The sequence below is a fragment of the Parasteatoda tepidariorum genome, chromosome 7 (assembly GCF_982258835.1).
Source record: "Parasteatoda tepidariorum strain Cologne lab strain chromosome 7, Ptep-v5.0, whole genome shotgun sequence".
Taxonomy (NCBI): Eukaryota; Metazoa; Arthropoda; class Arachnida; order Araneae; family Theridiidae; genus Parasteatoda; species Parasteatoda tepidariorum.
The window spans coordinates 25917828-26062006 of record NC_141761.1 but is presented as its reverse complement, the minus strand read 5'-3'; the positions used below and the strand labels follow the sequence as shown (position 1 = coordinate 26062006).

General features: G+C 29.5%; 1 protein-coding gene across 1 annotated transcript; it reads left to right on the top strand.

The window, feature by feature from the left end:
* Positions 1 to 52303: 52303 nt before the first annotated feature.
* LOC107457172 (heparan sulfate glucosamine 3-O-sulfotransferase 6) lies at positions 52304 to 119988 on the top strand. The gene is made up of 2 exons (XM_016075270.4): positions 52304 to 54567; positions 118247 to 119988. The coding sequence occupies exons 1-2, from the start codon at positions 53681 to 53683 to the stop codon at positions 118863 to 118865; spliced, it is 1506 nt and encodes a 501-aa protein (XP_015930756.3). The 5' UTR covers positions 52304 to 53680; the 3' UTR covers positions 118866 to 119988.
* The last annotated feature ends 24191 nt before the right edge of the window (positions 119989 to 144179 follow it).

Genomic DNA, 144179 nt, shown 5'->3' with positions numbered 1-144179 from the left:
GTACATACCTTTGTAACTCTACGCATTATGGAAAATCATTTAATGCTTCCTAATATGGAAGTGAAAGAGAGACAAGATTCTAAAAATAACTCCTCCTTTGAAATATAAATCTAATTATAATTCAATGGTATGCTTTCAGCCTTAAATTCCCAAAATAGAATTTCTACACCTATTCTTTACCAAAGACATTTAATGAAAACGAAAGAGTTTTTAAGGTGTATTAATACAAAAGTATTTATAATTTTTGTATTATATGTATATAAAAGAATATTTCGCCAAACAGATTTAAAAAGCAAAACAGGTAAAAACGATAATATATATGAAAATTGTTTTTTATTTTGTAGTTTTATATGCACGACAGTGGTAGGGTATGATCGTATGTATGATAGTAATAAAAATATCAAGTTAAAATCCATTAATTATAAATCATAGATTTAATTTAAACAAAACTTAAGCAATTAAAAAATTGTGTCCATTTTTTTTCAGAAAGTGCCTGGTAGATTTCTGTGAATTAATCAGCCAATGCTATGGCTTAAAAAAAATAAAAGTCTCTTTTCCTTATTTACGCCTGATATACCACTGAATTGAACCCGACAATTTCCACTTCTCCTGTTTTCAATGTGGCGGAAAATTAAAAGAGCGCCAACAAGATGAGAAAGCTCTAAGTAGAATAAACTCTCATTTCAGCAACAAGAGAGTCGTCATTCTCTAAAGAGTTCTTCATACACCCCTGCTCAGCCTTAAATAGAAAAAAAGGAGAAAAAAAGAATATTAAAATTGTTTAAAGGAAGAAAAAAAATGTTCGAAGCGTAAAATTCCTCATTATTGGAATTTACTGGAAATGCAAGCTTTATCTACGGTTGTACACAGAATTGATAGAGAGGTTTAAAAAAAAAAAATGGTGCAACCTATCTCCATTTCAGAGCAGAAAGGCTGGTTTGAAAAACATTCGAATGAGCTTTTCCTGCCAATGTTTGTACAAAATTGCTTGGCGTAACAAAAGAAGGAGCTTTTTTTATGTTGAGATTTTTTTTTTTTTTTAAAAATCCGTTTGCCTCTTGCTTTCAATTTCGGTAAGAGAAAGAGATAACACTGAACAATTAAAAGAGAAGATCTCTTTCCTTCTTTAAACACTAAACAGTTGAAATGAGAAAAGAGATTCTAGAGAAAAAGAGATTGAGTCAGTATTTAATTCGGTAAAACGATTCGGAAAATTAAGGGAAATGGAAATAAAAAAAATACACAGAAAACAAAATGCGATACCGTTTGCTTAGGGGTTCGTCTTCGAGTTTAATTTGAGTTAAAAAGATGTTACGTGAATACTAAGTTCATTGATTGATGTAAACATAAAAACTGTTGCTTTGAATACTGGAACTGATGCTTTACAAAAGCAGCGGACTTCATGCCCATGCAGTTTATGTTAAGGTTTTTATTTTTTAAATTTTTATCCCTGATTTAAGTCACTTGTTTGGATTTTTTTCACAAAAAGGAGATTCGTCCTCAAATTATTTAATAAAATTACTAAGCTGTGTTGAGAAACTTACATACAAATTGGTTCAAGTGGGTAAGAGTTAAAGAAAAGTTTTTTAAATTATTAAGTTTTTTTTTGAAAATTTATTTTAAATGATTACATCATCACAATAAAAAAGAGATGGACGATTAAAATAATGTGCTAGTAAAGTCTTGAAACCCATGTTTGTTGTTGATATGTAATTTTATGTTATTTTAAACTCATAATTTTTACTTACACAAAATATATTAAGTTAATCGCTCAAGTGTAACTCCTACACTTAATGTAGTTAGAAAGTTACGACATAAGAATTGAGAGTTGAAATTTACCAAAATGAAATGGAACAAATATTTACTCCTAGACTTTACTTATTAGGTTTTGGAAAGGTAATACCCTGCGAAATTTCAATACTGTGGTAATACATTTATTTTTTCGTTTTAATAATCTACTTTAACTATTCTAAATTCACTTGTAAAAATAGTTAAAAAGACATTTTTTAAGGCAATAATAAAAAACCATTAGAGCAAATAAAACCAAATCTGCCAAAATATCATCCCATATAAGAACAATGTACGAGAAAACCGAAATGGGCACTTGTACTGAGAATAAGGAAACTTGTCACTTGTCCAGTACAACAGATGGTAGATGGCAGTCAGATAAAAACAGATTTAAAAGAGTGCATGATCGCTTTTAACAGCTACCCAACTCTCGCATTTGCGTTTCATACAGCTTACCAGGGTCCTCATCAATTCTCATGGCAACTACATCCAATCTTGCATCGAAGAACCCTTCAACTCATCGATTGTGATCGGATCTGGTTTAGAGCTGCAATTGAGCGCCATATGTGTTCGATGGGATTAAGGTCAAGGGACATCGCAGTCACTGCTATCGTTGAACATTCCCAGATTGGAGGTGTTCGTCCAACAACTGATTCCAGTGAGGGTTAGTATTTTCGTTCATAAATATGAAATCTGGCTTATATCGTTAAAATGTCACTTCTGCACTCACTTCTCATTCAAATAACATGAGAAGTGAGTGCAGAAGTGTCGATTTAACTTTGAACCAGTGATATGATCCGCAGAAAAGTCTAACATAGGGTGCAAGGATCTGCAACCGACCTGTCAGAATGCTGCCATGAGTCTGCCTAGACAATCAGACTATCTCGAACACAGTGGTCCTTTTCGACAATGTTAGAGGAGCCAATATTGACTTTCGGATTGTCTACAGATGAGAACATGCCTCGAGTTGTTGTCCAAACTTAATCGCTACGTCATTGAAGAAAACACGCCCCCAATCATTCTCTGTCCAAAACAGTTGTTTTTTGCAACATGCTAGACAGTGCTTTGTGTGACTCACTATCAAAGTGATGCAGAAAACTAGCATATAGACATTTATTGTCTGGGTGACTGTTATCTGTGTAATGGATGTTCCAGTTACATTGTACAGGTTGAGAGACAGTTGTGTTGCTGTCGGGGACCTATCCTTTTTGGCCAACGTAAGTCTCAAATAACGGTCTTCTGCCGGAGTTGTTGCCTTTTTCGCTGCCTAGACCAAGTTGGAGGACCACTGTTTTCTTCTCTGTGAACAGTTACCACAGAATGACACCACATTCGAAACCCTGAGGTCCCTACAACAGGTATATTTTCGTGATGGGCCCACCTCGAGTCTATCCATCATCTTGTGGCATCGTCTTAAGGATAACGACTGACTCAATGGGTAAATAAAGAAATTCAATAAACATAACTAGGGCTAAGTTACGATACTTCAAAACTTTCTTACGCTACAAGTTTCGAGGAGCAAATGAGGTACCTCTACACAAACGCGATCACAGCGCCAGTGTGTAGCAGAAGTTTCTGCGGGGAGCTTAGCTATCATCTGATTCCTTTTTTGGGTATAGGCGTTATTTATTTTGTTCTTTCAAAAAAGTAACCATTCCTCCTTTTAATTATTTTCCTCAGTGTATATATTATACGCCAAAATAAAATTAATTAATCATAATCCTTTTGAAGCATTTTTCTTAATAAAAATATATATGACATTTTATCATTTTCATGAAGTTTTTTTTCTGGTGAGTAACGTTGCTTTCGAACTAAAAAGAAAATGAAATCAAATGTTCATATTTGTGAAGTTGAAACAGTTCATCAATAAATTATGCAACTTCGGTGTAATGTGTGTATCTTTTGGTTAGTAAACAAACAAAACGAAATGTTTACAGGATTTTGGAGCGCAATAAGAAACCAAGATTCCAGAGAAACTTCACCTAATGTAATAACCGAATCCGATGTCTTTCTTTTTTTTGGACAGCTTTGAAGCTGCCAGTCTATAGGATAAAAGTTTCGGCAAATAAAATTTTTAATAAAATTGGGGAAAGAAATATGCTCTTTCGACAGAATGTAATGGGACAGTTCCATCATTTTACCTTGCGCGTTAATTAATATTTTAGGTAAAAAAATTGTAATATGTATCTAAGCCAAAAATATCTTTGCATCGAATGCAAATACATACAAATAGTTTTATTCACAATTAAATATATGATCTTGATGTAATGCAAAAAACATGGTTTGGTTTCTGAACTGTTCTGTTTGAATCGAATAATTTAGAAAAAATATTACCCTAAATGCAATTTTTTTTTAAAAAAAATTGTACTTTCTTTCTATTTATTCTGTAAACCCAATTGTTTCATATGAAATATTATTATTTAAATTTGTAAGGAGTTCAACAGAACATTTTAAACAGTCTATTCTATTCTTTATGTAACAATTTTCTTTACGATTCTTGTTAAGAACACCCTAAGCTGTTTTCAAAATTATAACCACGGTAATTTTACATTTCAAGTAAATTGGATACTCTTAATTCATTTAGAAATACAATCTGCAGTTCGCTTTTAATTTCAGTAATGCTTTTGCGTAAAATTAAAATTAAAAAAACGATCGTTAAGGCAACGTTTTACACTTTCAAAAAGTCTGTAATTACTTTAATTGTCAGAATAATACTTTTTCCCTTTAGGTTTGAATTTCTCTGAATGAAAATCCCGAGAAAAACTTTTTTGGTAACAAGATTTTATACTTCTGAAAGAGAAATACATTCTAACTTTAGTTGGAATCTTAAACACCAAACCGACAATTAATTCGTGAAGGGAGAAAAACAGATTTTTTTTTTTAATTCTTTAGCATTTTTACTACAGATAGTTTTTTTAATACTTCGAAAAACTGATTCCATGATGAAACCGCCATTTTTTACCACTATTATTAGTTTTTTCGTATCAGTTCTTTTCATAATCAGTTTCTTTTTTAAAAAAAAGTTAGTTAAATGTAGATGGATATTGTAAAAAAAAATATTAAACTCGTAAAAGTGTAACATGACTTTAGGGCTTCTCCTATTCTTCAATTCTTTTTTTTTTCCTTTTTTTAAAAAAAAAAAATAAATAAATAAAAGCTTGGAAGGAGCATTTGTTTATACTTACGAAAGAGATTTTGTATTTATTTATTTACAAAATTGACCTTAGCGGATAAAAACGAAATTTAAAAGATAGGAAAAAAATACTATATTTCCGAACTATTATATGTCCTTATCCGAGAAAAAACAAGCATTTTTGTTGAAAAGCTAAATTTCATGAAAACATAAAGGTAAATTTGAAGGATTTTTTTTACTGTGTGCATAGTTCTTGTGATGAAATTACTTACAAAATTAATTGGAATAGCAATCGAACCGAGAATAGAATTTTTTTATTTACTATATAGATTCTGCACTATCTCCTTTGGAGAAAAAGAAACCTATCAGTTAAATTTCGCCAACATAAAAAAGAAATGAATTTTTATTATATAATTTTAAACTATGCAGTTTTAAGTATAAAGATATACAGTTTGAACAAAATTAGTAAAATTATCCTTAAACAATAAAAATTTGTAAGAAATATTTTTTTAAAACTGTTATAACTTTACGTATTTGATAATTTTAATCGCGCTCCTCTCCATTACTAGTCCATTAGAATTTGATAACATGTTTACTTCTTTTCAGTTAAATATTAATTTTTGATTCATAAAATGTTTGTATTCATAAAAAGTTTATAAAATGTGTGTGTATATATGTGTGTGTATATATGTGTGTGTATGTATATGTATATATATAATGTGTGTGTATATACAAATGCGTGTGTATATATGTGTAACTTCCGGAATAATTTTGAAACGTAGTGTTTTTTTTGTTTTTTTTTTTTAGAAATGTAAAATATTTTTATCTCATTTATTTTTCTCTGTATTTCGTTATTAAAAATTTTAGCATTACAGAAGAAGTACAATGATTCGTTAAATCAAAGTTAAGTGTACTCCTGTAAAAAAAAAAGAAATGTGTTGATGAAATTAGTTTATTCTGAAGTAATTTTTAATTTGAATAATTTATTTGTAAATGACACAACATGCTGAAAATTAAAAAGGCTAAATTTAGTTCTAAGTATATTTGCTCATTATTTATTAAAAAATAAATTGTGTACTGAAAAAAAATCACTTTTTATATTACAAAACTTTCGATACTTTTTAACTTTTGGGGAGAAATCCTCGGGCTGTTCAGCAGGTGTAATCAATGTTTTCTGAAACCGCCGTTGCTTTTCGAAATTGGAATACGCAAAATAATAATAAATTACACGAAATTTATCCTAATCTTGATAATTGTAAGACATTAACTGCTGATCGCAAAACCCAGACTACGTATCGGATTAATAGACTAGTAGATTATTAGACTACGTATCGGTCATACTCGTTTCACGCATATGCATTTACTGAAAGCCGAGCCTGCACCTAGCTGTACCCAATGTCAAGTTGACATTTCAATTAAACACATATTAACTGACTGCAGACGATTCAAGTATTTGAGGAAGAAACTTTTTGTCAGATTTTATCCTGATCTTTCATCCCTACTTAGTGACCCTATACATCACAATCTCATAAAGTTCATCAAAACAATAGGACTGTATTCATTAATATAAATAAAAGTAAAACTCTTTTACCTAGTGACTGGCGCAGTATAGCCACTTCTGGCTCTTGTGCCAATAAACTTTAAATAACCAACCTTAACAAAATGAGTAACAAATAAATACAAACGCAGAACACAGTAAATACAAAAAATTGGTAAATGTCTCCACTAATGTGTTTCTAATATTAGACTGTTGCTTAACATAAAAACAATTAGGGGTTTTCATACTGTATTGCATTCAATTAGCTATTAAAATGAGCGTATTTCAAGAATCCATTTTTTTATATTTTAAGTGTTTATTAATTACAGTTTAGTATTGAAAGCAAATTTTTTAAATGAAAAGCAGCCCGTTGCATACAATTTCTTATTCAAATTAACAGTGCGCTATCTGTCCAAATCTCGTAAGAAGCTCATGTCGAGAAACAACCATATAATAAAGCATAATTTATCAAGATATTATCATACGTTAAATAAAGGTTTTGACCATTTTTGGATGAGGTAGTTTGATTAAACTTTAATTTCACCTGTGTGTTGTATAAGAATAAAATTGTGTTGTTGCTTCTAATGCCACTTGTCACACAGGCAAGCTTGCTTGGTGAAACCGAGCAAATTTAAGGCAGAGTGTGCGTTTCTTGTTTTTCAGTAGTGCCATCTATTGGCAAGAATTCGACTTCTGGCACACCATACGTCACACCCGTTTATAGGGCGGACCCATTCATACATTCCTCCACAGATTGTAATTTTGACCTGAATCAGACAACGATCGATCTCCAATCCAGTACCCCCAGAGGTATTGATTTGTTATGGAGGACTTAATTTAACGTGCATCAGTCACTTTATTACACTGGGAGTCTTCGGCCGGCGGGGTTCGAACCCAGGAACTCTCTGACATGGGGCCAGCGCTCTACCGATCAAGCTATCCCGACCCATTTAAATTGTACCCTGCCATAATATCAACAGAAAGAATTTTTCGTCAACTGAATTTTCTATTACTGTTGTTCTAATCAGAATGCATAGATTTAACTGATGCCTTTTGTTGAATTGCAATACAAGATTAAATCAGTTCTGACCCTCATACGCAAAAATCGAAAACTTCACCTTTTCATTAAATTGAAAAACTGATTTTAAAAAAGTATAATAAAAAAGAGAAAATAATTTTATGTTTGGTCGACCTAATACGAAATGCGTTAGGAACATCATTTTCACTTCCATCTCTACTAAAACCCCCTTCTCCACAAGTTGTGTAAAGTTTTATTAAGGAAAAAATAGCAGGACGCTTTTGACCTTTGATTCATTTTGAAACCGATTGTTTGGCGCAGCTTGGACATTGTGCCATTAAACCCTACATTCAATCAATCAATCATTCTCCGCTTCTTTCGAAAGTAATGCACTGAATAAAATATTTTTTTTCTATTTTACACTACTTTTGAAGCATTGTTTTGAATTTTATTCTTTACTGCCACCCCCTTTTGACGATTGTTCGCCAGCCCCAAAGAACAGCTTTCGCAGTTTGTTTTACAATGGTTGGCTCTCATAATAAGTAAAATAAATTAAAAGGCTCCCAAAATTTTCATTGTAAATAAAATAAATTCATTACACTAGGAGTCTTAATGTTAAGTTATCTTATCGATAATCTATACATAATAATAAACGCGGCTGTGTGTGTGTCTGTCTGTAATCACAATATATCGCCCCAGAAGCCTTGCCCAGGCACATGTTTTGACATAATGAAGAAGTATTTTTTTTTCTTTTTCAAAAATTTGGATTAGTTTTTTAGTTATCAGTCATTTTGTAAGAAAATCTAAGCTTTTTCGTCTTCAAAGAGCCATATTCAAAAAACTATTAAAAAATGCATATCTCTTATAAATGTATGCTAATGCGAACCTTACAATTGAAATATTAATTTTCGACAACTTAAACCAATAATATACGAAGGAATTAATAATTTAATTGTAAGGTTCGCATTAGTTTACATTTATCAAAGTGGAGAAAAGTTTAACTTTTGTATTGAAATTGTGGCAACATATTCGATACGTAAATAGAACGCTTCGCTTTGATATATTTGTCGCTGTTCATCTGGATATGAAGACAAAATTGCAGGACAGGAACACTTTAATTGTCAACTAATCTTCAGATTTCCTACTATGTTTTAAAAAACTTTATTTATGAAAACCTTTAGCGTGGCGGACAGCTGGCCGCCTTAAGCGGCTAGTAGTATAATAAGATGTAAGAAGTATTTGGATGAAATTTGTTTTAAATCATTGCCGACAGCAAAAAAAAAAAAGAAAAGGAAAACACAAACAAATGACAATTTTTGTACATGAAATAATATAAGTTATCACCAAAGTGAACAAACACAATGACTCAAAACTTAATACATCTTACACTGTTAAAATGTTTTTGGTAAAAATAGTTAAATAACGATTTATTTAATTGTTATTTCACAATATTCGAACAAACCACTCAAAGAACCATAAGTAAGATGGTATTCAAACTGTTAATTGTCAGAAAAACTGTTTATTAACTGCTTTCATCTAATTCAGTTAAACAAATGGAATTTTATCACATCAACTCGGCTCACCTACCTAATGAAGCCATTTAGTTCCTTGCAGATGGGTACATATTATAGCCGAGAGGAGGTTTATAATACATGCCCATCTACATGCCGGTCATGAGATCTGTCAATCTCATGACCAGCGGTTCGAGGGTTCGAATCCCACCGTTGAAACCACAATATTTCCTCCGTTCTCTTCAACACACGATGAGTTTCCAGTATCCTGACTCCCCAGTTTGTGACGACCCTGGACTATTTGAATACGATACTCTCAATCTTGCGTAGACGGCAGCACCATAAAACTGCTAAACTATCTTCACTGTCCAGTTAAAGTAATTTTTTACGGTTTTGAAACTATGCTAATTGCAAATGGTTAAAAAAATCCGCATAGATTTGTATTCATAGTTTTTTTTGTACCACACTAGATGCAAATGGCTTCAAAACCGTAAAGGAAAAAATTATCACTGCTCCTGGTTATTTTACTGTAATTTTGGAATGAAAATTCTAACATTATAGAGACTGGCTAAATATTCCTAAAAAATATCGTAATAACTTCCAGCAATAAGAAAATTAAATTTCAGAAAACGCGACCATCTCAAAATAACTTAACATGTCACAAAGTATAACCCAATTTTCCGAACTCAAATTTCCTTCTTTCCTTTTTACCTTGAATTATTTGTGTTAAGGGGATCTAAATACTTACGTTATTTTATGTTTTCCTTCAGTATCGAAACAATAGTTCAGTCTGTAATATGATCCTCTATTTCAACGATTCTTCCAATATAACGACTGTTTTAATTGCCGTCAACTATTTCATAGATGCAATGTTTCTTTAACGCCCACAAGAACCGTACTGAACCACACATGTTTTGTTGTTTCACACATTAAATGATAAATTCTCGTTAATGATGAAATCTTAACAAAACTCTCCTAAATTATTATACGTGTTCGTGATCTATTAAAAGAAATATATAAAATATGAATTAATTGCCACTAATATAAATGTGTATATGCGTAAATCTTAATGAAGTCTGCATTTATTAGGTTAAAAGAATCATTCGCTAACTTTGTAAACTACTTTTCTAAGAGCACAATTAAGTTATCAATCATATACTATTTTTATTTAATAATTTCATTTTCTCTTTTTGTAAAATGTTAGTTCCCTTGTATGGCTTATTTTCGAGTTACAGTGTTTGGTAATCTTCATTTTTTTCAACGTCTGTTAGTTACCAAATATCGCTGATCAGTACCAGATTATTATTTTTAATACATTTTTTATCTTCCAAGCACTATTTTAAGTTGTAGTTTTTCGCATATAACTATAAAGAAACACGTTGGTTTTTTTTTTGTAGTTTTTCGCATATAACGATAAAGAAACACGTTGGTTTTTTTTAATGATTATTGTGTTAGTTTCTTAATTCTTATTAAAGCTCTGTTTTGTCCAAATTAACCAACTGTTTTCCAATTACGATTAAATATTTAGGATAATTGAAGAATTCAAGATACAACGACATTTTGTTACAGTTTTCATACAATTTTTTTTTACAACCGAGGTCATTATATAGAGCGTTTTTCTGAACTGGTAAGTTTCCTTAAGATTTATTAACATCACCCATGTTTGTGGTTAAATATGGCAGCAATGTCTTTCTTTGTTTCCATTGGCACCGAGGAGGCTTTTTCTAACTAAGTTAATGAAGTTTTCTTATTTTTAAGGACCACACTGCTTAATTGGGCCAGATGTTTAGTCCTGATTTTTTTCCTACTCTTTCTGCGCATGAAATGAAAGCAATTTCCGCAAGTCCTCCCATTTAATTTCACTCCCATTTTTTCAGAAGGCCAGGGCAAAGCGAGATAGAGAAACTCTGCTTTTATACCACGTCTCCAAAGTACCAAAGCAATTACCCAACGGGCAAATTTTATTAAGCATAAGTCGGAGAAGGCTTTGTTTTTCATTTTTTAACCCCGACTACCACGGGAAAAAAAATAACCTTCCAAATAAAATAAGAACGAAAGAAAGGAAAAAACAAGGCTTATTTACGGTAATTCTCTTTCTACATATTTATGCTTTTTTTCAGTTCTTTTATATAAAATTGTTCCAAACCTAAATGATTTAAGTTCATTTCGCTATCTGCAAAAAATCTATTGGACGAGGGCCAAATGAGCTACATGAACAAACTTCAGCCTATTAGTAATAATCCAAAATGCTTGTCAATATTAATAGAATAATTCCTACTTTTTCCCCCAAAATTCTCGTTTTAATCTTGACTAATTAGAAGCAATTGAAAGAATGTTTCTTGATTTAGAAAGAAAATACGAACTAATTTTGGAACAATGTTTTATGATTTAGTTTTGGGGGATTTGAGATTTTATTTAGAAAATAAAAATAAATCTAATTTATGTAACTCAACAGATAAATATATACTGATAGATTTTTAGTGCCAAAAACTGTTCTCTTTTACAAAATAGTTTATAATGTATAGAATGAACATAGAAAAGCACTCATCACTCTGTATTTACAGGAAAGAAAGAATTGGAAAGAATATTTTGAGAAAAAATAATTTAATAGGTCTAAAAATATTTATAAATAGTTGCTTTATATTCTTTAGCTATTCGTGACTTTTGAAGTCATTATTAGGAAGTTATTTTAATAAATGTATTAGTAAAAATTAATTTAGAATATTTTTAATAACGCGTTAATAAAGAGTTATGAAAATTAGTATTCATGTGTGAAAAATTACTAAGTTTATTGTTAGTAATGCTTAAATATATACAGGTAACATATATATATATATATATATATATATATATATATATATATATATATATATATATATATATATATATATATATATATATATATATATATATATATATATATATATATATATTATAAGGAAAATTATGTTTTCTGTATATTTAAGTCATTTTAAAGGGCTTCACATCGTCTATTTAAATATTTAAATCATTTTCAAGCATTGGCGGAGCCCAAAACATGCTCCAAAATCTGTATGCTTGAGTTTTTATCCTAGGGAAAGTAGCATAAAATTTTCCCTTTATCGTGTTGGGTCACAGGGAAAAAGGGAAACATTAATAATTATAATTGGTCTATTAAATAGGTCGGGGGAAGAAATTTTTCTCACGAGTTAGTTATAGGGAAAACTATAAAATGCTAATTAATGCATACTTGAACTAAAAATAGATTAAAAAACAGTACTTTAGAATAATTAATGAATAAAAAGATTTAGATAAAGGAATTACATGTAAAGATTAGTTGAAACTTTTACGTTACACGCACACTAGTACATAATGCATACATGTGATTTTATACGTGTACATATGACTCTTTGTTTTCCATCAGGATGTGCAATCTCTTTTGCCTGTGAATTAAATGTTTTGTATTTAACAATATTTAACAGTTTATGGATAATGCGGAAAAAATACTTGTATAGTTAGTTATAATATTAAAAATATGATTAAAAATATGAACGCTTCCAATATGACAACTATATATTTTAGCAAAATGATTGGCAAAACTGCAGTCTTGTGAGAAATTTTAAAGGTTTTTAATCAATATCAATAGAATGAAGAGAATAGTAAAAAATGAATTGAATTTCGTAGAAAGTAGGCTATATATATATTTTTTTGTTATAAAGTTTTTGTACTAGAAAAAAGAAACAGTTCGGCAAAAATCAAAATTTTAAACGCAGAACTTAATATAAAAAGGAATGTTGGCAAAATAAGTGCGTAACTAAGACAAGGAATGTGTGTCATGACCACTTATTTCATGAAACTAAAATCTTGACAGAATACATCTTGATTTGAAAGTTTTTGAAATAATTAGTTTGAAAATCATTTTTATACTCTATATTAAAAATAATATATATTTTATTCCATAATTGCCGAATATCAGTTTTCGCAATTTTCCTCTATATATTTATATTATACATCTCTCTCTATATATGCCTTTAAAAACTTTGGCTTTTGAGTGCTTTTAACTGTAATAAAGTAGCAATGAAAACTGCATTATAAGCGATATTCTGAAATTTAGTTTTTTAAGTTTGAAAAAAGCACCATATTAGTTGTGCAAACAACACACAAGCACCTTCAACTGTTGCAAGGTAATAATGTAACGGCATATTTTTGATGGAAACAAATAGTTTGTCTTAAGCAATCCTTAAAGTGTGTAAAATGTTACCGGCATCTTTAGCTGGTATAAGAAACATAGGCATTCAAGTTTATCAGCAATAAGAAAGAAAAACTGTTTATATACAATTTAAAAATATTATAAAAACAATATTTCTCTCCGTTTCAATTATTGTTTTGGATTAAAATTTCAGTTCTAGATGATATTTAGCTTTTTAATAGTAAAAAAAAAAAATTCAATGCAATGTCAAAACTTTATTTAATAAAGAATCTATTTTGATAATAACTCATTTCTTTTTTCCGTCGAATTTGTAGCTTTTTGTTAAGAACACGAAATTGTGTTTTGCAAGCGTAGTGCATAAGGCATTTTACAGTAATATCAATGATGAAGTATGATTATTGTTCAGCCTACCCTTCTCTAAAATACCAAAACCTTTTTTAAATCTCTCTTTTGGAAATAAACTTTCATTATTCGTTTCTTTATTTCCAGGAAAATTGCTTATTTGTCCAAGATACATGATAATCTACTAGGATCCAAATAGAGATCTCTTTGAAAATAACCTTTCTTATATGTTCTAGGAATCGTCACTGCTTTTGATATTTGACGGCTAACATGGAATATTATAGACTTTACATGTGCATAGCATTACTTATGTGATGCTATTATAGACTTTACATATTTTCTATATTTCAAATTTCTTTTATTTCATACATTGAATCATACTTAATCCCTCTTTAAACATATAAATCAGTTAATTTATTTTAATTCAATTTTATAAAGAGCGAACACAAATATTTCAATTTCAAATAAATGCAAGGGCTCACTTTTTATTTTAGTTCAAGAGAGTAACTAATTGTTATTCAATGTGACAACATCTGAGCATCGAAATAAATTCTTAACTTTTTCAATCACATTAGAAATTAGCATATACGAGACTAGGTTTACTTTAATTTCTAAAGAGTTTTTTGGCCTTAAATCTTCAAATTACTTAACTATTTACTTGCTTAACTTAACGAGGTAGGTTGAATTGGTTTGACATTACGCAGCTTCTTTTTTCGATAACGCGCCTATAATGGATCTCACCTTCACTCCAAAAAGCATAGATTAAATACTACTTTTTTGATTAGGCAGGTCGCGGTGTTTGTCCTTATTCATATTAGGCAACATTTATATTACTTGAAATGTTACTTGGATAACAATATTTGTTTTTTAGTTTACACCCCCATACAAAACTTTATTTGATTTCCTACACTTTTTTTTAATCGTATCATTTCTGTTCAATAGTTCTAATAAACGGTCGCACTCCAGGTCTATTAACAAAGGCTCGGATTTTGATTTTCATTGCATCATTTAGCTAAGTTTTACTTATCTATATAAAAAAAGGAAATGATCCGACAGAAAATACAAATTGTTTAGATATTTTATAAAAAAAAGTAGAATAAGGAACATAATTGAAATTGAAGATAAAGATTTCGTAATACTTTTTAAACGAGTTAAAAAGACACGGTGGTCAGAATTCAGGTGGAGAAACGTTCCACAAAATATTAACTTTGTTCATAAAGATTTCGTATTACTTTTTAAACAAGTAAAGAAGACAAAAAATACAGTGGTCAGAATTCAGGTGGAGAAACGTTCCACAAAATATTAACATTGTTCATAAAGATTTCGTATTACTTTTTAAACAAGCAAAAAATACAAAAAATACAGTGGTCAGAATTCAGGTGGAGAAACGTTCCACAAAATATTAACATTGTTCATAAAGATTTCGTATTACTTTTTAAACAAGCAAAAAAGACAAAAAATACAGTGGTCAGAATTCAGGTGGAGAAACGTTCCACAAAATATTAACATTGTTCATAAAGATTTTGTATTACTTTTTAAACAAGCAAAAAAGACAAAAAATACAGTGGTCAGAATTCAGGTGGAGAAACGTTCCACAAAATATTAACATTGTTTTACTTTTACACAGTTTATTTTATTAAATTTCTACTTAAAAAATGTTTACTTAATAAATTTTTACTTAAAAAAAAATCTTTCCAGGATGTCCAATTTGCAGTGAAAGACATTTAATAACCCTTTGAAAAAACTTCTTTTTGAAAAAAAAAATTCGTTGTAGAGTCATTGCAATCCGTTCGGTAGAGAGACTGAAAAAGTCTCCCATTGCTCAAAACAAAGTAACATTAGCGTCAAGTCCTACCTCCAGGATTTAGAGAACGATATAAGAGCTTTGTTTTATGCTTGTCGTTTTCTCTTTACAGCTTTAGTCATAAAATGTTATCTTATTTAGGTACCAATGTTCCATTTTATGCCCTCTGGATTTATTTGAAAAGTTTCCGACCATTCTTCAAGGACTGCTTCTTTACACTTTAAACTAGGGTATATAAATCCGCCTACACAGAAAGAAATTTTTTTTCTTTACATGTAGCAGATCCATTTTAAAGGCGAAATGTAATAATAATTTTCCTACCGAAAAATACAGTGTAATTTGTAGGACAAGTTGGGATTAGAAATAATTTTTTTTTATAACGCTAACATAACTCATTCGCATTGTGTTATATGCTACATGATCGAGTATTATCGTATAATAGATTCCACAAAAGATTCTTTGCTTGACTGATTAAGGACAATAGCACAAGTTCTAGGAGATTAATACTGTGCCAAATTCCAATAGCATTGGGTATTTCAAAATCGGGAAACTGCGTTGTAGGCTTAGTCTTACTCTAAAGGAGAAAAAAAATGTTCCATCTATTTAGGATTGTGCATCGAACTATAGAAACTTCCACAGAATATTGTTAGTTTTAATTTCAGTATCCAAAATTCATAATTTCACAAACTTAGTTAATTGAATAAACGAATTAATGTGTTGGAGACGTAAATGTTAAGCAAAATACACTCTATAACAAAAAAAATCGACGCACCAAGAAGGAGTTGTCCGATTGAAACGAAAATTGGTGGATAGGAATACAATGTACCGAATAGTAAATGATTAAAATTTCAGAACAATTGAATAATTTGTTGCAGAGTTACAGTAACAAGTTCAATAAGGTGCTGACCCGTCTCTAGCCTGGATACTAGCTGCCACACGGCGTGGCATAGACCGATAAAGCTCCCGGATGGTCTCTTGCGGTATTTCCTGCCAAATTCGATCCAATTGTCGAACGAGGTCATCAACATTCCGTGCCAGATGCAATCGCCTTCCCATCATATCCCAGACACGCTCGATGGGAGAGAGATCTGGTGATCTGGCAGGCCAAGAAAGAGTTTGACAAGCTTGCAGACAGTTCATAGAAACACGTGCCGTATGTGGTCTGGCATTGTCCTGCTGAAAAACCAACGCAGGGCGCTGCAAAAGGAACTGTAGCAAAACAGGTCTTAGGACTATACGTCCCCAGTCGGCATCATTCCAGCCTGATCTGTTCAAAACATTCATGCATACGAAATTTCTAAGCAATTGGATGATTGCTTCTTGGTGCGTCGATTTTTTTGTTATGGAGTGTATATGCAAGAATAAAAAGTTATTTTTATAAAAAAGAAACTAACGCTACACTCTGATAGTTCTTTTTATCGAAAATACTCGTATTGATAAAATAAACATGTTACATGTCAAGCCAGTACAACTGAAATATTTTTTTGAAAGCCTGTTATTTTTGTCATCAGTCTTTTGCCGCGTTGTTGAGGCAAATGGTTTTTATTTTAAAAACATTTCTTTGTAATTTTTCGTTGATAGTAGTGAATAAATTCATAAACCCCGGAATCTAGTTTCCGAAGAAGAAATCACTCTCCTTCCATTTATTTGATATTTCAAATTTGCCTAAATCTTTTCAACTACCATCCGAAATCAAACTAAAGAAGATAATGCTCGAAACACAAAGAAGTTCTTGAATCAAGTATAACGGCACATTAATCTTGAAAGAGGGGAAAAACTAAATTCGTTAGCATGTGCACAGTTAATTTCTTAACCCACTAATTTAGGAATATTTTTTGCTTTTTCACTCGGACAGGTAGGAGGTGAATTTATAAAATTAGTCAGAAAATTTGCTAAAAAGTAATTGATTTTAGTTTCAATTTAGAGACAAAATCATTTAAAAGTATAGTTACATGTCTACAGCTGATTTATCGACGCACATTTCTTGTTTAATTTGTTTCAGTTTTAAAATTTCTATGAACAAATAATCAATGTGCTACTTTAAAATATTATAACTTCAGATATAAAAAATTCCGTTTTTAGTATTACAAAAACATCCACATTTTATAAAATACAAAATGAAGCAAATAATCCTCGGAATGCGAATAGTTTCCAACACTTTTTTGATTAAAATATACCACACAAAACATTATAAAATAATTACATAAACAAATAACGAATGTTATAAGCAGTTTAGGTATAACATCAACACAACTCAAATCAATTTGCGAACGGATCAATTTTGAATCAACGCGAAACCCCTTCAAAATGCTTCTAAGGGTAACTGTTCCAGAAACTCAGAATAAATGTGGGGGAGAGACAGGTGCATGAATCTATTGAAAAGCGAGGACAGATGACATGTGTCGCCTAATGCCTTTCATCGACATTCGCATATTCGAAAATTACGAAGACATTAATGTAATGGAATGTTATTGTAGCTGAAAGCGACAGGGGTGGTTATTGATTTGTTGAATTAGAATGCCCAGAATTAGATTTTATCCCTGACATTTTATATTATGTCACTCTATCAACAGAGGAATTTTGATCATAAGTTTTCTGGTGTTCAATTATTTGCAAGCATATGATTTTTTTCAGTGATTTGTTTCTGCAATTGACTTTTACGGTTAATGGAAAAAATCCTAATGCGAACGAATTTTTTTAGAATTCTCCACTATTGCTTTATTTTTTCTGATTCCTTTGAGGATAATGTAATGTTTTCATTTTTTGATGTTTGTTTAATTTTAAAAATACAAAATAATAATATGCTTTGTTATTGTTCTTCTTGTTAAATGATTTAATTTATTTGATATACATAAACCATTTGCTTGAATATTCATGATTTTCACATCATGTAACTTAAGTGCATATTCAAGTTCACGTGTCTTTGTTACTGATATTTTCAAGTGAGCAATAAATGGAAAGATGATCCAAATAACATTCAATTAATATAAATAATGCCCAATATATCAGCTACAATTTATTTTTAGTTAATTATTGCTGAATTAATTGAGGTTAATGTCTGTAAAACTGATAAATATGTGATATTTTAGTATATGTAGTTGTTTAAATAATTTTTTTTCCGTGTTTAAATATGTTTGACATACATGCGAAGTATAATTTAATGAGTAAAAGAAATAAATTGAGAAATTTACCAACGACTTACGTAAAAGCGACCGAATTTCGGAGAATTTTCGTTAATTTGTCGTGGTTTATAAATGTTGATTCCTAAGAGAATTATTTTTTGACATTCCAGTATTTGTATAACTATAAAAATTTTAAAAATAAAGTGTGATATTTATCATGTAAATATTTATATGTTTATATATATTTAATTAGAGTTTGTGTGTTTTTAATTACGAAAGAACCATAAATAAGAACTAGAAAAGGTTTCCAAAATAATCAAGGACATGCAGATTGTATAAACCAACTGTCTGTATTAGCCATCAATTAAAACAGCTATCATGATAGATATCCCTGAATTTCGTATAATTCTTGTTACATTGATAGAGCTTATTATTTGGTTGCAATATTTTTGAATTTTTAATAACTGTACAACTTCAAAAACATACAAAGTGAAATAGGATACTTAGTGTAGTTGCTTAAATGCTTATATTTATTTAAATTATCCAATAAGAATTTCTCAGTAAATGCAATTACAAGAAAACTGTTAAATGAGAAAGAGCCTACAGGAGCGTTTGCAGTTAAGCAATCATGACCGCTCATAATTGATGAAAAAGAGAAGTTTGGCATCCCGTCTTCTTATGAAATTTATTTGTTTTAAATTTGTTACTCCTGTAAAGATTTTAAGCTACATACTTAAAAATGATAACACAAAACAAGACCTTAGAGTTAGAGTAGTGAATTAAAGCGTGCTAAACTATAAATCTATAAATGTCTCAATCCTTGTAAATTTGAAACCATTTTTCAGTAGAAAAAAGCTAGCAAAGTATATATTGCTTCCAAAAATACAATGTTTATTAAAAATATTTCCATGTTTAGCTTGTCCTAGATCTAATACATTATTTGTCTATTGTAATTGTAAAGCGAGGTGTCTTAGGAGCACTTTTTAGAAGACTTTTTTTTATCATTCTTGCAATATATAGTTTTTAATAATTTACAAAATTAATATAATGATTTTTATAATAAAAAATTAGCTTGTAAATTTTTTTTTCTTATTTGATGATAGTTCTCTACAGAATGGTTTCTTACGTCTGATTAAGAACTATAAGAAAAGAAACTATATGAAAGTTTTTATTTCAATGTAAAGAATTCTTAAAATCGTTTTTTATCCTAAGAATTCTTTATTTTCCGTTTTATAGTTTATAATTTTTTGATAAAAATTGTTGTCAAAATACTTTTTTTGAAAACATAAATGGTATAACATTATGTGTTTATGTATACTTCTTGCATATTCTAATGTTTCAAGTAATATGATTCAGAAAATTATGAATAAAAATTCGGTACTTATGTATTAACGCCACAGCAGCTACAACAGATTTGGCGGTTTTTAAGTGTCGCCAATCTACACCTAAAATTTTTGTGACAAATCATAAAACGAAACACTTTATTTAAAATCAAAGTAGTTTATCGGATTTCGGTGGACAATGGGCAAAATATTTCGCTCCAGAAAAAATAAAATTGCATCTTGTTCTATTTTTGGCAAATCCCAAAGACGCATTTTCGTAGCACTAAAAAATGGTAACAAAAATCGAAGAACAAATCATTTTGGACTACTTCTGATTTATAAAGCAGGTAAGTGTTAATTTTTATAAAATAAAAAATTTTACTTTTAAGTAGTTTTTTTCTTGATGATAGTTTTCTATAGAATGGTTTTCTACGTCCGATTATGAATCAAAAAAGAAAAAAACATGAGTTGTTTATTTTAATATAAGGAATCTTTAGAATTGTTTTTTTTTTTTTTTTTTTTTTTTTTTTTTTTTGTATCGTAAGCATTCTTTACTTTACGTTTTTCAGTTTCTAAATAATGATTTTTATTAAAACTTAACATTTTTTGATAAAATTACTTGTCAAAAAACTTTATTTACAAAATTAAATTACATAAAATTATGAAGCTTATGTATACTTTTTGCTTATTTTAATGTTTGAAGTAATATGATTCTTAAAACTATGGAATGTAAAGTTTATATAGGCCTTTCAGGTTATATCATTAAATTTAGTAAAACTTTTTCTCAGGCATTAGGTTTTAACTCTAATAAGAAGATACATATTTTTTTCTGTTTATTTACAAATATTTTTCAGATGTGTTTTGGATGTTCCTTCTTTAAAAAAAAAAGAGATACCATCTTATTTTCGGTTGTATAAGAAAGGATATCAAACATTTTTCTTTTTTAAATTTAATAAGCCACATTAAAGAAGGAACGTCACAAAGCTACACGCTACATTAAAGACGTCTTCAGAGTAACTGAATGACGGTTCATATAGAAATCGCAGGTATGCGTCTCATACAACAACGCCCCCTATAGTTCGTTGCGATCGCGAATACTTTTATGACTTTTATTATTTTTATGCTAGTGAGAACCAAAACAATATGGAAATGAATGAGGGAAAACTGGATCCTACCACGTGATTTCCCGGCCAATAAAAATGTAGCGTTAAACGTTTACACCAACCTTGTTGGAAGTCGCATAAGAAGTATAACTTCAATAAACAAAAATGTATACAATTTTCCATTTGCTTGCGTTTGTTAAACAACGTTAAGCTTATTATTCAATAAATCTGAATATTAATTTAGCACGTCAATAATAATAATACCGTTTATATGTACCCCAGTTGGACCAAATTTAGAATATAAAGCGAAAAAAAAAAAAACTAAATGGCAATTTACATAGATCAGTGTTTCCCAAACTTATGACTTTTGTGTACCCTTTCTTAGTTTTTCGTAACGCTGTGTACCACTAATTAAAAAATGAATGTATTTTTTACAATAAAAAATTCCACAAAAGTTAAAAATCACTGTTGATACCACTAATTATTAACTGTTAACTCTGCAAAAAATAGCCAATAGTAAAATACGTAATCGTTAATTTTCATGGCTAGCTTTATTTTTAAATAAAAGTTTTTGAAATTTCCGTTTTCTGCTAGATATTTCGCATAAGAGCGCGTACCCCCGCTAAGCTGTTCCCATACCCTTGGGGGTACGTTTACCACACTTTGGGAAACACTGATATAGATTAACAAGACACTGATCTTAAAAATTTAAGTTGTCTTTTTACAAACTAATCGCGATCCTGAGATTGGAAAAACATTTATTATATAAACAGAACATTTATTACAAACAAAATGATTTGTTATCTTTATTCTATGGATCTAATTGCCTTATAACAATAAAAAATATGTATGGCATAAAGTCATCCCGTTTCACAATAAATTCAAAAGATGATATAATAACCACAAATAAAGACAAAATTGTTTCGATGCAATGAACAAGCACCATCCTTATAGTGTTCACAGATACGCAAAAAAATTAACGCAAAATTAAATTAATTTTATTCAATAAAAATACTATTATCTAAAAGCATTTCTTGTTTTAAGTTTAAAAAAACTTCTCGAGCTGAATTTTCAGGTAACGCTAACTGAAAATTGTTTTTAGTGACCCTATTTTGACTAATTTTATTCAACTCCTTTTAAATGCATGAATATGAATGAAGCCCATTTAGCTCATTTTTCACTCCAATAACTATTGGCATCTGCATAACATAAAATGGTCGATTAAAGAAAGTATCGAGAGATTTTATTGAATGATAATAAAAAAATAACTTCTACCACATTTTTCTGATATCGAACAATTTAGTTAAATCTCTGAAATAGCTGTTCTTTTTCTTTCTAATGAAAAGCTAAATTATCTAGACTCTTTTTGCCAAAATAGAGTTCATTCGAGAGAAGCGTTGAACGTAGTGCAAAAGCCCTATCATTACCTCAAACAAAGCTGGGACTAAATTCGTTTTGGCGACATATGGCTCTAAATCGAGTTGCCCTAATATCGCCACTATCACCAAAGGACCTTAATGTTACCATTAGTGTCAAACTGCGAATAGAAAAATGAGGCCAGTTAACAAAACTGCAACACTGCCTACAATTTAATCCACTTTTTTTTGTTACCCCTTGACGATCCTAATCTTTTTCATTTGTCGCTAATAGCTCTGGTACAATTCTTTAATTTAATGTCGCTAGAAAGAAATTCTTTTTTTTCATTCCTTTTAATGATTAAATTATTGGATTTTTTCCCCTTTTTTATTTTAATTAATACATTCCTATAGAGATAAGTACTCATCGCTTATTTGAAATTAAGCAATTTATTTTTATTTTAAAAATTTATGAGTAGCGTAAGTGAAAACTTTTTAGTTAAGTGGAAGCAATTAAGTTGGAGACAGTTTTATTTAGTTTCTGATGAAGAAAAAGTTTTTTTCTTTTCTTCTTTTTTTGCTTTTGTTTGGGAACCCTTGAAAGTGATTTTTTAATAAACATTTACTTAAATTATTAAGAGTTAAGACTAAAATATTTGAGAAGGGAAATTTAAAATTGCATTTAGAAAAACTAAAATTTGGAATAAAATAATCAATAAAAATATACAAGAAATATTCTGACGAAAGAAATATATAATTAATTTTATAGGTGCGCAGAAAAATTGTTTTGATATGCGAGGGGATAAAAAAAAATGACTTTCTAATTTTTAAATGTTTTCTTTGGAAAAAATAATTAACTTTCTTAATTTTTTTAAAAACTATAATTAGCAAATATTAAATAAATGCTATTTTTTTCTCCCTTTTCTGATATTGTTAATAGTTTGGCACGAAATTTTAAGGAGGAAAAGTGTTTTTGTTAAGAAAGAAATAATGTTATCATTTTATTTAGTTTTAATCATAAATATTAATATGACTTTGAGGGGGAAAAAGAAAAATAACTGCAGTAGTACTATAATAATTGTATATACTTCTACTGAATATGCATGCGATAGAAGTTTAATTGAAATTTATATAAATAAGAAAGATACAGCACACTGTGAAAATTTTATCACTAGACTACTGTCACTATCTAGAAATTGTCTTCCACTCTGATATTAAAAAGTAAATGTATGCCCAAAAACCTGCCTTGACCAAAATATAGAATAAAATAAAAAAACTAGAAAGGAAAAAAAAAAATTTTTTTTAAATGGGAAATCATAAAGGTTCTCTTTGGGACGCATTCCTTAACAATGGATGTATACGCATTCCTTCACTATATATATATGTGCGTGTGAAAGAAAAAAAAGAAACGGAACACCTGAATAACTTTTAATCAAATTAATAGATTTTTATGCACTAGGACTGAAACTAAATGGTTCATAGAATTCCTCAAATGTGATAATTAATTAATGCAAGCGATATTTTAACTTACGAAATCAAGCGCTAAAACGTAGTGATAACATTAAACGTGATGATTTCTGAATAAATAAATTTTTATTTCTAATTTTTATAACTGCTTTTTCTGAATAAACATACCCTTTTTATTTAGATTCCTTACCTTTAAAATGTGGGGGAAGGCAAGCAATCTGGAAAATATGGCCCTAGTAAACAGATGAATGGTCAAAATTTTAGATCCCTTAGTAAGTTTTTTCCTTTTTTAAAAATATCTCGAGAATTTTTTTAAGCACATTGAAAAATTTTGCAAATAATTATAAGATTCGATACTAATTAATCCCGAATATATATATATATATATATATATATATATATATATTAAAATTCAATTTCTAAGTAACTATTTTTTGACCACTTAATTCTTCAAATTTCGTACTTCGACATCGAAAATTACTTTCATTAAAATTATGCACAAATTCGTGTACTCTAAAATTCTGCATTTTTTCGACTTTTTTTAAATTAAATAATGGATAAACTAATTTCATAATTTCGTGGAAGAAGTTTTCAATTTGCTTAAGAATCTCGAGATTTGACAAAATACACAAAAAGTAAAATCAACATTAGGGGGTCAAAACTCTACACACTAAAGTTTTATTGCGATTATATTTTTAGGACCAAAAAAGTATATTTATTCAGAGAGTACTCCCGTATTGAATTTTAAAGTCACTATTGGAAAATTAATTTTAGTTTATTTAATTTTAATTTTTTTCATGCATATTAATGTGATTTTATTTTACAGGTTGCCTACCAGATTGAACCTTTAAAATTTTTTATTATAACATAATCTAAGTTTATACTTTCGTTTTATCTATTATATTATTAAACCTAATTAAATTAACCTAAGACTGTCACTTTTTCACCTTTTTATATTTTTTGTAAGTTGGGAAATTTGAAATTGGCAAGCACAAAACTTAAATTTAGATATTGATTGGCCATCTCTGCAAATTTAATCATAAAAAATTCTTCTTCTCTGCCTTTAATAAAGACTTTTTTAAGACTTATATAAAAATAAATTTCATAGGTAAAATTGGAAGTTAAAAAATTTTTTAAAAAAATCCACCCAAAATTGCAAAAATGTTGAGATTTGTTATTATGCTCACTTTAAGCTATTTTTAATTATCTGTCAAATGATGAAACAATAATATTTTTTTTATATAAATTTGAACTCTATAAAATATGCAAAGTTTATTTATTTATTCCTATCAACTTGTGAAACACTTTCAATTGAAGCTGAATTTTGAAATATTTTATTTTACGATGATTTTTTTTCAAGAAGATCAAAAAACATTTTTAGCTCCCACTTCATATTTCTAAAGAAGAACAATAAATAAAATGAAAATAAGATATTTTTAGTTGAAAAATCCGCAAAACAACTTTAGCTAAAGTTTCCTCCTAATATAAATTTAAATATAACTTTTAAGTGATTAATTTGCGCCTCTGATATTTTAAAAGTGCTCTTTATTTAACAGATAAATATTAAAATTTAGAAGCATGGTGGATGGAAAGCATTAAAAGTGTGCGTTTTCAATTCGTTAATAAAATGTTAAATTTTGCATTGATTTATTATACATATTATGGATACGAAACATTTTTATTCTATGGAGAATTGTAAATCACATTATTCTCCGAGATTTTGAAGAAGAAAAAAAGGAATTTGCGGTAAAACTCTCTCACATTAATATTCTTTTTAAAGAACCGCCCTGATCAGCGGATCTGTCACAGACGAATGACTCTATCTTTAATGCATTTTCCTTTAAATTATAGAAAAAAAAAGAATGAAATAAACATGCACACACACAAATACGGATTTTTCTAAATGTTCGTCTGCAGGAAATATATTCTCGGGGAAAAAATCTTAAACGAAGCATTTCCTCATAAAAACCTTTTTTCTTTATTCAAAAAAAAAAAAAAAAAATAAAAAAATATCTAAATAAAAATACCTTTAAAAAAATTCTCTTTACTCTGCTTCTTTAAACAAATAAAAATGAAAATATATCAAAGTAAGACAAAAGAAAGTAAAAGAGGTAAAGGGGAAAAAAAACTTAAATCACAATAGTTTTTTTTCTCCCTCTTTCTGTCCCCCTACGACTCCCCTTCCCATAGGAGCGTAGGCGTGATTTCCTTCGATTCCTTTCTATCGATATTCCTTCTCCCGAGGCACGGGGTGAGTCTTTTCCTTAGAAATCAATGTTCTTGAGACTCTCTCGAGAAAGGGGGGGATTCTTTTTCCCTCGTTTGGAGACCCCTCATCTCTCTTGACAGAGGTGCCAGCTGCGACCAGGGCCATTCCTACTGGACTTCCACCCCACCCCCCTTACCAAGCACCGCATTTGTCATAAGTTAAGTTCTACTCGTTACTAAATAGGTTTTATTTTCACTCTTCTGGTTGTTATGAGTCCCTCTTTAATGGAAACATGGATTGACTCGAATAAAATTTGAATCTCTTCCTAGATTTATTTATTTAACACGTTGTTTTTATTGTTATAATGCGAATTCTTTGGTTGGATAAGGTTCTACTGAGAGTGGCGAATTTAGAGAATCTGCTGGTAAAGTTTCATAATAATAATTTTTTTCGTTCATAAAGGGTTATTATTTATTCGATTGGAAACGAAAATTAAATAGTTGTTCTTGTTGCAAATTCGATATTGATTTTTATACCGTAGAGATGACCAGGTAGGCAACATTCTTTCTGTGCAAAAAAAAATGGCTATGGAGTGTAATAATTAAGAACTAGAACTTATTAAAAGTGGACAAAAGTTCGATTGAGCGACGATATGGGGTTAAAATAATTAACACCAGAAGAGTAAATCTGTAATGTGTGGTGGTACACTTCGAAACACCACTGGTTGCTGTAATATAGGACAGAATATCATTGGAGTCAATTTGAACTTATTATTTCAGTTGGTCAATGTGAATTTATTATTTCAGTTGATCAATTTGAATTTATTATTTCAAACATGTAATGTTTAAGAAATTGCCCCATGAAGAAATCCCTTCCAAATAGCAAATGTTTGACAGTTTGATTGACTGTAAGTTTAATGGCAAAATATTTAAAATCGGTTTTGCTGCTATAGGTAAAAGTGATATCACGGAAGAAAAAAGGAATAAAATCAAACATTTTGAAGAAAAGAAAGTAATTATGATGGCTGAGGAACTCCATCGTGGCAGCTGTATTATTTTAAGCGAAGCAAACTCCTGAAAGAGTTTCACAACATATAAATATTATCAAACATACAAATTAATTTCGATGTGAAAGGAAACAGTAGACAAATTTAAAAAAATGAAATGAAAAAAAAAAAAAATCATCAATCCCTACATTCCCTAGTACTTGCGGAAGTTTTACTTATAACGAAAGAAAGTTTAAATAAAATAATCTCGTGCATTATAGATTGTAGCAATTAAAGGTCCCATCTCAGAGAGTTCGTCTTCCAATGAGGTGCACCAGGTTCGAATGCCAGCGATGGCTGGTCGATACGAATTCCGCAGCCAGCTCGCACACTACTGGTCAGTGTAGATGGATCATGGACTAGAGTCTCCTTGTCGTCAGACTAAACGCCGGAGGTTTTCTTGGTTTCCCTCTCCATGTAACGCAAATGCTGGTTCGCTCCATCAAAATGTCCTCTTCGAAGGCAAATTTTCTCTCAATACTTGGTCCAGAAATTCTCTGATCTTCAGGGTAGGATTTAAAATTACAAGGCTACGGACTTGGACATTAATTGTCGTAAACCCGAAAAATTGGGTCGGGAGTTCAGCTATGGTTATAAAATGCAAAATACAATTTATATATATATATAAAGAAAGGATGGGATGGTTAAAGGATACAGCAACCGCCTTTATCCCAAATGAACTGGTTCAGAACAATATTTTTGTGGTTGGTGGGTACTGCACATACTGCAGTAATAGATGGTTGAATGAATGCAGATTTTAGCAACAACATCAAATATTATTATTTAACTTTTACATATAAGTAATTTCGTATTCAATTGAAAACGATAAAATGGGGTTATACATTAATTTTTGTAAAAAATTATAAAAGTATGGTGGAATTGCCTGAAATTAATTCAATTTATTTAAAATATTACGTATAGTAATAAAAATAAACGATGAAAGAGTGAAAATAATTAAAAAAAACGGCGATAATTAGTCTTTTGTGCATCCACCATCTTGAGTGATGAGAGTCTGTGCACTTCATGGAATTATATTATACAGGTTCTGAATTTAATCATTGAGAATGATAAAATCGTTGAGAATGATTAAATACGGCTTCGAATCGGAGCCAAATTTTAGTCTCGCCATGTGGCGCACCAGCGTCAGCTTTATAGGCAAATCGCGAACCAATGGAATCCCAAACGTGCTCATTAGATACTTCTTCAAACCTTTAAGATCGAGACCGATAGAGTGAAGTTTTGATCATTAAATCAAAAGTTATTCAGGGTGGCCCGTTTTTCATTTTGCGCACTGTGCTATTTATGGAAATACATGTGTATAATCTAAACATGTTCCATGTAGAATGTACGTATGTGCATATGTACAAGATATGTATGTCCAATGAATTTATGTATTTATACAGTATATGTATACAATGTATGTCTGTGCATATCATCAATATATTTTTGTACAATGTATGTATGTGAGTATTTATAGAGTATGAAGTTGCAATGCATGTATGCACATACAATGTTTGTATGAACATACATTGCATGAACATACATACATTGCATGAACATTTAATGTACACACGTACTTTCATTATCTGCGCATAATTACGTGCAGAATTTTTATGAACACACTCAGGAATAAACATACTTTATATTCAAACACATGTGTACTTACCTTTTATTTAAATACGCATATAACCTTCTATCTGATTCTATTTGAAAAACTTATTACCATTTTATCAGTTATAATTGCACGACATTGAAAGTGGTGCAAGTACTTTGTCTTTCGAACTGTTTTACCGTATTGTTTGGAGCAGCATGTCCTCTTTTAGACATTGTGCCACTAAACCCTACATTCAATTCAATTCAATACATGCGCATATAAAATATATTACATGCAATGTATGTATGTTTATACATGCATATAATGCATCTGTACAATATCTGTATTTATGGGTCGGCTGTTCAACAACGGATATAAAATAAAAATAAAATATATGTATTTACATTAAGACATTGTACACACAATATATTCACACTAAATGTACAATGTTCGCACTAAAAATCACAAGTACATTGCGTGTTTTTTATACCAACACGAACATACGTTGTACACAAATATGCGTGTAAAATAGATACATCCATTGCACTTACATATATACTTTCAAGTTTATATTGTTTGCACTTATACAAGCACATAAATTTTAGGTACATATGTATGTACATTTTCGTTGCTTACCTATTACAAACGTTGTGTGAAATCCGTACAAAATGAATTATTTTACAATGTGTTATACAATCTATATTGTATAATATAGATCGTATTATTTAGATTATATTGTGTAATATAAATTGTATGCATGCAGTTGACAATCCTATTTGCTTGTCACAACTCATAAGTCAAATTGAAGGTAATCTTCGTTTAAGCAAACTAAAGCATTTTCCTTAGCAATGAAAACTTTAAACTCACTTATCTCAAAATATTATTTTTTGAGTTGTGCCGCTATTGCAGGCCATGAGCGATCGCGGTATTATTCAACATTAATGCATATTTCTCAAACTTTTGATTCTATTGCAAGGTTTGCAACAATCTCTTGTCATTATCTGTATCTTTCACGGATGTTAAGCTTCATGTTCGGAAATTTGTAGCATCTTTGTGGCAGCAAAGGAGGGATATCCAAACTCTTAATAAGCTACATAGTGTTAAAACCAATTTGGGCCATTTGCTTGTGCTGCGCCTGCGTAGCGCAGACGTTAAACTTATTCGACTGCGAATCTGTCGCATCCGGTTAACGCATCTTCATTTACTGTTCGGAGAGCCTCCTCCTCAATGCAATACGTGTAATGTTCCTCTCACCATTCATCACATTTTAATAATTTGCCCATGTTTTAACTGGCAACGTTTTACCTTATTTGAGAGTTCCATTTTATGCACACAGGATTTGTTGGATGACGTTCATCATCCTAACATTTTTGCGTTTTTACGTGCCGTCGATATTTTTAACTGCATATAAAAGTTTTAATGCATTCACAATTTTATTCACTTCTACAAATATTTTACCATATCCGTACCATTTTATATAATTCGTTCATTATATATTATGTCCATACGTTTTAGCTCATTGTATTCACTTACTTATACCATTTTATCAAATTTGATTTCACGATAATTTAAGTGTAACATGCATTTCAGTTTTGACCTATTTTATCATATTGTTTGACGCAGCATGTCCTCCATTAGACTTTGTGCCATTAAATCTTATATTTACTTCAATTCTTTCTCAAACTTATGCACTTTTAATCGAAAGGACATATTCAATCGAACGGAAGAATTCCGAGAAATAATAATCCTTTTTATTTTCAAAAGAAGTTGAGAGCAATGCGGACTTGCTGTTAAATAAAACAAGGTCAGCCAGATGTTTTGAAAAAGTAAACATCAGTTAATGAGCTTAAGGTTGTCTTTCGAAGGCTCCGTCGTCTTATGGTATGTTTTCTTTTTTTTTTTTTTTTGCTAATAATATGCTATTTTTATAACTACTGTGACTTTGCAACAGCTTCTCTTGACTGTTAGGTTAAGTTTAGTCTATCTAAAGCGATCGCTCTCATTTTGAAAATAGCGCAAAACTTCAACATGGAGAAAAGTCATAGTTTTGTGAAAATGAAAAGCTTTTATGGTCTAATTTTTCAATATCTAAATACTTACCCCAATGCTGTATTACCTGGACTCATATAAATTTGCAAAAACTGAAAATATGACAGTGATTTTGATAATTTTAATCTAGGTGGAAAAAGGTAACCAAATTAAAAAGCTTCAAAAAAGTTTAATAACTTTTAAAATATTTAAGTTATTTGTCTGTTTTAAAGCTAAGATAACTCTTCACGGCGAGATTATATATATAGTTTAAAAGATTATATATTGCTTCAAGTGTAAAACACTTAAACCATTTATATTTTCCTTGGTGAAAGAGGTTCGAAAAACAACGTTAAGGGTTGCCCTTAACATCTTTCTCGAAAGGAGAAACACATTGTCTCCTATAATGAGCAGTTATCCACCATGTTTCGCCAACCACGTCCCAAATTATACAGTTTGTAGTTACGCGTATGGGCCGTCAAAGCCATGAGGATGAGGTGTCTGTTGTGCTATTGCATTCCCCATTGCCAAGTTTCGATCTTGTTTCTCCTGTGGCAATCACTTCGAAATACACATCTTTGTTGCGGCATTACACAAAGCGCAGGCTGTGATTTCACGATGCAAAAAAGTATGATCACGATGCAGAAAAGTATGCAGTTTTTGATACTCTGGAAATCGCTTTGTTAAAGTACTAGTTTATTATGCTCTAATATAAATTCTCTGTGTCATCAGCAACTGCGACACTTGAGCATTCATTTCTAATTTAAGAACCATTCTTTACATTCATAGCTCAATTGCCAAAATTGGATAACTGGATTTTACAATAGCTCATGCGTCGTCAGCGTATAATGCAGCAATACCAGAGATACCAACTTGCTCCGGACAGCGAATTAATATTTTCGAGTGGTAGTTTATTAATTGTGATTTTTGGTTTAATAAATTTAATTTAGTAGATTTTTATCCACCACTATTTCAAAATAATTCGAAGACTTATATAATTCGCCACTTAGCTGTAATTAATTCATGCTAATCCTTTTAAAAAGTAAGAAAAATTAGTCAAATATTTTCAAATTCTAATTGTATTTATTTACCGTTTTTAAATTATTTTAGCTTGTCCGGAGCAGTTGGCATCTCTGCAATACTAATGTAGTCCTCTCTATTAATAGGAAAATCGCGTGTAAATAGGATATATAGAATTGGACCAAATATGCTACCTTGTGGCATTGAACTTCTCATTTTTATTTGAAAATTTCTATTTACTAGATAGCTGCATATAAACTTAATTATTCCAGGTGGGAATGGCACGATCAGTTTGAAAACTACTCCATTCTGCAATACTCCATCAAACACCATACTGATGTTCAAGCATTAACAAAGTTAGGGTCTAGTTTAGGTATAAGGAAATTGCACAGCCTTTTTCTCATTCGGGCATCCCTCAAGTGTTTACCTACTTTAGGTAAATACCTTCAGGAGGATATACCTTCTTTAGGTAAAGACAGACAGTCACGCCCGGGGTACCCCAGTGATCTATCCTGCCTTCGTTTTCCTCTCCGTTTACTTCTACTTTCTTCTTTTTCTTCCCCCCTGTCAAGGTTGCCGAATTTACTGGTAAGGGCTTTTCATCTGTGTTTGATCACCACCCTGTTGTATCGGACCCAGATGGGAAGAGACCAAACGCGTGTTTGCCGTGCGTGGAGATCTGTGTCCTTGAAAAAGGGGAACCTGGCATTTGAGGGGCATCCTGGTACCCTAATATACTGCTTTGGCCAGTGCTTCAAGTAAACGGGAGGTGCATATTGACCTGTTTGTATCAACCGGCTAGTCACGAGCATCATCTGTTGGCTAGGGTCATGTCCGCGATCACCTCGTTATGGGAGGAGGCTGCTTCAAGGATGACTCGCGGACGTATAGCTATAAGTCGGCATCCATTGATGTTTAATAACAGATTAGTCCCAGTACCTATCTGTTATTTGCATCCCCTAAATTGGAATCCGTGGCTGGTGGTGGCGCTGATAATCGAAGTGGTTTTTTTATATTTTCTATGGCTGAAAGTAGCTTCAGTTCCGCACACCAAAAAAAGAAAAGAAAAACAGCGGAACAACACCCTCACTGCTTGATTACGCTCGATTTTACATCATTACTCTCACAAACCCAGAAGTGCCCAACATTTCATTTACCAAGATCTCGCCCTTTTCAATTCTCTAGGTACTGCTCTCTGTATTGGGAGAAGTAGCTTCTGTGAAAAGTTATGCTCAAGTGACCATTTAGTTGAAGTTTCAAAATCACAGGCAGCTATTCTATCGAAATGCACCAGTATCTGCTCCTTCACTGTTATTGTATCACCCCATAAGACTGTTATTGCCAGATCTTAGAGGAGAAGATTAAGTGGGAGGTTGGAGAGATCAGAGTAAGCTGCTCAAGGTTATGAAAGGAAGCTGGTGTTAGGGTAGGGAGAGTTTTTCAAGCCAGTTATAGCACGCGTTTGAAATTAATTCATCCACGTGTTAGAGAATAACAAAATTAATTAAATTAATTAGGAATTTGATAAAATAAATTACAAGCTATGGCACTATTAACTAAATTAAGAATATAACCACGGGGATTAGAAGTTGGGAATTATTTATACTAAGCCTATAAGAACAATTTCACTTTAGTACTTCATTAAAAACAGTTACGCATTAATTAAGAATATTATAAATAATAAGCTATGAAGTTACGTTAACTAATTTAATTATTTAGCTACAGGGATTAGAAGTTCGGAATTAATTAAACGACTTTAAACTTATACTTTAAATAATTACACCTTAATACATTATGCTTTAAATACACTAGAATTACTTAAACAGAATTTTGGATATTAGTTATCTGTTAACCTCTATCAATGTAATCAACTATGTAGAGTAGTTGTTTTGAGGTGTCCAGTATGGTTCTGAACCCAAATTGTTCGTCAAGTAAGTGCAACGCATTTTCGACAATCCTTCATATACGTGGCTGATAACAAAAAGCTGACAATGGTGTAACAAATGGCTGATAAGAAGGCACTTCTCCTCTCAGGCATGTGAAATTGCTTTCTAATTCTGATCATTTGCAAGTCTTACAACACTTTACATTTCATGTAAGTTTAGTTCAATTTGCAATATTCTTTCGAATTTTCATACACGAGTATAAATTGGGTTTTATGCAAAAATAAAAGATTGACTAGGGTGCTTAGAGTCTGTGGGATCCATTTTTACCCGAAGTAAGCAGTGAAAAGCAAGGTTAATTTGAATGTAGAGTCGGAAAGAGATACAATGTGGCAAACATTAATAGAATTATGTTATATAGTTATGTAGATTAAATTATGGTATAAATCAAATCTATGCTTTAAAAATACTAATAATTGAGTGAATATTGTCGTTGCGCCTCGGGATTGTGGAGCTACTACTTACCTATCAAAGGTAATTCCATTCTTGGCTACAAATTCATTTCCTTCAATTTCATCATGGGAAATTTTGTGGTACTTTCTTTCAATGATTAGTGTTGATGATACTTGTTTGTCCTAATATTTTCATTTTTATCCGTGTCACTTGCAAAAACTACAAGCTTAAATTAGAGAATACAAGCATAAATTACAGACTATAAGTTACAAACATTAAGACATCCTCTAGATGAATTCCTATTTATTGAAAAGAAAAGTAAAGAATGCATGAAGAAAAAATATTTCACTAATCTATGTTGTCAGAGCGTTGTCGTTTCGAGAACGCTCTGACAACAAGTATACACTTTCTTTTGAAATAACTACAGAGCTCGAAGAATGTGCTAGGAAATTTTTATAACCTGTGGTTTAATTTGCATTTCTCAGGATGCAATAAATAGTGGGTTTTTTTCTGTATATCATTGAAGAACAAAAAATTATTAATTCTTTGCGGAATGTCTTATAGTACCCAAAATTAATTTATTTTGCCAAGTTATAAAACTTAAGACATCTTATTGAATGATGGATGAATAGTTTGAATACTTTTTGAGTGAAGGAAAATTTCAAGGGAATTTGGAAACTAACAGTTAAAGACAGACTTAAAATGCTTTGGTTTTAACAAAATGTCGAAATAAAGTTTTAACTCCAAATCGTGAACAAACAGCTAAAATGAGTGCTGGGAATACATAGCTTTCGATGATTGGAAGCTTGGAGACAATAAAAAAATAAAAGATAGGCGTAATGTTTATTCTCCTAAAATACAAAAAAAAACTAAAAAAATTAGACCTTTACATAGACCTTTCATACATAATCATTCAATGGCAAATAGTTAATCGAATTAATCTCTTGAATTTTTAAGAGAGTGAACCACAATAAGGAATAAAAGAACACTGTTCTTAAAGATAATTTTAAAAATTTCTTCGAGAAAAAGCATTTTACAATAATTTATCGTATTTTTCTCGATACCAAGAATGATAACGTTATATATGGGATTAAATCTCTGGCACTGTTTAGCGATAATTTATACACGAACCATTCTTCATTTCAACAAATCGGAATGATTTTAGGGATAGCAAACTAAACCGATCGTATTTTGTTAACTCAGTCATTAATATCCTAAAACTAATAAAAGATGGCGCTCGGTTTGCTAAAGAGACTATAATCCTTTGTAAGGAAAAAGAAAGGCTGAGAATAGAGAAGAGAAAAAAAATTCCATCTTCTCAACGAGGTGTTGCTAAGCGAACTGTGAAACAGGTAGACAACAAGATGAGGCGGATAATAACTCACTCCCCAGGCTCTCCTTTGCCGCTTATTACCGAGATAGGCAATGTAATGGCTTTATTCTTCCCCACGTTGCCTCACAGATAGATGACTAGCTCCTCACCATTTTTCACATTTTTCGTTTAACGCCAAAGCGTACAAGGGGTTGTCTGGTTTCTAGTTGGATCTGAAGAATGGGTGCCTGCGTTACGTCAAACAAAATCTGGCTCTTCAAATTTAGAAGGTGCCAGTTCTACATTTTATTCTCTCGCTCGAGAAAACTGCCTCGGTGAGAGAAGAAGATATTTCCTCCAAACTTCTCAAGATTTATTCACTTGCGCTCGTTGTTTATTGTTATTAATAGTTTATTTTAGTAAAAGCACCAGCAATATTTTTCTGAAAAGTTATGATTATTTATATGGAGTTGTTTTCAACAAAAGTTGAGCAAAACGCTATGAACCCAACACAATTTATGGACAGAAAGATATATTTTAAGAATACATCATTTTGGGTTTCATGACAGTTATCTTTGTATAAGTACTAGCGCAGTACAGGATCATATCAAGACGAACTGACACTAGAAAATTTAAATATCATGTGCGAAAGTTATGTTTGGTAAAAAAATGAGGAAAAGTAGAATAAATCAAACCTGAAATTTGGTCTTTAATACTAATAATTCTGATAGTAACATTGTATGGTAAAGTTTTGAGTTGGTAATCATTCGGCAGTTTTCCTTGACTTTTAAAACGCAGAAGTTAATTGCACAAGATATCGAAGCAAAATATGCGAGATACACAAACTTTATTAAGCATTTGAAGCATTGAATTTAAACGGCGTTGCAAGTTCAGTATGAGGAAAAATAAGTATGATAAAAAAGAATGATCACTGTGGTGGGCTGAACTGTGGAATTCATGTTTTCCTAAAGTAAAGTCCTTTTGATCGGAGTTCTTCTTGAAAAATGCTATTTGCTAGTGTGAAATTAATTACATTTCTCTTTTTGAAGAGGGAATTTTTAATTGGTTTTATCAATAAAATGTAAAGTTTATTCTGATAATAACTCTGTAAAAATATGTGAGAAAAAAATTCTGGAATTGTTTTTTTTTTTGTGGAACAGTTCTGATAACGTTTTTTGAAAACTATCTAAACATTTTGAATACATATTTAGTTGTTAAAATGATTATAATATTAAAACTATTATTTTATTTGATATGAAAAGTCACATTTCACCTGGCCAAAAATATAATTTAGCTAAACTGTCAAAATTTTAGTAAATAAACTTAAATCTACACTTAATGACTAGCACCTCACCATTTAGCACCGGTGCCGTACTGAAATGTGTCAAGTATTTGAAATTATAAATGAAATATATTAGACATTATTGTAATATCTGCTTGCTGATTTCAACAAGTACACTGTTAAATATTCCTCTGAAAAAATTGTTAAACAACAATTTATTCAATTGTTGCTTTACCATATTTAACCGGGGCCGATCGACCGGGACTTATGCCGGTATTAACCTGCTTCTCCTCTCCTGAGGGGGAGGGTTTGTCGCGGTGACGAGTTTCTCAACATTTCCCGCATAACCTTAAAAACAGGGTGGGGTCGGGTGAATATCTACCTCTTACTATATTCAACAATAACTGCCAAATTGCCCTAAAAAAATAGTATTCAAACTGTTAGCTGTGAGAAATATCGTCTATTGACTACTTTCACCTAACACGGTTAAGCAGCTAGAATTTTATCCCCACTAACTGGGCTCACAGACAGTAAGAGTCGAGTTCATGTTCATTGAAAGCTGGAAGCTAAGCCAGGGAATTAGGATTACGAATTTATGTTTTTATTTTTCATTTTTGAATGCCTAATAATCTTATAGTAGTAAGTGTGAGGTGAACACCTTATAAAGTAGCTTAGTTCTTTGTATCAGGGTAATTCACCAAACCGAGAGGTCTAATCTGTCTATTTCAAGACAAGTTGAATCGAGGGTCGAATCCCAGCTAGGACACTACAATACTTTTTTCTACTGCTTCAACACATGAGAAGTTTTCAGTGTTCTGCTCTTCACAATTCGTGACACTGAGCTATTGGAAAACGAAACTTTCATTCAAGTATAGATGGCAGCATCACATAGCTATTTAATACTTAAATGTCTAGAATTTCCCATCTCTTACTATAAATGACAACACTATAGGTTATCTTATTAAGCCACATTCCATGGTTCACTGGGTAAAACACAACTTAACTACAGTTTAACTCTAATGTCCATTATTTGACCTTATATAGCTCAACTTCAATGGCTAGATAAATTTTATTTCTATGGTTTTGAAACTGCGCTAGTTAAAATTGGTTACAAAACAGAATAGTTTTGTGATCATGGTCTTATAAACCATTCCAGTTGTAAGAGATTTCAAACCCGTAAAGGTAAAAAAAAAAATGTCTCTAACCGCAAACTTTATGGTTAATTATGGAAAAATAGATTGCTGGCGATTCGCAGAATTCTTCGGATGAAAATTCTAACGGTATTGTAAATTGAAAATTTATTATTAAATGAATCTATTTTGTTTTAATTCTCACAAAATTGTTACAGCAGATTCAAGTTAAAAACAAGTTTAATACAACAGTGCAACAAAAGAAAGAGTTTTTATGGAAAAACGTTATCGTAAAACCCATTGCCTCGTATAAACTTTTTACTTAAGTATTGGTAATTTAAAAAAAAACATATTTTAAAACGACTTTAAAAGATTAGTCCTGTGTTTCTAAAATCGACAGACATAACAATAGACAATACGTAATTCAAAAACGTGGCGTAAAGTTCGCAGACACAATGGTTTCTAATGATTTAAAAAAATAATTGACATTAGTGGAATAATTGATATTATATGGTTATATACTTAAAGAGACAAAAAAATATGGTTTATCTGTACATTAAGATACAAGGAAAAACCCGTTTAAATGGTCTTGAATGTTGGGTATTGTATTGGTAGGATTTAAGAAAGGGACCAAAGAACAAATAAAAGTGGTACACTAACAATATATTTAAAATGGTTTCATGTAATGGTCTCTACATGATTTACAAAAGGAAAATGAATTTGAATTCAGTGACCATAAAAATATTCTGCAAGAATGCAAATTTAATGAGATTATTTATGTAATTGATAATTTCAAAAGAATGTGCTCAAAGTACTCAATGTGTATCTTTTTTATTGCTTCTTTTACTTTTTTTAAAAATTAAGATTAAATATGTTCTGTGTTTAGTGCAATTGAAGAATAAAGACATAATTATTATTTGTTAGCTTAGAAAAGACCAACATTAGAAAATCAGATTGAATTCATTAGCAGGAGGTCCGTTTAAACTGCGATAAACTTGAACGTCATTACATATTTGTAAGTAATAGATACTTGGCTCACTGAAATAGTAACGGATGCTTCTCCTTAATTTAAATCGTGATTGACGAAGTACTTGGCACAGTCGTTTTAACTCTTGCTCCAGAAATTAACAAACAAGGTAAAGAGACAAACTAAGCGTGATGCAAAGAAAAATGATCTCTATTGACCTGAAGAAGGTAAACATGGTCACAGCATATTTTGGATTTATGTTCCCTTATCAATTACCAAAAATAAAATAAACCTCTCATTTAGTCGATATAATTTGATATCATAAGGGCATGGATTGGATTGGATTGGATTAACACAAGAGTTTGATGCTTAGTTTCATGCGTTATGGAGAAAAATGTAAAAAAGGTTCTTAGGGTAACTCGGGTTCTTGGAAAAGTATTCCTTTAAGGAGCGGACTAAAATTAAATAAAAAAAATAGCTTCAAAAATTTAAATAAATTGGTTTTATTTATAATGAGGTGAAGTGATTTTTAAATTTTCAGCTGATTATTACTTTTCTGCTAAACTTTTTTTACCATCATTTACTACTTCTTTTCTAAATCTGGAACTCGTGTGCATTATTATTTTTATAAAGCATTGCATTTTGAATTTTATGTGGGCTATTTGTTTGCTAGTACATTCTACACATTTCTTATTAAATTTTTTTTTGTATTTTATCATTTTTATCGAAGGTGATAGACAAAAGACATTTTTTATTGCACTAAAATGCTACACGATCATCTCTCTAATTCTATTTACTAATTCTTAGATTAATTTTATGTAATAGAAACATATTTCCTTTAATTGCGGTTAATGCTTTGTGTACAAACGAATCTAGGAAGATCGAAACCTTTATATAAAATATAAACCTACACTGTCAGAGTTTTCATTCTGAAATGATGGTAAAATAATCGGGAACAGTCTGTTCAACCGATAGCCATAAATTTGTCGTAAGGAACACTTTTTTAACCTTAAGGTCTTGAAACCGTTTAAACAGGTACTGTTAGAAAACCGTGAATACAAAACTATACGGTTTCGTAACCAATTACGACAAGCATAGTTTATAAACCATAGAAAGGGAAGTTAAATGGTCATTGAAGCTCTGTGGGTGCTACTCCATTTCTGCGTGAATGATAGTTTCGTATTCTTACAGTCCAGGGTCACTGATTGAAGAATATAGGACACCAGAATCTCTTCATGTATTGAAGGAATTAAAGAAATAGTGTAGCTGCAACCTTGGGATGCCAACCCCTGTTCAGTCAGTCAAGAGATTGACGGATTAGCTCTTCCAGTTACAATATGTACCCCGCTGCATGGAACAAAATGGCTTTATAAGGTGGACCTAGTTGGCGCTGTTAGAATTCCGGTTGTTTAACCGTATTAGGAAAAAACAATCAATAAAGTTCCTTTCTCACACTTAACAGTTTGAATATCATCTTATTTATGATTGTTTGACTGTTTTGGTCGAACATGGTTAAGTAATAGTTAAATAAATTGCTAACCATTTTTGCGAGAAATTTCTAACAGTGCAAGAAAATATTATTTATTTTTTCATTAAAAAAAAATTACGATTTAGCGGGTAAAAATATTAAATAAAGATAACTAATTAAAAAAATATAAAAAAGTCTCATCCATATGCGTTGTAATATCTTGAGGTAATCTTATTTGAGTTTCAATTGGAGACAATAAATACCCATGTTTAGAAAAATAATTAAATTGGTTGCTAGTTCTCTTAACTTTAAATTGACCTTAATGTCAAAGTTTTTGCCCTAACCAATGCTAATCGATTTATCTAGATATGTGCATGCACAGTAATCACTAATTTATTTTTATACAGAAAAATGAACTTGAAAATTTTTGAGATAAATGATGAATTAAATGTATTTTCCATCAGACACCTGTAAATGATTTATAAACATTGTGTCCAGACGAAGACTCGAATAGAGGAGAAAGAGTTAATTGAAATAAATAATTTTATTACTTACTTAAATCTATAACAAATTATGAAGTTAGAGAATCTTAAAAAATCAATCTCTAACATCCATTAAATGTATAAAAATAGATAATTTAGCATCCGAAATACGAATTAAATGTTGAAGGAAATTATTTATTTTAAAGAACTTTTGAATGCATATAAGGGCAGATCTCTAGAACCTTTAACTTTTGATAATAAAGAAAAAAATAATAGGCACTCTATTTTCACACCTCCAGAATTGTTTGAAAATGTATAAAATATCAGAAAATAATCGTGAACATCGAAAATTTTGATGCCTTTATAAGTATAAACAAAAAATCAAAATTTTTGAATTTTCCATATGTACCCTTTATTTTTCATCAAAAATTATTAGCATCATAAATGAATTTAAAAAATTTAATATTAAGTTAAATTGTTATAAAATGTATAAAAAGGCTTACTTTAATTATTTTCAGTCAAAAAATATCTTCAATTAGTTAAACATAGGGAAAAAACTAAGTTCTGATTTGTTAAATTCAATTAATTAATCCTGAGGTTACGGTTTGACAGGGTTACTGTCTGGACAACCTAGGGTAGGGATGGCGAACCAATGGCACGCGTGCCATTTATGGCACCCTACACAATATTTTGGGCACGTAACCGATCACATTTGTTATTACACTATGAATTGTTATTACTCAAATGTTATTACGCTATGAAGCATATGTAACAATTAAATTAAAATTCACAAAATCACGCTAAATAATAAACAATTATTAATGAAAAAAATTAACAATTAATGCTAAAAAAAGCAATTAATAACAATAAAAAACAGGCTAACGGTAAATAAAAAACAAAAAAAATAAACAGCCTGCTTAAACTAACATCTTACAACCTAATATAAGTTATTTGTCATCTAATCTGCAGCAACAGAAGTCACACTGATGTTACTTTAAGTTGAAATACGCGTATAACTGAGACATTGCAAAATATTATTTTTTCAATGTAATTAAAGAGTTTTGAGTTGATTATTTTCCCAAATATTATTTTCCCAATAATCACGAAGGCAAAATTATTTGATGGCACGTCTATGACCTCATTAAACAATTTTTTGGAAAAAATGGCACGTTGGTGTATAAAGGTTCGCCACCCCTGACCTAGGGAATAGATCGAAAACTTTACTCAGATGCACCGCAATGCGATGCACACAACACAGAAAATAAATTAGGCAATGACAAACGTGTGATCAAAATTTTGATTGATTTTAACATTTACTTTTTAGATCTGCGTCTGGTTACAGTCTTGACATCGTTACTGTTACCTCACCGAATGACAGTTTGTGATAAATTTGATTAATTTATAATTTCTGCAAATAAAAATATTTATCTATAATAATGATACAAGTTTGTTCCATTTTAAATAAGCTTTTCGAATATCACTAACATAAAACTCGCAGAATTGGATTGTATACCTTTTTTTTCAATTTTCGCTGGTTACGGTTTGACGTGCCAAAATTTGGAGACAAACTTTAAGTGTTTGCAAACGTCAATATTCACGAAAAATATCACTCAAGAAAATATGATAGTACAGCTGAGCTACTAAATTATGTTCTTAGTGATTTTCAGTTTTTTTTAAACAGAATACATATTGAAAAAAATATAAAAAGTATGTTAAACACTCTAAGCGACACTCATGAAAAGTTGTCAAATGTAGGATTGAAGTAAGAAATGAAAGCCAAAAGCAAGTTACTCGTGATCAAAACTGTACGTATCTTAAAGTTAGTAATGCATAGTTATTCCTGTAATTTCAGTAGAATTAATTTTCTCTTATGATGCTATATGTTTATAATAAAAGTTTGAAGACATATAAGTTAATGATTCCTGAGATTCGCCCATAAGTATTTCTTCACAATATAAATGCATGGGTTAAATGAAGATTGCACAAAAATAAAGTTTCACACAATTCTCAACTATTCGATGCAATCAATATGTCTAAAGTAATGGCTGAAAACGTTTCCCAAATAATATAATGAATATACCCTGCATTCCATAAATGAGCCCAAGTACAAACTTATCTGAATTAAATAAAACAGTTGCAAAAAAGGTTGTTTACTTTTAATTTTTTATATCTTCTGTTTTAATGAATTAATTTTTTTAATCTCTTTTTTTAACAAGCATTAAAAAAATTGTAAAAATATAAAAATAACCATACGAGGATAGTAAATTTTTAGTTCATTTTTTGAATTTAAAAAAAAATGAGCATTTTCTGAAGATTTTTAATCTAGGAAAATAAATTTTTATCCAAGCAAATTAAACATTTTAGCTACAAATAACCAAAGTACACAAAAACAATAATCTTTAAATGCATTTTTAAAAATTAGTTAACGATTTAATCATAAGTTACTGGTTAAAAGATCAATCTCTTTCACAGAAAAAAAAATATTTATCGGGAAATCAAGGTTCTAAAAATTTACCCATTACCAAACTGGAAAAATAATAAAATGAATATTTTCTATTCTTTCCAAAATAACAAAAATAAAATAATTAAATTCAAAAGCACGTTGCAATTTCATATAAATCAAGATGATTAGTATCCCATAAATATTTCATTTTTAAACATTTGCTTGTAGGAAATAAACCATCTCAAATCCGATCAAAGTCGATTTCTGTATTGAAAACGATTCATCATCCTGCCCAAAAAAAAGAAAACTAAATTACTGAACAGAAAATATAATCAATATTCCCTGCATTCACTGAGAGAAGTGTAAGAAACTCTCATCGCCTACTTCATTGCTCCAATCTAGTAGCTAATTTTTTTTTCTACGTCCACTCCAAAGATAATTTTCAATATTCATAAATTCTTTCCTACCATTAAAACTGAAATGGTTGTGGCATTTTTATTCCTTTCGTTCTAAGTTCATTCCATTTATTTCATTTTTCAGATTATTCTAAGTGCTCAATTTTTTATAGAAATATCGATTATTTTCACGTATTGAACTGAAGCGATTATTATAGATGATTTATGTTGCGTTATTTTTTGAGCTGCTGTTGCCATCAACTTAACAAAAAATGAGAGACGAAAATGGGTGTATTACGATAGCACTACTCTTTCTTTTATTCCAGTTATCACAACAGAATGGGAATTAAGGTTGTGTTTGGGCAGAAATATTCTTTAGAAAGTAGCAGTTTCATTTTTAATAGATCTATATATTTATATTTAATCTATTTTAAATTTTAACCTTACTTCAAATTATTCAAATTGAAAAAAATTGAACAACTCTTAAAAAATGGTTCTTAAAAGATAAAAAATATTATCTTATAAGATGAGTTGTAGTTATAAATTACATATTAGAAATAGATATAATGAAGTTATAGATGAGTAAAGAAAATAAAGACAGTTGTAGATAGATGTGGACTGATATAGATACAAGTATCTCAAAAATTCAAATGTTAAAAATTATATCATTTCATCTAATTGTTTCGTTTTGAAAAAGTAGGCACCAACTTGCATAAAAGATAATTTATACTTTCTGGGGACATCATAAACATTCATGGAATTTTTTTTAAAAATATTATCAGTGATTCTAAACTATTTTTTCTAACACAAAATATTGAGTTTTGAATTTTACCTTTTAATCTTGTATAACTCGCAATGACACGAATAGTTTTCATTAAAAAAGATATTGTCAACGGTGAATTGGATTTGAATGATGATTGACTCATTTCTCATTAAAGAATTTTTAACATTTATACTTTATGTGTTCTTTCTCTGCATAACGCAACAACTAGATTGATTCCCACAAAAGGAAGTTTCCTTGTCCTTTGAGTTAAATTTAATATGATTAATAAATTTAAAAAATAATAAAATTTTCTAGTTAGAAAATTTATTATTGCTTGTGTAAGAAAAATTTAGAAATAAAAAGCTCGTAATAGCGTGTTACTTTGTAATTATAAATTAACTACTGACTAATTAGTTTACTCAAAGACCCAAATGTGACATAACTAACTCAGTTCTCCCAAATAAAGTTTCGTTATGAGAAACTCAATTTACTTCCTTCATTTTTGTCTCTATTAGTGGAGAAAAGCATTTGGCGATGTGGGGAAGGATGTTTCTGATAAAGGGGAACAAAGTTCCCCTTCAAGATCAAAGAGGCAGATGTTCTATTCAACCTTTTGAATCATACAGCCTGGCTGTCCCCGCCAAATGCTTTCTTTTTCATCCAAGGGCACCACTTCTTGCTACGCAGCAAGCTAATTATTGTCGTTCTGTTCAATTGGCTGGGTGGCATTCGAATAAAATCACCAACCCCATCTTTTTAAAGACGATGGGTTATATCAGGTGATGGGGACGGGTATTCATTAAGCATTTTCCTTCAGTCAAATTCTACTTAATTAAGTATAACTTTAATTGGAAACTTAATATTCATGTCTTAAAATTTTTTGTGTGAAATTTATTAAGCACATAATATTGGCATAGTAATGTAGGTGTTTTATTTCGAGGCAATTTAATTGAAGAAAAAAAAACAATACAAATACTTTAAGTAGCATTTTAAAATAATTTTTGATATCTGTTTCTTCGATTACTTTTCTTCATTAAAACCGGCTTTGATGTAGAACTGCTTCTGCAAATGCAAAAGAAGTAGAATTAAAAGTGATATTTATATTCGGTGAAGGTAAAACTTTCATTTTAGAAAATTAAAAATCTGTAAAATTGTTTTCTTTTTTAACTACAGGCTATTACGAAGAATTACATAATTATTCTAACACTTATTCGATTACATATTTATTTAAATACTTTAGTCTTCAACATAATTTTCTTGTTTGATTTATCTATCAATTTCCTATCTCAAGAGTTTTTCTTTCAAAACTAGATACCTAAACTAAAATCAGTGTTAATCCGTAAATAATTATTTGACTAATAGACAACAAATAATAAACAAATATACTTTCTTATTTTCTATATTTATTTCAGACAAATAAGCGTAACTTAAAAAAATAATATAATTTTTCAATATAAAATATTATATTATTTTTTTAAGTTACACTCTTGCCAGATGTTAAAAGTGTGCTCTTCATAAATACCTTTATAGTAGTAGTTGCATTCACGTTTTTTCATTCTACGTTTCATAATGTACAGAAAGTTCGAATTTTGCTTTTGTTTGCCACAATTTTAGTCCTATCTTCTGTAAGTTTCTTAATATTTAAAATTTCTTCAATGTTTATTTTGAGAAACCAAACATTCGACTGTTAGACGACGATTACAGCAAATCTCAAAAAGTAAAAAAGTTACAGCCACGCTTCAGCGAACTCATTTTACTAGTTTTGAAGGTATAGTGAGTGAGATAGAGTGAGAAAAATGCTGTACTTTCGAATTCTCAAAAATTAGCAGTGGTTGGTAGTCTATTAAACAATTGTTTAGTAATCTTAGGTTAAATTTTTTGATTGAAGATTAAAATAAGTGTTGACTTCAATCGTTTTCATTAAATCATTGTAATATTAAACGAACGTAGTCAGAGAAAAACACTTTGTGAAAATTACTATACTTGTAGGTTAAAGACATTTCTATTAAAAAGGAAAAATAGAACATATTTATTTATTTAGGTAATTAAATTGAAATATAAAGTATTTAAACCATCCTTTTGGCATAATTTTTCCATTCTGTATGGTAAAAATTTCTTTTAAAAATTCTGGTTTTCTAAATTATAGTTTTTATAACCAAATAATTAATAAAAATGCAAAACTAAAAAATAAATGTAAACAAGGTTTTTATGCCATGCTTTAACATTTCACGCTAAAATTATCAAAATGTTCTTCAGAACTGTTATTCATTTTATCATTTATTTGGTAATTTCAACCTATTGCTTTTTATGCCTTTACCAAATAGAGTAGTAATAATTTGTTTACAATCCTATGGTTAATTTAAAATGACGGTTTATTTAAATGATTTATGGGAAGAAAATGACGATTAAAATATATTTCTCAATTATAAGATGGGTGACATGAAAGATGGCTTGACATATTTAATTGAAGTATTTTAAAAATACTAAGCTCAGATACATGGAACTATAATGTTCATTTTAACTATTTTTCATGACAGAAGTGGTATTTAGTTTTTATTGTCATACAAATGTGTTTTTTTCCGCATACATAAAGAAGGATTTAAAAGCTGTTTTCAATTTGAAAAAAAAGACAACAACAGTAGACAATAAGGAAAGACAACAGGAATACACATCCAGTGTGTGTGTATAGATATTTATATATAGATAATAAATAAATAAATACAAGAAAACACGAAGAAAATTAAGAAAAACATTAAGTTTCATTTATTGCGCATAAGCTGCAAGTAAACAAAACTCATTAGATAAGTTCAAAATGAAGATAAAACAAAGAAAAATTATAGACAAATGAAAAAAGGGGGAAAATAATAAGTAAAAAAATAATAAACAGTATTAAAAAAAAAGAAAGAAAAAAGGATGAAATTTTATTTAAAAAACCGGAAAGAAAGAAGATATAACCTTTTCATCAGCTCACACGATTATATCCGCAAAAAAGAGAGATTTTTCTTTGTTTTATCTTCATTTTGAACTATATATATATATATATATATATATATAGATTGATTGATTCCAACATTTGGCATTAAATCTATTAAGTTGGTAATAAAATTTTCCATTTCTGTTTTTTATTGAAATTTATGTATTATATTGATAGTTTTCATTTTCAAATATTTTATATCTTCCTTTAAAGATCGAAGATTTATGATAAATATTTTTTAAAACTGTTCGCCTACTTATTGTTATTTTATTTAATAAATATTATGTTTTGTAGAACTCCTGTAAGATACATATTTTTGAAGCAAAAAGGTTGTTACGTTGCTAATCAAATATTCTTTGTTTTAGCTCAAAACTCTTCTAAAAATTCTGTAAAACTGTTTTCCTTGCCTACATAGTTCCAGAGCAGGAAAGCCTTACAGTGCACAATCTGACACAGTATTCTCCTGCCGTGCTAATGCGTATATCTAGAGCTAAAAATCGAATCATACTTTTCCACATAATTATATTTCAGAATGCGTCAAATTTTACAGAGTTGGGAAAAATATTATAAGAAAGTAAACGCTGTGTTAACTGAAGGAAGCAATTATACGCTATATTAATTGATATAGCTTCAAATAGTGTAAATTTTAAATTTGGTTGATATATTTGGCATTGTTAGGAGATTTTGAAAGGTTTGTTTTTAAATGTAAATGGTATGTTATTTTTTATTATAATTTTAATAAGTACACAATTAATTAATTAAATTATAGATACATAATAAATGACGTTTTCGCGAATTCTCCCAATTTGATTTCTGTCATAATATTGATAATCATAGAAATAAGGCCATTCAAACCTCTTTTTTATCACTTGATGAAAAAATTAGTAAAATAAATCGAAATTTTATTTAAAAATTGAAGAAAACACATTAAACAAAGTAATTGTTCAAATTGTTAACGCTATCGAATTTGTTATCGTTGAATTATGAACTGTATTTTAATACAAATTTGGCTGGATTAATTGACACATTCAGCTAGTTTATTAAAACTCTTTTAGTAAATATAAAAAATTATAAATTATATTGTTTCAATAACTCTTAGGGTTTTTTTAATGAATTTTTTGAAACAAAGATGTTTCATAAATTCTCTTAATACAAATAAAAAGTTGATAACATGTTTTGTATTACATTCAAATAAAGCATTCGTAATAAGTGAAAAATAACCCTGTAACAAAGGAAAAATGAAAGTATGCATTCCAAAATGTTTTAGTCAGATAGTTAAGAAGAAGATCTTTAATAAACTACTTTGAAGCTTTAAAAAATCTTCTTATTTGGTTTTATTATTGCCACAGCATTTTAATTAGCTTTGCAGATAAAATTTCATGTAGAAAAAAACAGAAAAATAATTTTAATCCTGTTTTTTTAAAGTCAAAAAAAAAGTATGGTTGTTCATTCATTATAAAATTAAAATGTAGACTGTTATTTAAATTTTGTTATTATAAATTTATTATTATAAATTTTACTGGTATATTTCACTAGTTTTACCAGTTTAAAACAAAAAATCATTTTTTAATTATGAACTACATTGTCTGATATAACAAAAACTACATATTCAATAACTAAATTGTTTTTTTCTTTTTTTAAGAATTCAATGAAATGAATGCTTCATTGAATCTAATCATACGAATACAAATAAAACTTTGATTATTATTTTATGAGTTACTTTCAACGAGAATGTATTCATAAAAAGTTTAAAAAAATCTTTGAAAAAAAAAGAAATGAAAGAATAGTTGCTCTACATTTTAACACATCTTAATCAGATAGTTAAGAACAAATCCATTAATAAGTTGCTTTGAAACATTCACGAAGTCTTCCAATTTGATTTCCGTCATTGTAATGGTTACTATAGAAACAACGCCATTTATCACCTTTCTTAGATGATATATAAGGCAGAAAAGAAGTATGAAGGAGAAAAAAAGAATAAAGTAACGCCCAGAACAAAAGATGCGATTATTTGACTGCAGAAACTTTGTTTCTTAGAACCGTTAGGCTTAATGATATCAACCGGAAAGCGCAAACGCAGAAAAGGAAAGGGGAATTTTTTTACTATATTCGGTGTATTTATCGGTTGATTGTTAACTTCACATTTATCATAATATTATAGGAAAAAATAATAATGGTTTTATTATTAAAAAAAGTACAGGCTATGCTATAACATATCTTCTGATATTATGCAAATTAACTATATAATTTAGATACTCCTGTCACAATAATTTTCATATGCTATTTCAGAAGTCACATGAAATTCGACTTAGTGGGTTGGTGGCTTAAGTTAAAACTGTTGGCTCTTTTTAGTTGAATACGCAGTTGGTTGTTTATGGTATTATGTATTGGTTGGTAGTTTAACGGCACAAGAATGGGAAATTATTTTACTGTGGAAAACACGAACCAAATTAAAGAATCCAGTAAAAAAATGGTTGTTGATTGGTATTATAAAGAGTTTAATGGCACAAGATTGTGGAATTATTATATTGTGGCAAACACGAACTAAATTAAAGAAATCAGTATAAAATAAGAAAGGAAGAATGAATAACTTAACTGCCTTGAAATGTTAGCGGGTAGTGAATAAATCATTTTGTATAATTGCTCAAAAATTTGTTTAAATTTGCCATCACGTCAGTGTAACAAAGCATGACTATAAAAACTCTAATTAGTTACTTATCGAGGTTGTTAGTTTTATATGAGTTAGTGAACTAAATTAATTAAGTAAATAATTAATTACACAACCACTATAAATGTTTGCTGAAAAATACGTGAAAATTTGACTGCCAAATAAAACCTGAATTTGTGCATAAATTTTTTTTCATTTAACTTAATTCATTTCTTTAAAAGTATTATAACTTGTCTTTATTAGAAGAAGATAGCTAAAAGTTTGTATTCCTAAGCATGGGTGGCACACGAGTCTAGGTATATATATAGTCTAGAAATTTCAAAGATCTAGAAATTTCAATATAAAGCTTACAATAATATGCGACTAGCCTGATATAATTATGAACTCAAAACCAAATAGAAAAACCTGAGAAAAACTTTAACGTAGAAGAAGACGCTAAGACACTTTGGAATAAAGGGAATTTTTGAAAAAAAAAATGAATAAAAAAAAACTAATCAATTTATGAACTCATGAAAAATAGTTTTGCTTCAAAGTACAGCTCCAAAAAACTTTTTATTCCAATCTTAGTTCATTTCAATTAAAAGAAAATAATTAAAAGTTTGTGAATAAGGTAATTTCACTTTTTGAATTGGCCTAAAAGTTATATTTAATTTTACAAGACCACAATATTACGCAAAATTCAAAACAAATCAACTTTAAGATGTTACGAATTTGGCGTAATGAAAATAAATACTAGCACCACTTAACAGCGCAAACGAAGTAAACGAAGAAGAAAGAGAAACCATAAGAAATCAAAAGACATATAATATTGAAAGAGAATGCAGTTTAATGGCACGAGAGCTGGATGTAGTTATGATGTGACAAACTCTGGCTAACTTATTATTTATTATTTGCCACAAAAGTTAATAAATTTATGTGATGATGGAAACTACTTTAGATTCACAAAAAGTACATATAAGAATAAAAAATTGAACGAAGGAAAAAATGAAATGCAAAAGAAAGGCAGCAAAGGTGATTCAGGATCATGGAGCCCGTATTTTTCTGAAGATAAATTTTCTTGATTTTCCTCGAGTGATGATACTTTTTTTTACCTTTGAATTTCCGGACATGATCCCATTTTTAAAATAATTTTCTGCTTAATACTTTTTTATAAAACATCATTCAATAAATTTGGAGGTGTAATTGACTTTTCATTAAGTTTGTAAGTTATGCGAATTTTGAAAGTTCATCACATACAGAAATAGAATCTGAAATGTTTTCAAAATTTAAGAAAAAAGTCATGAGTTTTTAAACAACTTAGAAAAACAATGGTATATCATAAAATTGATATACCAGGGGTGGCGAACCTTTATGCACCAACGTGCCATTTTTCCTAAAAAAATTTTTAATTAGGTCATAGACGTGCCGTCAAATAATTTTGACTTCGTGATTATTGGAAAAATAATAATACTAAATACTATCAACTCAAAATTCTTTATTTACATTGAAAAAAAAACATTTTGCTGTGTCTCAGTTATACGCGTAATTCAGCTTAAAGTAACATCAGTGTGACTTCTGTTGTTGCAGATTAGATGACAAATAACTTATATTTATTTTGTAAGATGCTAGTTTAAGCAGGACTGTTAATTTCTTTTGCAAGTTATTCATTGTAAGCTTGTTTTTTATGGTTATTAATTGCTTTTTTAGCATTAATTGTTAATTTTTTTATTAATAATTGTTTATTATTTTTTGTGTTTCTTATGAATTTTAATTTAATTGTTACATATGTTTTATAGTGTAATAACATTTGTGTAATAACAAATGTGATCGGTGGCGTGCCCAAAATATTGCGACGGGTGCCATAAATGGCACGCGTGCCATTGGTTTGCCATCCCTGTGATATACCATTTTTCATTATATTGATATACCATGATTATTTTAAAATGATATATCATAAAATTGATAAAAAGGTAATTGTAGGAAATTTGCATACATTTTACCTATTTTACTTTAATTTCTTTTCCGAAATTTTTTTTAGAAAAATATTTAGATTTTATTTTAACTTTTTCAAATAATAATTAAAAAATATATGCAATTTTGTTTTTAAAAATTTCACATTTTTTTAAACACCTAAACCAAAAATGCCGAAGAAAAATGAAAGGAAAGACAATTTTATTTGAAATAAACCAGAAAATGAAAGTATTGAGCCTTCATATTTTCAGTCATATTAAAAACATACTTTTAAAAAAATCTTTAATTTTATAATTTTTCAACAAAGGGTGAATTTCAGACTCTTTTTAGTGATGTTAAAAAAAATTAAATCGGCTGTAAGCAAAAAACTTTTCTCTTTTAAATGGAAGGGAGTCTTAAATGATATCACTTTGTGTGAGGATTTCAATCCATCTTTCCTGATACAATCACACTTTCTTTTTAAAAGATCGATGACTATTACACAGGATTCTTGTTTTGACCACCGGGGGGCGCTGCGCAAATTCCCTCACTAGGCACACTCGGGATGGTTGTCGAGCTTTTAACTCGGGATGCATCCTCAGGTCACAGGCAGTCACACTCCTGCCAACAATCGGTAGCAGTCATGACTCTTCCTTTTAATGAGCGAGTCAATTTTTGGCACACTTTGGTGACGGAGGAGGTGTGGTGAGTGACGGGTAATTTGTGAAGCGTTTGTTATGCCACGTGACTAAATCTACAAAATTTAAGGAAAGACATTTTTGTAGTATTAACTTGAATTTAATCCGAAATTAACGAGTTTATTTATATTAGGTTATGCGAATGTTCGATAGCAAGAAAAGTTTTTATTGTTTATTTTTTTCAGTTTTGAATCTTATAAATATTTGTTTTTAAACTTTTATCCGGGATTTTTGTCCTTAAATTTGTATCAAAAAGATTTATGATGAAATTCGAAACTTTTATTAAAATATATACCATTTTTTCATAATAAAAATAAAAAATAGTAACTAATTTGAAATATTAAAAAAAAAAATGTTGAAATGTGATTTGGCTAAAAGGAAATGAAAATAATAAAAAAATATAACTAACCATCATATTTAATCAAATAATTAAATTTTTTCTAGTTAACCTTTAAAGGAATTTTTTAAAGTTATTTAACCTAGAATCTAACATATCATACAAAAACTTATAAAAAATATTTTAAATATTTTTCTAAAAGTGTTTATTAAATATTTCAGTATCATACCTTAAAATTCAAGTAACTTTTTGTCGTCAAAGAACGAAAAAAAAAAATGTCACTTTGTAATTCAGTAAAAAAGGATTTCTTGTAGAGATTTTCAATCTCTTTCTACGAAGTCATTAATTCCGAGGAACAAAAGAAAATAATTATTCATTATAATGATAGAGATTTTGCGAATAAGAAAGGAAAAGAGAATTTAGTGAAGTTTTCTGGAGCAAAACAACAAAGCAATTTATTATGATTTTTTTCAAACGAGGAAGATCTCTAACATATTTCATGCTAATAATGGGCATGTCGTTTTGGCGTAAAAATTGGCACAAATCTAATCTGGCTGGACACGAAATCATTATTTTTCTTATGTTTCTAAATGACTAAAAAGTGCATTTTTCAAATTAATATGCTGAATTTAAGAACCTAATTTCTTTTCAGAAGTAAACTATTAGGATATATAGCATTAAAAAAACTAGATTTTTAATTAACTGTATAAATGATTTTTACCACTAGTTAAGAAATTGTTAGTAATTGTAAATTATCAAACCATAAATAAGTAAACCATGAATCAAATTATAAATTGAGTTTTTTTTCAAATGCATACAATAGTTATTTTCGCAAAGTAAATGTATATAATAAGTATGATACATTAAAAGAAAAGAACAAATTTTGTTATTAAATACAATATTGGAAGAATGTTAGAGCGTAGGTTTAGGCGTCGTCGTAGTCTACGTCATGTTTTGTTTCTTGCAATCGGACTTTGTAGTTTATTCGCATGTTTTTCTTGGTACACGATTTTATGCTGTAGACCAAATATGTACGGAGAATATATTTTCAACAATTATCCTGCACTTCCAGAAACAGGCATTTTGAAACAGATGTCTATAGAATCAGACAAGAAATTAGATAGCAACATAAACTTGAATTATATCAACGCAAAAAGTGAAATGCGCTTTAAATTTTCAAGCAAAGAAACAAACTATCCCCCTAAACTCAAGCATAAAAGTACATTAGAAGCGCAATCTGCCGATGATTGGATTATTAGTCCCACTCGAAAACCAAACTTAGTGACTGCAAAAACAATTAGTTCAGAATCCAACATAAAGCTAGCATCGCCAAGTAGAACAAAAAAGCATGAAGTCCCAACGACTTTTGTGAAATCAGATTCATACGGCAGTGAAATAACATCGCCAACGACTTCTCCCCAGTCTATTCCACCTACTGTAGAACTTGACCAATATGTTGTGAAAGCATGGTTACCAAGAGGCATTAAAGAAAGAGTTGAATCAAATAATTATGAAAACCAGCCAAATGATAGTGAATCATCAACTAATTTTAATTCCTTACCTGTGGCATCCACTATCACGACTGTAAGCAATAGTTACGTAGTAGTACCTATGAGAAAAAGGAGTGTCATTAGTCCACCCGTTAAACGATTGCCTCAGGCCTTGATTATTGGTGTGAAAAAATGTGGCACCAGAGCACTTTTAGAATTTTTGAGAGTTCATCCTGATATCAGGGCGTCCGGACCAGAAACTCACTTCTTTGATAGGCATTACCAAAGGGGCCTAGAGTGGTACAGGTGAGTTCGTTTATTTAGTTCAAAGCAAAAGAAAAAGGCATGCATATATTCTTATGATTCTAAGACAATTTTACTATCGGCTAATGGCCAATAGTAGAATTTTCAATGTTAGCCCCCTTTAAATACATATGAACTTTTTTTTCCTTAAATTGAACATATCAAACTATTAAAAAAAATTGATTCAAAACATTTCTTTTGAATCCTTTCTCAAAATATGGTAATATAGGGTTTGTAACTGAAATGAAGAAAAATTTTCCTAACTTTTGTAAGTAAGTTTATGAATTGTATATTTTTTAACAACAATAATGCAACACAAAATGAAATTTATTACAAATATTAAATTCATTCCTTACAAAGTCTATTACTGTATTCATAATGATGAAATAATAATACGAGAAGTCGAAAGCACGTATTCTGAAGCACATGGGATGAACTTTTGAAAGAAAAAGTGACTATAGGTTTACTAAAAAAAGTTTTGTTTGCTTTATTAATTAAATGTTGGCCTTTTAAAAATTTTGATGTCAAAATTACTTATTTCATGTTGAAGAAAACAATTTTACAAAAAGGATTGTGCTCGAAAAATCTAATTATTATCTAGTGATTTATTCGCTGCAGGTTTTACTTAGTGAAAATTTGTTAAGAGGATCAGAACATAAAGATTTTTAAAAGAGAAACAGCCTAATAAATATTATTTTAAAGAAACATGAACCAAAATGTCAGTTTAAAATTACATTCAGGTATTACGGAGGATCTCCAAAAGTTGAAGTAGTTTTATATTACATCCACATGTCTAAATATAATATTTCTTGGTAATTTAATATATTTAAATTAAAACAAATTTTAAAATGAGTCTAGCTTGTCTTTCGCACTACAATTTTTTGAAAAAAAAAATCTCGTACTCAACATATTGAGCTCGGTTGGGTAAAATAATATATTACAATAATTAATTACTCTGTATTCAAGATTAAATGCACTCATGATTATTTGCATGTGAAACTGTTATTGCAATTATTATCGAGGTAATCATAATTACTTGTGATATTAAATAATTATTACTTAGTATATAAAGCTAATTATAACTAAGATTACAATTGTTAAGTATTATTCCTCACAGTTATGGTTGAAATTATGATCAATAAACATGATTACTTATACAAGTTATTCGAATTGTAATCGATTATAAGCAATTAATAGCTTGTAATCATTTAAAATGTTCACTTATTTGACTTAAAGTATACATTTTACTTTCAACTCAATTAGCAGACGTGATTGTTTTAATGCACTTATTTTTTTTAACTGGTCAAATACATTTTTTTTAACATTTTGATGATTGCTAATGCAGAATTTTTTAGCTGTTTGCTTCATTGATACGTTTTTAAACCGGTTTTAAAAAATAATATTTTAAGTCGTGTGTTATATTACTCTGTTATCTTTTACGACACATGCAATAAAATATTTGATAATTAATTATTTTTATTTAGAAATTTGTATCATATTAGTCCTTGAATGTTTAAGGTACGTACTGTTTTCAGATAAATACATTATATACGTGTATCGTTTTTATTTCAATAAAGAATTAATTAATGCGCAAGAAAAACTTCTTAAGAGTGAAATGTTTAATACGACTTTATACTGATACAACAACATTTTTAATGAAAATTATTGAACTGTTTAGAAATGAGTTGATCCACATTTGGAAAAACTCTCCTATTAAAAAAAGTGGTTTTATAAAATAATGAAATAAATAAGCAAGTGAAAAGTAATATGAAATAATAAAAAAAGGGCTAAAAAAGTACGAAGAAAAATAATTAATAAATTAGCTCCCAAATACAGAGCACTGTGGGCCAGAAGACCATGATCTTTGGCCAAAAGTCAAAAATTAAATTTTCAACTAAGATATGTGTAGGCAGTTTCAATATAGCCCAAATTAAGTATTCATAATTATTCCAAACATTATCATTTACTTTTTGGACCAACGAGAATACAAGGTTATGAAAAATATGATAAAATAATTTTTTTTTAAATGTAACTTTTAAATTTTTATTTCAGAAATATATATAGGAATTTCACCTTAGTGTTACATTTTTATCAGAGTAATTAGTCTGAAATTATAGTACAATTTTTCAATTTGTTGGATTAGTTAATACTCTTAACAAACTTATAGTTTATATCTTAACATTTGACATTTTACAATGTTTGAATGACTTTAGATACTTAGTACTAAAACGTTCCACGAGGTAATTAGCTAAACTTTTTTTTTGTTGTCTTCTTTGATGTTTCTTCTTTCGAAAAAAGCAACCCCATTTTGCCCGTATTGCAAAGGTGGACTAAATATACCGAAAAATAAAATTTGTTTTTTTTTCTTCTTCTTGTTTTCGCGCTATTTTGTAACAAATTTGCGTAATTTTGTAAGCTCCCAAATTACAAAAATTAGTATATTTTCATTGCTATATTTAATTATTTAAACGTACTATTATTTTTATTTTTGGTCGCCATATTTCAGCCGCCATTTTTTTGTGGGTATTTTTAGTGTATTTCAAAATTTCAACTATGAATTTAATTTACCTGCGTATAAAAACTCCTAAATAAAAGTCCCCAAATATTGAAGCAAATTTTACCGAAATACTAATTTTGGCCACGAAACCTTGGATGCTGGCCTACTGTGCAGAGGAGGGAAAATCACTTTCCAGATATCGACTAAAATGCTTCATACGAATAATTTGGTTTAAAAAACGAGTTCGATAAAAACGTAATTCACCCCATCTATAAACTAATTTTTTTAATAAAATATTTTTTTGCTTTTATCTTTTACTTCTTCGATACAATTTTATTTAATAACACATTAAGTCTATAAAATATTATATTTTACTGTAGAGCGTGTTCATTAATTATGAAGCGACCTTATGAAGTTAAATCTTTGTAAGAGTAAATCTTCATAAGCGGCTTTATGAAGAAAATGTCTGGCATATTTCATATTACTGCAATTTTAAGCTGCATAGTGAGTAATGTATTACGAGATGGGTCTATTATTTGTGCAGTCGATTCTTAAACTTTTAAATCTAAACCAGCTAAACAAAATTATTTTATTAAATCTAATGTTCTTAACAATTACGAAATTAAAATAACATGCATAGTTTTAAAATATTTATTAGCTTTATAACAAGTAATACCTATATAACAAGCTATATTTTGTCAGGAAATTTATTAGTTATTGTATAGACTAAAAGAAAGTTTTTAATTAATTATAAAAGGAAATTAAATTTATTTAATATCGATACTTTTTTTAAATGGAATAAGAGGAATAATAAGCATATAATTCAGCGTTTGAAAAAAAATTGCATCAAGACTCTGTACACAATAGTGCTGTTAAACTTTTCTGTTAAAATGCATAAAAAGAATAAAATGGCACTATAATAGTTAGATTCAAAAATTGGATGTTATATTTGTTATTGAATATAAATGCAGCAGTATTCAAATGAACATGTTTTTTAAATAGTTCATCTACGTAATTGTGTTATCAAGACTATTTGCAACTAATTGCAGAAACATATTTTTTTTTGGTCTTAAAAGCTCTTTAGACACCGAAACTTGTAAGCGTGCTCTATAAATGACATTATGTAACAGCTTTTTGTTTTTCTATTGTCTGAAATTTTGCAGAAACAGTTCTTTTTGTCTGGATTTCGTTTATAAGGCTGATGCCGATTTCAGGCAAATACGACCCCGAAAGCTCTCCTTATTTCTCTTTCCTAAACTGAGTTCACAGCATAGCTTAAACAGAATAATACCGTGTATTTATATGTCTCAATAGAGTCTATTAAGTCATTTGGGAAGTTAATGAAAGCACTTCTTTCAATTTTCAACTCAATTGTCAGTGCATCAATGACTGAAGTGTTAAAAGTTTTAGTTGTATTTCGAATGATTTTTAACATTTAACAATCACATAATCATCATGAATAAAATATCTTAAAATGCCTATTCATTTTATTTCCTTCTATTTGAAACTATTTTATATAATAATGAAAGATAATAAAAAAAATTACAAACATTATTGTTTGATAACAGTATAAAGGGGTAATAAAAAGTAAAATAGTCATGGAAACATTTAAACAAAACTAGACGATGGAAACATTTATATTCAAAACAAAACGCAGTTACGCATATTGAATGCATTATATATATTATAAAATATATAAAACAAGTTTTCATGATGTAAACGTTACTAATTAAATAAAAGTGTAACCTTTTCCCTAAAAGGTTGTACATTTTAAAGTTTTTACAAATTTAAAAACATAAATTGCCAAATTATTTTAATTTTATGTTTTTCCTCAATTTTTTTATCTTTTATTTCATCATTTTTTTAAGGATTAGTTTTTATTTTTTTGCTGAAATAGAAACGAATGATAATCTCTACGGGAAATTTCATTTAATGCAAACTGAAATGTATCTATTTGATTATAAGACAGTTATAATAGTTTCAGAATAGAAGTACTTTTCAATTTTAAATTAATAAATAAAAAAGACGCACATTTATAATATGTAGTATTTTTTTTCTCCATTTTTTTAATAAATTTAAACTTAAAGTAGGTCATTGCTTAAAATTAAATGACGTGACTTAAAGAAAATTTTTATTCACTATTGAATTTTACATAAAGAAATATATTTTAAGAAAATATTTACAAAATATTATTAAATATTTTTATACTCAAAATAATAAAAAAATATTACGAAATATTGAAAAAGAAATAATTTTCATCTAAATAATATCTATGTTACCTCTCAGAGAATAATATTCTGGTTAAGTTACCGTACTGTAATAACATTTCTGGTAAAAATAAACCCTAATTCTGGTAATAAAACCAAAATACGCAGAAGTTGAATAATTTATTTGGCAATTTTTCATTCATATGGTAACTGTTTACTTGAAATTCTGGTTTTCAAAATCATAATTCTTATTACCATATATTTAGTAAAAAATAAAAATTGAAAAGGAAAAATTTAACCGAATAAATAGTTTTTATGACATTCTCTAAGATACCATGATACAAATAACAAATTCCGTAAAAATTGCCATGCGTTTTGGTGTTCCCATTGAGCCAGTAACACGATTAGTGACGGTAAAATACAAACTGTGAAAAAAAATCTATAATCAACTGTACAAAAATATGGTAAAATATTTTGGCAGTTTTTTGATGGTAAATTTTTTTCTTTACATTGATAATAAATATGAGAACTTTTATATACTTCACAATGTCATTGTGGAGATAAACTACTGATTCTTTAGACTGAAAAATTACATTTAGTCGAAGTAAGGAATGAGAAAATTATTATATACATTACCTACACATTATATAGAATGACAGTAGGGTTTTTATAAGTCATCAGAGATGCTAACTTGCTCCGGACAGCTAATATATTTTTTAAAGTGGTAGTATTATCAATTGTGATTCTTGGTTTAATAAATTCAATTTAGTAGATTTTTATCCTCCACTATTTCTAAATAATTCATAGGCTTATATAATTCAGCACTTTATAGTTCTTATATCATGCTATACCTTTGAAAGAGCAAGCAGTAATAGTAAAATATTTGCCAAATTTACCGTTTCTTTAATTATTTTGGCTTGTCCGGAGCAGTTGGCATCTCTGAGTCATTCTACAGAATGTCTAAACAACGGTTACAATATGAATAGATGGTTTATTTTAAGCGTTCTGTACTGAGACAAGGCTCCAATAGAATGCTTGATTTTATGCATCGTCTGTGACATATGTACAGAAATATGCTGCATAGAAATAAATGTCTGATGGAAGAATGCTGAAAATTATCTGTTATCTCTATTTATAAAGCTTAGTTCTTGTGGTATGCAATTGATTTTCATTTTCAATCAGCTTTTGATCATTTTTTAAAATTTTGGAAATAACAAAATTCGATCAAATTTGAAAACCTGAAATATTTATTTACACGTTTTCATACAATTATTTATCTTCTTTTTAAAAGTTTTTTAACAATAAATTTAATCGTCTAAAAACTGTAGCTATACAGTTCAACATAAAGATAATTAAACTATGACATTTTATTCATTATATTTAAATTATTCTTATAACTGAATGGAAATTTGTGACAAAAAACATCTTTGAATTTTAAAGATCAACATGTTTAATTTGAATGAGATTTCAATACATTTTCTTGAATCTTGTGCTACTAAACCCTACATTCAATTCAATTCAATATATTTTCTTTGACCTATGCTTTATGAACTTAACGTTTTGCTGGTTGATTCAGTGTTAAGGTAAATGGCACAATATCTGGGATCGACAATATATTAATAATGAATTGCTTACTTGTCTAAAGCATATTTAGGAATCAATAAAAAGTATAAGTAAATCATAATAAAATATAAATATATAATGAAATATAAATGTATAATAATACCAAACAAAAAATAAACTTCTTAAAAAGGAAAAAAAGAAACTTGAACAAGCTTCTTTTATAAACTTCAGTCTTTTTCAGTAAGAAGATAAAACATTTTCTTCAATCTAATTAAAAAAAAACTTTCCCCCAAATCTGATAAAAGGTTGAAATAAGATCATATTTGACTCATGTTTGACTGCTGAAAACCCGAAACTTTAATCTGAATAATTTTAAGTTTTGACATCATAATCTTCGACAGACTTCATAAATTAAAATATTTAGAGAATGGAATTTCTTAAAAGAATATTTAATTTTTCTTTTGAATCTGTCAAATATATTTTTATCTCCATTCTTTTCTTATATTTATGCAAAATATTTTGAGACAATCTTAATTTTGATTTCAATTAAATTTTTTAAATCCTTTACAGAGCTTGATAGTTTGGCATGCCGTAAATTAAAAAAAAGTACTCACAGAGAAATTTTTATTGCTCAGTATTATTTAACCTATGATGAAAACATCGTCAAGTATAAAAAAAAAAGTTTAATTCAACAACAAATATTATTTCATAAAAAGTAAAAAAAAATCTTTTCATATAAGAAATTTAGCTGGAAATATTTTTACATTCGAAATTTTTTTTCTTAAATGACAGTTGATATTGACATTGTTTTAGGATGAAAGTTTATGAAACAGTGGTTTTTTGAGCAAGAAAAAAAAAGCATATTTTAAGAGTGTAAAACTGCACCAAATGAGCGAAAACAGATGTTAGTAAGAGGAATTTTTTTTTAATAAAAATCTTTTTGAGTCATTTAAAAATTATTTTCGAACTCATGACTTTTCTTCTTTTTATATACATGTCAATCACTTATATTTTTCCTTTGAATCCTATATATATATATATATATATATATATATATATATATATATATATATATATATATATATATATATATATATATATATAAGTTCAAAATGAAGATAAAACAAAGGAAAATTATAGACATAGGCAAAAAGGGTGGGGGGAATAATAATGAAAAAAATAACAAACAACTAATTAAAAAAATATAATAAAAAAAAATTAAAAAAAGAAAAGAAAAAAAAGGATGAAATTTAAAAAAAAAAACTGGAAAATAAAAGATATAATCTTTTCATCAGCCCACACGATTATATCCGCAAAAAAGAGTGCTTTCTGATATTGTATCAATATAGCCAAAGCAAAATATATTAATACAATAGTGTGAGGAGCACTCAAAAAAATTTTTTTACAAAAATTACAACAAATAAAATAGAACACAATTAGTAAAAATAACACGTAAAAACAGAAAATAAAATAAAAGAAAAACAGTATAAAACAAAACAAAAACTATAAAGCGAGTAGCGGAATCAGATGTAGTTTGCGGATATAATCGTGTGGGCTGATAAAAAGATTTTATCTTTTATTTTCCGGTTTTTTTAAAAATTTCATCATTTTTTTAAAAATCAGTTTGTCATTTTTTTCATTATTATTTCCCCCCCCCCCTTCTGCATAGGTCTACAATTTTCCTTTGTTTTAACTTCATTTTGAACTTATCTAATGAGTTCTGTTTATTTGCAGCTTATGCGCAATAAATGAAACTTATTGTTTTTCTTAACTTTCTTCGTGTTTTCTCGCATTTATTTATTTTGTTGTGTGTATATATATATATATATATATATATATATATATATATATATATATATATATATGTATCAGGGTTGGCAAGATTTTGCAGCAGGTGGAAAAAACCATGGTAAATACCGGTAAAAACCGTCCTGGAAAAAACAGCCAAGTAAATTGGCAAAAACCTATATTTTCCAAGATGAGAGGACAAAAACACATTTTTGATACAAAATTATTCCTAAAATTGAAATATATACTATGAATATAAATAATTACAAAAAAATTAACAAAATTATTATTCCATAATTAAATGATAATGTAATAATATATCATTTTAGTAGTTTAAAACATTATTGATTGGAAAATTTGTGATTATTCTCTTTATTCCAGAGAAATGAACTTATTTTAAATTAATATAACTATAATTTAAAGCATAAAATATCTATCAACATGTGTAGTTAACTATTGTACAAATAATAATTTTTTATAATAAATAATAATATTATACAAATAATAATATTTATTTATTTGTAAAAAAACATTTATTTTAGGATTCTAAAATGAAAAGAGATCAAAAACTTTCAATCTTTTAAAAATTATTACCCTTATATTAATTATCAATGTGTTAAAAATAATTTTTTCATGTAATGTATCAAAATTATTATTCATTATGATTGAGTTAAATTTGTTTCAAGTATTTTGTAATAATATTTAATCAGCTATTTAGATAATTTGGTTTTTGCCGGTTTTTACCAGTTTTTGCCACTGCCCTGGCAAAAAACCCTTTTTGTCGGCAAAAATGCCAACCTTGATAATATATATATATATATATATATATATATATATATATATATATATATATATATATATATATATATATATATATATATATATATATATATATATATATATATATATATATAATAGAGTTTAGTTAGTCGCTTTTAAATCATCAAACTTTATCAATTACTGCAAAATATGGTGATGAAAACTCTGTTTCTCTCTTTTCTAACTTTGGATTCAATTTAGTGTGCCGTCGTGCAGCTTAACTTGTTAATAACATAATTACTTGCCGCCATATCACTGTCATCGGTAACTGACGGTCATGTAGTCAGTCGTCCCTCCCTAACATTCATAATGCATCAATGGATGGGGGAAAAGTGAAAGATATTCCCCATCACATGCTATGCAGAAAGGGAATAACATTTCAAACTTTATAAAGGACGATAGTTAGTTATTGAAAAACAATTATAACGAACTATGATTTGTAATTTTTTTTAAAAAAAGAAATAATGTAAAGTTTCATTTTAAAAACGTTTCGAAGATAAACAGCTAACTTAGAAACTTTGCAACTGTTTATGAATTTCGTTAAATCAGTTTTCGTCCTTTAACGTAAAAAAACAGTTAATATATATTTTTTACGGATGCCGACTAAAATGCCAAACTGTGCAACTAATGACGGTATTTTTATTTTTGGGCTAATTGACCTAAATCTTATTGCGTATTCAATGCAATAAAATCAAACAACTAAGTTTTACACAAAATTAAAAGGAGACATTAAAAAAATCTTAACTTGTTTGTTATACAAATGAAAAAAAGTTAAAAGGTAGCGAAAGCAAACTTGTTTTGATGTTTTTCCTTCCATCCTTCGTCACTCGGGTTTTAACTCATTTCAAACCCCTTTTTATTCCTTCTTTGTCTAAATGTTTGAAGATTGTGAGAGAAGAACGGTTTATATCCATTCAAGCTTATGTGGAGAAAAAATGATTTTGTGCGTCGAAATGAAGAGATTTTCTACAGTACAGCTCATCTTCATTGCGTAATAACTCTCGGGGAGAATCGATTTTTTTACGTTATTGATTTGTTAAAACTTAGTAATTATCAAAATACTATTTATTGCTATCTAATCATCACTTTTGTGAAAAATGGACAGAAACCGTTCTTTTCCTTTCGTCTTCACTTATTTGCGACCCCTAAAATGTAGAAAAGAATATTTTCACATGGACGAATGTAAATATGTGCATCCTTCCGCAGAAAATATCTGCATGCAGTAAATGCAGTCGATACCCGTACCATCTCCAAGTTACTTACAAAATTCTTCTCTATAGATTTTTTATATCCTTTTTTTGCCAAAGATTATTCAAATGTACCTCAAGGGCAGTTATTACTGTACGCCATTTGTACGTATAGAATTTAAGGTCAAAATCTGCAAATAACATCTGTTAATTCCCATTAAACATATAGATGGCGCTGTAAGCTTAAATTGAATTTAATTGTAGAACTCAGTGCTGGAAGCAGCAGTGTATGTCATGTGTAATGTGTAACGGGCTCACGAGCGAGTCCGTAATGCTGGTACAAAATAAATGAGTATAAAATAAATACAGTCCAATTATTGTGTGTGAGCTATTGATCTGACCAAACTGGTCAAATGGTCCTCCGAGAACGGAAGTGAGTTAAAACCTATGGATTAAAATACGAATTTCATCACTTAAAAGGTATGTACCAGTTTTGAAATTTGATTGAGATAAATTGTGCATTGACTTTATATTGACTATATATAAATATAAACTATGTTTAAAGGAGCGAAAAAAGAGGACTTAAGGCAAATTGCCATTGAGTTAGGTGAAAATGTTACTGAGACTATGACTATTATTGAGCTAACGAACTTAATAAAAAACAACGAAACATTTGTTAAAGAGCCAGAACTTGTTACTGACATAGCAAATACTATAATTAATGATAGAAAAGCAGAAAAGGAATCGTTGTTACAGTTAGAAAAATTTAAGTTTGAGAGAACAAAAGCAGAATTAGAACTTGCTAAACTGCGAAACGAAAACAAATTTGAGAACTCCGAAAGTACTGAATCGCTGGATTCACTCGTCAAAAGTGTCCGGACTCTAACAGTTAAAGTTCCTAGTAGACCTGAAGGTTGGAGTTATTTTTTCTCATCCTTAGAAAGGGCATTTAACTCTAAAAGTGTACCCGAGAAATACAAGGCAGAAATTCTTTTAAATTTATTAGGAGAAAAGGCCACAAACGTGATTACTTATATAAAAGATAACGAGTTAAATGATTATTCTAAAGTAAAATCAATCGTAATAAGAGAATTTGAGCCCACCCCTCAATCGTGTTTAGAACATTTCAAAAATACATTCCGACAACCAAACGAAACACACGTACAATACGCGTCTCGATTGATAACAAATTATGATTATTATTTGAAATTAAGGAAGGTGTCGGATTTCGAAACATTAAAAGAGTTAATCGTATCCGACAAAATCTATCAAACACTTGACAAAGATACCGCATACCATATAAGTATGAAACAGGGAGACGATTGGTTCAAACCCTCTCAATTATCGAAAGAGATCGATCTATACTACACATCGCGTGGGAAAAAATTAGTCAATAGTTTAGAAAACGTAAAAAATCCCCACTCAAAAAATGCTTCGCGAGTATTCTTGTCAGATGCTAAAATTTCTAAATGTGTTTTATCGTGTAGTGAAAATCATCCATTATATAACTGCCCTGCTTATAAAAACTTATCCATAAATGATCGAGTAGAAGTTGTTAAAACTAATAAATTATGCTTTAATTGCTTAGGAAATAACCACAGAGTATCAAATTGCAAATCTAAGTATTCTTGCCAGAATTGTAAAAGGCGTCATCACGTGACTTTGCATTTCTTTCCTGAGAAAAAACCGTATGAGGCATCGGCGACTGCTAGTCGAAGCGTGCTTTCCCCCACCGCAGCTGAATTTATTACCAATCCTTCTAGAAGTGCGGAAGTTAATCAAAACAAAAACGAAGAATATTTTGCGGCTGCGAGTTTCGATTCGAATTCAATACAATCAAAATGTGTTTTGCTTAGTACGATTATTTGTTACATCAAAGATAATGTAAACAATTTAATTCCTTGCCGGGGTTTGCTTGATGTGGGTGCGAATTCGAATTTTATCAGCAAAAGATTATCTGATAGACTTAATTTAAGGAAAGAAAAAATAAATGCCTCAGTGTCAGGATTAAATGAATTGTCATTAGAAATAAAATCACGAGTGAGTACTACCATTACAAATGCGGAGGGAAATTTTAACTTAGATTTAAACTTTTTAGTTGTTCCAAGAATAATGGATTTTACCCCATCTAAACCAATTCAATGCAGTTTCCCAGAATTAAGAGATGTGAAATTGGCGGATTTAAGTTTTAACATGCCAGGTCCTATTGATATACTTATAGGCACGGAACATTTTTATGAAATTATGAGGATAGGGCAAATACAACCCCCTAATACAAACTTAATTTTACAAAATACGGTATTCGGTTACGTTGTAAGTGGGAGCATACCAACAAAAAATTATGATAGGGTTCACTGCGGATTAATAAAGGATAACACGGAATTAGAAAAGTCCATTAGTAGATTTTGGGAGCTAGAGTCCATTGGCATTAATGACGAGAATGAAAACAGCGACGAAAACGAAGCCCTAAAGAATTTTAATGACACGGTGAGCTTTAAAAACAATCGGTACGAGGTAGCCTTACCTTGGAAGAGGAACTGGCAGGAGTTAGATGATAATTTCAACATTGCAAAGAAGAGACTTGACTCCCTGATTAAAAGAATGAATCGTGATAATTCACTATACTTAGAATATTGTGAAACTTTAAAAATTTATTTGAGAGAAGGAATAATTGAGAGAGTATTGGATCATTCAAAACCAAACGATAAGCCTGTGTTTTACTTGCCCCATTTGATTGTCAATAAAAAGGAGAGGCTAACCACCAAAATGAGAATAGTCTTCGATGCTAGTGCACATGGAATCGGACAATTATCTCTGAATGATTGTTTGTTTCAAGGGGTTAATCTGAATCCAAATATTTTTTATCTTCTGATCCATTTTCGTTTAAATAGAATTGCATTTCTGGCTGATATCGAGAAAGCATTCCTCCAGATATCCTTGAGTGATAGAGACAGAGACGCTGTGAGATTTCTTTTTGGAAAGGATCTAAAACATATAGAGATCTACAGATTCAAGCGAGTAATATTTGGAGTGAATTCTAGTCCATTTTTGTTGGCAGCTACCATTAAAAAGCATATAGAAAAATACCGTAAAGAGTTTCCATCCACAGTACAAGTACTTGATGACTGTTTATACGTTGACGATTTGATAGCTGGAGAGGACAGTGAAGAAGCAGCCTTTGAAATTTCTAAAAGAGCGAAACAAATCATGGGAGATGCTGGAATGAACCTAAGAAAGTGGATTTCGAATGATGAAAATCTTATGACAAAATTGAATGAAGAAAGATTTGATCTACTACACCCAGAGGACCTCGAAGGAAGTCTACATCGAGTCCTAGGCCTTTCTTGGAATCCACTTAGTGACTTTATCACCGTGGAGATAGATAGCTTGCTTGAATTTCTTCAACAGGATAAAAATACCAAACGATTTTTGCTAATGGCTGCAGGAAGAATATTTGACCCTTTAGGTCTTCTCACTCCCTTCACTATCAGATTTAAATGTTTATTTCAAGAGATCTGGCAGAGGAAAATCACCTGGGATGAAGAGTTGCCACCCGACATTGCAAAAACGTGGAAGAAGTGGTGTACAGAAGTTTCTCAACTAAAAGATCTTAAAATTCCTAGACATGTGATGAGTCCTACAGGTGATGAGAATTTATGTGTCGAAATCCACACATTTTCAGACGCTAGTATCAAGGCCTATGGAGCCGCCGTGTACATAAAAATACGAGTCAAAGATCAAATCATTACCAATCTTGTGTCTTCTAAAACCAGAGTTGCACCCTTGAAGAAGATTACACTACCGAGGATGGAACTCATGGGTGCTGTGCTAGCAGCAAGATTAGCTAAAGAGGTGAAGAAAGTAATCGACCGAAAACATCAATCAACAAGCTTTTTCTGGACTGATGCTAAAATCGTACTCTACTGGATTCAGAGTTCAACCAAACGATGGAAACCTTTTGTGGCGAACCGTGTAAAAGAGATTCAAGCATTGACAGCCCAGACGTCATGGCACCACTGTGCTAGTAGAGACAATCCCGCTGACATGCTAAGCAGAGGTGTGACTGTTGACGTTCTTCTTGGCAGTGCGAAATGGTGGTCTGGTCCTGACTTCCTGAAAGAGAACATTCCTGACGCTTATGAGGAGCAAACTGTTCATGAAGAAGAGTACCAAGTTGAACTTAAAAAGAACTGTGATTCCCATTTAGTGACATTAATTTCTATAGATAATGCTTCCCTTTTTGAGAAAATTCTTACCTTATCTAACAATTATACTAAAATTATTCATGTATTGAGTTTTCTTTTCAGATTCATTTACAATTGTAAAAATCCAGAAGCAAGAAAAATTGGTCCCTTGTTAGTAAGTGAATTAAATGCAGCTGAAATTTGGTTGTTAAAATGTTTACAACGAAGTGAGTTCCCAGAGGAAATTAAAAGCTTGGAAAAAGGTAAGCCTGTTCCGAGGAACAGTAAGTTGTCTTCATTGTGCGTTTTTCTAGATGAAAATAAGCTGATGAGAGTTGGTGGTAGATTATCTCTGTCTGACTTGCCTGTTAATTCTAAGTTCCCCATCATTTTACCGGGTAAGAATTCTTTAACCACCATAATTTTGAGATATTGTCATTTAAAATATTTGCACTTGGGACCACAAGCATTATTATATCAAGTTCGACAACAGTTCTGGCCTCTTAACGGTAGAAATAATTGTAGGAAAATTGTACATAGCTGTATCACATGTTTTAAAAACAAACCGGTTATGAGTAATCAAATAATGGCTGATCTACCAAAGGAGCGTACAAGACCTAATTATCCATTTAACATCACGGGAATTGATTTTTGTGGCCCATTTTCTATTAAGTTCAAAAACCAGAGAAAAGGGGTCACAAATAAGGTTTATGTTGCTGTTTATATTTGCTTGTGTACCAAGGCAATACACTTAGATTTTGTAACTGATTTAACGTCTCAATCGTTCATTGCCAGTCTAAAACGTTTTTTTGGGAGACGGGGCAAGTGTTCAAAAATTATGACCGATAATGCAAAAACATTTATCGGTGCTAACATTGAGATTAAGAAGTTAAGGAAATTGATAAATTGCCCAGATGAGACGTTAGCCAGTTATTTTACTAACGAAGGGATTGATTGGAAATTTATCCCACCAAGGTCACCAAACTTCGGGAGAATTTGGGAGGCTGGTGTGAAGTCGTTTAAGTTCCACCTAAAAAGAGTAATTGGCAATCAAAATTTAACTTTAGAAGAATTCTTGACAATTTTGACTGAAATCGAAGGTGTTTTGAACTCCAGACCTCTCACTCCACTATCACCGGAGTTTGATGAATTTGAAACTCTATCACCTGGTCATTTCTTGATAGGTAGGCCCATCACCTCACTCGCTGAACCCCAACTAATAGATATAACTGAGAATAGGCTTTCTAACTGGCAAAAGATTAATAAGTATAGTCAGAGAATATGGAAGTTGTGGAAAAGGGATTACCTTAATAATTTACAGGAACGTAATAAATGGAAATTTGAAAAGAACAATGTAGAAATAGGAACCCTGTGTTTGATAAAGGAAGAGAATTTACCATCTACGCAATGGTTAGTAGGACGAATTGTTGAGGTGATGCCTGGCCGTGACAGAAAAATAAGAGTAGTGAAGTTAAGTTTACCTAATGGCAAACAACTTCAAAGAAATATTCGTGACATTTGTATTCTTCCCATAGAGTAATTGTGCAAATAGAAAATTAGCTTTAGTCTTATATCTCAATGTCTGCTTTATGTCACAATGTTATTTGTATGATTCATATATATACATTTTTTTTCTCTGTATAACATTATATTGCTAATTGTGTAAAATTTATTGAAATTTGCAATTTCAATCGTGGGGAGTGTTAATTCCCATTAAACATATAGATGGCGCTGTAAGCTTAAATTGAATTTAATTGTAGAACTCAGTGCTGGAAGCAGCAGTGTATGTCATGTGTAATGTGTAACGGGCTCACGAGCGAGTCCGTAATGCTGGTACAAAATAAATGAGTATAAAATAAATACAGTCCAATTATTGTGTGTGAGCTATTGATCTGACCAAACTGGTCAACATCTAAAAATCCTACTGAAAACAAGCTATTTCGACATTGACTAGGTGTCGCAAATGTACCACATCAAGTTCATTATTAAATTTTAGTTTATTTAAGTTTAGTTCATAAAGGAGTTAGGAATAATTTTATTCTAGGAGTACTTGTTTTTTAAACGCAATATTTATTTCATTATGAACAGCTGACTATATTTAAGCATTAAAACTGTGTAAATTGCATAGAAGTTCGCTACAGATATTTTTTAAAGATTTTTGTAAGAAAATGTGAGAGCGCTTGTTTTTTTTTTAGCAATCTATCTTTCAATTCGTTTTTAATCGCGTGTCTTAAAATAAGACTAACAGTTTCACAAATCAATTTTAAAAAAAGGATAAATACGAAATAAATGTTCGGTTAGGTTTGTTTGCACTGGGATGTGTTAATTTTATCTTCTGACCAGATCACGTTATTGTTGAAAGATGTGGTTATTTTTCTAAAAAAAAAAAATAGATTTATAGTTTTTTCAAGTTTGCAACGATCTCACAAAGAGTTTAGAAAATATATCTGGAGTCCCATAGGAATGCAGAAGACTTCCATCTTCTTTTTCTTTTATTCATAGATTTTTTAAATCATCGACACAATTTTTCATATATTTGTTTTGATAAAAGTTCACTCATAACTATATTTAGATTTATAATTTAAAGAATGTATACTATAAAAATTAAATGTAAAAATTGAAAATGAAATAATTTTTATAACCTTAAAAATATATTAATAGAAAACAAAATGCTCTTCGATAATTTTAAATCATCAGGTCTTCCTAGTTCATTAGAAGAAAAAAATTCATTCTCAATATTCATTTGGCAGCTCCATTCAATGCACTCAGTCTGAATAAAAAATTTTTTATTTGAAATAAATGCTTTGTTTAATCGCGTCTTTTAAATCTGTGTTCATCAAAATAAAGTTTTAAACGATGCGATAATTTTTAATTAAATAAATTATAAACGTCTCATGATACTTAAATAAATTGTTTAATATATTTTTAATTGTGATATAAATGATTTCCATCTAATTACAATTTAATGGTCCGCCGCAAAAAAATTACTGAAAATGTGATGATTAATTGTCCCAGAAATTCGTCGACTTAAAAAACTATATCATTTGATATTTTTTCCTTAAATCAAATAAAAAAAATAATTTTCTGCTCTTTCACTTATGATTTTTTGAGATTATTAGGTTTTTTTAATTTAGTTTCTCAGTTTCTGATGATTTGAAAACAATGCTTTGCGTTAATTAATTTCATTAACTTTTATAACGGCTGTTTTAAACTATTCAATTAATTTTAATTGCTGTTTTTATTTAACTGAAATAACCAAAAGCTCTTCAACTATTTCATTAGAAATTTTTAACTACTGCTTTCAATTTTCTTTGTATAAAAGGCATTGATAAAATAGGTGTTCTGAAATATTAATAGTTGTTTAATTTTTGTGATGCTTCAATACTTTTTAAAATTTTTTATTTAAGCTATTTATTTATTTTTGAAAATAATTTTATATTTATAACTTTTCAAACTGCAACTGGTCTGCGCAATTCGTTTGTATCACATTAAAAAAAAAAAAAAAAACCTGGGTTAGTTTTTGTATTCTCAGAATGAAACGGTGCAAAAAGAAGCACTAATAAATGTATATATACAAACTATTTCAGCTCCTGCATTTAACTTTGGATTACTTAGAAATTACTGTAGTGTAAATTCTTAGGATATCAAAGCAGACATTATCTTCTTGTAGTGGAAAAATGTTTGCTTTGAGGAAAAAAATATTGCTTTCACAGTGGAAAGTACTGTGTAAGTCTTCATTTCAAAATAGTTCAGTACAGGGCGGTAACGTAACCCTATAATATTAAATTGTTTTCCTTTATTGTAGAAATCAATTAACCCAAGTTATGGCAATTTATCTTGAGGATATCATGTATTTTTTTTAAACTGCTCCGTGAAATAATTATTTCTATAGAGATTAATTCAAATCGTGAGGCATCACTTTATATTTTTACATTAAATATTCGTTGGTTTATGAATATGACGTGCAAATAACTTTTCAAACAATCACCAACTATTCCAGAATTCTAGACTATGTCTACAAGTCATATACCATTTCATCTATTTTAAGCAATAATCCTAATCTAAAGAGATGGTACCTTTTATCAGATCAATGCTCAATTAGTATAATGTTGGGAATAGCTGGCTAGGGAGTCCACACAAGTTATACTCGCTTCTTTGAATAATTCATTCGTCTTTTACGTATAGCCTTCATACGTGGATATAAATAAGGGATGTTTTATTGAATTCTCCCTCTGAGATGGGATGCCATCTTCCTACTCGTATTGAGTAGTAATTGTGAATATTCGCTTCAATCGAACGGTTGCATTCAAAATAAAGATTATTTATGGAAGTGTTTTCCGATTTGTTTTAAAGAATTTAAGCGTTTTCAAACATTCATATTTTGTCAGCATATTTATATTACATTAAATATTCATAACAGCTGTATAGAAATATAAATTACGTTGATTCAGATGTTTTTAGCATTTGATGTAGCTCTCATTGGTTGGTACAACTAACTGATGCTAATTTTGAGATACTAGCCGAGGAGTTTGCCCACGAGCTCCTTTACCATTTCGGTGGGCGTTTCCAGAGGGCGAACAGTAAATTCTTTTGGGTACTTAAAAAACTTTAAATTTTATTTTGTTAACATTTTAGAGGAATCATTTACCGTAAATTCTGAACTGTTTATGTTGTGTTTTTTTGTATGGGAGAACAATGAGTATTTAAGTGTGATTTATAGACATCATAAACCAAGTCTTAGGTGCTTTTAGTAATGTTAAATGCAGTTTTTATTTCTTAAATGTCTTTTTTGAACTGTATGAATTGAAGGTTATGCTTGAGTGTTTTAAGGTTGCATGTTGTTTTAATTAATGTATAAAGGGGAAGTGTTTATTCCCATGTTAGCATTTGGAGATGTGTGGAATTATGTTTTTTTGAAGATTTAGAGTTGCAATAAAAATTAGTTTTAAATGTTGAGAGTTTCCTGTAACTCATTAGATATTTGTCTACTGTATAATCTGGGTAACCGTTACGAAAGTTAAATTTAGAGATCACAGCTAGAGGGGTAACGGTACAAGCACTCATTGGTTGGTACAACTAACTGATGCTCCAAAATAGCAAGTGTTATCAGACGCAAGTAGGCAAGTACTAAATACGAGTTTCGTGAATATGAGTAAATCATGTAACTATGGTCACATTTTACACAAAGGGTGTGCTTAAGAAACGTAATTACCAAATAATTACTTATTGCTTAAAAATTATTGTAAATAAGCCTTCACAACTGAACTAGCGTAAATTGTATTGCAAAGATGGTACTCAAAATAAGCATGTCTCAAGATTTTAGTTTCATTTTAATTTATTTATTTCAGCAAGGTTATGTCGTAGGCATCTATTTTGTGATTTTCACTACTGAAATTCAAATAGAATAGGAAACAATCGGTAGTTTGAGTGCTTGTACCGCCTGTTTGTTAGCTTGAAAATCATTCGAAAGTGTTTAGCTTTGATGAAGCTTGAATCAATGGAGCACAGATCAAATATTAAATGATGCATAGCATTGCAATTACAGATGCATGTTCATTCTAACGGCTTATCTGAAAAATATTCATGAATGAGAAAACAACAAATCAAAACTAAAATGTAAGATAAAGCTAAATCAAAATGTACAGTGAGCAAAAAATAAATTTAATAAAAAAAACGAAACATCTTGGATAACCCTTGATCTATTCATTTAATTTTCACACCATAATGAACTCAATCTTAATGATTCACAAATGTGACCACAAATATGCTGATAAAGTTGAGCAGATGATATTATAAGTTATGAAATCAGACATAAAACGTGCTTTCTCAGAATACTTTTTTCTAAACAAGCCTTTTTCGATTGTTTTGGATACCTTACCCTCAAAATATTTTTGGATGTCCTAGGAAATAGGAAAATGTCCCAATAGTTTGATCGGGAGAGCGGTTCAAAGTCTAGACTTCTTAATGAAAATTTCACTTTAAACCTATTTCGCTGTATCTCGTGAAATTTTGAGGCCAATTGAAATATTTTTGCACACAATAATAAAAAATTTTCAAAAAGTATTTTTCTTAATAATTGTTTATTTTTAATTATTTTAATTAATAATAATCGAATAAAGGTTTTAATTGTATGATATACAAAATGTTACACTATGTTAAAGAATGAAATTTTATTTCTAAAAATACAGAGCTTGAACGAAATTGATCAAATTGTACTTGAGAAATCGAATTTTAGAAATACGACTTTTTAAAATACATCTAGAGAGAGTATTTCTTTTCTTTTTTATCCACTTTTATAAATAGTAGAAGTAGTAGCTGAAATCGAAACATTACGCAAATAAATACCGAATATTTCCTTTACGATAACAAATTTATGTTAGTCAAAATAAATCAGAAATATTTTCATAATATTCAATACAAGAAACAAATGAAATAAAAATAAAACCATGACCACCGAAGCCGACGTCTTCAGGGGGTACCGGCCTCGGTAGCCATTAAAAACAACTTGTCTTAACTGAGCAGCCCCAGTTAAGCATTCTATTAATTTGTCTACGTATTTCTTTCTCCTGACCTTTTCCATTTCATTTTAAACTTCTACTGCGCATTATAATAGGGGGCGTTGGTTTTTCAGTTTTTAGTGTTTTCTTTTCCTCTACTTGCTTTTGAAGTTGATGCCTGACCTGTGACTTAGTGAGTTTTTATTTTTCTGATGATTTTGATTGATTTTCTTTTCTTAATTTGTAAATTATTTTGAATGTATCTTGTTTTTCCTGGACCTCTATACAAAACCATCGGGGTACTGAGGGAGATATTTTAAGCATTTGCTTCTCCCTCAATTAGAAATGGTTTTGTTTTTAATGGCTACCGAGGCCGGTACCCCCTGAAGACGTCGGCTTCGGTGGTCATGTTTTTATTTTTATTTCATTTGTTTCTTGTATTGATACTTTTTTATGAAATTTCTGCTGCTTCTTAGCGCGTTTTTTTCAAAGAAGTTTTATCCTTTTCGAATTTAATTATTCGTGTTTTCTTTCAGTATTCATAATATTCAAGTTGCTTCAACTATCATTTATTTCAGTTATCAAACCTCTATTCAAAATAGTAATTTTTCATTGAACTTTCGTGTTAAAAACAATTACTTAACAAAATAAGTAACTGTATAAAAATAAAGTAAAAACTTTGATAGTTTTCTTTGTGAAGCTGTTAAAAGTATATATGACACAAAAATAATCATTTAAATAAGTATCAGTAGACGGTAAAGATAAATGAGGTACTGACCCCCTTAAAATAGAGAAGAAATGGTAAAAACTCTTAAAGAGGATTCACGGGAAGGCAGTCGATTTATATTCAGAAGTATTCGCGGGGGAGTTAATGCATCCCTCAGGTGTCATTTAGCTCAGTGCCCTCACCCCCCTTGCTTTATTTCACTTCTATCATTCCCCCCACGTCAAGATGTGCTTCTTTCTAATGTCCACTTTCGCTTATTTCATTTCGATTTCGGTTCTCTTTTAAACATACTCGTTAACCGTCCGGAGAACGAAAAGAAGAAAAATATATAGTTTTTGGCTAAAAAATAAAGTTGTTTGGTAAGAGGGTAAAAATTTCAAGGATGAGGACTTTCTCATTTGAAAATTGAATTTTTTTTTCTCCAATTTTATTTAGCGAGACGTCGGAAAATGTAAACTGTCATTTACCCCCCACCCAAAATATTTTTTTGCTTATTTGTGAGTTGTTTACTAAAAAAAAAAAAGAATTTGTTTAAAAGGAATTTAACTAGAGGCGTAAACATTTATCGTTTTTTTAAATATATCTAAAAAAGACTAACAAGGGAAACTAGGGAAGTGTGACTCGCCAATTTTGAACTAAACTGGTGGGATGTATGCCTTATGAGGAATAATTTTAGGGGGCAACATTCGTTTCGGCCCATAGAAGGTCCTGTGAGAGATAAAAAATAATTCAATATATAGAAAAATCGGTATTTTATTACTTCAATGCAGACTATTAGTTATTGTAATTGTCTCATAATCTAATTAATTTGTAATTAATTGGATAATTAATTAATTTGCTAATTAATAAATTAATTAACATTCGTTTTGGCCCATAGAAGGTCCTGTGAGAGATAAAAAATAATTCAATATGTAGAAAAATCGGTATTTTATTACTTCAGTGCAGACTATTAGTTATTGTAATTGTCTCATAATCCAATTAATTTGTAATTAATTGGATAATTAATTAATTTGCTAATTAATAAATTAATCAGAAAATTAATTAATTATTAATTGATTTGCAATTACATACTCCAATTAATTTGGAAAGTTTTTTGGAGAAAAAAATTAAAAAAATTTGATGTCAATTTTTTTTTTTTTTAAATTAACCTAACAGATTTTTCTGAAAAACTACAGATATATAAAAATTTTTAAATCAATTTTGACAATAAATATGCATTATATAGTACGTGAAAGTACCACAAAATTAATTGGAGTATGAGACAATTACAATAACTAATAGTCTGCATTGAAGTAATAAAATACCGATTTTTCTATATATTGAATTATTTTTTAACTCTCACAGGATCTTCTATGGGCCGAAACGAATGTTGCCCCCTAAAATTATTCCTCATAAGGCATACATCCCACTAGTTTATTTCAAAATAGGCGAGTCACACTTCCCTAGTTTCCCTTGTAAGTTTACCGACTGGAAGTGGAGAGTTAAAATACTCTTAATTGGTGTATGAAACGTACAGCTTGATGTCACATTTTCCTACCGGACATAAGTTGCTTTGATGCGGTAGGCGTTATCAAAGCAACGAAGACAAATAGTGTAATAATCTGAGTTTAAAATCGAAAAAAAATCAGAAGGAAAGACTGTTGGGTATCTTAGTATCAGGGGACTTATATTTAAAACCCCGAAGATCTTTTTTACTATTCTGAAAATTGACCTTTAGACAAACATTATTGTAAATTAAAATTAAAAGGTAATCATTAATTTTCCATAATAAATGCCAATGTCTTAGCTAAGAGCCACTATATAAAATAGTAATAATGTTTTTCCTGATAAAGTAATTTAATTAAATGGAAAAAAATAAATATCACTTGAAGAAAAAAATTCTGGCAAAATCTCCATACTTGGATGGTAAAGGCATTTCTATTGAAAGAAATCAAAATTCTGAAAACTAAACCAAAGTATACGATATTTAAGCTATTCATATGGTAATTTTACTGTTCGCTGTTGTTACTGTTTACCAGAAATTCTATTTTCCAAAATGTTCTATTCTTCTGTGTTCTTGATACAATATATTTAATAACAAATACGAATCTCAAAAGTAAATGTAACCAAATAAATAATTTTCATGGCATGATCTAAAGTCATATGTTGAATTACCAAAATGATCTTCAGAACTAACAATAATTTTGCGATTTATTTGGCAATTTTATTCTTTTGATGACTTTGCCTCCTACCAAAAAGAAGGGTTATAATCTGTTTACACTTCTACGATTTATTTAAATGGTTGATAAAATTTAGATGACTGTTAACTATTTTTTATTTTAATGTAATTTCTAAATTATAACAATGGTTAAAGGGACAAAAATGATTGCTTCAATTAAATTCTTTTAAAGATTCTAAACTTAGATATATCTTACAATGGTGACTGTTTTATACATCTTTCATGAGGTTGTGGAACTTATTTATGTATTTACGTACACATGTGGGCTTTTTGTAAATACAAAGAACGGTTTAAAAAACTCTTTTCAGTTTGAAAAAACGGACAGCACAATTTTTCGAAAGACAGCAAGAATATGCATCGAATACTAAAGCGGGATATGAACCCACATTAACGCTTCTGAGCGGTTAGCGGAATAGCGATACTGCTCGGCAAGGCTCGAGAAACGTATCCATATGTTATTGCCGCACGGCGTGGTTCTTCTGCCAAACGCTCACGTAACTACCACTACAATTATTAAACATCAATTCACTAGTATATAAGACATGATAACTTGAGTCAATCTTGAAGTACCTTTTGACAGATGAAAGTTAACATTGTGTAATGAACTTTCCCCCACAGGTTCAATATCTTTAGGCTGTCAATTGCAATAAGCATAACATGCTCTTATATATGTATCTAAACCGAATTTATTCTTTGGTTACGCTTTGATTCAAACCTGGTACCTGTATTTTAAGTAGCGTTTTGCGGAAAGACGAGACTAGTGTAAAAATAATCCAAATTTTGGTTCTACTTTTGGTTGCAGTTCAACCGGGTGTTTTATTGAATAGAAAATAAAAATTTTTTGGTGAGCAAAAATGAGACGGAACTTCAGATAACATTTTTTAGGCCCTGATATATATGTTACTGCTGAACTGGCATTTAGAATTGAACTAAAGTAATTAACATGAAACATGAAGAGCGCAGATCTTAAAAGGAGACGTGAACAGCAGTTAATTTTGAATTCGATTGATATTTCTGTTATATGCTCTAAATATTCGTTACTTCTGCAATATAATTTTCTATTTAAAGAGCACTATAATAATTTTTTTCATTCAAATTAAGAACATTATTTCTATAGTGTAATTTATGGAAATTTTAAATTGAATTGATATATTTATAATATATTACATATATTATATGATATATTACATGTATTATACTCCCATGTATAATAATATAAAAAAATAATTTTTATACATATTTTGTATTATTGTTATCGCCGTTGCTTACATCCTATATTTTGCCTGTAAGAAAATAGCATTTGGTGACAGAAATGTTTCACAAAAATTAAATACTTAATACTTGGAAAAATATTTTAAGGATGGAATTAATAGGTACTTATTATTTTATGTTGAAATATTTCCGCGGCTCCCTACATTATACATTCCGTGCATTTTAGACATGCATCAAAACACTGAATTGCTTTTTCTAAAAGTATTTTACATACTAAAATATAACTCATTTACTGCTGTGATTTGTTAAGGATATCATATTACCGTCTTGACAGATGCTTAAAAATCTTGCTTTCATTTTTAAACATTGTGGCACTATTTAAAATACATTTGGGGTATTAAATTGATTCAGTTATCATCATAAATCTCTCAAATTTATACCTTTAATTTAAAATAAAATATTTTTAAGGTATTTCTAGAAATTTTTTACAATACTTTATGTTAATTTCTTTTACTCGACAGAATTATAAATTTAAACTGAATTGTTTTCAGAGATTTAAAATTAAGCCAGCGTTATACCCCCTTTTTGAGAATAGCTCACAAGCACTGTTGTCATAAGCGATCGTTTTGATTAAAGAAGACTTCTTTTTCAGATCGCTTCGATGAAAGACATGCTAAATTAGATTTCATACTTTTACACAACTGGCCAACCTTTGTTTATAAGACATGCTTCAGTTAAGAATTGTTCTAAATTTCATATTTTATTTCAAAAAATCCAATCCAGTGTAACGAAAGGAAATAAATTGATAATTTTTCACCGAATGATTATGCTACCGTTTATAGAAATTGTATTTTTGCAGTCATTTTCTATGTTTAAATTTGTAAATAATTACTTTCAACTTAGATTAGTTTAAGCAACTGAACTAGCTTTGTCTTAAATTTTACTCAGTATTGTAATAATTTAATGAATTTATTGCTAGAATAATTTTATGATTTTATCTTTTTTAATGCTGAAAAATAAAACTCATAATATTTATTGTTTAGTTAAAACAGATAACTACTGCTTACGTTTCGTTAAAACAGATAATTGTCGTCTTATTTTTTACATTTAAAGTAGTTCTACCTGAAAAATATTTACACATTTATTTGGCAAAATAAAAAAAAAATGTAGATTTTTTATTGTTAAAATAGTTTTTTTATTTCTCTTTGTAAATATAAATTCAGCTTATGTTTACAAAGAGACTGGATGTTTTGCGTCTGAAACTTAGGTTTTGTAAGATTTTAAACCGTTAGAATTTTTACTTTTCTTTTATTGAAAGAATGACACAGTCTCTTGGAATCAAATAAAAAGATAAAAGAATGAAAGCGCTTCTTTTTGGTAATGACCCACTGACGCCAACGCCAATTTCACAAATTACAGTGACTTAAAGGAAAAATATAAGAAGATTGGCGGACGTACTCATTAACTTCCAATTAAGGTCTTTCTCTAGAAATTGCCCGCAGTGCTAATAAGGTGAAGCAAATCGCTGTAAGTGGCTTCCATGCCTCTTGCAATTCACAGCCTGGAATGAAATATTACTTAATTTAAAGCAGTGTAGGCGTTCGGGAAAAATGATGGATTAGTGTTTTATTGCTTGTTCAAAAATGAATATCTTCTTTTTTTAAATTTTATGTATTTTATATACATATTTTTTGTAGTTGAGTATGATTTTTTAATCAGTCATCATTAGCGAATCATTCGTTTTTTTTTAAACTTTTAAAGAATACGTAATCGTTTAGAAAAAAAAAAAGTTCACTTTACTTAGGAATAATGGCTTGGGACAATTGTTCTATAAACCACTTGTTCTGTTTTAAACAATATTGCCACACTAATTAGAAGTCCTTTAATGAAATGGTGAAAAACTATATTCATAAATTTTACTCAGATGGAATGAAGAAATATTTTCTATTCTTTTTTTTCTTTCTGGAAATTGTCTGCGTTTCTTATTGCTTAGAAAGTGTAGAGAATTGCAACGTATGACTTCGCCCCTTAAGAGCATTCTATACCTTGACAGGAGAAAATTTCCATTGCAAATTCATTGGCAATTCGAAATTTAAAGTTTTGTGAAAAGTAAGTTCAGATAAACTGAAAGTAAACCATAAAATTTAAATTGTTAAAAAAAAATTTCAAAATATATAAAAACATACAAATTATGAAAGGATAATTCAGTGCAGGAGTACAGCATAGGGTTATAATAACAACAATAATTTACTCCAAGTTAAAGCATTTAAAGCTTTCTAGGTTTTCTTTTTATGCTTTTCTAGGATTTGTCATGAAATTTCCAATGGATTTGTCATGAAAGTTTCTAACTCGTTACAGTGTTCTTTAAAGATATATACCTCGTTTTTGAGTTACTCTCCAAAGTAAAAGTTAAATTTGTGTATGTAGATGGAAAATAAAGAAACGTACATTCATTGCTTCTTTAAACTTTATTTTTTGTCTTGTATTTTTTATTGGGAGGAGTTTGTTTGCTTTTGATTTTTTTTTTGAAGTAGAAAGTATTGATCCAGCCTTTATTCGAAGTGTATGTTTCAAACCAATTAATACTATTTTATATAGTTATTACTTATTATAGTATAATGTATTATTTAATCACTTGTTATACCCTGAAAATTAATGTTAATTTTATTCGAAGGAAAGAAAATATTTTCCTCTATTTTTCCCAACAAATATCCAACAGTGTTTAATGCTACTAAACTAAATTCTGTTAACAACCTGATTTCCTAAATATATCAATTTCCCCCCTCCCTGCTATTTAAAAAAAGAATAAAAATTATTTTAAAATTTAGGTAGCGTAGATGCATTATTGTCGATCTTAATAATAAAGTTTAATATTTTGATACTTTATTTCTTGTTTATTGCATTTGACCTCTATTTAGAGATCGTTAGAGAATCGTTTTTTCTTTGGTATCCACCATAACCGTGAGAAAACTGATTCAAAACTGAATTTGTTTCAAATGAAATGCCAGATATAGTTTTTTTTTCAGGAACAACATTATGATATTGCTTAACTGATGTTTGTTTATTTTTAAAAAGGAAAAAAATCGTGCAAGAAAGTAAAATATTATTTACTCACATGACTGAAAAAATATAATTTATACCTAGCCTAAGTATATTAAGTTGCCTTTTAGTTTCATTTGTTAGTCGAACTTTAAGTGAGATTTTTAAAGAGGAAGAAAGAAAGAAAGAAGAAAGAGATAAAAAGAAAGAAATGCAAATTAATGAATCGCATAGATTATAGAAGAATTTTATTATTTTTTTCATAAAAGCTAGGACGCATCTCGCCCTGCTAGCTCAGTTCACCTACCCCTTGACTTCGTATCTATCATTATTTTTGCCGTAAAAGTCGATATTTTTCACATAAAACTAAGAACATTTTGGTACAAAATATACAATCATTGCAATTTTGCGTAAGGATATTCTGTTAATGTGCGTTAAATGCAGCGAAATGTATGATTACATGGATTTGAAAAGTGCTTGAAAAGATTAAGTAATTCCGATTTTTTGAAATAATAAGAAGACATAAATGAGAAGTAATTTTCTCTTTAACGGGACTTTTATATCATTCTAGCAGTTCAAATAGAAAACTGTTTTTATCTCTCTTTAATAAAAATTTTCATGTTTTTATTAAATACTACAGAAATGACTATAGATTTGGGCAAGGACAGATGATTTATATCTGGTACTATCTCACCCCTTTCTCTTTTGCTTTTTTTCTCTTTCGTTTTGTCTTGCATCAAATTTAACAATAGTAGTTTTCTGATACTTTATTTGTGCCTTTTGGTATCCATTAGAATTAATGACATATTTATGTAATTTATTACTGAGCGTTTAATTTGAGGTAAAACAATACAATTTATGTTAAAGTTTGATATATACGTTAAATAAAATAATTAAATCGACAATAACTACACATTTTATGAGATTTATTAAACTATTTGTTAAAATAATACCCAGTTTAATATGGAAACATATTTGATTAACAAATGTTAAAGAATTCTCACTCACACTTTTTAACTACTATTTAGAAATTTACGTAATGACTGCTGCCCTAAGCTACTCTTCATTTCCAAGCATCAATTTATGGCTTCGAGATTATCTAAAATAAGTACTTCTACTTTCACTCTTCGAACCGCTAAGGATATTGCTGACGTTATGTTTTTCTATGAGACGCATAGATGTCCAAGAGAGGATAATAAAAAAAAGTAAAAGAAGAGATATACTAGTCTTGGGAAATAGAAGGGAAAGCGTAAAAGAAGATAATCGAAGCGGTCAGACGATTTCCAGAAGTAGATCGCAAAATAGGCGAAAAAAAATCAGTTTTCTTAAATTGCTGTCATTTCCTCCCCATATCCATTCAGGCAAAGAATAGGGATTTTTTATCCGTACTTTCCGTGCTTCTGAGCTTACGAGAGAAGAGTAGGTGGGATTAGTTGTAAATGTTCAAAGTAAGTTCATTGGAAATAATGAGGATGGTATTGAACTTTCTTAATGGTCACTTCAAAGTGGAAAATGCATCATTCTCGTTTAATCTTTCTTATAAGTATGCAAAGTATTTTCTCAGAGAAAAGAAAAACGAAAAGTTTCTAAGTGAAACGGTAATTAAGAAAAAAGATTTTTAGAGAAGATTTGGCTTTGAATATCATTTTCTCAGAGTCAACTTAGAAGAAAATTTGACTTCTCATAAAACTTTAAAGGAATGAAGAAAGTATTTAGCAAGCTTTTATAATTTTTGACTCGGTACTTGATAAAATGTATAGTTTAATAAATGTATGCTTTCCTTTTAGATATTATAAATTTTGACGAATGGTATGAATTTTTGATTTTACAAGTAAATATTTCCTTTTTTGAATTTTTTACTATATATAAACTACTTTTAAATCATTACCATCATTTAAAAACATTATTCAGTAAATTAGTATTTGATAATTAAATAAAATATTAATTATAATGAAATGGAATGCAATAAAATAACATAATAAATACTATTTGAACAAAATGGTATAATTCAGATTTTATTTTATTTGTCTGAACTAAAATCGCAGGTTTTCTATTGTTTTAGGAAAATTTATTTTTTATTTATTTATTTTATGCAGTTGCTACATTTTAACTATTCTATACTCTATTCTATACTTAATTACTAGGTAAATAATTAATTACTTTTTACTAAATTTTTTGCGTATTGTAATTTTTTAAATTAATCAGTAGACCTCTGCAATTTGCATTGTTGAAGAGCTGTATATATTTACTTATTTATTAGATAAATTAATAAGTACTTTTATTATAGTTTTTTTGTGTATTGCAATTGCTATATGTAGTCATACTAAAAATAAGCCTGTTATACTATATATAATTCCCATTGAAGTACCGTACATATTTACTTACTCATAATGTACTTTATAAATACATGGGAGTCCACACTCTAAGGGCTGTTCTCACCAAACGTTGAAACTGCCTACTGCTTTCACTGTTCTTTCAGGCTGTTTACAATACAAGCTTGTTTCCCAACAAGCTTGTTCACAATATTTTCTCTTCCTCATCAAATAGTTCCCTGTGAAATTAAATTTTAAAAGAGCAACTTTTTTTTAAATTCGATTTCTCAGAAACTATTTGACTGATTTCGTTAAAATTTTGTATTTTGCTACGCAAAATTGCATTCGTTAAAATGATGTAAAATTGTAGACCTTACAATTCAATTTTTTTTCGACTGTTGTCAAATACAATGATGAAAATAATAAAACGAAAAGTTATTTTTCGCGTGGAATTATCTTTTAATAAACAAATTCTATAATTGTGTACAAAAATGTTTCAATTCACTTAAAAAAATAACGAGAGATGGCAAAATATGCAAAAAGTAAAATTAGCATCCATTAAAATTAGTATAAATAAAGGATTAAATAAAAAGACAAAATTATATTCATTTTCGTATTTTTTCCACGAGCATTTCCTTGAAAATTTTAATGTTAAAAACTTAATCAAGAAAATTATCATGCTATTAATACATCGAATTAATCTTGAGAATAAAGAAAAATTTTCATTTTCAGTATATATATATATATGTATATGATATTTAGAAGTCCCGCAGTGGACTGATCGTTAAGACACGGTTCCCAGTTGATCACCGAAGTCAAGCATCACTGACTGCAGTCAATGTGCGGGTGGGTGACCACTTGGATCAGTCTGCGTAGGGACCGAGGGTGTGCGGTATTGGTCCTCGTTAAACTGTTCTACCGTAAAGTGCTCAACTTCGCGTGCAGGTCGTCGGGCTACCGAAGCGGAGGTGCCATCCCCTCTGCAGAGGATCAAAATTGTGATGGCATATCTTCGGATTATCCTCAGGGATGTTTCCCAGACCGTCGCCAATAGCCCATTGTGCAGCTCTAGTGCGACGTAAATGAACAAATCAATCAATGATATTTAGAAGGTCGTTTTTTGAACCATTTCAATAGATACCATTTGTTGTTTTCCATATGATAATCAAAAATGCATACTGCGATAAACTACTACTTTAATTGGAGAGCGAATTCATCCATTTATGGTTAAATTATGAAATTATACCAGTTTTTTTTTTAAAAAAAAGTGGTGAAAATCCCTTACCTGAAACTCTAAAGAAATATTTTACTTCCGTAAATCATTGCCCGTAAAAGGGATTCCCCTATCCCTGCCACTTTGTATCTGAAATTCTTTTAGCTTTCTATCTGGGAATTCCGATACCTAGTTACTCTAATAAAACGCTTCGTTACCTACAAGCACTGTACTGAAAGAGGAAGGGTTTGCTTCAATGGGGGGGGGGGGAGAAACCACGAGCGAATGTATAAATTCTGAGGTAAACTGAACTGAGATCTTATCAAACATACAGTAAACAGGTCAGCGTAAGATGATCAGAATGGATCGATTTTTCAAGGATATATTCTATAGAATCTTCCAAGAATGTGTTTTAAAAAATTGGGTATTCAATGAAAATTCGGAATTTGGTGGATTTTAAAAAAGAAGTGGCTCTTATCGGCCTTGAAGAAGGAGCATAGCACAGCAATTAGATACGTGTCTTTTAAAAATTTCTCAGAATATTGCTCTAAAAACACGATATTTCCTTTTTTTGAAAAATTCCAATAGGAATTTTGGGTTTCCCGTATTATTTATATTATAAATAACGATATTTTCTTTATGAAGTGAATACCATAATATTCTTCTACGTTTCATAATCATTAAACAATATTATATCAGAATCATTTGATATATATTGAAATATCACGCACAAATTTTTTTTTCTTGTGTATCGTTCAAACTTCTTACTTGTTTTGTTATGCCAGGTACATAGAAATTGTTTCCGTCATTGTTTGCAGAGGAAAAAAAGTTAATTTTAAAATTATCAGTAAGAACAAAGTCTTGAAGAATTTAGATTATAGAAAAATATATACTCCATTAGCATAAGCATAATCCAAAGCTCATGCTTCTAATATGGAAGAGAGTTGTCTCGGGTATCAATTTTAACAATCTACCTTGTTGTACGAAATGTATTGATTCAAGTAAGTTAATTTTGAATTAAGTTAATAAGGTTAATTTTAAGCTAAGAATTTTTTTGGTTACAACTACATTATTCATTTGTCTATAAGTATTCATTTGTCTATTTAGGCAAGGTTCATTTTCAGTTCTTGCTGCTTTATAGATTTCTTAGTTGATTGAAATTGAATATTCACGCAATTAAAATGTAATTTTAATTAAAGTTTAGGTTTTTTTTATAGGGTTTAGATCTTAATCAAATTAATGGATAAATAACTAAAAAAAGCTCTTTAAGACATGTCTGAAAAATTTTAAAGGGACACGAATTGCTATTGTAACTTCTTACACTGAATAAGGAATTTTTACTCAGACTGGTTGTTACTATTTAAACTGATTCAGGATACATGATATCTGAGGTACAACACTTTCCAGTATACCATGCGAAACAATATGTAGCATTCATAAAGTAAAATTTACCTTTCCTAAACTCGGTTTTGTATGAAATTTCATACCAAAGCTCTTCTGAGACCAAATAATACAGAATCTAATAAAATATGAATAAAATCTCTGCATATTTACTTAGAGAAAGAATATTGACTTTGGCTATTTATTATCCTTTATTGCTATTCAACCGTTTGGATTTCACCGTCATTTTAAGGATATTTTAAAATGACGTAGCTTGTGAATAAGAAAGTGAATGAATGGAATTAAATGAAAACAACTTAATAAATTGATGAATGAAGGATTTAGTTAGTAAACAAATGAAAAGTTCATATACCATTAGTTTGAATTACGACAGTTGAAAACCACGATTAATTTTACTTGTTTATTTCTATTATTAGGCTATGTTTTGCCTCCAAACTTCGAAACTTGCTTTAATTTACATGTTTTTGCTATAGTTCAAGAAGACTGTATTCATTCAAAATAATAATATTTAGGTTTGTGAAATAAATTTTTTACTTAAGTAATTATAAAAACAAAAAGTAGAAGATAATTTAATGATTTAGATTTTGGAGGAATTTATATATTTTTTATATTCAGAACTACTAAAATGCTTCTAATTAAGTAATACTTCATATAAATATTTTATTTAATAAATGCATTTAATAAAATTCAGTATTACTGAATTACTGTACTGAAAAGTAGAAAAAAAATACTGTAGCCAACATAGTCGTTCCATATAGCACTGCATGTTTTAACTTGCTTTCTCGACGACGTGTGTTGAGGCTTGTGTATTTCAGCCATTTAAATGTAAAATATAACATAGTACTGTGATCAAAAAGTACTCGGAATAGAGGCATAAAATAAAAGGTATCAATTTATTAATTAAAATGTATTTCATCTCGTTCAAAATACTCTCCTTCGCCTTTGTTTTCTTCTCACGTTTAAAGCTAAAGCTTTTTCAACCTTATTATTTCGATGAATTGCTTCATGCAAACTCTTGACTGGAGCAAAAGATTTAGGAACTTTTTGAATTAATTCTCTTATTATCAACAGACGATCATGGAGTGCCAATTCACTAACGTTATTATTGATATATCATTGATTAACCGATGATGATTATCTACCATAAAGCTAATTATTTTCAATGGGTTCTTTATTTTCTTTGAAATTTTTATACCAATCAAATACTGTTATTCTTGTTTAAAAGTCATCTTTAAAAGCTTTTTAAATATTTTAAATGTTTTGCAGCAGAAATTTCATTTTGAAAACAAACCTTAATACATGCTCATTTCTCAAAACTATACGCCACAAAATCAACGAAATGAAAATTCTTTTGTCACTTAGAGCTAAACTATTTTTAAACTATAAAATGAAGCACCTTCTTAACTGTTTCCAAACGTTTATACAAGTCGTAAAACTGTTTGATAAAAGTTTACATGAAGCAATCCAGACATTTTAAACCACAGTATTATGTTAGCATATTTAGTTAACTGTTTTAAAACATTAGTTGATGAAATTAGTGTATCTATGTAATTTTTATATTAAACTCTTTAAATTAGATGAGACACCTTTAACATGCCTGAGGGGAGACACTTTAAATAAAATGTAGATGAGACACACAATGCATCATGATGAAATTTTACCAACCTTTGTTTTCAGATAATTATATTAAGCGTGGTCTCTTCCTCATAAAACAATATCCAATAATGACCAGTGCGTGAGTTTAAGCACACGTTCGTGAAGTAGTCGCTGAGAATCCTATCTCAAACTTTACTCTCTTATGAATTTTGCATAGCATTTCGCAGATAATGGGGTTAAATTTCGTGATTAATATGCAGCTGAACAATATTCTAAGTACTGCTTTAAATTTAAATGTACATTATTAACTTACAATTTTACACTCAAATTTGTTCTGTTTACATGCGAGCATATGAATTAAATGTACTCAAAAACATATTAAAATAAATTAATACGATAATTGAATCTTTCATTTCGAAAAGAATTTTTAAAAAAATTTTCGTTTCAGAGATGATTAAAATGATTTTTCCTTGAGCTTATGGTGTGATATAACATTTCTGTTCACACTATACTTTGCATTCTTTCATTCACTGGCATTGATTTACCATTCTTAACTGCACAAACTTTAATCTACGTTTATTACCATCTAAGATGATCACCGAGATCCAACTTATTGTATTTTTTTTTGGACAGTTTTCAAGCTCATTTGTTTACAAACTGTTTTCTTAGTGAAAATTGCATTTTTGTATTTATTAAGTAGAAGTAAGTTACTAAAAAAACTGATATTTGAATGCAGAGTTTGATAATATTTATATAAATTTTTAAAAATAGTCTCCTCAACTATTTCAATTTAAATTAAATCGGTATATATTACAATTTATAAAAAAATAGAATGAAATATAAAGGAATTGAATAAACAAAAACTGAAATGAATGAAATAAATTCTTTTCCTCACTAAATACTTTTTCCTCACCTAAAAAGCAACTAATTCAATAATTGAAGTTAATATAAGGAAGATTCATTGTTTTTTTGAACAGCAAAGTGTTTTGTCTTATTCCACTTTTCTTCTAAAAAGAAAGTTTTAAAAAGTCGGGGTGTGTTGGAGTTGACAAAGAGGAAATAGAAGGGGAGAAGGCTGCTGTATTACATGAGGATCTTTTATTGAAAGACGGTCGTTCTACTAACGAGTCCTGCTTGACAAAACGTATATCGATTGTATCAAGCCATGCGAACAAAAGATCGGTAAGGGGTTGGGTAAGAAAGAAAAAGGCAATGAACATGGTCATGTAAACAGGCAAAAAAAGTTTGAGATTTCATTGCGAAACTCACATAATATGAAGTCAATTAATTAATTAATTCGATATCGGTTATAAGAGTTAAAATTGTTACAACGTAAAAATAAAAAGCCATTGAAACATATTTCATGAAATCTTAAATGGAAAGGTTTATCTGACTTAGAACACAGAACCATTTTTGGGAATACAGTGATTGAGAAATAATTTAACTTTGTTAACTCATAACTTCATTTTTTTTCTAGTAATGATGTGTGAAAATACTTTTTAAGATTGATTAAAAATTTTTTTTTCATTTAGCTTATTACCTAAAATTAATTTGATTTTTAAGATCCTTTTTTGGGGGATTTTGCAGAAGGTTGGGGATTTTAAAAATTTACATGCTGTAAAGCATGTCCATAAGCTTGAAGAACTTCTGCACTTACGAATGACCAAATTTAAAAATTCTGTGCTTATAACTGCAAATGAACTCAATGAGAAATGAACAAATAATCGAATGCACAAGAAAATACAGCTCTCCACAAGTGTCCTCTTTCCTTGACCTCATGCAAAAGTTTACTGTTATTACTGATGTTAATCACATTAATGAAAAAAAATCCTTTCATAAGTATCTTTTCAGTATTTTCTGGAGTTATCGTCTGTTGTTGGCGAACAAATCATACGTCAAAAAATAACTTCCCATTAACATTAGAAAAAGTAAGTGAAATGGTGGGAAAACCTTATAAAACGTTAAAAAGCGATTAAAATATTTCGAGATTTAAATATTCTTGAAATAATGTTAACTAACCAGAAATAAGATTTATATAGGGGAAAAAAATCAGCTTCATTAAAATGGATTGGCATTTACGGAATGAATATAGAGTTTAATGAAACAGAGTTGTGTACACATCCCTGAAATAAAGACACCAGCGGATTTGCATCAAATCCAGCCGTATGTGTGAGGATGTTCTCATAGTAAGCCAGCATCGGCATGGATATTTTAAACTATGTGTTTCTTTTCACGGATGTTGAATGCTATACTCCCTATGACAATGTTCCTTCTCATGTTTTTATCAAATGTAAAGACCTGCCATGAGTTCCCACACGGAGAAAAAAATTCTGTAAAATCTCATAATTCTGGTTAAAAACGATATCGATTAGTAAAGTTTTGAATCGTTATCAAAATGGGCTTACCAGTGATTTCTTGCTGTTGAAAAAAAGCACGTGATTTATTTGAAAATATTATTAATTTCAAATACAAAGATGGAACTATGGTTTCAATTATTTAATTCAATTCTCATTTTGATTCACACTTCACACTCAGGAAAATTTTTCGATAACGTTAGCAACAAATTTCGAACTGATACTATTATGTTATTTAAAAAATAAATAAATATAATTTTATTATTAAAACTGAATATCAAGCCATCTATCGGCGAAACGTTTTATAAACTAAACACGGTTTTTTTTCAACTACAAAATTATGAAACTTAAAATAAAAAAAGGTCGCCAAACGTTGGGCCCTTATAATAAAAAATTTCACAAATTTGTCTTTCTATTTTAAATTTATATATCAGTTTTCCTTCTGCTTCAGAGTTTATATTTTAATGATATTAATCATGTTTTAACAACAATGATCATGTTTTAACAACAATTGTCTTTTAATAATTTTTATAGAATCGCGTGTCGCTGTGACAATCGTTATGTGGCGATATACGTGATATGGCGAGTGATAAATGAGTAGCATTATATAAATGGTTCATATGATCGAAATAATGTTTCATTTATATGAACGTCAAGTCTCTGGTAAAAAAAAAGTCATTTTTGTCTCGATTCGGAGCTGTGCATGGAAATGAATCAATAAAATTTTTTAAAAAAATCGAACAAAATTCGTTGTATAGAGAAGAAAAACTTTGAAATATTGTTAATAGTAAATAAAAGCGTTAAAAACTATTTTTAGTTTTGAAATATACTCTACTGTGACAATTTGCATGTTGTGCATATTTTAAATACTAAAAGAAACAAATTCAAGCCCCAACTAAGAAGAAATTGTGTTCTTTTTTTATTATTAGTTAAAATACTTGTAGTAAAAATACTGATCAACATCTGAAACAACTGCTAATTTTTATTTCACTATCGAAAAATGATTACGTAGTTAAATATTTGGAACAGAAGTATTCTAGATTGGAAGAAATATATAAGAATAGAAAATTTTCAATTTTGATTAGCCTTAATAATATGAGGTGGTAAAAAACTCAATATATAATACTGAATAAGGGAAATTTAGAAATATATTTTACTTTCAATAAATAGAGAGTTAATTATATTAATTATCTATATTTGAATCTGCTAATTTTTTTCATGCATATTAATTTACTAGTAGCGCCACATTAGATTACGAGTCGTAGAATGTAAATGAATGAAAGGTATTTTTTTATTTATCTATATTGGATTGTTATTATTTCTTTTTTATTATAGTAAATGTTGAATACTCTTCTGAATCCTTTTCCTGCTTGTTTCACACATTTAATAACGCAATGTATTATGCATATGAATATCCTTAGTTAAATAAATTCTAAACTAAAATAATAAACATTATACTAAAATAAATAAACAGGTATTACAATTGAACTTTCCATATCCTTAATATTAAAAATTACTTCATAAATCTCTTCACGCAATTACGTAAAGGAAATTGATGTTGTTCTCAAACAGCTAATTTTGCAATAAAACATCCAAAAGCAAAAGCTTAGACAATTTAGTTGCGCGGTGTATAAAACAAAATTTAAATCTGATTGCTGTTGAGCCATAAACTATTTTCCTTTTTTATACTCTTTCCAACATCTTAAAAAAGATTTCTGATTCCCCCCTTTAAAAAAACTAGTTTTCTGCAATAATATTTTTATTCTAAGTCATTTCGTATAACAAGATAGAAACGCTTGAAAAAAGATTAAATCTTTTTCAACATAAAATTCAGGATGTCTTTAACCGCAATTGTATTAAATATCAATTCAAAATTTTCTAAATTTCTGATTTTTGTTGCACTTAAAACATTTTTGTTGCACCATGAGCCAAGCTGTGATCACACATTTATGGTTCAATTGAGTGCCTTATACTTATATGTTTCAGAAAATTTGGACAGTATAATAGCTCTAAATACCTATATCATAGTAAAACTTTGTCCCCGAGTCTTATAAGAATATAGTATGAGTCGCAAAAAAACAAGATAGTCACTATAAAACGGAAATCTTAAAAACAATTAACGAAATCATCGTATTAGGTTTGAATTACGAATGCTGCCAAGTTGAACCGATTGATGATAAGAGAGACGTGATTATAATCGAGAAAATAACATGTAATAATTGACTCAAAACACGATTATTTGTCTTCTATATTTGAAAATACTTTCGTCCTCTTTTATCCATTTCCTAATTCCCGAAACTTCTAACTTCCTGTAAAAATCATTTTAAATTTTCTTGAATATATGTAATTGTTTTATTATATCGAAGCTAGTATTTCTTAAAAAAAATAATTTGCCCTTGAGGGAACAATCGATTAAGATTTTCTTAATTGTGGGAGACATTTAATTTATGCCACAATTAATCGTAATCCTATTTAATTATAGATCGAAATAACAGCCACAAGAAATTTTTGATATTTACTTTCGTTCGCAGATCGATTGTCTAGAAACCATCTTCACCTGAAAGCTTTGTGTTTGAAAGACCAGTATGGTTAAATATAATATATATATTTAACCATACTGGTAATATATAATATTATATAACATATAATATTATATTACATATATAATATTATGACATTACTATTTAATTTTGATAAGATCTTTTTATCGCCATAGGGTATGGGTTCCACTTCTTCTAAAATCAACTTCTCATTAACATCGATCACTTACGTAATAGATTTAAGATAGATAGTTTATGGTCAAACATAAATAATATTATATACTTTAGGTAAGCTGAATGAAAAAATATTAAGTACTAAGTCTAACGAAAAAAATATGAGTAACCTGGACAAATCATTGAGGTCCCTCGGTTAAAACCGTTTTTATTTCTAAAAAAACCCTTTGAGAATATTTTGCTATGAAGAAAAAATTTAAAAAGCTTGATAATCCCATTTCAAAGTTTGAACTGCTTAGAGTTTTTTTTTTATATGAAACCTTTAAATTAAAAAAAAAATGAAAATTTATGTAATTAGTTTCAATCAGAATATAACTCATGCGTGCTTGGCGAGCACTTAAATATTTTACAACTGCTATATTTATCGACTAATTTCTCTTCACAAATAAAATAACATTAAATATGATCAGAAACACGTTGTTTCAAGATATTAAAACATGACGTTGATTTTATGGCGAATTTCTTTAAAGTATTTTTTTTTTCTTCAACTTACTGCACTTGATTACTTGTTTCTTTAGAACTAAAACTCGAATCATCAATGCAAAAGAGATTGGCAATTCATTCAAATACGTTCTAAATTAGTCTCTGGAAGCAATTCAAATGAGTGACGATCCTAAGAGAGGAAAGTTCTTTTGAAAACCACCGACCTTTACACTTTAGAAAGGGTGATTGGAGTGACCAAAGTCCGATCGAAGATTCTGCATAATGAGGACATAAATCACGATCAGCTTTCATTGATGTGTTAACTAGATGCAAGTACAACATCGATTGCGCTCTTAACAGTTTTATTAATGGCCAAAATCTGTTATATCGGTGAATGGGAAGCAGGCTAATAATGAACAATGACTTTTCCCTGTCCCTAGTCACTGGCTAAAGCTTGATTTTCACTACCCAAGACTTGATTAGGAGAATTAGGGAGCGTATAGAAGAGTGTGCGTCAAAAATAACGTTCTCCTCATTTTTTTAAAATGACTCATCTTGTTTCCCCAATAAATGGAATCGAGTATAGAGTGAACTGATTCCCACTTAAACGATATTACTATCATAAAGTAAAGAATTTAGTCGATCCAACAAAATAAATTACAAATTAAAAAATAAACAAATAATAATAAGAAAGTAAAAAACAAAACAAAAAAAACGGGAAAATGTCACATCGAAGTTTAACAACCCTTGAAATGTCCGGTATGAGATTAATGTAAGTTAAGTGTCTCAGATATTGCTGAAAACGTTGACTACCATTCTTAAACGTCTAACTATCGATGTCACAATCAAATCTTCAAAATGTCGTCCCGTTTCGCGAATGTTAAAGCGTATTCATTTGAGCAGATTTTGGACGACAAACGTGACAATAAATGCTAAAAATGTCCTTTTTAGGGTTCGAGTTCGAAATACCACTTTTTTCGGGCTCTAATGTCATTTTTCGTGCACTTCTCGTTGACGATTACAGAAATTTTCTTTGAGTCAAGATATTTCTTGCCGAACTCTTTAAAGTGAGAATGTTACTTTCAAACAAATGCAAATAAAATATTCACTGTTCCTGTTAAAGGAAAAAAGAAAAGAAAGTTAGAAAGAACTAAAAGATTGTAGCGTATCTACCACTACAAAATTACAACTACAATCACTAGTATATAAGACATGTTAACTCGACTCTATGTCGGGGTACCTTTTCATAGATGACGGTTGACATGGTCTGTAACTACTCTCCCCACATTGGTGACCTTCGGACGTGATGTGAACGCGCCTACCGTGGCAGTAACGCCCACTTCGATATGAACACGTCTATCTTGACAGTAACGCCTACTTCGTTGGATGGTCCACATTGAACAGTTAACTTGTTACTTGTGACTGCATCATTATCCACCTCCTCACGCTGTTGCTACTCAGTCTCACACAACGTTGGCTTGCATACACTCGACTGCTAACGGCAACACAGGAGCGACTACAACCGTGAAGTTAATACACCTCTCACATTCAGCACTAAAAAAAATACGCTACATTGAACAGTTACTTGCTACTTGTGACTGCATCATTATCCACCTCCTCACGCTGTTGCTACTCAGTCTCACACAACATTGGCTTGCACACACTCGACTGCTAACGGCAACACAGGAGCGACTACAACCGTGAAGTTAATACACCTCTCACATTCAGCACTAAAAAAAATACGGTGATCTTAATACAGCTCTCCCGGCTTCGCACAAAACAGCAATGAATCAACTAGTGGCATCCATTCATCGAATTCTATCATAGCTATAATTCTGGTGGGGGAGTACTGTAGCGTATCTACCACTACAAAATTACAACTACAATTCACTAGTATATAAGACATGTTAACTCGACTCTATGTCGAGGTACCTTCTGATCGATGACGGTTGGCATGGTCGATAACTCCGCCCCCCACAAGATCTTCAAAAATGAAGTCTTTGAGTACGAGTTCACCGGTACCAATTTATATACTTTTGATACAATCTGTATTAACATCTACCAGCGATAATCTAAATGCATTTCCAGTGAATTATCAACCGTTAAGCATTGTTGCTTTAAATTCATTCCTTTATGAAGTACTTAAAATATGGCAGAAAATAAGCGAAGTTTGACTTTACAAAATTATGTTAGATTAGTCTCCTCAGGGATAATTATATTTACATTTTAAAATATTTCTACAAAATTTTAAGGAAGGGACGTGGTGGCTCAGGGGATGGAGTGCTCGTCTCCCAATGAGGAGACCCAGGTTGGAATCCTAGCGATAGCTGGTCAATATGAATTCTGCACCCGGCTCGCACCGATCACAGTGCCGACTTCAAATATACTCAGTAGCAGACGTAATCATGAATTAGAGCAGGGTCACCTTGAAAGGAGGAGTTATGTAGGCCACGTCACTCATTCCGAGACAACACAATCCATCTACGTTTCTTCTCTTCAGATTTTTGTAGTTTGAATATTGTTCTAAATATATTGCTTCATTCATTAAATATCAAGTCCTGCCGGAAAGGGAATCTTCATTTCAACGAAAATATAATTGTTGAATTTCCTTAGTAATGATGTTATAATAATATTTGTTTAATTATTTTCTGAATTTCTCTGCAATACTTATAATATGAAAAATAACTTTGCAATATAAAAAATAACTTTTTCTTTTATCTGTATATTTATAATTTAAAATATGGATCGTAAGCAGAGTTAAAAAAAATTTAATCTTAATACGCTTAAATATTTCAACTATAAAATAACAGATTTTTAAGCAAATAAGAAGAAAAAAACTAAATTTCTTTCTAACTATAGAAAGTAGTATCTTAATCTTAAACTCAAAGCTTGACTTGAAACGAATTACAAGTATTTTTTTTTTTTTTTTTTTTTTTTAATTTTCGTCTGCCTAAATTATTTGACATTAAAGGTTTTCAGCTATTTTCTAATTACAGAATTAGGGTATACAAAATGTAGTTCAGTATTAAATGTACTAATTAAACATAATATAAATTTTATACATATACTTCAGTTTATTTTGCATCTTTTAATACCAAATATATAACATTATATAACTTAGTGCAAATGAAATTATCATCCATAAGAAAAGTTGTAAAGATCTGAATGTATGATAGCTTATTTAGTAAATGATAATTGTCCTCTGTTCAAGCATTTTAATTTTTTAAAATTATTTTGATCAATTAAAGATGGTAAATATTCTTTCCATGCTTTACCTTTATTAAATCCGAAAATAAAATAAAATTGTGATTTAGCTGAAATGTTGCTTATCAATAATTTATTGTAAATTATATTTTTGTACATGCAAGTTGAACAACCTACTACACTTTTATGATTCAACTATGATACAGGTATATATATACAGGTATATATAGATATTAAGTTATGAACATTAATATTTGGAATACTATCAGATAGGAAAATTAGTCATGGAAAAAATTTTAGTGCCTTATAATTTAACGAGAATTAATTTTTATAACTGATTTATATTGTAAAAATATTTCAATAGTTGTGCAGTTAACAAAACGAAACAATAGCTTATCAATAGTGTTTGAAAGGCATAACCTCACCAAAAGCTTAAAAACTATTGGTGCAATCTTTAAAATAAATAAATATAGATACATATACATAAATATAATGTTAGTTAGTGTTACGCTTTAAGTTTAACCAACTAGGACAAAATATAATTTGTTTTTCATTACCACTAGTAAAAAACTTATTTTAATTAAGTTTCAGAGGAAATTTCTCAGCCTTTTTAAGAAAATTTTTAAAATTCTAAAACTATAATTTGTTATCCTTATCATCCAAGATAATACCAATTTATAAAGCTACCATTGTTTATATTGGTAACATTTCTTTTCACAAATCAATATTAGAAATCGATAAAGAATATATGAATGGAAACTATTTAAAACAGGGATGTACAATCTATATTTTCCAGGTCATGAATTAAAGTGACTTCTTTTGACGATTTTATGTATGATTTATAACACGAGAATCAACACAGCGCATAATTAACACAAGATCAACTAAAACATAGATCGCGATGCGTGGCGTCAGAGGTGAAGATCAGTGTCAGTACTGAAACCCCCTTTTCAACTATCAACTCCTCCTTTCGAGGCCGCTCTGGTTAGAGTCCTCTTCCCTCAGGCTAACTGTGAGAGGTTTTTGTGGCTTTTCGCTTCATGTAACGCAAAATATGGTTAATTCCATCACAAGTCCTCCATGTAGGGAAATTTCTCCTACTACTTGATCCAGGAGTTTCTTTGTCTTCAAAATTACAAGGCTACGAAGATGAATAAAAAAATACAAGTCGGAGTCATTAATTAACTCAAAATTTACTACAAGTTACGGAGTCATTAACTCAAAAAAATTGTGTCGGCTGTTCAGTTACGGTCATAAAAATATCTTAATGAATATTTATATTGTTTAAGAGCAAGATCAGAATGAAGAATATCGGAAAGTATAATGGAAATAGAACCGAATTTAGCTTCACGAAACTAAGCGGTGATAAGATACGATAGCAATATTGTAAAATTATGATAGAAACTATACCTGATGGGAAAGTAAAATGTGAAAGAAATCGCTAGTGAATTTCAGTGCTATATCTCCCATATTTACAAAACAAAAAAGAGCCGACTGTTTATTCAAAAGTAATTCAGAATGGTCCGTTTTTTTCGGCTCTCTGTGTCCGCTGCGAAGGATCAGAATTCATGTGTAGCTATCATGCAATGAGCAAAAGCACTGATTTATCATTGTAAAGGACTAGGGTTCGATTCCCAATGGCAGCTAAAAGTCCACCTAGCTTCTCATCAATAGGTACCAACTAGTCTGAGAAGTGAAATCGGCTTATGTACTATGCTGACCACATTGCTGCAATCATGAAATGAAATTGTAAGTCATGAAATTGTGGAGTTTAACCTCCATTGAAGTACTAAAAAAATAAAATTGCTAGTCTAAAATAGTACTGAAACCTTCGACTTCCAGTGCGTATCAGCGTTTAATATATTTAGAGAGAGTAATTTTTATCTTAGGATAATTATTCTTTATTTCAAAATACCTCTCTTAAAGGAATGAGTCCTGAAAAAAACACGTTTCTTTCATAGAATTTTACTGTATTTCTAATTCTATTTTGTCTAATTTTGTTACAAAGAATATAATCTGCCCTATTTAATTAGCATATTTGAGGTCACTTCCTCGAACCTTTGAGATTCGCTCCTTAAATCAAAAGTTATTCTGGGTGTTCCTTTTTTTTTCTTTGTCGCATTACACCTACGTGTATTATTCTTGTTCTTATGATTAGAAATCGTCAAGGGACTTACTTTCTTTTGATAAACATTGGTTCAATGACCCCGAAATGTTCTAATGATTATACTCTGCTTTATGCATTTTTTTCTTTTCTTTGCTCTAGACTTAGACTATAAATACACTTGATCATGATAGCAAAAGTACTTAATGTTGCTTACGTTTAACGCATTGTAGACATGACAGCCAACTCAACTCGTCTGTTACAAATTTTGTAAATACGCAGGTAATTGAGATAATTATCATAACTTTCAGCCATTTAAGCAAGAGAAGTGAACTATTACGACACAGCTTCATTAGAGTTTAAAATCGAAAAATACTAAAAATTAAAATTTTTTTTTATTCTGTTCTGTTTTTTTTTATTTTTATTATTCTGTTAAAATCAAAATACTGCTTAATCTTTTTTTTTTATCTTGTGCATTTCTTTTGGAATAGTTTGTGGATGTTCCCCCAAAAGTAACGATTAATCACAGGTTTCGTATTAAGTGAGGGCGACGCCGTTCTTTGATTAATGGTTTGCTTCCTGATTTTCACCCACTTCCTGATTTCTATCCTCTTTCGAAAAAAGTATCCAACTTCAGTGATATACCATGTCAAAATCGTATCATTCAATACCTGTGTTGCCGTGCAGAATATATTTTTATCGCCGAATGAAAGAGAACGATGGAAAAGGAATTTACTTCGGTATTTTAATCGGAATCGTTTTACCTCTTTCAAGTAATGTGACTAACAGATGAGCGAATCAATTATCCGAAAGTGATATTTTAGAAATCGCAGACCTTGTTTCAGTATTATGTAGATACGTAGAAAGTTATGACTTCAGGATTATTTTGGATTGATTTAATTTTTCCTGTAAGGTGGTTAAGCAACATTTTTGATTTTTTTCTTAAATAACCGACTTATGGATTCAAAAATTGTAGAATTATTTTTATCGAACTTACTTTATGCTTAATATTTATTTATATACTATCAATACAAAGTTAATTTTTTTAACCATTTTTTAAAAAAAAAATATGTAAGTAAAAATCATAGAAATCAACTGAATAGGTAAGAAACCACAAACAAGTTTCCCTAACCAAACTTGTAATCTGAAATAGTTAGAAAGTCATAGGAATTTTTTTTTTAAAAAAGTATTATTCACATACTTTTTTTTAAAATTTTATTGTAAACATCAAATTTAATCAAATGCAAAATAAATTTAATTCAAGTAAGAAAACGTTCACACTAACTTGCATGCCGTTTGAACAGCAACAACCACCCTTCAAGAATATATTTAAAATCTTAGACAAAAAAAATAATAAAAATTTATGCTGATTCGAGGTTCAAATTAAAATTTCAGCAAAAAAGCGAAAACACTATCGAAACTTGTTAAATTACTATTGAGAAAGGAAGGCGAAAAACATCAAAATCCGTTTGATGGTCTGATGCAACTTATAAGTCCGCTAGCTGAATTCTTTTTTGATTTTTTTTCCGGCAATCAAATACACTTTGATGCAATTATACTTTCTTGCATCCTCAATAATGATTCGTTGTATTTCGATAGCAATTTTTTTTCTTAGTTTTACTTTTCAACTTAATTTCTGACAATGTATATTAATGCTGGTCGCCATCTTGCGTAATAGTTCCTTTTTAATGTTTTTCACTTTGCATACTCTAAAATTTATTTTAAAAAAAATCAATGAATAAATCATTTCCATTCTTTAAGAACACTCATTTCCCCCACAAGAGATATAAATGAAAAAGCTTGTCACCACTATTTTTATTTCATCTTCTAAATGACAGTCATACAAAACAAGGCTAAGAAAATAATATGAACAAATATAAGTGGCAATTTCATTTCATGTCTTCGTAAAATGACATCTCTTTACTGAAGAATGAATTGAAGCTTGGTTTGACCCCTTTGTATTCGAACGATAGATATTCTTTTTGCATTTTTTTTTCTGTTTTTGAATCGCGGAATATTTGAAGGAAAAAAAATGCTATTTGATGGAACCAAAAGGGAATTGGAAAGCGACATCAAAAAGAATATTTTGCCTTTTCTTATGTGAATAGTGCAATTCTTTTGAAGAAATATTTCCCGCAATAAATTAGTAATTTATGCATAAGTAATATGGATTTAAATAGTGTTATAACTTATTTTCAAATGTGCTCTTATAATAAAAAAGGTTACATCGTGAGTTATTCCTTGCTGAAATTCAAAATGCATAATAGCAGAAATGATTATAAAATATTCCTAAAAATTTTACTACTTTAAATACTCTACTTAATATTAAAGATATTATAGCACAGTAGTACTAAGCTCATTTTTATCTTATCTGTGTGTATCTTTCTTCCTAATTATGTCTTTGAGATTTTATGACTTTCTTTAAACCAGACACTCCTGACTGTCACCCTTCAATCTTTGAATTATATTTGTATTTTCTTCACTGTTTTGTGCTTCCCTTCCTGTGAATGTGTGTTTTTTCAATTTTTCTAAAAAATATTTTTCAGAATTAAACTAATTTCTGTGATCACAGACGGGGACCTAAAGATCAAAAACTGACTCGTTCAATTTATTTCTTCTGTGTTTGTTTGTTTCTTATTTTTACTTTGTATTGTACTGAATTAATAAATGCGTAGGTTTGAGTAGAAGAATTGGAATACGAAGCAAAGCGTTTTAAATTAGGGTATAAGCATTTATTATTGAATTAATTTAAAATTAATCAACATTTTTTAAAAAACATTTGAGATAAAATTATGAAATTTGATTAAATTTCAAAATTGTATCATTATTTATCTCACAATCTTTTATTCGGGGCATCAAAATATTTTGCTAGGAAAATGGCTGTGAAGGTTTTCGTGAAAAAGACTAAAACGATTTATTTTATTCGAAATAAATTCGATTTAATTTCCAAAATTTGATTGAACGTTAAAATTTGTAGTTAAATAGCACATTTTGATTAAATGTTTGAATTTAATTAAATATGTCAAAATTTGTTTACATGTTAAAGACGTAGCAATATTATCTGCATAATCTACTAAGAGGCACCAAAATATTTTGCTAGGAAATGGCGATGAAGATTTTGTATGAAAAATGTTAACAATTTATTTGATTTGAAATTCCTTGGAATTTTATATAAACTATTGTAATGTCCAGTGCACTTTAGATTAATTTTTAATAATTAAAATCAGTATAAAACTCTTCTCAATTTCTAATCTAAGTTAAATTTAACCTTTCATTAATTGATTGATTTTAGTGTCGTGAACTTATCTCTTCTGTAACTTAACTGTCACCGTTGAGCATTTTCTTAACCGGCGTTTTTCACTTATAACATAATAATTACCAAAAGAGAAAAATAGTTCAGAAACCAAACACAATAATATCATAAATAAAAGCTAATGTTGCAATTCATCCATTTCTAAGACAAAAAGGGCGTGTTTGTTCTATCCATTGCTATATATTAAAATTATTGCTTTCGATAAAACAGTGCTACTTAGATAAAAAGTGCGATTGAAGAACATGGCGAATATTAGCATAAAATATATAACGTGGGAACAAAATACCTTTACTCAAAACCAAATCACAATACATTATAGATAACATCGATAAAGCTAATGTCAGTGAAGGCTTCATCCAAAATCAATCGGAACACAATTGTCACACGCCTTTAAGAACTTCAGCATGAAATTGTAAAAAAAAATTGCGCTTACCTGAATATTTAAGAATAATAGTGAAGAGAGTGCCAAGAAAAAGGTATTATCAAAAATATAACAGCTAAAAGAATGAACTGGATAGTTCATATTGGCAAAGATGGGCTGGCGAAAATCAGTAGAGAAGAGTTTGGTTGCAAAGCGGAAAAGGTCAAAACTACGATTACTAAACTAAGTTTACATGAACTTTCCTTTCCATATTTTAATATTAAATTACTGATATAGATGAAAAAGAATTCGCTCGGAATGGTTTGTGTCGCATTTTAGTGTCCTTTTAAACCAAACGTAAACGCATTTTCTGCTCACGACGTCTGCTTCGTACCCATAGACAGTTGTAAAATTTATAACGGGTTCAAAAATTGTGTTTTAGCTATTTCTTCCAGAAATATGAAAAAAGTAAGAATGACATTTGAGAAAACAACACATTCTGGGAAAATATATTTCTGAACACATTTCTGACAAAATTTATGGAAGCAAGATTTGATAAATTTCAGTTATTCTGCAAATTTTGAGGGTCCAGAATCAGAACTCATTGAAAAAGGGTATGTTTATTGAAAAAAAAAGTGCGTAGTGAGTCGATTTGATAACTCAGTGTTTATTGTTTGTTTTCAAAAACAAAATTACTTCGAAACAAGTCCATTTCAAGCAGAAGTGATACTCTGAGAGAGGCGATATTTAAAATTACATTGCGTGACACACTGTAAAGTAAACTTCACATCATTTTTTTTCTTTCATTGCAACCTCTTTTGATGAAATCAGCGTAGACCAAGCGCGTGTGCAAATAAACAGAATACCTTTGTTTAAAAAAATAATTTTCACCAGAGAAGTTTGAAAAAAGTAATTAAATGTTATATGCTTATTTTCTTAAATAAATAATAGCTTTCTTAAATAATGTATAATGATGTAGCTATATCTATTTTCTTAAATGCATGTTTTGAGTTATATCCTCACATTGAGCTGTTTATGTTACGTTATGTTATGTTATGAGCTGTTTACATTTTCTCAAATGCTTGTTTTGAGCTATGCCCTCACAGTTTGAGCTGTGTCCATTTCCTTAAACATGTATTTTCAGATGTGTCCATTTTCCTAAACACCCATATCACTATTGTAATATATTCCAGGTCTACCACTTGAAACTTAAAAATTGAAATTTCAATGCATGAATATTCAATCAGTAGATTAGGGTAGGTTGTTTTATGTACTAATTTATTCTTCAGGTGAGGAGTTCATTAGCAGTTTCCTCATGAGTTGTTTCATCTATTTTCAAGCGTTTCTTCATATTTTGCTTCATGGATTTTTTTCTTTGGTTTTGTTATTTATTCTTCCCATAAAAGTAAAACCTTACATGTTCTAACATAACATTCGAGTTATAATTTAGTTAAAAATTTAGTTATCTTATTTCGTCTGAAAGCTACCGTGAATAAAAACTGATTAATTTTTATTTGCCTATGAGTTTCGATTTCATTTTCTGTATTTTAAAGAGACTTAAATTCTTACAAGTAGATAATCGTTTTATTTTAAACGTTAGTTTGTTTAAAAAATAAAGCGTAATTCCTGATCAAGATTTAAACAGTTAAACTGATAAAAATAATTTAATTCTTACAATAAATAGAGATATAAGGCAAACTCTGAGTATCGTTCTTTCAGTTTGAATTCTAACTCAATTGTAAAATCCTTTAAAAGCTTGCTGAATATCTTTCGAATTTAATGTTGCATCATTTGAGGGAGAAACTATTGTTGCATATCTTCTTGCGATCTGAAAATCGAAAAAGCGATGTACAAGAAAGGGGCATTAACATTTTGATACATGAATTCGAAGTCTCGCTTTCCGACTTTTCAATATCATTGTAAAAAGTGAAAAAAGATTCCTTTTGTCATAAAAATGTACAGTAAAGGAATAACGATACTAAAAAGAATGAGAGCAGAAAAAATATTCTTTTCCCTTCACCACCCAACGGAATTTCGAAAGAAAGTAAAAATCCTTTGAATCGTTTTCTTGCGCAGTGTACACCCTTTAAAAGCGTCTTTTTACCCCGCCATTTCCACTAGTAGTCCAAAAATAAGAAGTTTCTGTTTCTTGTTACAGTCTTTTTCTAGTCCATTCAAGTTCCAAAGGGTATTTCATGCTCGTCGACTTTTGATCGTATCGCCAATATACTCCACACTTGGCGAGTGATTTTTCGTCGATGCCTTTTTTAGGCTGAAGTTTTCTTGGTATATTCTTAAACAAAAACTGAAATGCAATAAATATATTTAATAACAACAGAACATATGTAAGAATGCAAAATGATGTGTGGTTTCATTTGAATAATTAAGAGCGGTTAAAAGATATCAGAGAAAATTGTGCACATAAAAAAGCATAAACATTTAAATGTCTGGCATATCTCCTTCTTTTTGTTAGTATATAATTTTTTAACGTGTTCAATCAATTGAATAGAATTTTTGTGTAAAAATGAAATTAAAAACGGCTTTCAAATAATTGATTAAGCATGGGAAAGTTTGGGATATCTGTTTGTCTATGTAGACGTTTGTCTATACAGTCTGATGTGTTACATAGAGTGTTATATAAAGCTAGCCGAGGCGTGAATACATATATAAAGCTAACTATGCCCTTAATTATAGTATACACATTAGCATGCATCAATTAGCAAAATTTAAGAACTTACTAGACGCAACTAAGTGATATTTCGTTTTCAAAAGTAAAACGTTTTTTTTTTTTGTGTGGAAAGAGTTATTGCGTTGTTTCTCATCTCCAATTAAGTCTGACGGAGTCAAATCAGATCTAAAAACCCGTTAACAATCAGAAAAATCGATGACTAGAAAAAGAGAAGTCACCTCCCAAGTAGTCTATTGTAGGAGTATTAATAATGTATATTAAATTAAAATTCATAAAAAAATAAGGGGGGAACATTTCTTTTATTTTATTTCACATATTGTAATCTCTAGTTTATCATATTACAAATACGAAAATTTTAAAAAATAGCCCTTATATAATACGATGTTTTAAACTTTATTTTTTTAAATTATCCCTAACTTTCCATTTTCATAAATTGAAAAAAAAATCAACCAAATTTGATTTCAATTTGATTTTTTAAACTGCATGAAGTTAATTTTAGTTTATGGTTGAATTTTTAAGATATTTATCTCCAAAAACAAAATTTTTAAATGACGTAAAATAACATTTTCGTGGTTTACTCTGGACCCCTCAATGCAATAAAAAAAAACTCCCTACGTGCATCGAAAACTACATTGTAAATATTGCATCAGAATTTGAAGTATATCGATTGAAAATGTTACTGGTTAGAGACACAGCAAATACGAGAAACATAGTTTCGAGTACATTGCGTTTTAAATTTTTTTGATTATATAAATATGTATGTAAATTTGATCGTATAAATATACAAGTTTGCAACTAAGTATAATGCATCCTGATCCATAAAATGTGCCTTCTGCGTTATTTTCAGCAGTTTTAAATTCTAGTCAAGCACTTTTTCTTGTTGATCTAAACTTGATGCTTTTTTTAGAGTAGCAGTCGAAATTCGACGGTCATCTTAATTTTAAGTATAATCTTTGGCTACATTTAATTCTAATGGACAATTATAGTATTTTATTCAATTTTTATGCATTTTGAACCACTCAAAACCCCCAAACACTATTTCTTTTTTAATATTGCTAATTATTAAACTATTAATAAAAAGACGCTTACTTTCGTTTTTATCCAATAGGAACTGAGATCATCTGTGCTCATCTGCCGTTTGTTTACAATCTCTGTTCACTGAGAGCCATTACGTTCTAAATTTTAGTTTGAATTTTTGTAATTACTTCCAAATTTTTTAGTTTGTATATAAATATGTCAGAACAAAGGCACGCATAAAGAACTATGCCCTAATGTAGCTTAATAAAAATGTGAGTTCAATATAAAGTATTTTTATAACATCATTTAATTTTAAAGGTTTGAAACATTATTAATCGTTGACGAAATTATTCTATACAAACGTCATAAGTTGTCTAAATATTTAAGCTTGTTCAATTCAGTAAGAAAGGTATTAGAGTGAGATACTTATAATGGAGATATCTATTCAACTGCATCACTTGAATGGAATAGATCAATCAATTGTCGTTCACACTATTTCTATTGGACGATTCTATTGGATCATTCCAATAGAAACGGATTCGTATTGGTTGTTATCTGTAACTGATTGATCATTAACGAACGTCCAGTGGACAGATAATTGAAGTGATGTCAGCTTAAATATTTCAATTACCTGTTCATGTGATGCTATAGGAATACAAAATAGTTCACTTTTTAATCAATTTAGTTTTGATTTCAGACTTTTTTCCGGACATTTGTTTTTGATATAAAATTCCGTTTTAAGTTAAAGTAAATATTGGATTAATTTTTTTATATAGAATAGTTTTAGGCTTTAAAAATGTAAAAAAATAGCTAAAGTTATTATTTTCTTTCTAATTTGTTGCAGCTTGAATTTAATGCCGGTAATCATCCTTAGCATGATAGTAGTATAAACAAAACAGTACAAAACATGACAGTAGCATAAACAACAAAAGATACTGTAATATGAAAATATTTTTTTTAAGTTTCGATCAATAGAAGAAATTAATGTATTCCTGTAAAATATATTCCTGTAAAATTTATTGACTTTATTTTGAATGTATTAATCTATATTACAAGCGTATTGAAACCAAACATATACATTTACTAAGTTCCACATTGTAGAAATAGAAATTGAATTTTATAAATACTTATAAAATAATTTTTAGCTATTGTGAAATTTGTATTTACTCGAAAAATAAGAATGTTGAGAAAAGATACCGTGAAGATTTTTCAGCATACAGGGAGGCATATTAACCATCTGAAGAATCCGATTTGGATAACCAATTTTGTCTGCAAATGGCAATGCCACTTATGGGTAAGCAAATAAAAAAATAAATACATGTTTACTCAAAGAAAGTACGCTTCTGTGTATGATTACGTATTTTTAAATATCACTTGCACAAATATTTTAGCATAAAGTCATTATCTCGAATCATTACAATAGTATCTCAGGGCGGAAAATCCAATAATTAGATTGGAAGTTATAAAGGTGATCTCTATTTTTATTTTAGACTATTTCTTTCCATTTTCAATTTTTTTAAGGAATTAACTAATGTGCTGCGAATGGTTCCTTAATACACTAACTCTGTTCTTATGAAAATAATCCTATAAATGAATAGCCACCAAAAAAAGAAAATATGTGTTTAATATGAAGCTGGATACTTTTATATCAAACAATCGCTTAAAAATTGCTACTGGCCATAACCGACTTCTTCAAAAAATGTTACTTTTTTCACTTCAATACTGGATTCTTAATATAATGTTTCCGGATACTTGGATAAAATGATTATATGAGGAATGCCTCATCCCTTCATCATCGAATTTCTAATTTATTGGATGCCACAAATTCACATTGTTGAAAAATTCTCTCGGCCACTCACTTTATTGGATTTTTCATCCTCCAAATCTCCACACGACGTTAAAAAAAGGCAAATTTTACACATTTTTCCTTTCGGGACTTTCAGCAACCCTGATTGCCACCTACCGAAAATCGATGCTACCTAACTTAGGTTTCCAACCCCCTACACCCCTTTACGCAAGAAAAATCGAACTTTATATATTTTTTTATTTATTTATTTTATTTTCGAATTTTTTTTTTCCCTTTAGTTTTGTGTCAAACCTTCCTTTGGATACTTTCGCATTTCGAACGTTTTCTATTTGAATTTTCCCTCTTTTTTTTTATTGGTCATCAGTATCGATTTGAATGGGGTTTTTTTTTTGTTTGTTTTACGGGATATTTTCTTTTGCATTCGCCTAAAAGGGTTTTAAATTCTACTTTTCCATTTGTGCAGATGAAAGATTTAAGAAAAAAATAAAAGCAAAAATAAATTTTGGTTGTGAAAGAGTTAAAAAATGTTGATTCGATGAGAACTGGAAATACCTTTGTGGCGTTTTTTATACAGAAAAAAAAAAGTTCTTTTACGAAATATTTAATTTTAATCTAATGGGTTTCAGGCTTCGTATTATGGACAGTGAACATTTTTTTTACAATATGTTTTACTAATAGCGAAAACGCAAAAAATTCAATACAATTCTTCTTTATAGCCAGGTTATTTCTTTCATATTTAAAAATAGGTAGTAATTAGATTTTATGCAACATCTTGATTATTTTGTAGCGTATTATTTTTTAACGATGTGCTTGCTTCGAGTTTGTTTAGCTTCGAGGTTACTAATTAATGAAATATCTATTGTTAGATAATTTAAAAAACTAAAAACAAACTGTTAGAAGTTTAGTAAATAACTAGCAGTTATTTTAACGTTGTGTTTTCTTAACTGCTATTTTACCTTGTTTTTGTTGTTCACAATATCTTATTTTTTATAAATGAAATTTTAAAAAGAAAGAATTAAAAATGCTGATTTTTTTTTATATTAACCTAGCAGTTTTTAAAAAATTAAATAAAAATTAAATTAAAAAAGACATAAAGGCGGCAAATATACAGTATAATATGTACAGTACAGAAAAAAAAAATATCGAAAATCGACTAACATACAGAGATTTGAAGTGATTTCTGTATCCACTTTTAATTTAAAATAATTTCGTATGAGTTTTGATGGTCTGGTTGACAACAAGAAGTATGTCACAAATACAATTTCCTATGCAATTTTAGTGCCCTAACTCACCTAGAAGTTTTTTGCAACATTTAAGCGGTCCCTGTTATATGAAAACCCTTTTAAACTTGTACATTTCGACAAAAATAGACTAAAAATGCCCTTTAAGAAAACCTGTAGCTCTAGGACAATAATTAATTTCAGATATGAAATACCTACAAATTTGTTCCCCAGAGTAGTCATTGAGAAATATTTTTGGTGCATAGTAAAATATGGTTATACGAATAGTAGGGGAGAGTGGGGTCAGTTGTAACAGGGTACGATTGTAACAGAGCAAAAATTTCGAGTGTCGGGTTCTAGATTTGGTTCCTAGGTGGCGCACAAGGTGTATTTAATAAATCTATATGTACACCCCTGATGGCAACCATTTTTATGTACTTTTGAAAGAGTTACATCACAAAAGATATTTTCACGCCACGCAAGTACTTTTTTTGGTATTAGAATATTATATTGTAACAAAGTAATTTTGTTTAAACAAATAAAAATTAGTAACCGAATATGTAAGTGGACACTTTAATTAACATTTCAATAAAAAAAAAGATTAGTTTTGCTAATTAACTAGCATTGTTTTTAGCAAATGAAGCTGAAATGGCGTCTTGGGGACAATTGTAACAATAAGTAAAGGGACGATTGTAGCAGCTGAAAATAAATAATCTTATGTTTACAAACCATTACTTAACTCTTTAAGAACCACCAATAGTTTCCTATATCATTTATATTATGTTGCATGTGCATTATTTTATTTGTCACCTTTCACAGCATAAATTAAAATTTTTAACCCCTTAAAGTTAAAAGTTTAACCCTTTAGGTTTCTGCTCATTATTATTTTTACTCCTAAAATATCACTACTATTTTGATCAATAAAAAAATATATCACAACTATGATAATATGTGTAATTAACTATGTTTTAGTTGAATTTATGAACTGTTACAATTGACCCCGCAAGTGGGGACAATTGTAACAACTGCACGACTGTCAAAAATTGTTAATCACTAATATAATAATATTTAAAATAAGGTATTCATTTTTTTTGTAGTAGAGGATAGTCTACTTTACTCGTCTGTCAATTAATACTAATAATATATTGGATTTTTTGTTAGTTAAAAATAGTTAAGTAAAAAATGTTACAATTGACCCCACTCTCCCCTATTATTTAAAAATAAAGTGATACTAGTCTTGATCTTCGAGAGCTGGTTGATAAATCTAGACAAATATCTAGACGAATGCAGACTATGGGAATTGAAATCCTGTTTTAATGAACTGGACAAAGACGAAGCATACTTATGAACGCTTTAATTACTTCATTTTAATAAATCAAATAAACATAACCATTGTTATCCTAGTTTCAGTAAATGTTCTGTGTTTGTCTTTTTGGTAACATGGTATATATCTAAGCAATATTCTAATTCCTGCCATACGTATGATAGAATAAGCGATTGTAAATATTTCGAGCATTTGTACAGTTTGCTGCTACAGTTGCTCTTTGTCCTGATCTGGCCGTTTCCTGATGCTGCTTCATCTATTGTTAGATTATAATGCTTTTTCCTGAAATTTGACTGAAAATGTCTTAGAACGACAATAAACAACTGTACGTTAAAAATTGTTTGCTGTTGCCATATAAAACTATAGTGACGGAATAACTTTGTTTCGGTTAAATAAAAGAGCTATGGACTTTGCACAATGTAATTATCTATATTATATAAAACGCTAATACGTACGTATGTATGTATCAATAAAACCGATGATATTTCTTTTCTCGCGCTGGCAACAGTTTTCATTTTTAATTGATTGGATTCGGCGCGCAAGAGCACGTAGTGAGCAACCAGATAACAATAACCAGAGTGAGCAGTATCAGGTTGTTCAATTCAGATTCATGCACTAAAAACATGGCAATATTTAATTTAAACTCAATTAGGAATTAATTAATTAATTGAAGTGAGAATGCTTTAAAAGGCCGCTGTTGAATTGATATTTTTCTACTGGGAGCTACCTAAACGTCTAAAAAACGTTTAAGTGTTTGTATTGAATGCATTGAATTTTTTTTATATTTCGCGTTTATTTATGCATTGAATTTTCACGCTTTAAAATGCAGAATATTAGTGAAGCAATATTTGATAATTTATTTTGCTAATATGTTTCTTATTTAGCTAATGTTTTGATTTTTTCACCATGTACAATCTAAATAGCTAATATACTTTTTTAAAAGCCAATAAGAACATTGGTAGAATTCTTCTACATAAGTAGAATACTGTGTCTTTGATGACAAAATACTATGTCTTTGATGATAATATATTATGTCTTTGTGCTAGAACATTGTGTTCATTGGCGAGCGAGCGCAGCGAGCCATGGTTCACGGCGTGAACCACATAGGATTGCGTAGCAATTCTCGGGGGTTGGCGAGCGTTAGCGAGCAGGGGGCGGAGCCTCCTAGTTTTTATTTAATTAAATATGAGACACCCTGTTTGTTTAGTCAATGTCATAAGTGGTAGTATGCATTTCATAATTTTTTCCTAATTATAATTACAATAGTGTATTTTGAAATATTGTATTTTTATTTATCTATTATTTATTTTGAAAGGAAGTAATTAATATTTTTAGAAAATTCAATGCTTATTCTATTGAAAAGTCTACATAGGATATAATTTACAACAGTAGTTGCGTACTTTATTCCTGTTTGAAAAACAGAAAATTTAACATTGTGCTTTGTCCGAAAAAAAACGTCTTTGCCATAGAAAGCACAAATTTTACATTGCATGAATTTACACTTTTTTGACTTTTTTCATAAAAGCAATCATATTTAAATAACTTCATCAATACAAATTTTTTTTATAAAATTTATTATTCTTAAAGATAGAAAAGTATAACATAAAGTTTCAGATTCAATTACATCTTGTACAAATTTTACATTAAAATAAATAAAACAAACGGTGGAAAATTGATTTCGACTTTTAGAAATACTGGAATATAAAATTAAAGGTGTATAAATACTGTCATCACTGGACTTCCATGCAGGTGCATTTAAGTTTTGAGACTGACAATCAGGCAATTTTACTTAAAAGTAGAACTTTACCCATTTGAATCATACATTTCCTACACCATAAAAATACACTAAATTAGTTATTTCCAGAAAACTCTACACTTATAATGGTAGCTACAGTATAAACATGCAGTAGTTACAAAAAAAATAATAATATGGCGAATCACAATTGTTGTAAATACCAAACATTAATTTTAGAATTTACAAGAAAAACAAATGAAAATAGAAGTGAAAATGCATTTGTTCCATTGTTGCTAGAACATTTTTCTGTTCTGAATTGAAACTACGTTCATTTCCCTACATTATATCACTCAAATAATTAATTTTGTGTAATATATGAAAAATATTCATTTGGGAATAAAATTATTGTAAAGGAATATAATTACGACATAAAAAATGGACCTCAAATATTTTCTCAACATTTGATGGTACTTAATATATGTTATTACTAAGGCCCGGATTTTGATGACATTTGAATTTTTTTGCATTTTTTGTTCTTAAGAGCATTTTTTTAGATTTATAGGGCTTTTTTCTTTAAATTTTTTGGCGTATTTTGCATTTTAATGTATTTTTTAAATTTTTTATTAATTTCTTCCAATTTTTTTATCATTTTTTATTATTACACTGGCTTCCAAACAATGAAGAAAATCTCTAGGATATTAACAGGTGAAGCAAAATCTTTTCAAATTGAAGAAGAATTGTAAGTAAGTGAGACCATCTTTTTCAAGTACGCACCTATAACATCAGTAGACGTTGAATGAATCTTCTGCAGGAATGAAAATTTACTTTCAGACAAGAGACGCTCGCTTACATTTCAAATTATCAAAAATCCTTTAATAATCCAATGTAATTCTGATATTCAGTAATATTATGAAATTGAAGTTGTTATATTCATTAAAGTTTTTATGCAAAATGAAAATGTTTTGGAGTCAATATATTTTCCTTTTTTTGTTATTTTAGGATATAAAACATATTTTTCAAACTTTAATGAACGTCGAACAAATATTGCATTGCTTTATATTTTTTGAAATGGCTCATAATAATTTTAAAGAGTGAAATATTGTTTAAGTTCATTATTTTTACTTTATTTAAGTCATGTCATAAGGCATTTTTAGCGCAATTTTGATATTTTTTAGGTCATCAAAATCCGGGCTCTAGTTATTACTAAAATTATTGTGATCGCTTCATTGTTTTTAAAATTTATAAATATGACGTGTATCGGCACATCAATTGAAATCAATACTTATCAATTTTTTTCTCGTCATCGGTAGAGTATAGGAGGTGATTAAAAGTTTTCCAGCTGATGCTCAACAATGACGCCCCAATCAATACTCACAAAAGTGACAGATGCGTCTCTTGCGAAGTGCTTAACTCTAGCAGTTCGCAAGAAAAGTCCAACTTCTCGAACTAATTGTTTCATGAAAGCTCTTTAATTTCCATTTTGCTATGGTGATTAAGGTGATGAAAAATGAGGATTTTTAACTCTCTCGTTTGTCAAATTCTATTAGCGTTCCAATGCTAATTACTTCTCACACGGAACGCAATGAGAATTTAAACTGTTTTGAGAGATGAAGGAATGGTTTTTACGTTCTAAAGGGGGGGGGGGATTCAACTGAATGAAAAATTTCTTCACTGGGGAGATTGTGACAATTTAATTGACTACCGCTCGTGGTAAATTAGTGATGAAAAGCGTGAATATTAATTTAGCTTAATTGAGCATCTATTTGATTGTTCATTCATCGATTCTGAAAATTTAATTTTAAGCAAGAGACCTTTTTTAATTTGTTTATAGAGAGTATGAAACAAAAAAAAAACTCAATTAACTTTTTCTTTTTATAACTGTATGATTGATTTTCTAGTTTCGCAACAGCTGAGTTCAGCGCATATAAGTAATGCAGATAAGCTGAGTATTGCGTTGTACATTGAATAAAATGTGCAATATTTGTTCTTATACATATTCATGCATCTGACCATTAAATTTAGACAAGTGAGGCATTATTTTCTTTATGCACTTATTAACGTTAAGTTCAATAAAATCAAAAGTAAGTCGGTAGAACTAATAAATTTTTGTGTTTAAAAATGTATAAACAGAAAATTATATTTTCAATATTTCAAACTTTTATAACTTATTAAACTTTCGTTCTATTAACTTAATTTTGATTTCATTGTATTTAGCGTAAAAAGCACATGGCATCCAATACTTTGCTTTTCAATATATGCCAGATAATCAAATAGGTATGGCATACAATGTCATACATAGGATTTACGAAACTTAACTTCACATACATAATACTTTATAAATCTTAAACTATTAGTCGTATAAATTATTTTGGTTTTTATTCGATTCAATGTGGTTAAGAGAATACCTTATTTGCTTAGATATGAATTTCAGATTAAAATTAAATATTTCAGAGAAAGCAATACCTCACTTATTCAGTGAAGTTTTTCCCTTTCTGATCCCTCTACTCCTCAGTAAATTCAAAATGGCAGCTAAAGCTCACTTTGAGTGAGAAGTCAAACTTTAGGTATCCATATTCGGCCCAAACCACACATTAAAAAACACTTTCCAACTTTTTTCTAATTATTTCCGCACTCAAGTACTCAGGAACCTATATATGAAATTTGTTAAAATTTGCTTTCCAAATTTACATAACTTATGCTTGCTTCAAAACAATTCAAAACTCAAAAGAACATTTTTAATCTAATGCTGATGTTAAAAACTGACTATTAAAAAGATGATTCCATTTTGCCATTTTTTTTTTTCAGTTTCAACAATCAATCTCCAGTATTATTTATTTCTTTTTTGAAATGTAAACCCCAAGCATTCCAACATTTTAACATTAGAGAAAGACAAATCTAAAGGAACGTGATTAGTATTTTTAAGGAATATACAAATAATTTCCAACATTCTCTAACTTTTGCGCTTACGAGTTGGCAATGCCAAAAAAAGACGATATTTTTAGGTGGTATTCATAAAATAAAATACGTCCTCATACGAGTTTGTGTGCTGTATGTACTTAGTATAAAATTCCACGTTCGCGAAATATTTTACCTTCTGTTTTTCTTTTCCCTTTGCTTCCTTTTGTTCCACATATCAAACATATTTCATTCCGTTTTCTTATCAGATAAGCTACAACTCAACGCACCTTTAGGAAAAGGGACACGAGAAGGAATGGTGGGAAGAGCTATTTTCCATAACTTTGTGAAATGAAAAATGACGGTTGGAAAATTCGCTCTCTGCTTTTGGAATTACCATCATTCAAGAAGAAAGTAGATTTTTCAAGGGTCATCTCGATATGTTGTAGAAGATTTCTACGTCTTGCTTATGATTTCTTTTGCTAACATTTTTTTTTCTATTCCCGTTCCACTTTTTTTTTATCAATACATCTTTTAGAATATAAATATTTCTTTTTATTTCTCCCTCCAAAAAACTATCGAATGTAATCTAAAGTTTGTTCAGTTTAATAATACAAGGCGAAAAAAAAATTTTTGTTTGCGAGCAGTTTTTTCCTTAGATTTTACTTCGTTTCGCAAATTGTAAATAAAATTGTCTGCCTCTAACAAGTTATATTTTAAAGCAGATATCACATTTTTATCCTTTATATTCAAACGTAATGACAAAAGATGCTCTCTTTTTTTCCAAAACATAATGTAAAATGCATATTAAATGAGAGTATTATTTATTAATGAAGAGTATTTAAACTAAATTTGTATTATTAATATAATCTTTATATGTCTGACGCTATTTTTAAATAATCCTTTCATTCTGGTCATTGAATAAAAATGCTAAATATTTCTTCGAGCCATTTGTGAGTTAATTTTTTATAATTTTGGGAACTAACTCATGTCGTCGCTTTGAAACTAAACCGTAGTAACTCGTAAAAATCGAAAAATGAGATATTTGGGTCATTTTGTGTAAAGAAAATCACCCTTTTAGAGAAACAACGTGTTATCTTCATAAGTTCCATAAAATTAATTTAGAGAGCAGATAAATCGTTATCGCATTGGAGCGATTCGCCTTCTTGGAAAAGTTAGAAATCGCTCTCTTGAAAAACTTGCTTTTTTAAGTTACCACTGTTTAGTTTCAAAGCGACGATGCGGTGTTCATTAATTATGAGGTAAATAATTTTATGAGAGATGACGTCACAGTGATGTCAGACACATAAAATTCTTGGGATTTTTTATTTGTGTGCAGCGTATTTGAATTGCACCCATCACTGAAATGTCTTGTCACGAATCAGTCACCAAATTGACCTGTAATGTTTGAATTTTTTTTTTTTTTTGTACTTTATGATGATTCTAGATTTCTAGTGCTTAAAACATGAGACTTCTTAGACATAAAAAAATTACATTGCTTGTGCTTGAAAAGAAAACATAGTTAGGAAGTAATCGACTTCCTTGAACTACAATATCTAATAATATTTTGAATTTATAATGTAATTATTTATGCTTTCTGTAAATAAAATTGGCGTTTCAAGATCACACTTTCTTCGATGCCTTGGTAACGATGTGACAGGCAGCAACTCAACTCTTTTTTATTCTAAAGGCAGTTAAAGAGTATCTATCACTATATATTATTAAAATAATAATATACTGGCTTGGGGAAAAAGAGAGATTTGCGGGTACTATGGTAGCGGACGAATCTAGAGTCTTGATAGTGTGGAAATTACATAACCTTGAAACGCTCATTTTATTTACAAAGACAGTCCCTAGTGAATGTTTCAATTTCTAACATAAAATAAGTATTTTTTCCCTTCTCTTCCGCAATGTATTATCAAAGCCAAAAAATTTATTTAAATATTTATTAATTTCAATAACTATTTATAGTGATTAAATTTTTTTATTTCTTATTTTACAGGCAACAAATGCCAACGAGTCTGGAAGGACAGATTACTATGGAGAAAACTCCGAGTTACTTTATTACTAAAGAAGTTCCGCCCCGAATACACGCCATGTCACCGTCCGTCCGCTTACTGGTAGTCGTACGAGATCCCGTCACCAGAGCCATATCTGACTATACTCAATCCACGAGTAAGCGAAAAGACACTCCGTCTTTTGAGGACATGGCCTTCCTCAACGTTAGTACTGGACTTGTGGACACGTCCTGGAGTGCCATCCGAATAGGAGTTTACGCCAGATTTCTAGAGTGGTGGACTAGATATTTCAGTTTAGACAGAATACATTTTATCAGTGGTGAAAATCTAATACGAGATCCTGCTGGGGAAATGGGAAAAGTCCAGGACTTCCTGGGCTTGAAACAAGTCATATCAGACAAACATTTTTATTTCAATGAAACTAAAGGATTCCCCTGCCTGAAGAAATCAGAAGGCAGTGGTAATCCGCATTGTTTAGGCAAAACCAAAGGACGAGCTCATCCAGATATATCATTATCAACTATTCAAAGGTTAAGAGACTTTTACAGACCTTTTAACATGAAGTTTTATCAAATGGTTGGTAGGAATTTCGGATGGCCGTAATACATTTTTCTTTTTGTGCGTGAATCGTAGGAATATTTCTTAACAGCAATACATTTTGTAGATCATGAACATATACAAAATGTTCGGTAGTAATTCAGCAAGAAATAGACTGAAGCATATCAAATCAATTTAGGATTAATATATGAATATATCCATTTAAAAAAAAAATATAAAAAATTCTTACGCTGAATTTGTATGCATTAGTCTTGTTAAACTCTCCATACGACTCTTCTGCCAATTTACGAAAAATACAGCCTTGTTTTATTATTGAAATTATTTGATTTAAGTCCTTTTTGTGTTTTCTAATTATGTGAAAATTATTATAAATATTGTGAAAATCACTCAAAAGATTTGCCTCAGCAATCTGTTACCAATAAAAAGGATTCAATAGCTTTGTCAATAAGTGGTTAAGATTTTCATATTGGTTTATAATACTTTGATTACTAGCAAACTGAGCTAATAATAAAAATTCATATCTTATTCTGGGTAATTAAAAATAGTTTTTTCTTTACTATCTAATTTTTATCTGCCTATGGTGTCTTCTAAACCGCTTTATCATTCAAGTTTTAGAAATAGTTAAAAAAAAATACAAAAGCATTTCTTGCTTCATGAAGTCCAAGTAAATTGTTTTTACTGAGATGAGTGTGTTCTTTAGGGACTTAAAGTATTATACTACTATGAATATCTTAACTATTAATTTTTAAGTTTCCTGTGATCTTTTTTTGTAAAGAATAGAGTTTCAGCTTGAATAATTAATTGTTTTGTGTGATGGATCATTTAATATGATTTAGCAATTCATTTTCACAATAGGAAGATAACTCGTATATGCATATTTTGCTTTTAAGTAAGTGAAAAAAATTGTTACGTTTAATGAAAAAATATTATTCTTCGTTAATGTTTGTAAATATCTTACGTTAGATATGCCAAAGATGTTTTATAAATTATATGCCGCGCCAAATATTGAAAAATTAAGAGAATACTTTATTTTTGCATTCTAGTCATGTTTTTATTAAATCAAAAATTAAATAAGAAATTCTTGTTCATAAGAAATTATTCTAAAGTTCTCTTTCTAATGTTCATCTTTTGAATTAAAATTTTCTCTAAGTGTTTCTATATAAAAAAAGAATGTTTTTAAAATTTTCAGCCTATAATGATTAAACTTTGTATGGAATAGGGATATCTCTAATTAGGTTGGTGAAAAAGTTTTTTTTAAATTGAAAATAGGCTTAAAGGGATGAAATGCAGCATAACATATAAAACTTAAGTTAAAAAATCCAGAAATTACCTTGAAAATATGAGAGTAGTACATCATTTCCAGAAAAATATATTTGACTGCTTAGATGGGCAGGTAAATATTATAATGAGTTATAGATTCTCCTCTGAAAACTTGCAAAGATTCATCAAAGATTATCATTTGAATTAAATTTTCAAAAATAAATAAAAAAAGAAAGTTATGATATAAATGAAAAAATGACACAAAACTTTTAAGTTTTTTATTATTACTTTTAAATAAAATTGTAATGTGCTTTGAGGTTATTTAGACAGTAGATTAAAATTTGTTCTGCAGATAAAGTTCAGGTTAGAAAAACAAGGGATACTCCTCCTCGACTTTAAAAAAAAATCATTTGCACCAACCTATATTTCTTATCATTACAGGTTTGATTTATATAACATAGGCGAAGTGAATAGAGCAAATACTCAATTCTTAGTGATGAATTTGGTGAATCGATCAATGTCCATGTTGGGATTTACCATTAAAGTTTTATTTTTTATCTTTAAATGTTCCATGATAAAATATTTTATTTTTAAATGCAGTTTGATAGCTGAATGTTTCATTTTCCCAAAGCGAACCCATATACTGAGGGTAGGCATAACCCATCATTAGGATATCAGAAGGACCTCTTATTTAGGGGCCACCCTATTAAATAAGCAATGATATCCCCCAGTAAGAAGAACAGATGGTATAAATAAGAAGGAAAGAACATCCATGTCTTTAACCGGGATTAGAACCCGGGACCTTTTTGGCATTAGATCAGCTCCCTAACCACCATATGGACCTTGTGCCATTAAATCCTACATTCAACTCAACTCAACCCTAACCACCATAAGGCTTGATCGGTGAATATTATTTCTGTGTTAGGTAGTTTTTATTTGATAAATTAAACATACTCTTAGTTTTTCTCCCTTTATTTATTTTTAAAAAAAATCTTAATAAGTGCAAGAGTGTGATTGTTAAAATCTGGATATAATTTCACAAGAATAGTTCGAAAAATAAATATTATAATGCATGAAATCTTTATATTTTCAATTTTTAACTAGTCAAACAAATATTAAGTTTGAAAAATTGCCTGACGAAGTAATTTTGCCTATAAAAACTCACGATAATCCATATTTTTAATCATCGATTTTTTTTCCTAAATTTTTTAATTTTTACCTTGTTTACCTTTAAACTAACTTAAACTATTTTGTTTAGATTTTAAGATTTTTTTTAACAATAAGAGCAAATGAAATTTCAGAAAGAGAAATGTTAAAAAATTTATTTTTTAAACAAAAAAGAATCAATTTTTAAAATGAAGGAACTAAAAAATTTATTAAGGAACCAGCTGATCCGCCTTCTTAAATAAGTAGAATTTCAAGCATACCAGGATTTAAAATCGTACAGCCTTAAAAAATCTAGACAATATGTCAGTATAATAAACTCATATAGCTTAAGTGAGAGTGGATTTAATTTTTGTACTTTACATTTTGTTCGGGTTCGAGGATATCGTGAATTTATTATTAAAATATTTAATACTAACATTAAAATAATATGCCTAACATTAAAAAAAAATATACTAATTACCTCAAGGGAGCTTTTTATAAATAATAATTCAAATAGTATCAAGTGATCAATCAAATGATCAAAATAAAACTGCACTCTTATTCGTTAACTACGAGTATGTTAGCCTAAGAATTTCAATTGTAATACTTTTTCCACCGAAACGAACTTAGCTTCTATAAGTTAAAAGAATACTTTGATCTAAAACAGTAAAAAAGTATTAAAAATTTTTAAAAAAAATTAATTTAGTTTAATGGCGCTGTTCAAGAATTAAAAAACAGCATAACCAAATAAACGAGAATTTACGTTAAAAAGTTAAAACGAGTTTTTCCATTTATTTGAAAAGTTTATCCGCAGTTAAAATGGACTTAAATTTGTCATAGAGTTTTATTTAACTTTTTTCAACCTTAAGGCCTGGTTTCTTAGGACAGGACGCCGTCAGCTGAAAATCAGCGCTAACCTCTGATTGGTCCATTTGTGAGTTTGATAGTATACGCCATCGAAAGCTCATCTTGAACTACAATTGCCGTCCAACTCAACTGCAGTTGGATTACAACGTGACGTTAACCACAGAAGCAATGGCGGACAACATCCAACAGCACATTGAAATCAGCCAAGATTTTGATTTTGACATTAAACATAGCTTCTTTATTAAACGTAGCACTCTTCATTTAGGTCAGCTATAATGTGTTTTTTCTTGGACAAAGTCATTATTTGTTCTCTAAAACACTGGTCGACAATAACAAAATCAATACAAATTCAAAATAAATATTTGTTTACGTTATTAACGCATGCGCAATGAGAGATAATGTCTGCGTTGGACCGACTGCTCACGCTGAGCTAGCGAAAAAGTATTTTTTTGGCGTCAGCTCTACGTCAACTTTCCGCTGACGCCCAGATAAGGCGCTAGTTCTAAGAAACCAGGCCTTGAGCTAACAAACCAGTATTTTGTTGGCGTCAGAGGGACGTTGACGTCCCGCCGATGTCCAGACAAGGCGCTTGTCCTAAGAAACCAGACCTTTAGGTGAATGATTTTTGCTGTTAAAATTTTTTCTTTTCTTAATATTAAGACCAGGAGTCTTAAATGTGTGTGCTGAAATATATAATTTATGTACATTAGGGACATTTATCCGCCGTTGATACCCAACCTCTCATCTTCTACTTATCGGTTATAAAAAGCATGTGTTGGCAACTGCTTTTCGAGTTGTCACCCACGCAAACATCAACACCCGTAACCAATGAGTATAAATTTTAATAGCATTGTCAAAAATATATCGCGGTATTTTCCCAATTAATCTAATTTCTACATTGGGGGGCAATATTTTTGTCACTCAAATAAATTGTAGCAACATTCACAATAATATCGTATTTAATAATTATTGCTTAGTATAATATTCCTAATTTTGCCATATTCGATGCACTAATGTTTTTTTTAGTTGTTAGCGAACTTGTCTGTAAGGTACCGAAAACTGGTAAGTACTTTATGATTTTTTCATATAAAGGAAAATAATGTAACGTTTGAAAATTTAAAATTCGTGATCAAGAAATATGTGTGGCAATTAAATGTCATTATTATAATTGGGTATAATATAGCCTACGTCACTGGTTGCGTTGTTCCTACTAAATTTAACCCATGAACGGCATTTTCTGCGAGCCTAACTTCAAGCCACAAATAAACAAACGAAGTGCTCGATCGTTTAAATAGCTGCTCGCCAGATTTTATTGCATTATAAAGAAAAGTTATTGAAACTAAATACAACTAAATAAACAACAACAACTAAAACAAATAACAACAACTACTAATAACAATAACTAAATAAACAACAACTAAATTCCATTCGTTTAGCATTGCGTCATATGTTGTTCCTACTAAATCGAAGTAGTTGTGTTTTTTTCATATTATACCCAATTGGTATTAAAACGTTTTAACATTAGAATTTAATTTAAAAGCCTAGAAATTGAAATGCCGTTTGCACGAGTAAGCATATTTAAGCAGATTAATCACGGTGAAACATAATATTTCGTCAATTTTCGATAACTTATGCTATCGCGCATATTTGTTTCTAGTACGCTTTACTTCTGCAAACTAAGAGTTTAAGGAGCCTTAAAGATATTTTATTTTTTCTATTGCTTTTTTCGTTCCTATTTTTTTAAAAATATTTTGTAAAAATACTGTTTTTGTGATAACGCACGTTTTAAGCTATGGCAATGGTTTTCATCAAAGAAATTTCATAGATTTTGATACGGAGCCCGAAGCACATAACACTAGAAAAAGGTGATTGCTTAACCTCCCCTCCTTGAAAATTTGTGAAGTGCTGAAAAAAAAACACGATCCAAATTAGTGTGTTTCTATTCTCGAGTAATTAGTGAAGATAAATCCAGGTAAACTTTAGATTCTGTATATTGACTTTTATTTTTTAAAACAGCGTTCATATGTCATCATATCCTTTAATTCCCTTTTATTATGCATGAGAAATCTGAGACTCTTTTATTTTAATTAGGTTTTTTTCGTTTAAAAATAATACTAATAGCAGTCATCTAGTCATTTTTTTAAACTCTGATTCCAAAATTTATCAATTCATACATATAGCTCAAATATTATTCTTTAATATAATTGAGCCAATTAAATTTCTATAAAATCAGCTGCAATGTTTCAAACATATCACAATAGTTACTCCATGAATAAACAGTTTAAGCTTTCACTCGCATTTTAATTTCAAAACTTTAACCGGTTTTAATTTTGAAACGAATAAAATTTCCTACAAAAGAATCATTTTTATATTAATTTAACAACCTCTGCCATGCGTAAATCATGAACTGTTAAATATTCTATGTTTCAAAATTCGTTCGACTGTCCTTCTCTGTGAGCAGTAAGCAACTTCATTTCCTTCCTGGAATGAGACATTGCCTATTCTATCCAACTAATTAGGGATCTCTAATTAGTAGTCCTCTATCAATAGAATCTGATCCAGGTGCTTCAAAGTTTGGAAGGGAGCCATGTTAAACGAATCGTGAAGGCATCGGTTATGGACAGCAATTGAAATGTAATTGGGCAGGTAGAGTAAATATGAACAATGGATATTAATTAGATACTGAAGCAATGTAACTTGCCACTCGCATAGTTGTTTAACTTTTTTTAATTATGGAAGTAGGATGGAATTTGTGGATTTATCAGAGGAATTAACAATGTATTGGGAAATAAAATTGTGAGAAAGAAAATGCCGTGAAATTTGAAATATGTTTCTGTTAGTAATTTTTGTAAATTAAAGGTATTCGATTACAGTATGTATGGAATTTTAGCTTTTTGTGATTTTTCAAGCTGATATTTACATAATGCATGAAACTATGTAGTCATAAAAACTGTGTGAAAATTTATGACGGCACGAGTCTGACATGCTGTGTAAAATCATACACAATGTCCTATAAGTCAGATTATTAAAAACAATAAATAAGTCTGTTCCAATATTTTATCAGCAGGCCAACGGATTATCAACAGTAAATACAAAATATGATAAAAAGTAAATGTGAATTTTCTTTTTAAATTCCAGTTTGAAGAACTCCAGTATACACTTCACCAGTATACACTTCACATATTTGATTTAAAATTTTAAAAAAAGATGTCAAAATCTTTTTTAAAATAATAATGAAGCATCTGAAATAAAAAATTTTTGCACTTTTTTAGTTTTGATTTGTTAAAATCATAATAATTCGCAAAAACATATTCAGCAAATTCAGGCTTCTCCTAACTTTGAGGTGAGGTTCTCCAGTTATTCCCCTTAATTGCATGGCCACTTAATTTATAAAACTCAATTATCTTACCCATATTACATAATACAGTTGATGTTTTGGAAACTTCACACTGGATGAAATCATAAATGTAAATAAAATAATAATATTGAATTGTTCATAGTGATTTATCCCACTCCTGCACATGCATTTTCCTCAAGAATAATTTTATGCTTATTATTTATAAGTACTTAAATAATACATGAGAATTATTTACTGTAACATTCTTACTCCTGCGTGACTAAAGACATCCTTCCAATTCCGTATACTGTCTGACTGTTACATGTTTATAATGTCTTCAATACTGGAGGAATCTTTTGAGACACAACTATAATGTGGTTAACATGTAATTCGATATTATTCAAACCAGTTTAAAAGGAATCCTGGAAAATGAAGATTTAATTCAAAATTGGACGTCGAAAATAATTTTGGTTTTAAAAACAAACAGGTGAATATTTTGAAGTTGAACATAGTTTCGTTGAGTGCCACGCGTGTTTTTAAGGAAATCCCCGTCAGGCCAGACGCATTGCTTAGAAGCGCTCGTATTGAGCTAGATCAATGCGAAGCTCCCTACTAATGGATTGAAATAAATAAAAACTTAGTTTGTAATAAATAAAATATGATGAGTTTGATTTCATTTTTGTGTTAAGAGAGTACTCGATGGAGATAATAAGAATACACAATTTTTCTACGTATTTTACTTCAATTACGAAAATTTAATTATGAAATCTTAATAACTACGAATTACTCATTTCATTTTACAATAACTCAATTTTTTTCGTAATTAATGAATTCGTTTATGAAACATAGATTATTTTATAAATGGTAATCCTTCTTCAAAAACATATGCTTTCATTAAACATGTTTTTGAAATATAAACAAATGCAATGTTCTCTAAAACAAATCTTTTGATAACGATATTCTAAACCTACCATTTTTTGTTATTATTATAACACACACTATGGCTTATTCAGACAATATACATAAACGTGTATGTTTGTATTCAGGTGTATTGTTTATATGTAAATAAAACATAATATGTAAATATACAGCATGAATGTTGAAACATGTGTGACATTGTGAAAAATAGTTTTTGCCAATATAGATTTATTCAACTGTAAATAATAAGTTTCTTGGAAAAAAGCAGTTACTATTGTCCATTGTGATGAAAGCAATAGAACATGTATTAAGGATTTTACAAAAAAAAAATTCTGTTTCTGATATCATTATAAGATCATTTCAAATATAAATAAAATATTTCTGTTTGCTTTAAATTATTTGTTGTTCAATTTGTTATAGCTAGGAGAGTGAATTATTGATAAAATATACAAAGCTAAAATTGAGCAATTATTTTTTTTTTTAACCCTTTGACGCAGAATTTTATGAAACATATTTTTCCTACTTTTTTCATTATTTCGAATTAATTTAGATCGAAATAATTAAAAAAAAAAATATTACATTTGGCGTTTTAATATTTTATAGTTATGAAATACAATATAAAACACCCGTGTCTTTTTCTGCGTTAAAGGTGAAATCTACCAAACACGGCTTATTTCCAGACAATAATTTTTCAAGTTTGCACTTATTTGCAGTTTAGATTTAACAGAAACAGTTATTCATCATCGAAAATTTTTTAATTTACAAAATCAGTTATTGATATTTTGAATATGAATGGACTTTTTTTCCTGACTGTTTTATTATTTTGGTACAAATATAATTCTGATAATCTGGCAGATTTTTTTAGAAATAATTAGACTGTTTTTAATAATCAAAAGATAACAAAATATATTTTTATTTGTAATTAGAGCGCCAGAAAAAAATATATACGCGGTTTTTTGCTGAAGGGTTAGAAAAATAATATTAAAATATTTTTCGTATTACTCTTGACATACTTTATTTGATTTTAACCTCAATTTTTAAATTAAAGTACTTTTCTTGCAACACTTAATTAATCTATAACATACAGATTGTTTTCAATAGGACTCTTAAAGTGAGAGCTACTTGTCTTACAATATCTACATTCGGTGGTGCCAGTGTTTTCACTACAGCGCGAGAATCTCGCATATTTTTTTATATTCTCGCATTAAAAAATGATAACCGCGAGAAATTCGCGCATTCTATAAACCAATTTCAAAATTCGTGAATTTCTCGCATTTTGAAAAAAATTTCTCATTTGCGCCATTTAGAATAAAATCCGTTTCACTTTTCTTCCTGGATCTTTTATTATTTTCAACATCTGCCCCATTATCTAGCTTCCCTATTACCAGCATTGTTCAGAACCTTTAAGAACAACAGAACACCATCCTTTCGAACCACGGAAACTCTTTCAGAACGCATTTCTCTCAACCACGTGTTTACCGTAGGTAAGGTTTCTACATGTAAGATGTTCAAATTTTTTGCTCGTTAATGTAAGATGGACAAATACCTTGTAAAGCCAATATCTTCTACTCCGAAACGGACAAATGAAAATGAAACAAATGTGGGTAGAAACGATCAAAACGAAACAAATACGCATTTGAGCAACCTAATGAGAATAGCTGATGAAAAAGTAGATGTAGAACATTTTCCATATGATGATGCTGCAAAAATATTCAATACTTTAAAAATTAGAAGATATTAAAAATGTATTATAATTAAAGAAATGATTTTTTTTTTCAAGTCTCTTGGTGTTTTTTTTTTTTTTTTTTTTTTTTTTTTTTAATTTTTGAAGTCTCACTTAACTTTTTGAAATCTCACCCTGTTTTTGAGAAAGGGTGAGAAATTCCCACCCATTTTTTTTTTCTGAGATGAAAACACTTAGTGGTCATAAATTTTCTCGCATTGAGAAATTACTTAATACCAACAATAATAAATACATGAAAATACTCTTGCTGTTCGTGTCATAAAGATCTAGATTTCAAAACATTTTAAACACTAGAATCATAAAAATGCAACAACCTCTCAACTCCAGTAAATGGAAAACTTAACTTAAGTTTCAGTTCCATTATGACTTGGAAAAGAAATAAGCACATCTCGTATAGATTGTAAACAAATGATCGTATCTAGTCTATAAGAAAATGCTTTTATAGACTATATATTTATGCATTTCAGTTCCATTATATCTATATGTTACGGTGAAACATCGAAATCTGTAGAATGTCGACATTCACCGATGAATGTCAACATTCACATAATCGCTTGGTGTATGTCCGAAATATTTGCTAAATACCCTTATTTCTGACTCTCACCGGTGAATGCCAACAATCATATAGTCGCTTTGGTTAATGCCCGAAATATTTGTTATATCCAATTTTATATTAATTTATCCGTTAATATTATTATATTTATTTGATATATTTATTCTATATTTTAATACTTACTGGCGATAGATTAAAAGAAACATCAGTGTTTGGAGTATCGGGCATATATATACCGGGCAATGGCACTTGACATTAAAAAAAAACATCAGTGTAGGGTATACCGGACAGTCGCACTTAACCTTAAAAAAAACTTCAGTGTAGGGTTAAAATATCGAATAAATGTAATTATATCCAGGAATAAATTCATATCAAATCGAATGTAATAAATATTTCGGACATACACCAAAGCATATCTGTGATTGTCGACATACACCAGTGAGGCCGTGACATATATACAACAAAATTGAACTTTCAATCCCACTCGTTCGATTAAACTACAGTGCACTCCCGATTATCCGGGTTAATCACCGGGACAGGTCGCACGGACAATCGAAAAACACGGATAATCCGAAAACTCCTTTTATTAAAGTAAAATTCAATATCAGTACAAAAAATATAAAAATTACTGACATTTGCATGCATAACATCAAACTAGGAATTTTCCTTATTAAAAAATGTGTAATGCGTCTTCGCCATATATCGATACATATATTTTACGAACCGCAGTAATGTCACCGTAATCAAATCCTCCCATGCAATCTAATAAAGTTTCCACAGAGCAGCAGAATGAGAAATTGTATTTCATTCATTTACTACATCTTCGGCATCAGTTACTATCATCACTATTTGATTTAACAACATAACGATGTCTTCATCAGTCAAATATACTGGAAGCCAGGCCCACATGCATCACTTTGAAATCAATCTTCTAAATTTTCTTCATAAAGAATTTCGAAACCTTAGATTTCTTTTGCTTGTTCGAGATACTGTTATCATATTTTTCTTGAACATCTGAAGAGGATTGTTCATCAAGCGGTATCCTCTTTCTCCACGATCGTGATAACGTAGACGATTTGTTCCATATACTGCAATCCAATAACGAATATTGCTTTCCAAAAATTTGGTAGTGTTATAACTTCATGAATTAATTTTTTTTAATCTTGAAAATGTTTCTCTTTATATTTTTTGTGTGACTCCGGAATGAGCACGGATAATCCGAAAACCGGATAATCCGCGCACGGATAATCGAGAGTGTACTGTATATGGTTCTTTAGAAACAAAAGGTGTTTGATTAATATATTTTAACCAAAATATTTCTACTCATACCGTTTCTGTTAGCGAAAAGTTACTCCGCTTCTTGTGAATTATCAAATGTATCGTTTCCTAATGAATTTAGATCTAAATTTTGGGAAGGTAAATAAGATTCCTGCCATCAAAAATGCTGTCTACGCTGAAAAAATAGCCGACAGTTTTACAGTTAAAGAGAGTACCCTTTCTTTGATTGTTAAAATACGTAAAGGAGCTGAAGCTAAAGTGTGGATTGGGTGAAAATAGAGGGTTCTAAACAGAAAACAGACTAGTTATAAATATTATTATATTTTATAAAATTAAAATTGAGAGAATAACCAACAACAAACTACAGCTTTTACACGAGGACCAGAAAAATCTTTATTAAAGCCTCGTATTCATTTGAACTTCGTCTATTACATAAATAAATAAATACATAAAATCGTACTCTTAAAACAAAAATGAAAAACTGTTTTGCATAAATAGTAATAATAATACAAAAATATGCAAAACAGTAAAAAAAAACTTTTTTATAATGTCACTGTTTTAAATATTTTCTAAAACGTTTTACACATCTAGCATTACAATTAAAAAACCGTTTTCAAAATATATATTGTTAGAATAAAAAAAAAATTGTTAAGAACTGGGTACTTGTAACTCAAAAATAAGAATATCATTTATACACAGATACATGCCGTCTTTTGCGCATGCTCATGGATGAAAATGTAAACGGAATTTCCTCAGGCCTGTTTGTAATAATATATAATCCCTACTTGTAAGGAATTTGATAATAACACAAGGTGATCTAGGGAAAATTCCCTTTACACTTTCATCCGAGAGCATACTCAAAGTATCCAATACACACACTGTGTCACTAATACGGGTATCCAATTTACCTTGGAAAATTAAAGTACTTTTATGTTAAGGTATCCGTACACGTTGAAAAAGTGAATTTTAGCCTAAAATGACGATTTTTTTTAAATTTTATATTACGAATCTCCGTTTATTCTAGTTTTCAAAACAGTTTAAATTTTAACAGTGCGTCAATTAGAACAAAAGTTATGATTAAAAGAAGATTAGTCGATGACTAAAAAATGAAACCGGAAATAGCATTCCGAAACCGAAAGTGGAACAAAACAGTTATATTTATCTTTATTTTGGGATAATTATCTTTCTTTGCCTTAAATAATTATTATTTTAATGTTGCTAGAAATGAACCTCTCAATTTATCATTTATATTAGTAGCTTTAATGGCATTGTTTGGAAATTTGTCCCTAAGGAGGTGTTCGTTCAATTGCAAACATTACAATTTGGTGTGTATTTGGCTGTTATTCAGTTTAATAAAGGTTTTCTGGGACTGAAAAGCATACTCGACATAGTTGGAGTCAGCTGTGGTAATAAAACTTTAAAAGGTTTTACAGAACTTGATTTTGATCGTGTGTATGAGTCTCAACGCCATTCATTAACTAATGTAAAAATTGTCAGAAAAAAAATAGGGTTGCAAAAAAACAAAAAATTTGTAAAATTGGGAAAAAGGAAGGTATCACATACAAATCGGGAGAATTTTAGAAGTATTGAAGCATTTTTAAAATAGAAATGATATAATTTATACTTTAAATGCCTTTTTCTCAGAATGTAATTTCACGCAAAAATAGTAACTTTCAAAATTCATTATTAAAAAAGTTGCTGATATATTTCAATAAAAATTTGTATGTGTATTATGTATAATGTTTTCTAGTGCTTGTGCTACAATTGATTAAAAATACTTAATAGTTTTTTATTATTGGTCTGAAATGTGAAATACGACGTAAAAAATTTGACAAAAATCTCATAAAAAGTTATCAATTCTCTATAAAAAATTTAATTTTTCAAATATTTTTATGATTGTAGTCAAATCACTAGACAAAATTCAGCTCTTTTTTTTGATAATAACACTTTTTTGATACAATAATTTTGGTGAAGTATATCCTTTCACAAGTTTTATGAAAAAAACATCATTTTTTTCTTGTTATTTAGCTTTTAAAAACAAAATATAATATAAATGTCTAATTTCTCTTATTTAATATTAGTTTTTACATATAATAAATATAAAAACATAATTAAAGTGTTCTGAAACTTAATATTTTTAAAAAAATCCTCCGAACATGTTCGGATACCTTAAGTTATTTTTGCAAATAAACAGTTTATGCTAATTGTCTTAAATGTTTTGTGTAATTCCCGATACTAAAATCTCACCAAGTATTACAGTTCTATCATAAACTTCCAAGTATTTAAAGAAGAGCCTTCAAGTAAAGCTTTCATAGTACACAACTTATGCTAAAATATTTGGATTTTTATGAAGCTGAAATTTAAAACAACAACTTTTATTTTCTGTTTTATTTCTTTTATTTTTAAATCTTTCTAGGACGAGGATGAAGCTCTGATATCCCAAACGTTCATAATGATAATCGATTCAGATCACCTGATCAGAAAAAATATTGAACCCAAAATAGCAGGTGAAGAAGTGAAGGAAGAAAATCACATGCTATTTTAAGATCGAGGGGCAAGAACTGCTTATCTCCATGGAAGCTGATTCTGAGGAAAATGAATTTTGCGAGTTAACTGGAACTTTTTCTTCAGCGCGGCCAATCTTAACTACGTAATAACTCTCGGAGCGAACCGAGTTTCCATGTTGTTGATTTGTCGAAACTTAGTAACTCCCAAAATGTCATAAAATTTTTTGTACCACATGCGCCATCTTTGGTTTCGATTCGCAATCTTAGCAAACGATAACTTAAAAAAGTATAGCCTCAACTCCTTTTTACACAACTATAATTGCAACTATAATAATCCTAAACAACTATAATTGCAGAGATCGTTCCTTACGATCCTGTCTGTACGCGACTTCGCAAATTCTCTTCTAGTTTTACCTTTAATGTAATTTTTTTTTAAAAAAATGAGTTGTATCAAAAATTTTTTTAGAAAACAGATAATCTTGTAAATGAAGACATTGATTTCTATTCAAGAAAATGTAAAGTTCTTTCACACCAAAGGCAGTAAATATCATAAAACGTATAATTAGTTTTAATTTAAATAAAAAAAATCACTATTTTATATAAAGTAAAATTGTGTATTAGTGTACTAACAAAAGTTCTTAATGCATACTGCACAATAGGCTTTTAATTGCTTCATACTTTTTAGCATATTTTGCACTGGAAATATTAAACAGCCTTAAACATACAGTTTTTTAGATACATGACGAACGTAAATGTCTGATATGATGTAGCACTTTTATATCTTTAAATACATATCTCATTTTTCAGTTTAAGGTATCAAATATGCTCACGCAGCTTTATTGTTTTAACATACATAGGGTATTATGTAATTGACTAAATTGGTGAAACCTACTTTTTCATGCCCGGATTTTTCCAGCCTCCGGGCTTTCTGGCTGACACGAACTTTACCCACCTAATGATATTTACTCAACTCTCAGGAAAAGACGGCGAATTGTGAGAGGGAAAAGAATCAGCATTTTAGTTCCAGTTGGATTAAAATATCTTAGCTGTTTTATTTCTTCTTCTGTGGCATTAACTTTAAAATAATAGTCTTTTCTTCTCTCCAAAGAATTGTAGTAAACCTCAGGAGTCTATATTATTGAAATTATATAGGGTGACAAAAAAGAAAGCTAAGACACATATGATGTTAGTCCTTATTGAAATACCACTACACTCCATTGCAAGATAAGAAAAGACCATTGCAGTATAGGATTTTAGTAATCATCCGTTACTGCATATAGTTCCGTTTTATTTACGTACTAACGCCACCGCCGCTACAGATTTGGCGGTTTTTAAGTGCCGCCAATCTGAAATTACACTTAAAATTTTTGCGACAAATCATAAAATAAAACACTTTATTTAAAATCAAAGTAGTCAATCGGATTTCGGTGGAAAATGGGTCGATATAGAGTTTAGCATAGATTCAAAACAATCTTATCGCTATATGAACTCTGACAAATAAGATTCCAAATGAAATAACATTTCCAAAACGTACGTTTACTAAGATAAAGTTTCATGTCGTGGGAATTATTAAATTTTCGTTTTTTCGGTAAAATATTTCGCTCCTGAAGAAATAAAATTGCATCTTTTTTTGTTTTTGGCAAATCCCAAAGACGAATTTTCGTAGCACTAAAAAATGGCGACAACAAAGAATTGTTTTTGTTTCGTCAGCATTCTTTATTTTACGTTTTTTAGTTTCTAAATAATGATTTTTATTGAAACTTGAAATTTTTTGATAAAAATTGTTTTCAAAAAACTTTTTTTACAAAATTAAATTTCATAAAATTATGAGGCTTATGTATACTTTTTGTTCATTTTAATTTTTGAAGTAATATGATTCTTAAAACTATGGAATGTAAAGTTTAAATAGGCCATTCATGTTATATCATTAAATTTAGTAAAACTATTTCTCGGGCATTAGGTTTTAACTCTTTAAGAATATACATATTTTTTTCTGTTTATGTACAAATATTTTTCCGAGATGTGTTTTGGATGTTCCTTCTCTAAAAAAAGAGATACCATTTTGTTTTCGTTTGCATAAGGAAGAATATCAAAAATTTTTCTTTTTCAAATTTAATTAGCCACAATAAAGAAGGAGCGTTACAATGCTTCACGCTACATTAAAAACATATCCAGAGTTACTGAATGACTGTTCATATAGAAATCGCAGGTATTCGTCTCATACAACAACCCCCCCCCTATAGTTCGTTGCGATCGCGAATTGGGTATAATATAGCCTACGTCACAGGTTGTGTTGTTCCTACTAAATTTAACCCATGAACGGCATTTTCTGCGAGCCTAACTTCAAGCCACAAATAAACAAACGAAGTGTTCGATCGTTTAAATAGCTGCTCGCCAGATTTTATTGCATTATAAAGAAAAGTTATTGAAACTAAATACAACTAAAACAAATAACAACAACTACTAATAACAATAACTAAATAAACAACAACTAAATTCCATTCGTTTAGCATTGCGTCATATGTTGTTCCTACTAAATCGAAGTAGTTGTGTTTTTTTTCATATTATACCCAATTGTATAGGTAGAAAATACTTTTATAAATTTTATGCTAATGTGAAGCAACAAAATCTGATTCTTCTCTTTTAATTTTATCATTCGATTTTTTTTTTGTTAACACAATGGTGGAGAACAATGAGAAATGGCTTTAGACTATTATCTTTTTATGTTATATAGAGAAATGAATCTTGACTATTCAGCTAAATATGGAGCAAACTAACAGCTATAAGATGGCATATCCTAAAAGAACAAATCACTTCCTATTGAACGAACGTAAAGATTACAGACAGTGTAAGTAAACGCTTATATTTTTCTTTCTGAGTCAACCTCTTGGCGAAGGAATCCATCATCAGATGCCAATACGAAAAAGAAAGGGAGGGGGGGGGATGAAGACAAGACTAATGTGCGCGAACCACCCATCGCTCATAGGGGATAAGTATCAAATTCTTTCGGGATATTCCTAAACTTTCAGGTATTGGTGCTGCAGGTTGATTAACGGCAACGTGGCATAAAGTTCAGCCAAGATTTTAACGGCATCCTTTGGCGATAGATTTCGTAGGTGATGAAGTGTGATGATGCATATTTTATATAGCGTGAATTGAGTAATGAATCAAGGTGATCATAATCTACTGCCTTCTATTGATTACCTTTAGACGTGTGCATATTAACTTTGAGAGGCAAATAAAATGTTTTATATATTGACTTTTTGATGACTTCTTTACATTATTGTAAAAAAAAAAAAAAAAAACAATACTGCTTTAGTTTTTTTTTCTTTCTTTTTTTTCGTGAGACAGGTTGTTTAAGAATATCGGTGAAGTCATATGTGACAATGATGCAGAGCAAAACTCCCTAAATAGTCATAATTTAATCATTTTTTGAAAAATACTTTTGGCGGGAATAGTCTGGGATCTCACTAAAAGAAAGTCTGAGAAAAAATCATTGAATGAAGGCATTACTGATCATAAAAAAAAGAGGATTGGTAAACAATATTAAAACTTTCAGTAATTGAATCATTCATTTGATAATTTCACAGCTCTTTATTAATTTTATCTGAAATTCTTATTTCCAAAATCATAGCATATTAAAGTACTGAGATAAAGGGGTGTTTATTCACTGGATCACCAAACGATGAAAAACCAGTGAAGGAACAAGTGTTCCTTTACTGTTTTTTTTTCTAAGTTAATGAAAATAAAAGATAAACTTTAATTTTCTTGTACCTTTAGTGATGTTCTGCATCAAAAGTATGTTAAAAATACGAAAAACAACTTCTAACCAGTGAGGGAACAGGCATGTTCCTTGACTGGGCATAGATTTCCCAGTGAATGAACAGTATGAGTTAATATGTTGACACTTTAATTTTCAATTCATGATTACAAAAAAAAGTTAACATTTTCCAAGTATTTATATGTTATAATTTCAAGAATAGGCTTGTTTTCAAATATTTGTATGGCTTATAAACTCATAAAGAGCATTAAAAAATAACCAAAATTAAGTGTTCCTTTACTGGGTGTTCATTCACTGGTAAGAGCTGTTCCTTCACTTGGTCTTCTTACTACTTGTTATTTGAACCTCCAAAACTTTAAAACAATATTATGTAAATTCTCTACAATTTTTTAACATAATTTTCAATTAGTAACAAATATTTTGACACTGTCATTTAACTAAAATTACGAATTTTGAAATTAATATGTTTTTTTAAAAAGCAAGCGAAGCTTAAGTGTTCCTTCACTGGTTAGTTTACAGTACTAGTGATTCGGTATTTAATGTTTATAGTGTTAGTTACGCCGCACATTTTAACAGCTAAGCGAGATATCAAATTGAATGGTAATAGACTTTATAATCAGTTTACCCTACTACGTGTATTTAAATTTGAGGTTTATACAAATAGTTGATAGGATTTAAATGACTGTTGATTACTTCTTTTCCCATTTCTCTATTATAATAACGAGGAAAGGGGCGCTAAGGTAATTTCAAGTGCTGAATTGAATTGCTTCAAAGATACTAAACGCGGACAGGTCATGCTGTTTTGTGCAACTTTTATGCGGTTAGGAACATTTTATGTCGATACTTATTTGTTCACAAAGAGTAGCGGGTTTGCGTGATCAACATAAGGAATAATTCATAAGCTCTTTTCAATTTGAAGAAAAGATTGCAAAATTGTGAAAGACAACAAGAATATACAACTTGAAGCTTGAAATTTTCTTCACATTATTACTACGGAGTATGGGAAATAAGCTCAATAATATCGGGAAAATCGCTAAATACTTTGCAAATGTTTACAACATTAAAAGTGACTACTGATACTAGAAACTACTGGTCAAGCAATGATAGGTGAGAATCTTTTCCAGTAACCTTTAAAAACGACATCAGTATATAGCTTAGTAAACTGAAAGAAAGAGAATCTCGGTGAACGAATTTTCGCATGCGTGAGATGAAACTGATGAGTTGATGATGACGGGAAACTATTGCATTGTTGAAACTATTGTTATTGTATTGCATTGTAAAACTATTGTATTGAAACTATTGTATTAGAAATTATTGAAACTATACTTGGTATATTGTACAAGTAAAAATTACCTAATACGAACAACAAAAAGCAAAAAAGGATTGAGTTACCATGGGATCATGGATTGAAGGTAGAATTTGCTTACGACAATGCATACCCACCCTGATTTACGTATTTACAACGTGCTTCAAGCTATATCTGATATGGAACCTGTGAGTGGATATGCTTTATGATTGATGGCGAAAAACATTGCTTACTGTAACAGCAATAAAACAATCATTACTTACAGACGCTTTTGCATTTCTCAAGTCTGCTAAGAAATCAATTTCCGCTACATACATTTTGAAAGCAAAACGAAAGTTGAAAAGGGAAAAAAATATCTAAGAATATCCATATAGATACTAATGGTGGCTATAATACTACAAACGTAATTAGCGTAGGTTATGAAGATAAGAAAATTAAATTGCATCTAGAAAATTGAGCCTGATACAAAATTAAAAATTGGGGAAAGCATGAAAGAAGGAAGAAAGCACTGGGGATGCCAGGAGAACCGGTATTTACTTGAATAATTATTTACTTAAAATTGATAAATACCACGGAATTTATCTTGTTATAAATTTTAAAATTTAATTAGAAAAAAAAATTGTCTGAAACTGATGAATTAATTATATTATTTGCAGATATCTAATTAAAGAGACGTAATGAAATTACCCAATTATCGCTTAACAATCAGTGCTTTCTATGTCTTGATTCAATTCCCACCAATGTCTCCCACTGGATTCGAAAGTCACAATGCAAGACGGTGCAGTGTAGGTCAAAGTCTTTTCTTTCTCTGCCTTTCCAATAAGAACAGAAGCAGAGAAGTGTAAAAGAACAGAAAAAGAGTGTAAGATAGATAGAGGGAGAGGGAGGAGAAGGCAGAATAAGACCCTAGAGGGTCAACCAAAGTCCATTATTCATGGACTTCTTGGCAGCCGCCTGTCCAACTGTTTAACTCTCGCCACTCTTGGTAAGTGGGTTGCCACAAAGAAGCGCCAAATTGCGCCAAAAGTGATCTTTCTTTAATTTTTTATGAAATAATATTGTACCTACATTTTCTTTTAATCCCAGCTTTAAAATTTCAGAATATTAAGCTTTTATTTTCTCGCACAAAGAAAAGTTCAGGTTTCAACTCATGCTGATTGAAACAGGTAACCTTTTACTTACCTTGGTATAAAAGTACTCGTGGCATGAAACAAAAGAAATCAATCTATTTGTCAAAATTTATTTCATCTCTTTCAAATTACTCTCCTTCGACTTCAACGTACTTCTGCCAACAAGTCATCCAAAACATGTCTTAATAGTGTTTGAAAATTCCTTTCAAATGTGACGCTTATCGTCACTCAAAATTAAAATCAAGAGAAAAGGCTAAAATTAGATTTCTAGAACATTTCAAAGTCTTCGGTTAAATAAAACTACCGGGGGAAAATCTCCATCGGCAAATAGTAACTTAAATACGGATAAAATAATTCAAATAAACAATTAGGTTTAAATCTTACAATGTCACCCCCATCATGGGACAAACTCGAAAACAACAATAACTTTTGGACTTGACCTTTCCTCAGATTTGCAACTTTTTATCACGCAAAAAATACGATATAAAAGCAGCTGAAGGAAAGGGTTGGGTAAGCAATCACAAAAGCAATCTGCCAGAGCATGTAAAGCTCTAAAACCCAAACCATGACTAAACTCGGTAAGTTTCTCTCTCCATCTATTCTAAAAGCACGTAAGAATTAATGTTAAAATGATAAGCTGGTTTAATTGTACATTCTAATTCAGAAACAGTTATGTTAAAATGCTAAATTGGTTTAATATAGTTATGTTATTTCTTAAATTGTTTAAATAATAAAATGTTACTTGTTTAAAAGCAAGACATATATTTATTCTTTATTTAATAGAAATAAAAATGCCACACAAAGTCCTTAACGAAATTTATTTTATCGAATGAATGCAATCAGGAAGATGTTCACTCAGTGGCTAGGAATTCATGATCTACAACGCTGCGGTAATCAAGAAATGCAGTCCTCATTTCAAGAGCTTGATTTTCGAGCTGTTTTTGTGTCAAAAGCGAAAATCCATCACTGGAATAAACTGTTTTAAAAATAGCATATCTTGGGTCATTTGAGCATGTTAGTGTTTTTGGAACAAACTCAAAGTTCTTGAAAGAACTGGAGTTGCAACGCATCACTACCTTAATTGTTATTTTAAAATTGCTTGGCAGTATTGGATCTTGTTCAATAATGTCCTTTATTGTTAAACGATGATCAACGAGTCTTTGACTTAATTGATATTTTGATATTCTTCATCAATGGAATCGGTAAACTTTTTAACCAATCAAATATTGATTATTTTTTTGGTGAAAAAAATTTTCATTTTTGAAAGCTTTTTGCAAAATTTAAAATGGTTTTCCATAAGAAATGCGAAAAATGCACGTTCTTCGCTTAAAAACATTTGCCACTTCAGAAATCAAACGGAGTGGAAATCCTTTTCTCATTAAACACTAATTATTTTAGAGCAGTGGTTTCCAACTGGCGGACCGGGGGCTGCATCCAGACCCGCGAAGCCCTTTTTTGTGGCCCGCGAACTAAAATATATTAGTTGTCATTTTTTTGCGGACAATTCTCGTAAAAAATATAGATGGGTTTAAAATACTTTTCTCGCTAATAAAAACCTAATATCTTCGTTTCTGTGAAATTTATCATACCAACGGTGCAAAAAAAAATTATTTCTCAGGTTTTGCATCCACGAAAATATTTATTCAAATACAAAAATAATCGTGTAAGTTGCTCTTTTTGATTTCATTTTTTTCGCATTTTCTCAATATAATTTGGCATGTGTGTATCAGAAAATTTCTCGAAGAAATTCTCCGATTTAACTTTTTGAAACCACTCATTTTGGAAGAAAATATTTACACACACATTTGTAACTTTAAATTTAAAATGCAAATATCTATTCTCTGGTATTTGCAGCAAACAAACCTCAATTTTGTAATTGAAAATTTTTTGTGCTGCTATGTAAGTTTTAATAGCAACCTTTTTAATGTTTTACATCTTAACAATTAGATATCTGCTGCACATTAATTGTTTAATACATGGGTGCACATTAAAGTTATTGTAGCCAGAATTTTTAAATATGCAATTAAATATTTTTAAAAATCTCCGTCTTATTTTAATTTGTAATTCAATACTTTTGTTTTGTACAACTTGGTAAAAGTCTGACAGTAATATTTAATGTTCCTTCAAACATAAAAGAGTCCTACATAAAATTTTGATAAAGTTGCGGCCCGCCATTTGATTTGTGTTTTTAATTGTGGCCCCCGGCTCAAGTAAGTTGGAAACCCCTGTTTTAGAGCCATTTATAATATAATAATAGATAAATACCTTCCAAGTAAATAAATAATTATCTTTCAAAATTGATTTAAAAAAAATATCTTGCTGACAGCTTTCAAATGTTTATCCAAGTCAGAAAAGTGTTTGATAAAAGTTTGCAGTCAACATCCATCATTGCTAGGCTTTAAATGAAGTATTCCAGACTATTTTTGGTCACAATAGTATTCTGATTCATTAAAAGTAACATTTACCCTTATTTAGAGGAGGGAAAATGTGATTTTTTAAAAGGATAGAAAAATATTTTCTTTAATTTTATTTTTTAAATAATGCTTTTTTCGAATTTTTAACATAGGAATTGAAATTTCCATTGGTTTTTCTGATTTATCGAAGAAATTCTTTTAGTAATTGGGGTTTATTACAGCCATGCTCCTTTGCAGCGGTTTGTTTGGCCACGGAACCCTCAATAATCAAATTCATTAAGGTAATTGTAAACGTTATAACAAAAAGACAATTTTTAAATTATTCAATAAGAGAAATGTAGATCTTTTAATCGTTTTATCTATAATAATCTTAAATTCAACTTTATGCTAGCCAGTTTTAATTTGCAGTCCTTGTGCTATATCTAGTCTAGTTATGAATTGGCAGTTGGTGCATAAACATTAGCTGAAAATGAATTAAATAAACCGAATTAAAAACTTATGAAAATGAAAACTTGTAAGAACTGCTATAAACGTTGAAAATGATTATTAGGTAAATATATTTCTTTATTAAAGACTTTTGTTATTTTTATTTGAAAAGTGCTAGAGGTAATACTAATGCAATATTCTATAAATGCTTGTTCTTTTCATAATTTGCTCAATATATTGTAATTATAAATAATATTTTCTTTTCAAAAATGCAATTTCCATTTCATTGGCATTTTACTTGCAGTAATTTAATAGAGGCAACCGAAAGATTAAATAAATTATTAATTACAGATCTAATCTAATTATAATCAGAAGTTTCAAAACTCATCACTGGTTTTTAAAAAGTACTAAAAGGCACGGAACCCCTTCTTGGAACCCTAAGGTTTCGCAGAACACCACTTGGGAACTACTGCTCTATAGCTTAAAAAATTGCATCGATTACTTTTATGCTTAACTATAAAAATTTTTGACTTTTATGAGAGAAAATTTTTTTTTAGCAAATTTAACTAAGATCTTGAAAATCCATACAAAAATTTTCTTTACAATAATTGGGTGCCTTGTTAGTAAAACAAAGTTTACTAATTATCTAGTAGACCAGTGTCTCCCAAAGCGTGGTACGCGTACCCCCAGGTGTACGGGAACAGTTTAGCTGGGGTACACGTTCTTATGCGAAATATTTTGCAGCAAACGAAAATTTCAAAATTTTTTATTTAATAACAAAGCTAGCCAGTAAAATTTACAATTACGTATTTTTCTATTGGCTATTTTTCGCAGAGTTAACAGTTAATAATTAGTGTTGTCAACAGCCAGTTGTGATTTTTAACTTTTGTGCAATTTTTTATAGGAAAAAAAAGCATTTATTTTTTTATTAGTGGTACACAGCGTTGCAAAAAATTTAGAAAGGGAACACAAAAGTCATAGGTTTGGGAAACACTGTAGTAGACTGTTACATGAAATACCAATTTAAAAATTTGATTACATGCAAAAGCTTGGATTCGAATTGATGAGTCTCTGTGAAAAGCGAATATTACATTTATAAGTATCAGCCAAAAATCATATATCCTTAACATATGAGTATAATTGTAAAAACTGTGGTGTAATTTCTCGCCAAATTTAATGTTAATAAACCAAACAATTGTTTAATGGAAAACTTTATTTATAGTTAACTTCAAATCGAGTACTAGTAATTGATAACGCTTATACGCATTGTCACTATCCGTGAATTATTTTCTCTGCCAGAAACATTTATGATAGTGTACTTAATTAAAACACCATTAGAAGAATGCGGAATAGAGTATGAGTTGGTATATAATTGTGGTTGTCTCCGATGCCGCTATGCATCTACTGAAACAAAAAAAGTACGAAATTCGCGATTATAAACATAGTCCGCTAAAGAAAACGCACCACCCAGAATAACTCTTAATCTAATTCTTCTCATTCTTAATCGATCAAAGGGGTGATCTCAAATATGCTAATTAATTAGTGCAGACGATATTTTAAGTTGCGAAATCAGATTCAAAAACATACTTTCTATGAACAACCATACCTTTTTACAACACATTTGGATTTCTGATTCCCAAAATAAAGGGGGCAGCCGCTATCTGGAAAATAGGGTCCCCATAGTTTGATCAGGAGAGTGATACGAAGTTTGAACCAATTAATGTTAATTTTACTCTTTGTGTATTTCGCCATATCTTGGGAACTTTTTAAGCGAATTGAAAACTTTTTGCGCTCAATTCATTTATCTAAAGATAATTCCATTCAAAAAAATTGGTAAATGTTTATAATTCTATTATATTACAGAAAAAAAAAATTGAATTGTAAGGTGTAAAATTTTTTACGTCATTCTGTAATATGTAGTTTTGCTAATTTTATTTTAAGAATTAATGTAGCGTATCATTCAACTTAAGGTCTGGTTTCTTAGGACAAGCGCCTTATCTGGGCGTCAGCGGGACGTCAACGCCACGCTGACGCCAACAAAATACTGGTTTGTTAGCTCAAGGCCTGGTTTCTTAGAACTAGCGCCTTATCTGGGCGTCAGCGGAAAGTTGACGTAGAGCTGACGACATAAAAATACTTTTTTGTCAGCTCAGCGTGAGCAGTCGGTCCTACGCAGACATTATCTCTCATTGCGCATGCGTTAATAACGTAAACAAATATTTATTTTGAATTTGTATTGATTTTGTTATTTTCGACCAGTGTTTTAGGGAACAAATAATGACTTTGTCCAAGAAAAAACACATTATAGCTGAGCTAAATGAAGAGTGCTATGTTTAATGAAGAAGCTATGTTTAATGTCAAAATCAAAATCTTGGCTGATTTCAATGTGCTGTTGGATGTTGTCCGCCATTGCTTCTGTGGTTAACGTCACGTTGTAATCCAACTGCAGTTGAGTTGGACGGCAATTGTAGTTCAAGATGAGCGTTCGATGACGTATACTATCAAACTCACAAATGGACCAATCAGAGGTTAGCGCTGATTTCCAGCTGACGGCGTCCTGTCCTAAGAAACCAGGCCTTAACTGTTCTCACTCAAAATTGTACAGTAAAAATAACTTCACTGACGAGTAAATATCTTATTGTTATTATAAATGTTAGTGCTACAGAACAACATCAATGGTGGCAAGCTATTT

Bases quoted from the DNA above. Each gene is read 5' to 3' on its own strand.
- LOC107457172 (XM_016075270.4), top strand. From the start codon at position 53,681: ATGTTAGAGCGTAGGTTTAGGCGTCGTCGTAGTCTACGTCATGTTTTG. The intron at 54,568-118,246 runs GTGAGTTCGTTT...CTTATTTTACAG, and splicing joins AGGGGCCTAGAGTGGTACAG to GCAACAAATGCCAACGAGTC.